Source organism: Aristolochia californica, unplaced genomic scaffold (genome assembly GCF_029961685.1).
Source record: "Aristolochia californica isolate CCGP_79_NKW_82.1479 unplaced genomic scaffold, dmAriCali1.0.hap1 SCAF_15, whole genome shotgun sequence".
Lineage (NCBI taxonomy): Eukaryota > Viridiplantae > Streptophyta > Magnoliopsida > Piperales > Aristolochiaceae > Aristolochia > Aristolochia californica.
Window position 1 is genome coordinate 24500957 of NW_027181826.1, and position 139070 is coordinate 24640026.

A 139070-nucleotide genomic window follows, 5' to 3' on the forward strand; every position below is an offset into this window, starting at 1 on the left:
AAGATCCAAAAGGTGGAGCAGGGTATGCCATTGCAACCGCGTCATAATTGGGAGACCCGTGACGCTACTGTGCTTGTGTTCCTTTATTTTGTGATCTGCAGCATCATTGGTGGCCTTTTCAGGTCAGTGGTTGAGTTCACCATTAGTAGGTATCAGGATTTCTTCGGTAACGTTGAGTTTCAGCATTAGTAGGAATCAGGGATGTTCATTCATACGGATCCCACACAAATGAATAGCCCTGAATCCCTTTCATACTGAGACAGCTCAAGAAATCCTGATGGCCTTCCAAACAGTTCAGATGGGGCTGTTTCAGGCAATTCCCAGACAATCACAGCAACTAGCAGCCTGGTCTACAGTCACTATATAATTCTCAGCCGAAGTCTGAAAATTTCAAATCAACCAGATATTCACGAGCTTGTTAATGTATAAAAGTAGCCACTAAAGGGGAAAACTAGGAGCAATTTTAAAGAAGGGACATTGCTGGAGAATGGAATCTGGTTATTGCAGCCGAAATGAAACATAACATAACATCTAGAGTTGTTTGACTAAAGGAATTTTAAGGATGTAATGGTAATTCATTGCTAAGCAATTATAAATAGCTATCATCTTATAGTTTACTCTTCGGAACCCCAACTGGTGCAGCTCTGGATTTTCTTTCAACAACCCGAGAGAGACTTCTTACAGCTTCTCTTGGAATAATGCGCGGCCGACTGAGCCATAGTCCTCCATCAACAACCAGAGTTGTTCCATTGACGTATTTACCTAGTGGACAGAGAAATGGAGAATGAGATTCGAAAATGAAATAATAAATTAAGCAGAAAGATGGTTGAACCTTCTAGTGAACCGCTTGCAGTGGTTCCATCCACATGAAAGAAGAATACTATATAACAGAGAAATCCATACAGTACTTAAAAAGTCAAAAACCTGCATCAGAAGCCAGGTATATTGAAGCCATTGCAATATCCCATTTCTCCCCAAGTTTATACAGGGGCATGGATTCCCTGGCTAAGCTTGCCATTTCATCGGGTGCGAGCTTTCTCATCCCTGTAGTGTCTCCAATGGGTCCTGGTGCAATCCCATTCACTTTGATATCATAATCTGTCCCCCACTCCAGAGCCAAATTCCTCGTAATACTATCCACGGCTGCCTGTTTGAAGGAAAAGGTGCATGTAAAACCACCTGAAGTTAGGGAAGGCAAAACCTACGATTAAGTGGAATATGGTTCATCACAAACCTTAGCAGCAGATACATGAATTTGGTACCAGGATGCTGTATAATGTAAAGTTGCACTAATGTTCAAAATAGATCCCCCAGACAAAGAATCCTCTCTTCCTGGGGCTCCTTTCTTCAGATATTTTAGTGCTTCGTGGCACATTGTGAAAGTTCCAACAGAATCTATGTCCATAACTGCAACAGAGATCAAGAAAATGACACGGGTCTTTAGGAATCTTGGGACGCAAGAGCAGTAGAAAATGCCTAGAAAAAACAGAACCTTGAATATAGAGTATTTTGTGCCTTTGATGAACGGTGTGATTAGAAACACAACCTGTTCGAAACCCATTAGGGGATAAATCCTCTGAGGCAGTAAGAAAATTTCCAGCTGCAGCATTGACAAGAATATCGAGCCTGCCAAACTGTTTAATAGTCGATTCAACAACTCTGGCTGCATCTTCCTGTTTACGAACATCTCCCTGAAGCCCAATAGCCTGCAATAGCATAAATATGTAAGGGAAAACTGCTGTTGTCGTGCATTCTAATCTTTGATTTCAACATCTTACACACCATGTCATTTTCATGTTTTCTCTTTTTTCAATCTACCATCATGAACACTCTTCCAACCATACTGCTTTCACACCATGTTGCTTCTTCTCCACTTTGAAAATGTCATTTAGAGCTTCTCTCTAAATCATTTCTCAGGTTTATCTTTATTTAAAATATATTTCCTATTATGATTGTTAATGTCCATGATGGTCCTGATTTTAGTGACCAGAAGAAACTTTAAATTCACACGAGCCTGGCAATTGCAATAAGGAAGACCACAAAACAAACTGTGCTATTGCAGACTCAACGGGGGATAGGATGACCATAAAACTTGATAAGTGATATAACAAAACAATTATAGTGTTACAGAGACGGAATCCCCTCAACTCAAGTATTATCCCACCAAACTGAATGTCTCAATTACCACGGATGTCATGGTATAGGTGTAACTTACTAACCACAGAAAACCTATTTGATTTGTCATCTTTTTGGTTATTGAAGCCAGAGTTGCTCCACCAGGATTTTTTTCCAAAACATTAAAACAGGTATAAAGAACTGTCCAATGTCTATTTCCATTTTAGAAACCGGAATTCAACAGGAAGATAAAAAAAACTTGATAAGTTAGGCACCCAATGTAAAGCATTCTTATGAGTTACAAGCTGAGATGTGCAGTAGATTCGCAAGATTTACTTCCTGACAAGATGTCAAAACTTGATGTGCAGATCTTCTCTATGAGCAAATGTTTTCAGGAAATTTTATGTCTCCCAAGTTACAGTACACAAACAAATAGACAGAGAGAAAACAATTACCTCAAAATACTGAACCATGAGAAATCATAGTTTTTAATGCACCCTAATCCTTCAAAGCTACATACAGGAAAGATGGCAGAGAATAGGCAGCACAGAGAAATCAAGCACATGTGACAGATGCCAAGCCACAAACTAACTCTACTTTGAAGTGAAGAAATTCAAAAACTTTACAAGTGTAAAATTCAATCTAGTGATATCATCAAATCAATTGACAAGAAAATAATTCATCCGAACCTGGGAAAAGGAAAAGCTACTAAATAAACAAACGTACGATACAACAAACCAAAGAAAATCCCAATTGCAAGTCTGAGAAAGGTGATGCAAATGGAACCAGAAACAAAAACTAATAGAACACAATAAATGAAGTGCATATTCAACTGACTGCTAAGAAGTGACATTCGATTCTCAGGGAAGAGTAAAGTACTATCTGAATCCCAATGCAAACAGAAGTAACAAAAAAATTGAAGCTGACTTTCACAACCAAATAAAACTTGATCAGAAACTAGAGTAATAAAAAGCTAACTTTTTTACGACTTAATAAAAGTAGACCAACAAAATCAGAATTGCCCACCAGATTAAAAAAAAAAAAAAAAGTCTCTATCTGGATAACCTGATTAACGATACCTACCCACAACTGCAAAACAAAAAATTACTTAACTGAATTCTCTTAAAAGGTCACAACAGAAGGTGAAGGTCGATACCCGAATACCCAAAGCACCGAGGACAGAGACAGCCGCATCAAGGACATCTTTCCTTCGCCCCATGATCGCCACTGAAGCGCCATGTTTCCCAAATTGCTCAGAGATCTCGTACCCGATCCCAGAACCTCCGCCAGTCAAAAGGGCCACTTTTCCCTTGAGAACATCGTTCTTGAAGGGAGATTCCATGACAGATAGCTTTCTGTTTCTCCCCCTATCACTGTTATTCCTCCTGCTGTTGTCTTCAGCTCTGCCCGCGAAACTTAGTGGAGAGACCAGACAGACATAGCCATGGGACGGAGAGAAAGAGAGAGTGAATAGAGACGACAATTAAGTATTGAAATCCCGCGGTTGTTAATCATTTCATAGTGACTGTCCTTCTATGAACCGGTTCATGAACGTAGGGTTGAGAACAGAAACACGATCCGGCAAGGGAAACCATTATTTTGTTCAATCGACTTCCTCGGGGTTCCTTCCCGTGCCAGTGCCTCCAGGGGGAGGGAGGGGCAACGATAACCATCTCCTTCACTTCTATGTCATAATTATTTTAAATGTATTACTCTACTAATCAGTTAACTCATGATAATGGCAAGGCCCTATTTGTCCATTAAATCTTAATTGAACGATAATACTTGATAGTGCTAAATCTAGATAGTTATACTTGGGGAAAAAACTACGTAAGAGAATATATTTGAAGACATATCTATAAAAGTAATCCAAATTATAAAGACTCATTTCAATTGGGGATAAGGCTTTCGTTTTACCTCCAAAGTGAGAACAAGGGGTGGGCATGGGTCAGGTCGGGATCAGATTTACCAAAACCCGAACCTGAACCCTACCCTACCCCTGACCACGAAACCCAAACCCCAAAAAACCTGAATCCCCAAACCTAACTCCAACTCGATTACAATCCTTGTAACCTCGTCCCTGGCCCATTCTGATAAAGCCGACTTAAACCCGACCCGGACCTGCCCCATTTTCGTAAACCCAACCTGTCTCAACTCTATTTTATATCTTTGTCTCATATGTGGGTCAGGTTTGGGTTAGGTTCGGATCAGGTTTGAGAAAACCCATCTGATGGGTTTTTTTTCCACACCCCATCCTCAATTTTCTGGGTGAAATAAAAAACCTGAACCCTGGCTCTCGAGGAGTCAGGATGCCCACTCCTAGTGAGAACAAGGGTAACTCAGAAAGCCATGAGAAGTTGAAGGACATGGTTACTCCTAAAAACCTTGAATTGATGGATTTTTAGATTATATATATAACCATTTTGTCTAATTTTATCCTTAGTAAAATGAAAAATAAAGAATAAATAAGGTGCATCTAAAAAAATTGACTTTATGTTAGAGAATAACGTCCATACCCAAAAATATTAAGTACACGAGGAGGTGGAGGGTTAGATGAGGTAAGGATGAAGTAGGTCTAGACTATGTTTGAGTCGAGGAACGAAAATGGTGATACGACAAGGATGAAGTCGGTCGAGTGGCATCGAGTCAAGCTAAGATCGAACCTGCTTATGTTAGAGCTAGGCTTGATTTAAATATTTTGAATTTGAGCTCAAGCCTAAAATTGTAATCGAGCTCAAGCCCTATAACTTTAACCGAGTTTGAGCTAGAGCTAAGTTTATATTCATTGTAGCTTTCTCCTCATAATATATCTCTTGAAAACATATTTCGATCAATCTTAATTTAACCCTTGGATCCAAAACTGAAGTAACAACCATTAACAAATTGCATTCACCCCAGTACTTCTCAAATTTCTCTTTCATTCTACTAACCATTGTTATAATAAAAACATTTTCATTTGTAGGATGAAAATTCAAAACTTTCTTAACCCTATATACCTCACTAAGGTACAAATTAGAACTAGAGTAGTCACTACCATAAATTATATTAGTTACTATATTAAAAACTTCTAGAATCTCACACACCATTTCAACTTTTTCTCATTCATCAAGACTTGGCAAACAATCATAAGTTGGTTCTCTATCTTGAAATCTAGGAAATACATCTTTGAATTATAATGCAGAAGACAACATGTTATAAGTGGAGTTCCAATAAGTTGGACAATCAATAACCAACCTTTTTGCACCTAGTTGTGGTTGCTGCACAATTTTAGAAAAAGTATGAAGTCTAGCCTCAGACAGATTATAATGCAGAAGACAACATGTTATAAGTGGAGTTCCAACAAGTTGGATAATCAATAACCAACCTTTTTGCACCTAGTTGTGGTTGCTGCACAATTTTAGAAAAAGTATGAAATCTAGCCTCAGATAGATTTATGAATTTGATACTCTCAACCACATTCTCAATGATATCCTTAATTTAAATAAGAATATCTTCAAAATATAAGCACAACAACGCATAACAACGCACATGAAATAACTTTCCACCACAAACCAATTTTCTATTTATTGAAAAATCATCTTTCAAAACTCTCAAGCAAACATCATTTTATGCAGCATTATCAACTGACATACTAAATACTTTATTTTTTATTTCCTAATCTTTCAAACACTTGTAAATAGCATTTTCTATGTCAACACCACGACGAGGAGGAACATGCAAAAAACTCAAGACTCGATTTTGTACCTTCCAATTTATATCAATAAAATGTCCAGTAATAACCATGTATTCAATCTCTTGATTTTGGGACTTCCAAAGATCTTTGGTAAGACTAATTTTTTTAATCTCTTTTAATAAAGTTTTCAACTTCTTTTTCTCGGCCTCACACACCTCCATACACTCTTTCTTAATGGTATTTTGGGATATTTTTTCATAATTCACATTTTCTATCTTCATTACAAAATTAAATCCCTCCTCTTTTACTATCATGAATGGATGCTCATGCATAAGAATCCATTGAACAATGATTATTCTCATTCTAGCTTTATAATATTTGCCTCCAAATTCCATAAAAAGAAGACCAAATGGACTTTAATCAACATTAAACCCCACCGGTTGAAATTTTATGGTTTTTTGTTTTCTCATTACCACTTTTCTACTAAGACAATGTTTTAAATGTCAACTCATATGTATGGTCACTCCACTACTAATAATACTCAAATTGGTTTTACAATGAACATATTGAGCCTTTTTTGTATCATTTATAAGCAAGACTTCTTTGAATTCCAACCACACATGAGATTTTGTTTGTCTTTTTAAACTTTGGATAGAGTCACCTTCTTCCTCATTTAGGGTGCCTTCATCATGGCTCACTTCTGTTATATTAGTAGTTCTAGGGGGATATGACTCTAGTGAAGTTGAGTCATTATCTATGGCCACACTAGAACTAGTATTACTACTGATGTCAATTGAACAAGAAGTGTTGACATTCTTATTTCTACAAAAAAATTAAAAATTAAAAATATAAAAAAAAATAATCCAAACGAGTCGGTGATGCTCGGTTACAAAAATCAATTGAGTGACAAAGATCGAGGAGGAAGAACATCATAGAAATAGAGGATGAAAAAAAAAAACCCCAAACTTCCCTAAAGGTGCAGATTGTAGTTTGATTCTTTCTCTATTTCAACTTGGGAAAGATCGGAGAATCACGGACAAATGAACTTCGCATCGCCAAAACCTGATTTTCTTCCTATGTTCCCGAGCCCCGAATCCTTGATTCCCTGAACTCCAAAGGTTGCCGCCTACCGAATCCTCGATTTTCTAATCCAAAGCCTCATTAAGTAACGATTCGGCTTATGAGCTTTTGAACTGAACCAGGGTTCGCTCAAGCTCGTCTTGTTTACTTGAACGAGCCCGATTCTGATCTCGAATTCGATTCGAGGTGGAGATAACTCGAACCAAACTGAGCCGAAGACGAGCTACTCACAAACCGGCTAAATTCGATGCCACCCCTAAGTCCAGTCCACATATGGAACAAGGAAAGGATGGGGCCTGAAGTTTGGAGATAAAGAGGCAAGGTAGAGATAAGATTAAAAAATCAAACTCTGTCACAAGTTTAAGCATGGATAAATTCAGATACAAGATGGCAAGATAAAGTCTTGAGTTTTTTATCTTAACCCAAGCAATCGCTACATACATAAGTTATGCAACTAATGGCATTCTGATCTGCATATTTATAATGCATTGTCTCCATTTGATGGTAGCTAATTAGGGGTGAGTGGCCCTCATAAGAATGAAAAGTCCTGTGTTATTGAGAAATGGAAGACAACGGCTTTGATGCTTGGCGAAACAAGACCTTGGTGTGAACAAACGAGAATGGACTTCATTTCTCAGTTTGGTACAGAGCAGAAGTGCAAATGGAATTACCAAAGCTCGACTTGTTTTTCATACAAAAGCCTTCATAGATCTTTCTGCAGTAAGATGGTGTTTCTACTATTAGTTTATGAAAGCGGTTCGACTGCATTAAGATGTAAGGAAAATGTATAGACTAGAGTGACAGATGGTATTGACTATGAAATACTAAAGGATGGCTTCCCTTTGATACGCATAAGCGTTCCGCAGCCAATCTTCAATCACCTATGTATCGGCCGAAACAGTCGATATAGACTGTTCAGTGGTTCATACTAATCGGATTTTGAATGCCGGATACAGTGGCCTGTTACTGTTCGAGTCCTCCATGCAGCTGTATAGCCTGCAATTCACATGCACCAGTGGGGGGCCACCTCTCTCTCTCTCCATCATGCTTTCACGTTAGGGCAAGCAGAAACCTTCCCAGGGCCATTTAGGGTAAGCCGAGGTTGACTGAGAAACATCTCCGAGCACTCACCAGTTTCCATTTATATCAAGAGGAAGATGACGTTCTATTGTTTTTCCTTCAAGGGGCGAAGAATACTAATCATGCGTTTTTCCCAACTGTCGTTTCCCAGGCTCCCGAAAAGCGTATTTTGCTCTGCTGGGAGAAGATCGTCTCTGCCCTTCCTTGAGATTTTCTTCTACAACATTTCCATTAATTTTTGCTTGATTTCAGCTGCTTAGAGAAGATTAAGCAAGACCTGTTTCTGGGTTCCCGCAGCTTCATCCTCCCATGCATTCATCTTTCAAACCTTCCGACTCGCTTCACCTTCCATACTTATCTCACAAGAGTTCAAAGAGAAAACTAGGTACCTCCGTCCACCCCAGAAAATGAAAAAAGAGAAAAGGTGTCTCAGATAAAGAGATAGATTTCTGTAAGGGCTTGGCCGCTATTTCTGATAGCTAGGGAGTGGTTGCTGGTGAATTATTCAGGTGAGGAGGAAAGTAAAATAAATGCATGAATCGATGAACAGAAGAATGTGTGGTTCAGATGGACTTTAATGTCAATAAAGTTGCAGGGGCTCTAATGGAGTGGGATTCCTCCCGACGTAAAAACACAGATATATGCAGGACAAAGCTAGCTTTCCATTTCGAGGGAGGGGGGGGGGGGGGGGGGGAGATGGCGCGGCTTCACGGGTCAGATCGCTGGAAAAGCAGACGATCGTGTCAACCCTGGTCTCATCTTTTCTGAAAGAGAAACTAAACCAGAAAAGCCAGAATTACCCATGTGAAATTTCCACAGTAATCTGAACAGAAAAAACTATTCTTTTTTCTGTTACGACGAGTGACTTTTATACTTAGTTAGACAGATAATCCATTGAAAACCAGATTAACAATCTGTCCAGGTGACAAGCAACACCAAAATGAAACTTCCCCTTTAATCCAAATAGAAAACAGATGTTTCTGAAGCTATCTTTTTTCAGACATATTCTCCTTTAACTGTTAGTGTTTATGCAATTCTGTATGCTAATTGTGCTGGCATTCAATAAATAGTTGGTCCCAGATCAGCCACCCATTTGAGTATCTAGAAACTGAAATTTTCCTGTGTTAACATCCCAGATTACTCAACAGGAGTTACAAGTTTCTGTATTCACCCCAACTATTGCCTAATTTACATCTGCTCCCTCCTAGAGGACAAATTCTTCCATGGTTGCAAGCATAGTAAACTAACAGGAGTGTCTGAGACAACTTGTGTATTGCATTTCCTGTTGAATATCTATTTTCAAGGAATGGAATGTACTAGATATATATAATCCTCATTGCAATTTATAAAGCAACAATTTGACTGAACTTTGTTGTCAATGGCATATAATCTGTTTTCAAGCTAATCCAAGGGTTTTTGAATCAAAGTCTGTTAGGAAAAAAAGATGAAAAAGGATTAAGAAAGCAAATTTTCCATCAAAATCAATCTAATTTTAAGGAACTGTGTTTGATGCAATGTATATATAGACATTTCATCAAACACCTTCACATCACCATTGTTTTTCTCAATGAGCTAAATTTAACAAGGTACTGCATTTGCATTACCGAGATAATTCCCATGAAGTGTCTCCTGCCTGCCTAAATTTTGCAGCTGTTAAGGATAGCTCATCACTAAATATGGAGAAAACGTAAGGCGTAAGAAGCAAAGAACAAAAGGTATCCTGGTGCCTCTAAGACAAGGTTACTGGAATTTTACTTCATTTTACACAAAAGAGGATTGTCTTCTGCCTCATGATGGTGCAATCTTCAGAGATGGTAGAACTTGAAGTTATATCTAATCTCCTTCTCAGGGGTTTGGTTCCATGCAAATGAGTCAAATAAAATTGTCAGCAGTAGTATTGTTTAGCTTTAGACAAATGGAGAAGGCATGGGAACATGAAGTACTCTCATTCCATTCCATCTGACAGGACTTACCGAAAATCTCAAAGGGTTGAAAAGATGATCATCTGTAAATGGGTAAGTAAAATGTGAAAAACCCTTGATTCACAGTTCATCCACCAAACAGATTCAGACTAAAAAACTCAGAAAAACTTTTTAAAAAATGAGCATTTCTGCAAAACACAACCATTTTAAACCATTTCGCCAGTTTTCATCAAACCCATAAGGAAAAAAAGGGTAGAAGACATGAGAGAGAAGGAAAGCAGCTGGGTTCAGCCATGAACGAGTGTGAATTCATGACAGAGACAAAGAAGCTTTAAGAGGCCCCAGAGCGGAACGTCGGATTGCTATCTTTCCCACCTAAACAGGGAATAATGCACGATGACTTAAAGGTTGGACCCAGCGTTCTGGAAGAGGAAACCCCTGGTCCTTTTCAGGATTTGTGACGCTCTGTCGTTTCCCCTTCAGTCTAGGGTTTTGGCCAACTCCTCCACGTTACCTCTTCCGGCAATCCCTGGTTTTATCCCCACTGCAATTTTTCCTTTCTCGGCAAAAATGAGGGTTTGGGCGGTTATGAGTCGCCAGCACCCTTTTCTTCATGCATTGCTTTGAGAGAGAGGTGGGGTTTCAGACTTGTTTCCTCACTAAATTCCATCTATGCCATCCACCCAAGTTTTGAAGGGGATTTGTGTCCTAGAATTAGGTCAGGATTCTTGTGACACTTCTTGGGGTGTGATACCAATCAGACACGAACACATACATCACAAATATATTGTAGCAATTGGGGGTAGTTTAAATGTTTGCAGAGGGCAGATTAGTAGTTTGCATGGCCATGGAGGGCAAGAAAGGAGCCCCTCTGGTCGTCGTCTTCTTTTTAAAGTGCTGAACACATCATCCTTGCCGTATTTCTGAGCTCTCCCTCCTCAAGCCAGCAAGATCAGGTAAACAACAGTCTGAAAAACCCACACCCCTTCCCTTCTCCTTTCTCCCTTCTCTCCTCCTCCCCTCCTCTTCCACCTTTCTGCTTTTACAAGAAGAAAAGAGAATTAATGGAAGAAAAAAAAAAGCCATTTCGGTCTCGTGAGAAAAGCTTTCTAATTTTGTTGACAGTTCTTCTGGACTAACAATCCTTATATAAACTCGTCCCAAATTGAGCTTCCTTGCCAAAAATCAAAGCCTCCATGTTTCTGCCTCCTTGTGTTTTCTAGTACTAATCTTCAAGAGTTTTCAACTTTAACCAGGCAATTCAGCAGCAAAAGTGGTGCAAATTTTCCTTTTTTTTTTTTCGGTTCCACAAGTGATCACTATGGGAAGAGGAAAGATTGAGATCAAGAGGATTGAAAATGCAACGAATAGGCAGGTCACCTTCTCCAAGCGCCGAGGTGGTCTGTTAAAGAAGGCTCATGAGCTCGCCGTGCTGTGTGATGCGCAGCTTGGTGTCATCATCTTCTCCAGCAGCGGGAAGATGTTTGAGTACTGCAGTCCGCCTTCAAGGTCCAGGCATCGGCCTCTCTCTTCCTGTATTTTCATCATCGATTTCTTGTTTCGATGCGTTTATTTGCTTCTGATCTTCCTGTTTGTTACTCGTCTATAAATTGGTGAAGTACAAGTAAATTTCATAATTTGATGATCGATCTCTTGTGTCATCCAAACCCATTACAGTTCACTCTTACTTCTGCAATTCAGTTCTTTAATTTCTGAGACCAAAAATGAGAATTTTTGGGATTTTTTTTTTTTTTTTTTGTTTTGCAGGAAGATGACTCGAACCCACATTTTATTTTGGTTGGATTAATCGTATTTTTGTCATTATGATATCTCACTTTCTTCACCCGCTCTCCATGTTCATCAGAAAAATGAGATGGAGAGCGACTAGCTTCTAATATATTTCCTTAACGAGTTATCGTGTGAACCAGCTTCTGTGATGATTAGTTTCTGTCTTTGGCATTGTTCTCCACCCACCTCGTTCTGGGCTGTGGCTCAGCAGATCATTGCTTTAGTTTCTGGCAGCTTCATCCTATTACAAATCCAGGATGAAGATCATCTTTCGGAGAAAAATAAAGATGGGGTTTCAGATTTGAACTGTATTGAGTAGCTAAATCCATGAGAAAGAAAATCTGTGTCATTTCCTTTCAGGAGCGAAAATGGGTTGCACTAATAAAGATTCAGCCAACTCTTACATCTTCAAATTTGACGCTGATCTTGTGCTTGAATTCTGCAGCATGCGGCAAATCATCGAACGGTACCAAAAGCTTTCTGGAAACCGCATTCAGGAGTTCGATAACCAGGTATCACTTGGGTTAATTTCGAGCTGTTTTTTTACTCTTTAAGGATTAGAAAAGCTCATTTTTGCTTCTTTTCTTGTTTGTTGCTTTTGGTAGCAAATTTACTGTGAGATAACGAGGATGAAGAATGAGAACGACAAGCTCCAAGCGAGCATGCGACACTACACTGGGGAGGATTTGGCTGCCTTGTCCATGAACGATTTGCAGCAGCTTGAACATCAGCTAGAAATTTCAGTTAACCGGGTTCGTGCCAGGAAGGTTTATTCTCTACTTCCCTCTTTCTACTCATCTAGGTTGATTCATTCTCATCTAGACTGCTGCCATGCTTGGACCAAACTTCTGATCCTGAAATGTTGCATTAGTACTTTTTAGAATGAAGAAAACAAAAGGCATAAAATGTTCATATCAGTGATTACAGAAGCAAATTTTCAAGGGCTAAACAGTTTTGAAACATTTTGACTTGATTTGGATTTCTTTACATAAGAACATGAGTAACAACTAGTTTGAAACATCTGAAGGAGGATTCCATGATGCTGGAATAGCTGCATGATATCTACTTTTCTGATAAGAAAACAGAGTCTGGGAAATGGGTAAAATGGATTGGGAGTCATCCATAAGCCTGTGATTAAGGTACTGCAATCTTGATCTGTGCATGATTGGCTTTGCAGAACCAGCTGCTGCAACAACAACTGGAGAACCTTAGAAGGAAGGTGAGTAGCATCTTGCAAACCATGAGAGATGCCCTAAAATCCCCCGAGATTTCCTGAGCTGCGTCTCAGCATGAGATAGAATGTCTTGTTCATTCACATAGGTGCGTCCCCTACTTGAACACTGCCCCGATTCCGTCTGATACTGAGATGCGGCTCAGAAGAACACAGAGTCACCTGCAACGTTCTACCATAGGGAAAATGTAGAGGAAACTGACTCCCCTCCTAATTTTTCTTTCCTAAAACCCCATTTTCATTTTAATCTGCCTTGTTCAGTATTTTGATTGTTTCTTCTCTCTGAACCAGGAGCACTTGCTGGAAGACCAAAACAACAGTCTTTACAGGATGGTACTGCTCACTGCATCTCTTCCAATGACTTCTCTTTATTTGTTTCTCTTGAGCTCTCCCACTGCAATATGAATAATGTATTATTAATCTGGTTACTGTGATTGCCAATAGCTTCAAGAGCAGCAGCAGCAGCAGCAGCAGGCAGCAATGGAGCACAAGATGGTCGAGCAGCCAGCACTGCTGGAGCCTTTTGGCGCCTTTTACCCAGACGATCAGGCCAGAAACTTGCTTCAGCTCTCACCACAGCTCCACCCATTTCGTCTTCAACCCACTCAACCCAACCTGCAAGACACCAGTCTCCAACGCCATGGCCTCCAGCTCTGGTATGAACCCTTTTCACCAAATTCATCTTCCTTCTAGGCTGTGGTGAATGGATTAGCAGAAATCAGAAAACCATACTCTACAAATGGGAGGTCAGCATGAGTGAGCAACTGGTGGAGCTGCTTCTGCCAGACTAGTTACAACTTAAAAACTTTCCTTGTTCCTGAATTTTCTTTTTTTATTTTTTATTTTTCATTTTCTACCTTCTGGTTGCAGATCATGAGCTTGATCTGGAAAAGGAAATGGGAGAGATATGAACTGATCATGAAGAGCTTGTGTTTGTTTGTTTATGTGAATTAACCTGTTGAACTACTTTAATTTTCTCTTTTGTTTTTTATTTTTGCTTGTGTGTTTTTTCACTGTTGTAGAAGGTTAATATATCTTTTCTATGCTGTGTGGCTTTTGATTTTTAGGACTCATAAGCAAGTGTGGTAATAAATGTGTATGTTTGCATGCACTAATTAAACATTGTGGGATTTTGATGCGAGTAGATGAAACCTTGGATTAAGATTTTGTTTTGAAAGACTACTCTTTCTCAGCTATTTTGTGCTATGTCATACATGAGAACATGCACAAGTAGATGCCCATTTTCATCTATTTAACACATTAATGGTGGGTAAATGGAGATAAAATAAAATAATTAAATATCATTAAAAATATAAAATATTAACATTTTAAAATGTTAATTAGACATATGATCAAAGTTTTTTAACTAAAAATATCTAATATTCTATACTTTTTGGATTATTTTCGTACGGTTGCGTAAGGTGGACTAGAATTTTTATATAGAATTTTGACCTATAATAAATTAGATGACATAAAAAAATATTGAATAAACTTAGAGATCGTGAGCCCATGTGGTGAATTATACATTCATTTTGTGAAACTTCTTTGTGTTCACTATATTATGACAATGTTAAATGAGTTATGAATAATGTTCAATAACAAAAAGCTTGAAAAAAATGTATTGTCCGTAGTACTTAGAAGATGTATTATTCAATATCATCGTAATTGTTAAGTACAACCCACAATATCTTGTTATATAACTTTGTGCCAAGGCTTGCTTCTTTGTTTCCACTTATTTCATGGGGTGATTGTAAAAATTGAGAGTACATCTAGTGATTGACAATTCCATCATAACTCCAATCTATCTGGTTAAATGGCATATAAACATCATCCAAGTAAAATGAACTAGATGTGAAGGCTTTGTTGTCAATATATGCTTATGCAATTGAACTCTCCGGATGAGCTCTATTTCATACAAATATTTTTGATTTACAGAGGAACCTCTCGATTGGGTACATCTACCGATATTATATTAGACCACTTAGTAGTGTTTCTTGAGGTAGATGAATTGTCAAATGAACCATTATATTAAAAAAATCAATGTGAAAGTTTTTTTTTTCCAACTTGCATAAGATCACCATAATGTTTCCTTATAATTTTTTCAACGCATCAACTCGAAGTGTTTATTAACACAACTCTATGTAGAATCATCTCAACTCAATTATTGGAGTAGTTACACAGTTTGATAGATAACCATGTAACCCTACCAAAAGAAAGTGTTGCAACTTTATGTGACAATCATGACTTTTAAACTCGAGGTTTGGGGGGTCCACATGACACAATGTAATATGTTTGAGGCAACACCATTTGGGAACTTATGCTGTAAACTAAATCACTCTCTTCTCAAATGCAGTTCCCTTTTTGTTCACATATCTTCCAAGTCAAATCTGGCATTCACTAAGCCATTCATTTTATCGCTTATGTTCAACAGTGTGCTCAAAATACTGTCACAAATAATTTTTTAATATACATTACGTCTAAACTATGTCCCAATCTCAACTTTGAGCAATAACTCAAATAAACAAATATACTCTTCTTCTAGTTCAGCTATCAGCAAACTGTTTCCTCTTCCTATTTTCGTGAGTTTTATCGTAAAGCAAATGGGGAGAGCTATTGCAATTGCTGATCAATGTCATATCCAACTAACACTACCTACTCGCGTGACAGGTAAGGGGGGGTTGGAGAGTGAGGCAAAAAAGAGAAATCAGTGAAGGAGGGTTGGGAAGTGAGGCAAAAAAGAGAAATCATATAACCTGAAAGTGATTTGTAAGTCGAGAAATCATTTATAGTCCAAAAAAGTGTTGCATATATTTTAAACACCTCTCCTATGTGTGGCAAAACTGTTTCAGCCTCGTAATAGTTGTGAAGCAATGACCCCCCAAGAGGAAATACCCCTTTAAGAAAATAGTGTATATTATCCAATGTTTTATTGTTCGTGTTGGAAGTTGTTTTGATATGTAACGAATGAACTAAAAACTTTAGCTTAGAAAAGCTCTAACAACCAGGATATAATGGTGTCTATTAGCATCCATGAACAAACTAGTAAATTTATTAAACCCACTTGGTCCAACTCTTGGCTCTTTAGCATGATTAGTAGACTATGTTTGACTATCATTGATGAAGGTCTACTCTGATTGTATATCATGGATGAGATCGTGGATACCACCCTCACTTCCCCTTTGATGGTTGATCCAGGTTGCAGAATTTCACCTTTGAGGGGTTTTTTGTTGGTGAATTGCTCACCATGTAAGGTCCATTCGATATAGCTAGGCAACATCCCTTTCACAAACAAATGAGCCTCTATCAAGTATATATCTTGAAAAATTTTATTAGCACTCACTCTATATGGACAACATGTCTTATGGTCTTGTCGTACTACAAGAGAGTGTATGCCGTATGAATAAGCAACTCTACCGTTTTCTTATTTTTTCTTTCAAAAGTCTATTATAAAGAATATTCATCCAACTCTTATTCATTTTCTGCATTGAACCAAAATATAAAAACCTACAAATCAGCCATCAACAATGTCCAACCATATTGGAAAATACTCTAACATACTTAAGTCTAGATGTGAGAGGTCGCAGACTATGGCTTCAATATCACATCCAACTTTATTGTTCATTGGTTCGTGACTTCACCTTGCTCATTCAGGACTTATATTTGTTTACTATTGGATTATAATTTAAGTATATTTGTTGAAATTTCAGCAATATCTCTCTACATCCCTCATGTTATACTGACATAATTAGTTAATGTGCATGCACCATACTCTGTTACTTGAGCCCAATGTATACTAGTCAACTAAGTATATAGTATAACACTCTGAGGAATTTGTGGAGATGCATATGAATGCATCCAGAAGTGTCTCAAACTATAATGCTAATAATAGTGAACATTTTTACAAGTTTCGAAATGTCCTACAAGATAATTCAAGAGTTGTACATGTATATTTAGTATTTATGCAATTTATTGGACATAATAGAAATCCTACACTTTCCATAATACTAACATATACATTATAATCTCTTGAATAAGCAGTTACATTTCAATCTAACAGTGTAAATGGGAAGAAGAAGAATGGGAAAAAGAAAAACAAGAAGAAGAGAAGATGAAACAAGGAAGGAGGGAAAAAAAAAAGGAAAAGCAAAAAGGAAACAGAAAAATAAAAAGGGAAATGAAAAAGTAAGAAGAGAAAAAGAAAAGAGAAAAAAAAGGGAAAAAAAAGATAGGGAAAATAAAGGAAAATTAAAGGGAAAAAAATAAAAAATATAAATTAAAATAAGATAAAAATAAAATAAAATAAGGAGAGAATGGGATAGAGATAATGAAAATGGGAAAAATAGTAGGAAAAAATAAAAAATAAAAATAAAAGAAAAAGGAAAGAAGAAGAAAATAGAAGAAAATAGAAGAAAAATAAAAAAATAAGAGAAAAATAAAAAGAAAAAAGAAAAAAGGAAAATTTTATAAAAAATTAAAAATAAAGTAAAATGAAAAAATAGAAAAGAAAAGGAAAAATAAGAAAAGGGGAAAGAGAAAAATAAGAAAAGAAAAGAGAAAAAGATAAAAAAAGGAATAAATAAAAAATAAAAATAAGGAAAAATAAAAAATAAAAAAGAACAGGAAAAATAAAAGGAGTAATTGTAAGTTTATTAAAATATTAATTATTTACTTAGTCTACATTATTAATTATTATTCGATTAATTAATTACTCAATATTTATTAATCAAATTATTAATCACTTAATTTATTGAAATATTTAATTTTAATTTATCACTGGCTTAGTTAATCTAATAAAAATTTATTGAAATATTTAATCTTAATTTATCACTGTACTAATAAATATTTATATTAATATCAAGTAAAAAATAAAATTTCAATTTTAATTTAAAAATTAATTTTTTTAAATTGATTATGTACCAAATTAATTGAATTGACTATTGAATTTACGTAATTTGACTAATTAAGTAATTTTATATTTAATTACCCACATGATTAAGTACTTAACTAGTCAATTACTTAACTATATAATCAACTACTTGTTTGCTTCACTAAGTGGTTACTTAGTTACTTAATGTTTCAATTAATTACACTAATGTTTCTTTTGATTAATGATCTTTTTTTATGGCTATGGTAGGTGGATTTAGTAATTGGACTATTTCGATTCTAACAGGTGCACTTGACTTAGCTACGATCAAATAATATTTCATTCTAATTGTTCCCACCGACTCCATTGCTCACGTTAAGTTAATTCATTGAATCAATTAATTAGGTATTAATTATATAATTATAACTTATTTTATTAGTTAATTAACTATTTAATCGTATAATTAGTCTTCATTAAAAAATGATTAATTAATCACTGATAAATAATTTATTTAATTATTTAATTAACGAATTGATTACATAAGGATTTTTGCGCATTACATGTGAAAAAATTTAACATGTTAAAATTTTAAAAGTATGTAACTACATCTATTTAATTAATTCTACATGATTTAGTTAGGTTTTTGTTTGTTCTTGTTTCATCGTAATGAGATTATGACAATTATGATAGCATAGTGAGGATTACTATAAAACTTTATTTTTGGTCTATTTGAGTTAAAAATATTAATTTTATAAATAATAAAAATAAATTTAAAATAAGAGGTAACTTATCAATCATTTATTGTTTCTCCTATTGAATTTCATAATTTTGTTGGGAGAAATATAAATTTCTTATTTTTCCAATTTGGTCTGCTTCTTGAAGAAGGAAAAAAAAGGAGAAGAAAAAAGAGATATGAAAGAAATGGAGGAGGAAGAAAAAGAAAAAAAAGAAACTGAACAATAAAAATGAAAAATATCTTTCCTAACGAATCAAGAAATTTCTTTGACAAGGTTTTGATTTCTTTCGTAAAAAAAATTAAATTCGATGGAAACAAAGAACTTTCTCCCAACAAATATAAAATTCGTCGACATTAACTCTTCCTAGGAACGTGAAAATTTCGCAAAAAGCTGTCTTCCAACAAATATTTATAATTAGCTAGGAAAAAGTTAATTTCTCCCTACGAAATTTTAAATTTATTGGTAGAGGTGTTTCTGCCAACAAAATTAAATTCATGACAAATTTTTTAGTGGCAAAACCCATTTTTCTCGTAGTGGTGCATGTTCTTAACCCTAAACCCTTTCTTAAAAAAATCCAAAAATATTTCTAAACTAGGAGAGTTGTTGACCTTTCCACCTGTCTTCTATTATTATTATTTAAAGATTGACTTAACACTCTCTTCTTTCTCTTGTCTTCATAGTTCACTCAAATATGTTTGTACTTTAGATATTATTGGTATGCAGCTCAAATGGTATCTTACTTCCCTAATCATGGATATGACCCATGATACCCTAATAACAATTTATTGCTCTTGTTCTACCTCCTTGTTCTTATCATCACTATAAATAAACTAATGCATTCCAACATTGAAGTCTAAACCACTCCAAAATAATAATAAAAACTACAACTTGATGCAGCATTCCCTAAGATTCCTTTCATTAGGTGTTGCTCTCTATTCAACAACCCCTTGTTTTCTAATTGCTTGATTAGGTGGCAATAACATGCAACAAAATGTTTGGTTTGGAAAGATGAAATTGTTTGGATCAACCTTATGCATAAATTTTTAAAAATTAATTAGGAAAAAAGAATAAAAATTTGATTTTAATTTATTTTAATTTGTTTTCTTGCTTACTCTGTAGATCCAAGTATAATGATTTTGAATTCATTTCTAATCTCAATTGTGGTTTATCGAATGATAAAATATTTTTCAAAAAATTATAAATATACTAAAAAATTTCAAAGTGTCGGTGTTACGATACACAATATATATATATATATATATATATATATATATATATATATATATATATATGTATATATATAAGTGTACTATTTTGTAATATTTTTTCAGCCTAAGCAAGCTCTTACATAATTTAAGTATTGAGTGATATTTGATAGAGGGACACCTACCCTTAAAAAAGTTGTGCACAAGCATTTATTTAAATTAATTATAAAATTTATTGAAGGCGATAATTTTGAATTAATTATTCAAAAAGTTAATCAACCAATGAGAGTAGATTTTTATCCAATAACTCATGATTTTACCCTTTTTTTTATTAGAGCCCATAATTTGGTGATATGGGTACTAATTTGTAGACCTAGAACGATCCAAAGCATTCATTTGCAAAGATCACTTAGTGATCACTCTTGTTCCACGTGGCACAGCTGCAGGAGGCTAGGATGGTGGGACCAAGCCAAAGCATTTTTCCTCGCTAGAGGCTGGAGAGACAGACGAGGCTAGTGACAGTCAAAAAAATTTCAAACTCGGGTGAAGTACCCCAAAAGCAGGGACCCACGGGAAGCCCTTCTGTTTCTTCTCCCCAAAGTACCCAAAGAAAAGAAATTCGTCAACGCTTTCGACTTTTTTCTCTATTTCTGTCTTGGAAATCTCAAATCTCACTCTGGGCTGCGCTTCCTATTTCCGAGTCCACCCCCAAAAAATCGGGGTTTTGTTTTCTTCCCTTTTGGGTCCTGTTTTGCTGATGTAAGTCTTCTCAAAGCTTGGGAGACAGAAGGTGAGGGAACTAAACCCGGAGGCGTCATACTCTTTTAAGCTCTTTCTTTTTCTTACTGTTGTTGTTGTTGTTGTTGTTGTTTGTGTACTTAGGGTTTTGTCCTTTATTCCGCTCTGCAGGTTTCTGCAGAGATGGTGAGACGCAATGGGTGGCAGCTTCCTGCTCACACTTTGCAGGTCTGTTCTGGGTATTTCGTTTGAGAGTTCTCTCTTTCTCCTTTTTTTAATTTTTTTAATTTGGTTTACGTTTATTTGGAATGGTTCTGCGCTGTTACGGGTTGGGAAGTGAAGGGTTGGTATGTCGTTTGATTTTGTGATGTGGGTGTCTTCCAAATGCTGTTATGTGTTCTCTCCCGTGATTTTGTATATTATTCCCTTGCTTTTTGGCATTGTAGCCTTGTATAACTACTAATTCTACTTGTTTTGCTGGATAAGTTGGGTGATGGAAAGGGGACTTGAAATGTTCAACAGATAATCGAGCAAAATGATCTTCTTTTTTGAGTATGTTGATAGATAGGTATATTGCAAGGGTTGGCATAAATTGAAATAAAGTCATATTACGAGCATTTGTTCTATATTCATGTCAATTTCTGACGAGTGTAGCAGTCAAAAGTGGTCAGTAGGCTTGTCTCGTCAAAATGTCTCAAATTTTCTAAAGGTAATGTGTATAATAGTCTGTGTATACCTTTTTTTTTTTTTTATATATATCGGATTTATTTAAGCTCTTAATTTCTTTAAGTTTATTGTAATCTGTGTTCATATCAATGGTACAGCCATTAGAGTCGAGGAATATTAAGTTTGACCAAGTTATGTTGTTATCCTCTGTTTTGTTCACTTCTCATGCTTATTTTCAGTTGCTTTGTTATTAATACAAAGATTTATGGTTTCTGAATTTTTTGAGTACTCATTTCCTTTTTTGTTCCATGTATCTTCTATAGGTTGTTGCTATCACAGTATTCTTCTTGTTAGTGGTTGCTTTCTATGCTTTCTTTGCACCATTCCTTGGTGGGCGTGTACTGGAGTATGTTTCAATTGGAGTTTATACCCCTGTGGTAATTATACCTCTTTATGCTGATGATTTAACTCGTGCTGCTCTTTCTCTCTCTCTTTTTCTCTCTTTCTCATATAATCACTTCTTGTAATTGCAGGCTCTTGCAGTCTTTATTCTTTATGTCCGTTGTACTGCTATTAATCCTGCTGATCCTGGAATAATGTCAAAATTTAATGGTGGGGTCAGCAATAACCCCAAGAATAATCTTGGAATGCAAAATACGAACTTGACAGGCAATCTTGATGAAGTTAGTGGTGGAATTCGCTCTCCTTCTTCAGTTTCAAGAAGCTCCACTGCAGCCAACTCTACGAAAAATGCTTCAACTGGAGAAGATGGGCAAGCAAATGTACCACACTACCCCACTGATAAACAATCATCATGTTGCCTCAATTTTGGAGAAATCTGTTGTGCATTGTTTGCTGCGGAAGATTGCTGTAGGCATGAGGGGGCATCTGAGCAACAAGGTGAAGATGCCTTGTTCTGCATTTTGTGCAATGCAGAGGTACTTGAAACATTGCTGAGTTTATCTCCTACATGTTGTTCCTTTTCCGGATTTAGACGACTAGTAACCCTTTTAGAAGACAGGGGGTCTTGTTGTGATTATGTTTCCCTTATAAGTTGTTTGTTCCATTGAATATAATTACATCCATTTTAGTATGCAACTCACAATTATATATACTGATTACTGCATTGATTTCCCTTGCAAGTCAATAGCTTCTTAACCTCTTTCTTTAACATGCTTTTTAAGTCCACTGTCCTCGCCATTGGTCTTCTCAATTCAATATCATTTCCTTTTTTTTTTCTTTTTCTTTTGATTGCAGATGAGGAAGTTCAGCAAACATTGCCGATGTTGTGATAAGTGTGTGGATGGATTCGATCATCATTGTCGGGTATTATAGCTACTATTTTTTTAAGCAAAATCAGATACCCTTGTTTTTATGTAACATTTGTTCAAGACATTGAAAATTTTTCTTGTCCTGTCATTATTGCAGTGGCTTAATAATTGTGTAGGGAGGAAAAATTATATATCTTTTATATCCCTTATGGCCACAAGCCTCGTTTGGGTATGTTGCACATTTCTTTCTCTTGAAATTCAGTTTCTTCCACAAACTGTTAAGTGGTATGTTGATCGGGCTTTTTCTTCTATTTCTTTATCCCAGTTGGTGATTGAATGTGGAGTTGGTATAGCTGTGCTAGTTCGGTGTTTTGTTGATAGAAAGGATACAGAGAGGCAAATCATTGACAGACTTGGAGATGGTTTCTCTCGTGCTCCATTTGCAACCGTGGTGGTATGGTTCCTTTCTCAAGTTATTTTCATTTTAAAAAAGTCCATCCTCTCACTTTTCTTTTTTGAGAGCAACGAGGGTCTATTTCAAAAAAACATTATTCTGTAATAATGCCTGTGAGTCTATTCAAAAAAGAAAAAAGTGACTATTTCAAAAAAAAGTTGCGAGTCTATTTTAGAGAAGATTTGAGAGTCAATAAATTTCAGTTCAGAATACATCTATGAGAGGGTCGGCTTAGTCTTTTCCAAAATTTGGCTCTCTATATGGTAATATAGTCAGATTTTTGCACCAAAATGTTAAAGGTAGACAAGCCTTTAAAACATTATTATAATAAGACTTACACTTGTCTCTGCAGGCCATCTGTTCAGCAGTTTCATTGCTAGCGTGTGCCCCTTTGGGGGAGCTCTTCTTCTTCCACATGATATTGATAAGAAAGGTGAAACTGTGAGAATGTTAATTTCTATTTTTATCTTATATATGACGTGAACCAAAGTATATGACATGCTTATTAAAGAAGGAAAATTCTATGCTGATAGGGTATCACAACCTATGAATATGTTGTGGCTATGCGGGCTATGAGTGAGGCTCCAGGACCATCAGTTGATGAGGAGAATCAAAATGTGCTCTATTCACCAACAGGATCAGCAACAACCGGCTTAAGTGGTGGAAGTTCCTTTGGTTTACAAAATAAGGGTGCATGGTGTACGCCACCAAGAGTGTTTATTGATCATCAGGTACCTATATGACAAGTTGTCTGTTTTCCAATGGCTAAACTTTACATTTCAATAGAAGTGTATGCTTACTAAGTGGCATATCAGGATGAAGTTATTCCACACTTGGATCCGAGCATGGTCCCATCCACTGTGGATCCCGATGCTACTGGATTTGCGGATAGGGGGAATAAGATGTTGAAAAGACCTGTTAGAATCAGTGCTTGGAAACTTGCTAAGTTAGACTCAAATGAGGCTATGAGAGCAGCAGCAAAGGCACGGGCTTCATCTTCTGTTCTCCGGCCACTTGACACTCGTCGTGGGCCTGATGTAGATCTCAGCTCCTTTGATAATATGAGTGGTAGAAGCAGCATGAGTACTGATTATGGATTGAATAAAGAGACAAAGAATGATCCTAAGCTCTCGCCTCTGGGAAACTCATCATATCCACCTAGCCATGCCAGCAGGGATGACTATGAAACAGGGACTCATAGTTTAAGTAGTTTCAGCAGTCCAAGTCATGTTCATGATTCAGTTTCCTTGAGCTCACTGCCACTGGAACTCCCTTCTGGCCTTGGTGCTGTCTCACAGATGCCACATTTTCTTCCTGAGCGCTCTCTTCCCACGAGAGGACCTCAGCCCGCTACAAATCTTAACAATCAACCACTATTTCAGCCTTCAAATACAAGCTTTGATGAAAAAATCTTCCAGAAGAGCACTACAGATGCACTGTTATTTTCTGGCCAGCTGGCCAGTTCAATTGTGAGGGAGAACAAGAGGACTTCAGTTGTGTGGGACCAGGAAGCTGGAAGATATGTGTCTATTCCTGTATCAACTAGGGCAGCAACTACTTTGGACATTCCTGTAAGAACGTCTCAGGCTGTCTTACATCCTTCAGCAGAAACTAGTGGTCATGGAAGAAGGCTAAATGTCCCAGAGGCTTCAGCTGCAAGGGCTCCGATTCAGCCATCCGAAAGACTTATGTATACTGGGCAGTCAATTTTCTTTGGTGGACCTTTATTGAGTGTACCACCTGTTAGAGACAGTCAAAGGAATGAAACCATTAATACAAGTTTGAGACCGGATCATGAAAGCGTATCTACTCTGCCGCAGGAAAACAGAATGGGAAGAGTCTCAGGTTCGAACCAGTTTCCGGTATTTACCCCTGGGGCTTTGGTGAAGCACACACCATCTGGCCCAAAGTAATCCTGCGGTGCATTGTCTTTGTTATTAGAAGGTCAGCCATTGAAGCTTGGACCCAATTAATTGGACTATTTTCTTGAGAGGGTGAAGCATCCTCCCTGACCAGAAGAAAATTTTCAGTTTGTTTGGCTTTCAGGATGGGGGAGGCTTGGACTGACTTTTAACCCCTCCTGAAGAAATGAGCAGTCAACTGTTTGATCTACATCACCAGTTTTCTCGCAACAAACTTGTATTTTCAAGCTGTGGTTCCTTCATATGACATTGGAGTTTAGGATGCATCCCGTCTCTCCCCATCTGTGGCAGTTACTTTCACGGAAGCTCTAAAAATGGATCCTCACAGAGCTTAAACGAATTCCTTTCAACCCGTCTGTAAGTTAGTATATTGTAACACGCCTTGTAGACATTTCTTGATCACATTGGATCTGTTATGCCATTTGTTGTTAATATGTGAATCCAGTGGTCACAATTCATTTGGATTTAACAATTTCGTTTGCAGTTTTTCATCTTTGTGGTCTGCATGGCTTTCTGTGGATCTTGTGTAAAGACTATTCCTCCGCTGATTTCAGTAAAAAATGTTTTTGGCTAGTAGGATTCATGGTTCTGCAACTGTCTCTTATCTTTTTGTTTTATAATCAAACTTATGAAGTAATCAGTGTGAGCTTTATGTAAGTAATGAGAGAGACCAACTTCATGTGAGCTTTCAAATGGTGATGCTACTAGTAACACGTCAAAAAAATAAGTTCAAGGGTTAGAGAGAGAGGAGGGCTCTACACGTAACGTAACGTAACGTAACGGGGAGTGTTAAAGAATCTATCTCCCTTCCTTGCCAATGAACTTTACTGAACTTAGGCTAATATTTTTACCTGTGATGGGTACCATTTTCGTTTCAAAGTTACTCTCTGGTTATTTAGGTATTTAACAAGACCAGGTTGAAACCGTGAATCCGAAATGAGGATAATACTCAGCTATTTTCGGTCTATTTTCAATTTCGAGTCGGGTCTGGACTGGAAGGACGACAATTCACGGCCCGATCTGGACTTGAACCATTATTTAATGGAAATTGCACACTCCACGGCTGTACCCGTCTAACAAAGATTCCTTCTGGCTCTGCCCTTCCATCTCTCTTTCTGGCAACCTCCATTTTCTCCGGTACTTCTTCAATCTCTACATATTGATTTATTATGATATTGGGACGTTCGTTTTCATTTTTTTTTTTTTGTTTTTAATCGCGTCAAGAATCAGTGGAAACTTTGTATGGAGAATCTTTTAAATCATTTGTATTGCATTTGTTGCCATTAATAGAATTAGTGCTTTGTCTTGTGAATCGATTTTGCAGATTGAGGTTATTTTATTTATTTATTGATTTCTCTAGCTTGTCTACGGCGAGCCTGGGAGATTTCGTTGTTGAGATGGTTCTGGACTTTTTTTCTCGAACGGGTCATTTATGTTATTAGGGTTTTTGTGGTGAAATAATATCCTTAAAAGTCGCTGGAAATGTGGACCTACAATGTCGAGTGGTTGAGAGAGATGTTCTTTTGTATATGATGGAAAATATGGATGTTCTTTAGAATATTATAAAAATCGTCGCTCCAGGACAACGTTCTTCTTTCTTTTTTTCGTACCCTTTTTCTTTCTGGGATCTATGATTTTCTGTTTGTACCATTTGTTGAGGTGAGGTGCAGTTGGATGTAGAATCATTTTATTTTAGATGAACATGCAAGCAGCTTGTTGAAATTCTGCAGTTTTACATTGACTATCTTTTCTCCTTTGAGGTTTTGCATTTTATAAGTTCGTTTATGCTCTTCCGATTTTTGATGGGGGTAACCAATTTAGTGTTCCTTCTTGCAGGTCTCTCTTTTTCTCAACGTTAGACATGACAATAATGCGCATTACATTTCTGCTTGCTGTCCTACTTTTTCTGTCAGTACATGTCAAAGCCAGAAACGTTATTGTGTTTAGGAGAACTGGTAAGAAAATTCGTTGCAATTGTCATCTTCTTCATCGTAGGCTCATCATAGCAGGGATTAATTATTTGAATCTTCCTCCATTCTGGTAAAATTAGACAATTTATGTTTTCTTTTGGCATGTGTAATGTTTAACATTTTCGTAACAATAGATAAGAATTAGACTTGTTTAGATCATTGACAAAGTAAATTGACCCTTTTGCACAGCTGAGATTACATTTCCAGAAGACACAATCTCTGATGTAACATCAACTGTGATCCCCTCTTCCAAAGTGGAGATTCTTTCTTCTGAAGAAATTTCTCCAGAGTTCGTATGCTTATCATGCCTTCAGGTGTCAAGAGAAGTTGAAGAAGTCTTGACTGATCCCATGTTGCTAGAGAAGGCTGTTACTGTTTCAGCTGATATTTGCAATCTTCTGCCTTCAGATTATCAACTGAAGGTAATATCATTTTTATATTATGGAAAGGTCCTTCCTATCCACCTTGGTGTTTCTTGACGTGGTTATTTGTGCAATTTGCAGTGCCTGGAATTGTCAGAAATGTATGTACGTCAGACAGTTTTGTTCCTTCAAGGATATTTTTCAGAAGCAAATCTATGTAATAGCACAGGCTTATGCCCTGAAGCTGCTAGATCTCTTCTGCATTTGAGTAAAGTAGAGGAAAAAAAGGTAATGTGAAATTCCCACCTATCTATTCACATTCAAACTTAATAAAGAAACACAATTAAAAAGTGGGAGTTGACTATTTGATTATTGCATTCATTTGATGGTAAGTGTTGTTTTCACTGCAATAGCTTTAGTAACTGAGAATATGGACGTGCTTAAACCTACCTATTTGCTAGGAGTTGGACGATAACTACTAGCAGCCATAAAAGGTGCTATAATGCATCAGGAGATTCGATCGCTTCTTTGCGTTGCCAACTGGTACAAATCTTCTATATAGTTAGAAAACTTAGTAGTTAACTGAAAAAAGAAAAAAGCCTTAGCTCTAACCAATGTCCTGCTTTGCAGCTTTTTACAATTTTTCAAGTTATGCAATTGCTGATTGGTGACCATCTGATTGTGATATGAACTTTACCGAACTTTGCCCTAATATTTTTATATATAGCCTTAAGATGGTGAACATACCATGAACTATTCTGTCATGTGGAACAGTGCATATGGTGATAAATCATGCTCTCCAATTCTTTGTCCTGCAAACATTGTCTCTTTTGCACAACAATCATTTGGCCAGCTGTAAATGCAGTTTGTGTGAGAAGTAATACAAATTCTAGTATTATTGATTTTTAACCATTTGAATATTCAAAGTTACTGAGTACTAAGGTAAGTTGGAGAAAAAATCCTCTGATTTTGACTTTAAAAAAAAAATGAAAGGAAATATGCTACCGCCAGATGGGCCTGTGAGGTGAACTTTGAAGAAAAAAATGTTTGTAAGTTCAGAATCTCTTTGGTACATTACACTTGGCTCTGGGTCTTCTCTCTAGTGATTCAATTGATGTTGTACCACTTGATGCTGACAAGTACTACAAAATCCTAACACTTGTTTATTTTTCTACTATCAAGGTACCAGATGAAAGGAGCTGCTCTACATGTCGCAATGCTGTTGCTGAGCTACAGAAGGACTTAGATGACCCTGAGTTGCAGGTTGCAATACGTGCCTGCATACTGGAAGCCAGTGTTTCATTTTTTTTTTTTCTGCAGCCTATTACCTGATACTATCAAACTAATACATTGCTTACCTTTTTCTGCTGCAGATAAAGGTAATCAGAGCACTTTTAAAAGCCTGTGAAAATACAGGGGACCATGTCAAAGAAGTAAGCTTTCTACCTATGGCCACGTAGTACTCGATCAAGATAATTTCAGAGAAGAATTATAACTGATAAATAACATTCCCATTTGCAGTGCAAGAAAATCGTGTTCCGATATGGACCATTGGTTTTGGCAAACTTGGGTAAATACCTGACCAACAGCGATTTGTGCTACACACTTCACTTCTGTGATTCTGTTACCCCTCACATGACTGATAAGGAACTCATTGAAATGCCGGAAGCAATGGACTTCACAAGCTTACCTGAGAAGATGATGGTTAAATAGACTTAACATGTGAGTCTTCGGTGTTTATGATCATGATCATCCATGCTCACCGCTACTAATTGGAGCTTGAAGCTTGGAACTGTATAAATGAAATCAACTATACTGTATTTCATGTGTTGTATGTGAAGACGTTAATGTTCTAAGGTTGTAATACCTACTTCCTTCAATGTAATGAATGTAAAAGTGGTTTACAGATGCAGTATTTTTATGTATCGTGTTTTGGGCCTCACACAATGGAGAACAAGAAACAGCTTAGTACAGGCATAAAAGACATTATTCAGTGCCAAGGAAAATGCTTAACAAAAACTATGTAAAACCTTATATTTGATCAACTCTCCATCTGGATTATCCCAATTTTCTTTGTCAAACTGGAAAGGCCCAACCTTGAATTTCTTGGGCTAATAACCATCTCTCCGGCAAATCTGAAATAAAACTAAAATCTGTGAGGCAGTAGACAGACGTTAATTCTACAAAAAATATTTCAGTATCGTATGAGAGAAGAAGAGAGTTGAAGAGGAGCTCTTGAATAAGCTGCATTGGGGGTTGTGCATGAAGCCCGATGGCTATTGATTGAGATGGATTTGATAAATTATAAAAATGCCTCCACTCTACATCTCCCATTCTATAATCCTATGAATATAAAAATTGGTAGATCGACTAAATTATGTAGAATAAGATAATACAATAATATAAATTAAATAATTAGTAAAATAACCAAAATGCCCTTGAGATGATTTTCCAACACTTTTCAAGGTGGAGCATATATATCCATCACATCCGGTTTGTCACGGAAAATCACAAATCCATGCTTTCTCAATGCCTCGGTGAAAACATATCCAACTTGATCTCCTAATTGAATATATAGGGTAATTATTTCTCTTGTCATCACAACATCTCTGATAAAATGCAACCCACCTTTGAGTTTTGTCCTCTTATGAAAAACTAGATTAGTGGCAATGAATATGGCAGCTTGGTTGTTGCAAAACATAGTCATAAGTTTCCTCTTATGAAAAGCCAACTCCTGAGATACTAGTTTCACTCACATTAGCTCGCTAACAATATGTATCATAGCTCTGTATTCTGTTTCAACACTAGATCGAGATACCATATTCTACTTCTTGCTTTTGCAACTAATTAAATTGCCACCCAAAAAATACAATAACATATAGATGATTTTTTATCTAACCTTTGAGCTAGCATAATTTGCATAAGAGAATGCTTCAATTTTTAAATGACCACTGTTTTTAAAGAACAAATCTTTCCCTAGTGCTTCGTTCAAGTATCTCAAAATTTTCTGTGCTACTTCTAGGTGAACCTTCCGTCAGTGTTCCATAAACTGGCATACTACACTCACTACAAATGATATATTAAACGTGTAACTGTTGTATATATGAACTTGCCAACTAGCCTATTGTACCATGTTTGTTGGAAGATATAGTCAAGCTTCAATGGCATTAATATAATACTCCTTTTATTTTTGTCTCTTATTCACACCTATTAGGGTGAAGGGTATACTTGTAATTGATGTATTCTTGACAACTATAAATAAAACTTAAGGGGGAAGATTAGGCATTACAACACAACCCAAATCATTCCCTCTCTCCTCCTCTAGCCATCACCATTCTTCTTCTTCCTTCTCTCTCTTTCTCTTCTTCTTCTTATTCTTTCTTCTCTCCTTCTTTCACCTCTACTTCATCACTCGTAGCCTTAAGGTTTAGATATGATAGAGTTCTGAAAACAACATGCTAACAAAATAGTTTATTTTATGACTCCATGAAACAAGTTTCAATTTGAAGAGCTGAATTCTACTCCTTCGGTTTGTGCTGGAATTACTTGGGAAAACTAAGTATTTCTTCTAGGTTTGATCCTTAATTTTTCATCTATATTAATGCCAGATATATGACAGAAGTTCTTTGTCCAGAATTTATGATTCTTTGATTAAATTTACAAGGAAAAGTTGAAGTTTTTCCCTCTCCATGAAAGGCGTTTTTTGGTTGGAAGAAAGTTTTTGATTTGAGGTGCTTTATAGCCTTGTTTCTATGCCTCATACAACCTTTTTTTTTTTGTAAACTTGTGGTTGGTTGATAATATTATCCTTTGCAAATCAGTAGTTTAATCTATCACTACTAGATCTTTCTTTTTATCACATTCCTGAGTTGAATTGCCATAATATTGGTTGATAGATTGTTGAAGGTTGATCTCTTGCATTCTGTTTTTATCACGTTCCTTGGTTTGAGATCCATTTGCTATAGAAACAAATTTGTCAAGTAAACAAAGAGAAATAGAATTTAGGAGGGTACCATTACCGGTGAAGTGCTCAGAGGCCCTAGAGAGTCAATGATCCAGGATGGAGAAGAAGCTGAAATCATATATGTTATAAAAGTAGCAGCAATAGGAGAAATCTTGTTAGAGGTGGCTTGCTTGTTTGTATAAGTCATTAGACGTTTGATCTTCTAAAGTAGTGCAAATTCGGCGGCAAAGAAAGACTTTTAGCCTCTAGTGTTCTTAAGAGTCATCATAGGGTAAACCGAGAATAATAATCCAACAATAGTAGTTAAGAATAATCCAAGGTAATAATCAAACCAATGAGTCAAGTAGATAACAACTTTGACAGTGAGTGAGTGATTATGAGTTAAGCAGATAACAAATAGCAGCTTTGAGTCAAGCTGAGGCAGTGATCCTGATTTACTCTGAGACAAAAATGAGTCACCCTGATTCAAGAGACCATGTTGAGATGGTCGAGTTAGGCCAACTCGTGAGTTCGAGTTAACCTGAGTAGGCTGATATGTAGTGATCCTCAGGTCGCTGGTTTGAATCCGACAGAGTGAGGATGAACAAAAGAACCTTATGAACTAGTTTTAGGCTTCAAATGGTTCTATTACCAGGAGACAACTGAGAGATTTGCTCTAAGAGGCAACATAGTTGTTCCAGTCACAACTTTAGCAGGCTCTGGACACGGAAATAAGTTCCTTGAGCCTAGGACGTTGAGCTGCTCGTTTCGATTCAAACTTTCAAGCAAAGCGTCGAGTACTGGAGGCAACCTAGCTGCTTTCCAAGATTTGTGTGAGAGACAGTCTATCGAGACAAGTTGTTGTAGTGTATATCTTCACGTAGCAGTCTTCGGTAAATACGCTTGATTGAAGACCAATTACGATGATAATTGCAATCAAGGAGTTTAAAAGGGCAGTTGCCAAAAACAACGATGAAAAACAATCCGACTAGCAATGTACATCGGTAAGATTCGTTTCACGAGGCAATCTTTCAAAAAGAAGCAGTCGGGAGACAGTAGGAGACGACAATATTAATCAGAGCATAGCAAACTTCCAAAAATAAGAAAAATACCAACGAGGCTAGAACCAGCAATAGCTTGAATTCTGGAATATGATTTTGGTTGCTTGGAATGAAATATTATGCCAACTATGAGTACTGCTAGGATCACACAAGATCACAAATCATCTTGTTGAAACCAGTGCGCTAAAAGGCTCGAACCTTGTAGGAAAACAACCGCATGGATCTTATACAAGGACTGACCCGATATAAATATCTCAATACTCCTCCGCACAGGGAAACCCGTGGAAATTTGGGGCCCGTAGAAAGAGCACGGGGACAACCGTGGAAACGCGGCAGGAGTGGGATTCGAGCTCGGGACCAACATGCTCTGATACCATGTTGAAACCAGTGCGCTAAAAGGCTCAAACCTTGTAGGAAAACAATTGCACGGATCTTATACAAGGACTGGCCCGATATAAATATCTCAACACATCGACCAACATACCAGGCCGACTTTGAACCAGAGGAGAAACAAATAGCTGAAGCAAACAAAGCAAAAACCAAGCTGATGTTGTGAGAAGATATCACCGTTAGTCAGAAGTCTAATTGGTCGATAGTTAGAAGATTGTCATCCAAAGAACATTCAAATGATTGCATCTGTGTTGCAGATGTTTTTAAACTCTGTAATGGATTCTACTAACGGTGGAGGACACTAGAGTCTTTCGATCAACTTTGTTTTTAACAATCTTCTTGCTCAAAATAAGCCATAATCACCATGATGAACATGAAGCGGAAGCTATAGGGAGCATTGTTGAAGAGACAGACAATTGGTGTTTCTCTCAACGTGAATTAGAAATCAAGATAAAACCTACAGAAATACCGAGCAGCAAAATAAAGTAAGTGAAACCGACAAATCAATGTCTCCAAGGTGTTGAAGAGAGGTCTCTTGCAGTAAAGTAGCGGTGTTGGTTTTCAATCCAGCAACTTAAGAGGAAAAATGAATTCTTCCAAGCTCAAGCATAGCATTCCAGCAATATACCAACATGTATACCGATCATAACATCAGGTTTATCGAGCATAGCATCAGGTATACCGAGCATAGCATTCCAAAGCAGATTAGTAGTAATAAATCATCATTAAAATACGCAGATTAACAACAATAAATAGTATTGAAAGGAAGCATGAAGTATTATCTGCTTCATATCCAAGAACAAGAGAAAAACTTATCTTTGTCATACAGTTCCTCCATGCCGAATAGTTCTTTCATAAATCATTATCTCAGTACCAAACAAAATTTTTTTTGGAACCTACTATGTTGATTTCATGATTCCATACTATTAAGATCTTCAAGTTAGAGTGTAGGAGAGAAGAGGGGGAGAATATGGGTTATAGAAGATATCCAAACCCTCCTCCTTAACCTTTATTTATAGATGTCAAAACTACATAAATTATAAGTATACCCTTCACCCTAGAGAGAATGAAGAAAAGACAGAACATAAGATATTTACAATAATGCCACCTAAGCTTGTCTATGACTTTCAACGTTTAACTTAGAGATGAGTTAAATTTTATGTTTATTTGTTTTTGCATATTTATAAGTTTGTTATAAGTAAATAAAATTAAATAAATAGATTGAAAAATATATTTTTATTTATATCTAAATGGAGTAAATAAAAGATAATCTAATATAAGAAGCAAAATAACTTTTTTTTACACCATTTTATCGGTCCATCATCCACTATATTAGAGAGAGACCTAATTATTTTTTTCATTCTCCAAAGTACAAAATTAAATCAATCATTATAAATAGATGATTTAACTAATTTTATAAACCCTTAAATGTGCTCTACAATTTAAATTTGCAACCAAGGTGTCACTAGCCTGGTTGCAATTTTTGGGGATAAGATCGGATTAACCTCTTCTTATTGCATCATGCTAAAGATCTTACTAGTTTCGAAGAATCAAAATCTACATTTCTTTTTAATGTTTATTCAAGAGCTCTTATGTGTATCCACACCTTTTTGAGACCCCCAAAAAAGGTCAAATTCTTATGGTAACCCACCACTAACTATAAAATATATTTTTTTTCTTGTTTGGATGCCTATGGAAAATGAGAGAGAAAACAGAAGAGAAATATATTTTCTTTTGTTTAGTTATACGCAGAAAATAGAAAAGAAAAAAAAATACTAATATTTTAAAATTTTCTCTCAAGTTTCTATTTTTTTCTTTTTTCTCCAAATTCTATATTTTTGTGAGAGAAAATTTATTAAATAAGATTTTTTCTCTTATTTTCTTTTCCCTTGATGATTCTTTGCTGCCAAATAATAGAAAATACCATTTTTTTGTGGGTTCCAAACACGCCCTTAAGGTTTTTCAATAAAATTTTATCGTAAGTAGGTGTTGTGGTCTAATACCTAGTATGTGTTCACCAGGTTTTACAATTCGTCGGACTTACTGGTCACTTGCTTAGGTTAACTTGGATTGGGAAGGGGATGAGTCAGATTAAACTATCGAAGGATGGATTCCTATGAGTACCACTTGAATTGCCTAGCCTCAAAACTTGGAGTAGCATACCCAACTCAGTGAGTTGGTTTTGAGTCTATTGCAAAATCTTGGTATTTAACTGGTATGTATTAAATTTTGAGGGTCTTAATCTCAAGACATCACAATTCATTATCCCATATGCTTCTCTTATTGATGTTGGACTCGGATTCGGGGCTTGACTTGGACTCGGTGAAATCTGGGTCACGTTACCCAAGTTCAAGACTCGACTCGGGCAAGAGATTTGCACGAAATATGAGGCATCCGGAGTCCACCCGTGCCTACTCCTCCCTTCTTATATCCAGGTCAACTCGGTGAGTCATATTAAAAGTTACACACCGATGATTTCAACTTCTGAGGAAGGAATCCGACTTTTCAATCAAATACGTTTTTCCCTAACGGGAGACTCTGGATTCCTGGAAATGGTGGAACAGTTGGCACGCACGTAAAAAACTGACGATACCTGAGTAGTTCTCTTTCTTCCAGGATGCCTCTTCAACCTCCACGGCTCAGGGAAAACTTCGACGCCTAAACAGCCAGAGGCCTCCCTGCTTGCTGCTTTTCCTCCAATACAATTGGAAAGGAGACGTATCTCATGCTTTCGTTTGTGATCTGAGATTCTGATTTGGGTTCTTTCAGCTGCAAGATTTGAGAGGATATCATGTGCGAGGGGGTGGAAGGGGCTGAAACGTGATCGAACGATGTCGCAGCTACACGAGGGCGGGAAGAGTGCCTTCGGAACAAGATAACGGCCTTCCATGTGTTTTGGCGGGACTCGGGCGCTTTTGCTGAATTCACCATGTTAAGGTCATGTCATATCGTAACCCGATGTTTAAATCTTATTGAAGGATTGGGCGTGATATTGAAATTTGGGTCTCTTTTTTTTTCTTGTTTTTGTGATGTCTGGTTTTGGTTTTGTGAATATATATTCTTCTCTGTCTGGTCATACAGGCGAGTGGTTTTGGCGGGAGCTTGTTTGTTTTTGGAGTTGATTTATCGGAATGGATTCGTGGTTATTGCTGGTGAAAAATCCTTTGTCGGATTCAAATAGAGCCTAAATTTCTCAAAGAAAAAAGAGAGCTTGGAGTAATATCTGATATTAGAGCTTATATAGATTTAAAAAATCATGTGGTTAGTAACTCTCCCCTAAAATAATTGCTGTTTGGTAGAGATAATGAGTGGGAGAAGCTGGTGGTGATGGTTTACAGCAGGGATATGTTTGGGAGCCTCGATGTGATGCAGATGTTGGCAGAGGATGAACAGAAAAAGTATAGTTTTTTAGTGTGGTGGGCCGCATTGTGGTGACATTTTTGGGTGGAAGATGAGCTATTAAAGGTTAAGAGACTAAAAGCTGATGGGGTGGGCGTTTATGGTTTAGTGTGGAGATCGAATAATGCAAGAATGGTTATTTTCGAGGGCTTGCAATTTGATAATAAACAAAAATGGAAGCTAATTGCAAAGAACACATAACATTTAATTTTTTTCTTGTCTTTTTGAATGGTAAGAAAACTTCAGTAATCTGTCCACACTGATGTGAGCTTTGAGCATATTCACCTATCTGCCAGAGTTAAGTATTACCACCAATAACATAATCCATAATTTCTGAAAACCCCCTCTCTTTTCAGGCAATGAAACAATCAAGAAATGGCAAATTAATGTAATTAGCGTAGATATGTCTTGCTAACTGTTTTTCAAATACCTAAAAAACTATTGTTCCTTAGATAAAATGTTTGAGTTTTCCAGAGAAATTATTATTCTTCTACAGTCAAGCTTAGGATAAGTACCAATAGCGTTTGGACTATGAAAATCAAGTAGGAAGATTTCATAGTGCTCTTGGAGCAAACTACCTTTATAACATCCACTCTCTTGATAAGTGGAGAAGCTGATTGATAGCTCAGGAAGCTATTATGCATGTTTCTTGCATAAGCTCTGGCCTTTGTAACCAGGACAAAAAAATTTCTCTGCTGGTATCATATGGAGCATGACAGTTCCTAATTTTTATCTTTGCTTATATATTCTTGTAAAGTTTGGAAAGTTTTTGATTATTTTGTTGAGTATTGACAGTGTACCTGTTATCATGGGTATAATATTGCCAACAATGATGTGCTTCAATTAACTTTTAATTTCTTTCCCTTCCCTTTCTGGGAGTGGTGTTTTTCTGTACTCTCTTTTTGCTCATAAACTTTCATTAGTTGCAAAAGTGGAAAAAAGGAAGCATGGTCAGGCTATTGAAAGAAAAAAGAAAGGAAAAGGATGACTGTGCTTGGTTGATGTAAGTTTAAAAAATGAGATTTCATGTTTAATTGTAGTGTTATTTCACAAAATGAAGAATCTATAGCATTGGGTTAAGATCTGACTTAGAAAATGAGGTACACAATAATTACCCTCTGTGGTGTAACAAATGGTCGTAGATGTTGGAAATTTTCAATGTTCAGCTTTAGTTTTTTTATGGAATTAATTTACCAGATTTTTTTTTGATACCCTGAGATTTGTTGTATGCTCCTAGCCATTTTTTGTCTGAACATGCATAACATGTAATGTCTTGGATGTGGATATCTTGAGAGCTTAGAAGGTAACCATAATATATCATGAGCTGGTCTTTGGGAATTTGCAAGTAATATATTCACTGCGTATCTTTGCAGTCAATTAACAATCTATCTCTGTGTCCAGGTTTTTGGCACCATGGAGTGTTAGGAAAGTTGTCGGAATCTATTTTACAAACCAGTCATCTATCAGTTCAACCTCCAGAAATCTTGGGGCACTTGCTAAAGTTGGAATTCCTTCTTACCTATATAGATTCTATTCTAGACATAGACTTTGTAATCAAGGATCTTCTGCGCATAGTTTATACAGATGTAAGGCCACACTATCTGGAACCTACCGCAGTAAGAATCTCTCTGGTCCTGTGTCAAGTAACTTGATGACACATCATGCACAACTTGCTTGGAGAAGGTTATTTCAAATGTACTCTTACCGAGCCCCAGCTCTTCCACTTATCAACAGGATGGCATGTGCTGTGAGTTTGGCCTGCTCTAGGTCAAACATCGTTCCTAGCCTTTTTGCCTTTATTATTGGTGAGATGGCTTGGACCCAAAAGGCCTGGGCAGACAGCGAATACTTCCCAATCGGAGACACTCTCTACACACGAGCACAAAATGGCCACATTCATCTTACTTCCTTTATTTTCTCTCTCTTTGAGGGTTTCGTTTTACTTCTACGAGTCATTTATTTGGGTATTTTGTTCTCCCCAACATTGGTAATGGCACCATTTGTTGAATATTTTGGTCCTCAGTTTAGAAAAACTTGGCTTCACCTGGTTCATTTTACTCTAGAAAAGGCAGGTCCAGCTTTCATCAAGTGGGGACAATGGGCTGCTACACGCCCAGATCTCTTTCCTGGAGACCTCTGTGCAGAACTCACCAAGCTCCACACACAAGCTCCAGCTCACAGCTTTGAATATAGCAAGAAAACCATAGAGAAAGCTTTTGGCCGCAAACTTTCCGAAATCTTTGAAAATTTTGAAGTGGAACCTGTAGCTTCTGGCAGTATTGCACAGGTTCATCGGGCTTCCTTGAAATTTAGATATCCAGGCCAACAAATCAAGCCCATCACAGTTGCAGTAAAAGTCAGGCATCCTGGTGTTGGTGAATCAATTAGAAGAGATTTTACAATTCTTGATATGGTTGCAAAGATTTCAAACTTTATTCCAGCTCTTGCGTGGCTGAGACTTGATGAGAGCCTGCAGCAGTTTGCAGTTTTTATGATGTCTCAGGTTGATCTAGCAAGGGAAGCTGCCCATTTGAGCCGATTTATATATAATTTCCGAAGATGGAAGAATGTGTCATTCCCGAAGCCTGTGTACCCTCTTGTACATCCTGCTGTCTTGGTGGAGAGCTATGAGCAGGGTGAGAGTGTGTCACACTATGTTGATGAACTTGAAGGAAATGCTCGTCTAAAGAGTTCTCTTGCTCACATTGGGACCCATGCACTCTTGAAGATGCTTCTGGTAAAGTAGTACCTTGCTTTTGACTATTTGTGTTCTGATCCCAACTATAATAAATGTAATTTTTTTATATGGTAGTGGTGTCATCTTTTAGAGGGATCCTCCTGTGAACGTTGGTTGTCCATGAATGTGGAATTTGTGCTGACAGGCTCTAGCACCATTTGATGGATTATATGATGGATCTGAATCATCTGGCCATTGAGTTGTGAGGCTTCTGTGAGAGCCTGGTTGGTCATGTTCAAACTCTAAAGTTGAGATACTGAGGATATTCAGTCAATGAATTTGAGCTGATATGTCCTTGATGAGACTCTTGTTTGTTGGTTCTGAACTGCTTATCAATATCTCATGTTCAAGAGCAGGTCTATGATTTTTTTGAATTTTGAGTAATGTCTTTAGGAGGAGTCTGTGAAAAGACACTGATATTTTAGTTTTCTTTGAAAAGACACTGGTATTGCTTGATTATCTGAGTGAGTGAGGTAGCTCGCTTCATATGAAGTGCTTGTTCTTATTTTCTCTTTAAATTTTATTACCATCTCTCTTATTACCTGCTTAACCCAAGGCGTCGTATCAGCAGTTTAATATCCTTCCTGATGGGCATCTGCATGTTCTTCTTCCTTGACGTCAGTTTTCTTTTTCAGGTGGACAATTTTATCCATGCAGACATGCATCCAGGGAATATCTTAGTTCGAGTTTCTCAAGCAAAGCTTCCACAAAAGAACAAAACCAAGCCCCATGTTGTTTTCCTTGATGTTGGAATGACTGCTGAGCTTTCTAAGAGTGACCGTGTAAACTTACTTGAGTTCTTTAAGGCGGTAGCTGTCAGAGATGGACGAACTGCTGCTCAATGCACTCTGAGATTATCCAAAAAGCAGAGTTGCCCAGATCCAGAGGCCTTTATTGAGGTATGTACTTTAACTTTATAAATATTTTCATCAGCGACGACTAATAATCCTACACAATTGTGATATTGAGATTTTCAGTGACTGATCTGACTGGTCTGTGATAATTTCATCTATTGTAACCCCGTAGATTTTCTTGACCTGTGGTAAGTTATCTGATTACACTTGTACTTCGTCTTTCTGAGTGTAGGAAGTGGAGAAATCATTTACTTTTTGGGGAACTCCTGAAGGTGATGTTGTTCATCCAGCTGACTGCATGCATCATTTACTTGAGCAAGTACGACGCCATAAAGTTAATATTGATGGTAGTATCTGTACTGCTATGGTCACCACATTGGTTCTTGAGGTAAAATTTGACAGCTCTAGTTGTCTCTTCATATTCTATGAAATGCTGTGTTCCTTGTGGTGTTGCAAAATCTACCTTTTCTTCTCCCCAAAACTTTGAAATCCTTTATACTAAGGCATCTACAAACAGATCATCCATAGGACAATTCAAATTACAAAATAAATTTAATTGATGTGACGGTTAATTATGTAAGCCGATGTAGCCTTGTGATACTCATCAAATAATTAGGTAACCATTTTGACTGGTTAAAAGTTGATGGCCAGCATTCTGTGCTAGTTAGTTGGTTGAACATGCACTTCCTCTGAAACTAAGGAATTAAAAGCAATTAGGATTTGTGATGCCTTGTATCCTTCAAATGATTGACTTAATCTGAAGCCCTAATAGTAATGAGGTAAACACTGGATATTTTTGTTGAGACTGCTCCATAGCACTGTTGTTCAATATTTGCATTGAAAACTTCTGTTCTTTCATTCACAAAGAAAAATCTCTCTTCTAAGGAATTTGTTTCTGGTCATTTTGTGAAGGGTTGGCAGCGGAAGCTTGATCCAAGTTATAATATGATGAAGACTCTCCAGACAATGTTATTTAAGATGTGCTGGGCTCAATCTCTTTCCTCCACGATCGATGACCTCATGGGCTAACATCCATGTTCTTGTTCCAACCAATTTTGACTAGTAGATCCTCCTCACTGCAAAAAGGGGAAAAAAGCGAAAGAAAAAACGACTCATATAAATGTCTAATATATACATATTTTTTGTTTCTTTTCTTTTTTTATCATATCTTCCAGTCTACCGGCTCTCTAACCACTGTTGAGTTATATTTACCTTGGAGAACTTTTTTTTTTTTTTTTTGGCACACATTTGGGTAGCATTACAGTGGGAGCATGGAACAGCAGTAAAGCTGGGGCTACAGCCTTGGAAAGGAATGAGAATAAGATGGTATACTTTGCTTCATTTGCATGTGATTGTGATATTATTATTTTTGAATGACAGGATCAACTAATAACGAAATTTTGTTACACTGCATTGTTGCAGAACATTGTATTTGTAATTTCCTGTAATATGTTATTTCTAGAGACACACTTCCACAGAGGGAAGTCTTATTTTTGAGTAAAAACTTAAAAGTTGCAGGGAATGCATGCTTCTCTCCAGTCTATCGACTGGAAAAAGTTTCTCCTTCCTAACTTGTTTCTCTCTTGAGTAGGAAGAAAGAGAAAAATGGAAAACTCCTTTCTCCCCTTATTTCTCTCCCCAACTTAGGAGAGAAACGGAAGAGACTTCCTTCCCCCCTTGGTTTTTTTTTTTTTTTTTGTTGTCTCTTGAGCAGGAAAAGAGAAAGAGAAGTGGAAAGACTCGCTTCTCCCCTTGTATTCTCCTTTAGTCCGGAGAGATGGAAAATCATGTTTGAGGCTTATTATTCCTTCCTGTTTGTCTACGGGTTGATACATGTTTGAGCGGACTTAGAAATTATGCTATTAACTAGTAAGAAAATTTTAACAAAATTTCAACTAATTTGGTAGTAGGATACTAATAAGATCTAGAGATAAAAGATGATTTTCAATTACTTTTACTTTTTGGTTAAATATTCATAAAAATCTCGACATTTTTTGTTTTTTAGAATTTAAATCCTATCGCCGTCAAATTTGATCGCCGGCCTTTCAATTCAGCGGATTTTAATAGCATAGTGTTCGATGAAGACAACTAACCATGGGTGATTCTGACATGCTTCTTACAGTATGCTTCTCTTGAAAGAATCGCGTTTCTGAAATGCCCTCTGGTTTGAGTCTTACAAGCCGTACCGCAAATCGTTTTCTCTTTTGCATTTTTTCCTCACCTGCGACCACTGAAACGGTACCGATCGGCAGCGTCTCTGGTTGACTGAACGCTGACTTCTACGTCTGCGACGTGATTCCCGGTTGCTTCTCTCTCGAACGACCGCTCTCCCGGTGCTCCGTCATCGACTTCTTTCCGCTAGTGTGAATCGACTTCGGTTCTTTATGGTTGTGGCCGTTTAACGATCTTGCATTCTATCAGTTCCGAAGACGTCCATTTTAGACTGTAAGGGTTTTCTTCTCTTTTAATCCTAGTTTTTTTAATATTCTCCCCCCCTAATTTTTTAAAACTTTTCCCCGATGGATTTATTTGCTTTTCTTCGTTTTGCATTTGATATGCTTAATGAATTTTTTTCTTTGCTTTTTGTTTTTTCTGTGTTTTTAATCATCTTTCTCCGTTTGATTGTGCAAATGGGTTTTACTTCATTCAAGCTGGTAAGCAATTTCATTTTATTTTCTCTTCCTTTACTTTGCTGGAATTTATGTTATTTTACGTCTTAATTTTGTTATTGGAGGGGGATGGAGCGGGTTTGCAATCATTCTTCTTTTTAGCTTTTCCTCTTAAGGATCTGATGCATTTAGCAACTCGAAAAACATCTAATTTGTGTTTATTAGATCGCTTAGTTGATCTGTACCAGATGAAGATGATTGGCTCTTGTTTTTTTTTTGTTCTATCGCATAAGGAACTCATAAAGACTTACATCAGGTAGTCGCTTCTTATGATTGAAGAGCGATGTATCTGATTAGATAACTCAGGCTGAAACTTGGAGGGATGGGAGCGACGGAGCCTCCACCAGAAAGAGTTGGGTTAGATTTTCCTTTCTGGTTTCAAATCTGACTGATCTAATCAGATTTCACCGTCATTCTCATGGTGTTTGGTGATTACTATGTATTATATTACTGTTTGTTTTACTTGCTTTCTATAACAAAGATTTTATTCTCTTCCTACTTTTTTTTCTTTTCTTTTTCTAAATGGCTTCTTTTTTTCTTTTCTTTCTCAAACTCAATCTGGCTTTGAAATGTTTGTGAGTTTATAGGTTCAACAACCTTGTAAGATGTTCATTTTTAACCTAGGTTTGGGGGGGGGGGGGTTCATCAACCTTGTAAAATGTTTCATTTTTAATCAAGGTAACGACAAATGTATTGGAAATTTGTTTTTATCGTGTTTTTATTTATATGAGCTACTTGTGCTAGTCCTCTTCCCTCTTGTATCTCGTTTGTTCTTTCTCTTTCAGATTTGATCATTAAAAAATTAAAAAAATTCTAACCTACTCAAAACTTCTTCTTCTTCATCATCGTCACCTTCTTATACGTCTTCTCCCTTTCATTCTTGAGAAAATTAATTCTAAAATAGACATCTTGGAATTTGTTTTTGATTGGTCTCATCTTTGCTATTGGCTGGTTCTTGTTGTTAGTTGCACTAAAAACCTCTTTCTTATATTGTTTAATCTGCTTTCGATGTTGAAATAGGATGCAGACGGCCATTTCAAAGGTTGGTTTCGTGGTTCTTCTGTTTGTGTTGTTCGCAAGAGAATGTCCTCGTACTTCTGGATCTCAGAAAGAGGCCTATGTCACACTTCTCTATGGAGATGAATTTCTCCTTGGAGTTCGTGTGCTTGGCAAGTCGATTCGAGAGACTGGATCGACCAAAGACATGGTTGTACTCGTTTCTGATGGTGTTTCTGACTATGCAAAGGAGCTTCTCAAGGTAAACGTTTTTCTATTTGTTTTCCTGTCTTACATGTAAATCAAGGGAACTGACCCATGGTATAATCCATTAAAAAGATAATTGTATTTTAGTATTCTAAAATGCTCTATAGAATTTTTCAGTTCTCTCTTTAATCGTGAAAATGTAGTGATAACATCAAGTAGTGAGTCCAGTTTGATTATCCTGGTTCATTTTATCAAAACATTTTAATCCTCCTATTTATTTTGGGCTCAAATTAGTTAGATTTAATTCATTCTGAAACCAAGTGTCTGTCATTATTTAATATCTTGGCTAATACTAGTATTGATTGATGGGCACCTGATAGTTGGAGTTTTTGTTTTGTATTTGTTTTATGTTGTTTGATCATCAGGCTGATGGCTGGACTGTGGAGTTTATAAGTCTTTTGGCTAACCCAAATCAAGTACGCCCAAAGAGGTTTTGGGGAGTCTACACAAAACTGAAAATATTTAACATGACAAACTATAAGAAAGGTAATTGTTTTTCCTCGTTTGCTTGCTGAATTTTATGTCTTATAGTGTCCACTTTTCTCTTTGTGCTCTTGTTTTCATTCTAGACCACCTAATATGCTGATATGTGTTTGGTAAACTGTATAGCTAAGTGCATCATGTGTATATGAAAGATGTTTACTGGTTTGGATAGATTCCTGTGAAATGAAGTCATTTATAGTACCTAAAAGCAATAAAAAGGGAAATTTTGTCTTTTCTGCTTTAATACTCATTTCCTAAGCATGTCTTTCAGGCAGCTTTTTATTCCATGGAATGTATTTCTTACAAGTCATGTATGGTCTCTGCTCTAGGTACATTTACCAGGATTTTGTTTTCCTTGTAGTTGTATATCTTGATGCAGATACAATAGTGGTAAAGAATATAGATGATCTTTTCAAGTGTGGTAAGTTTTGTGCAAACTTGAAGCATTCTGAAAGAATGAATTCTGGAGTCATGGTAGTGGAGCCATCTGAAACAACTTTTAGGGACATGATGCGACAAGTTGGGACCTTGCATTCATATACTGGAGGTTTGTCTTTTCCTTTTTTTAACTTTTAATTTTTGTATATTTATTGTTTTATATGGTTTTATTTTACCTTCCTCATCTTTACCATGATCATGTTTGTTGTCTTTCTCATAATTGGCATCATGAGAAATCCTTATCCCAACTATATTTGGGTCAGCTACGTTCATCTGCCTATATCATTTGCTAGATCTTGCCAAGTTAACTTTCTTTAAGCCCATTCTCACCATTTCCATCCTTGTCATGTTGGTCTTCTACTACTTGACTGTTTCTCAATTGGCATCAACACTCTTCTAAGAATGCAGTACCACATCTCTGCCGATCATACCCAACCCATCTCATGGGAGTATTTAGGGAGGCTTATTCTCTTGACCTAGCATATGTGCGAATAGTTTATTCATCTGTATCTGATACATTTTATTTGCATACTTGGTTTACTTATTGTTATGAAACTAATAATTCTTCCACCAACAGGAGATCAAGGTTTTCTAAATTCATATTATGTTGGATTTGCCAATGCACATGTTTTTGACCCAAGCTTAACCCTGGATGAAATCAATTCAAGGCCTGAGCCTGAAATGCAGAGGTTGTCTACTCTATATAATGCAGATGTTGGTCTATACATGCTAGCCAACAAGGTGCGTTTGTCTCCACCTCCCCCACATCTCCCCACCAATTTTTTTTTTTTCTTTTCTTTTCTCATATAATTTGGTTGCTTTTCATGCAATTTGGATGGCAAGTTGGTATTGGCTTGTATGCCTCCACTTCGTAAAATAGGTTTTGCAAGTAGTCAGTTGTTTAGGGATGAATATTTATTGTTCCAGTTTCTTTTTGTCACCGCTGTTTGTCTTTGAGTTTTTTCACTATATCTTTAGCCTTTTGTGGTCTTTTAGCCTATATAGCATGATCTATTTGAAATGATATTACCTCACCTCCGTTCTTCGTAGTTGACTACCTTTCAGCTGGTTGTTGTTGATGACATTTGATTTCACTATAAAGTGCAATGGTAGTTCAATGATAATATATTACATGCTGGATACAGTGATGTGAGGCAGTTTATTTAGGTTTGGACCATTTCCCTTGGTGGAAGGAGTATCAGATGTCACGATCAGCCTCACCATGTGAATTAGAATGAACCAGTCCCTAGTGGTGGTTTTCAAATTACTAAAATAGGTGTTCAAACTTTCATATATCAAGGGTGGCTGCACCCTGAAGACGAGATATTGGGTTACTGTAAAGAAATTGAAACACCATATGTTACAAGCCATACCAAGAGAGATTGCATCTACAACTTGTTCTTTTAAAATGACCTGCCTTGGTATTTTTATTTTTGTAAAATAAAGTATATTTTGATATTTTGCTTTAGTCTGATTCAGAATGATTAATGGACCCATTATTTAGTAACGTTCTTATATATATTGGATACATGTCGATATGTTATTTTTAGCTTATTCTGAATGGTCAGTTGGTCAGATCAACAAATAAGACTTTGGGAACCGTTGCAAACATGAGATGACACTCTGTATATCAAGAATACACTTATATGTGTTTGGTTGCTACCACAAGCAAACCTATTTTTGTGCTTGTAATGTAATTCACTTGAATTTATACATCTAATTTTATATGTTTTTATTTTATTTTTTAAAAATTTTTATGGGAGCTAACCTATAATCGCTAGTTGTAAGGGACTTGCTCCCTCAAATTTTGTAATTTTCTCTCGTTTTATTAATACATCTTTTTCAAAAGAAAAAAAAAATTTATATGTTTTTATATGTGACAGTGGATGGTAGATGAAAGCGAGCTTCGAATTATTCACTACACCCTTGGACCTCTTAAACCTTGGGATTGGTGGACAGCATGGCTTCTTAAACCAGTTGATGTCTGGCAGGTGGTTACTTAAGATCCTGTAACTTAAGCAGTGCAGTATATTTGTCCTTCTTATTTACCTTTCTCTTCAGATACACGTAGGCATGTGTTGACACCTCTGAAGCACTGAGCAGATAGTAAAAGACCATCTGCCTCTGTTACTGTAATGTTGTTACCACTTATCCTCATGGTTTGTCTGATATTGCAGAATGTACGTGAGCAACTGGAAGAATCACTTCCAGGGACTGGAGGAGGCAGGAATCCTAGGGACCAGCTTCTAATCAAAATTCTCTTTCTCATTCCCTTTTGTGTATTGATTTTCTGTTACTATCAGTCTTTGTTTCAGGTAATCACTTCTCATGTGTAGATTATTCCTTAAAACATGCACATAAAAAATCTGTGGTTAAGTGCTTTAAATTGTGAAAATGAGCATGGGGTTGACTCATCTGGTTATTGTAGCACAGGAATTGGTCTGTTGCAAATTTTAGGAATTCCATTTGTGATCAAGCTAGACATCTCTATTACAAGGTTAAATCAGCCGGTGGTTTTGCTACTTATTCCTCAGTTGCTGTTGCTTCTTCATCTATTGTTAATCCCAATCAACAGGTTAGCTTTTGTGTACAATTAAGAGATCTATGCTCTATGCAGGCTTGCCTTGTTGTGCTGAAATCCCCATTTAATATCTATATTCCAGATTGTTCAAATTTGAACACTTAGGAATTTCACCTATGCATATGAAAGTATGCATTTGAGATAGTTTAGACATTTGATAGCTGTAATAGAGCGCCTTGAGAAGGGTTTTATCCATGTTAGTTGATGGACTTGCAAGTTGTAAATGGAGGCATATAATGACATGGATGGAAGTTGTGATGGTAAACTTTGAAACCAAAATAAAAGCAGTCTAATGATATGATTGATTAAACATTATTCAAAAAAATGATATGATTGACTAAAAAGAATTTATGTTACCCAACGAATCTAGCTTTGCTAAAGCTTTCACAATTATGATGATGATGATGGTGATTAACACTGGCATTTCTTGAGTCCTGAATGCAGAAATTTGAAGAACAACCACATGATTCTTCAATTCATGAAATCTCTGAACCTATTCTGTCTGCAATTGGAAAATTTGTTGTGGATGTTTGATGAAAGAACTTCGTAAAAAAAATTTCCTTTCTGATTTCCTGTAATATGCATCATTAGGTTACGTTTTCCTTCAGATCTTTGCTCTTTGAGTAAGAGGATATTTTTCCTTTCTCTTTGACACTCTTCTTCTCTTGCCTTTTTGCTTTGAACAAAAATCTTCTATCTTAAAAAATAAATAAATAAATAAATAAATCTGGCTTACCAGCTAGGTTTACATAGTTTGTGTAGATCTAGGGAAATGCACAGTTTAGCTTGTTGAAAGCTTGGGAGATTTTGTTTTCTCTTTCTATGTAAAGATCCTTTTTACCCTATCGTTATCTTAAACTCTCTTCTCAAAGATATCTAAAATCCTTGAGGATTTTTTTTTTTTTTGTGCCTAAAAAAAATAAAAAATCCTCGAGGCTTGCCAAAATGAATTCATTGGAAGGACTGCCTTTTTTTTAGGGTACAAAAGAAGGATATTTCAACACTGACTGGTCTTAAAGTTGGTTCACCCATCAATGTACCTAGGATCTTGAAATATGTTTGTTAGAAAATCTACTCGGGGTTATTTTGGTCATTTTACCTCACATATATTACAGATTTCAATGTCATCTTACTCTACATTTTTATTATGTCAATGGACTGAATTTCATGTAAATAGGATATGTAGAATGGGAGATATAAAGAGTTAATTGTTTAAGTGTAAGACAAGAATTTTTGTAATTGTACTAATCCACTTATTAAATAGAGAAGTGGGTCCAGCACGACCCTCAACAAACTCAGTTTTTTGAGTTCTCTCAATCCCTCTCTCCTCTTCTTCTCAATTTCTCTCTATTTTCTCTTTAATCTTCACTTTTTTCGTGGTATCAGAGTAGTAGATCGCATCTGGAGGTCTTAGTCATCATCAGCTTGCTCTATTGAAGGGTGTGAACTCCTAGGAGAGGGATTCCTCAAATTTTGTGACTGACTGGTTCGTAAAAAAATCTAGTTTTTCTTATTCTTTCTTTGCCATAACCTTAAGGTTAACGGCTCTACTGCCTATTGAGCATTCTAAGGTTTAAAATTGCCTCATGAGAGTTTGCTAGGCTCAAATTGCCTATTTCTTGAAATGTGTGCCACACTACCCTGTCCCCTTGCCTACATCACTCTGCCACAGGTTGACGTCACCCCTAAGTGGGTTGTATTTGGGATTAATTTTTTCTAGGTTTCAGTATTTGGAGTTGTTTGAGATACTTTGAAGTGCACACCTCATATTGTAACCCTTACTCTAATTTTTTGAAGTGGTTCCCATGCACTTGGTCCAGGCATATTGATTTGGGAAACGAAATTAGGGTTTTTTTGAGTATTATTCTGCTGGTATGGCTGATTCAGGTGAGGTATATTCTCCATCAAGAGAAGTTAGTAGTTTTGATGAAAAAGACACAATTGTCATTACTTCTAAGAAGCTGTATCGGCCAAATTATCTGAATTGGGTTAAGTCTGTCAGAGTGTACGTGAAAGCCAAGAGGAAGTCAAAATATATTTGAGATGATTCTCCAGTTCCTATGAATGATGACTAGGAAGTTGATGATTGGGAAGCTGGTGACTGTCGGACTGTCAATAGTATAACTCCAAATTGAGGAACCAAGTCATGCTGCGAGACTGCAAAAGCCTTGTGGGTATCCTTAGAATCGTTGTATGCACAAGAGAATAACTTGTCTCGGGTGTATGAGTTGTGCACATATTTCTTTGGTCTTAAGAGAGGTAACAGATCTGTTACTGAATACTATAGTGAGTTTTTTGGGAGTTTGGTAGGAGATTAATGTTTATCACCCATTAACTATGGATGAACATGAATTAAGGAAACAACATAATCAGTTGTTGATTGCCAAATTTCTTGATGGACTGAGTTTTGAATTTGATGGAATAAAGGTACAAGTACTTGCATTAGATGATGTGCCTTCACTGTCTACCACTTTTAACATAATTATACGCGCTGAAACTATAGTTGTACCAGAGGTGGTAGAGGAGTTAAAGTGGTGGATGTTTCTACACCTAATACCTCTGGTTTCACATAATCATCCAGGGGTTGTAATAATACTAGTAGAGGCAGAGGTCGAGGTCGAGGTGATGGTAAGGAGGAGAGAAGAGAAAATATAACCATTGTAGAAGGACAAACCACTTCTTGGATAGATGTTGGATTAAATTTGGTAACCAGCATGGCCAAATTCGACCATTCATGATAGTAGTGAGACATCAATTAAGGTGGTTAATACTGTGACACCAGGGGCTTCATATGAGATGCACCAATTACTACTACAACAACAATAGATTGCACTGCGTATGGCTCAACTTTCAGCTGCTTCTTCTTTTGTATTTGTCGCTTAGACTTCTGCACCTACTGCCATTCTGGCAAGTTCAGGTATGCTTGCTCTTTATATGTGTCCTTCATCCACCTAGGTTTTTGACTCAAGGGCTATTACCCATATGTCAACTATGTCATCTTTATTCTTTGATTTAAGAGTGTCTTCTAATATTAAACATGTTACGTTAGTTGATAGGTCTGTTTCGTCTGTTAAAGGAGTTGGTACTATTACTCTTGCATCCTTCTTGCCTCCTTTGTCTATTTTACTAGTTCCTAAATTTTCTTGAAGTCTATTGTCAGTTTGTTAGCTAACTAGATCAATGAATTGTTTGTTAACCTTCTTCCCTAGTCATTGTGTATTTCAAAATCTCGTGACGAAGAAGATGATTGGTTACATGCATGAGAGGGGTGGATTATATTATTTGGAGAATATTTGTTAGATAATACTTTACATGGATTACACTCAGGAGTCTCACCTCTTCAGTGGCACTTATAGTTAAGTCATCCATCTTCACCAAAACTGATTCAGCTCTTTCTTGAATGTCCTTCCAGTCTTTCATTTTTGTATGAATCGTGTCAACTAGGCAAGGTGATCTAAGTTCGTTTCCAGCTTCACATCACAAGATAGTTTTTTGTGATTGTTCACTCTGATGTTTGAGGTCCTTGTCCTGGACCTAGTTTATTTGTGTTAATGAATAGTGCCACATAGATTAGTGAGTACAAAGATTTTGATTTTATTAGTTGGGGAAGAAGCTTCCTAAGTTGGCTAGTCATTTTGGGATGGGCCTTGGACCCAACTTAACATGGTATCAAAGCCGGTACTCATATGTGGGCCTCCACCCAAATTATCCACTTGTAGAGCCACAAAAGAGGGCTTACACGTGAGGGGGAGTGTTAAGGAATAGTCCCACATGGATTAGTGAGTACAAAGATCTTGAGTTTATTAGTTGAGAAAGAGGCTTCCTAAGTTGGCTAGTCATTTTGGGATGGGCCTTGGACCCAACTTCACAATTTGGTTTCTAAGTATTTTGTATCATTCATTCATGATTTCAGTAGGTGTACTTGGAATATCTCCTTCCAAAGAAATTTGAAGTTTTTGATGTGTTTCAAACCTTTTACAATGAAATAAAAAATTAGTTTGCCACTTTTGTTAATATCTTGCACGTTGATAATGGTCTTGAGTTCATGAATCATAAATTCGATATGTTCTGTCAAAGTCAAGGAATTATTCATCAGTCGTCTTGTGTTTTTACCACAAAGCCAAATGGAGTAGTTGAACGTAAATATCGACATTTGTTGGAAGTGGCACGTACTTGTTGTTTCATATGAATGTACATAAGTCATAATTGGGTTATGCTGTTCGTACTGCTTGCTTTCTCATCAACAAAATGCCATCTTTTGTCCTTGAGGGTAAAATTCCTATACCGGTTTTACTTCCTTCTGTTAAATTGTTTCCTATATCACCACGTGTCTTTGGTTGTGTTTGTTTTGCTTATGTGCTAGGTTAGTCTAGAGATAAATTATCACCTCATGTAGTCAAGTGCTTCTCCTTGGAATATTCTTACCCACAGAAAGGGTACAAATGTTTGTCCATATACGAGAAAAACATTTGTATCTGCTGATGTTACTTTTTTCGAGGATACTCCTTTCTTTGCATCTTCTTCTTCAGATGTTATCCTTCCTTCTTCTACGGATACTGGGTGTGTTATTCCTCTCCAGTGGATGATATTTCTAGCGTGTCACTGAGTGTTATTGTTAAGAAACCACTACAGGTATATCATCAATGACGAGTCCCCTCTCCTTAGATTCCTTCTTTTGTGTTGGTCCATGACCCTGATTCGTCTGCGGATCCTGAGGTAAGTGACTGACATCTTACTATTGCCTACAGAAAGGTGTAAGAACAAGTACTCGTTATTAATTGTCATAGTTTGTTTCTTTTGATTCATTGTCTGATCGGTATAAAAAGTTTGTCTGGTCTCTATCTTCTTGCACTATTCCCTTTTTAATGCAAGTTGCTTTTTCTTTTCCACAGTGGAAGCAAACCATATGGATGTTGAAATGGAAGTACTGTTAGATCGGGGGACTTGGTAGTTATGTGACTTACCCACTGGAGCAGCTGTTGTTGGGTGTAGACGGGTGTATATTGTGAAGTATAAAGCTGATGGTTTCATAGATAGATTCAAGGCGAAATGTTACACATAGACTTATCACATTGATGTGTTTGAGATTTTCTCTCCTGTTGCCAGGTTATCTTCTATTAGGATTTTGGTTTCCATTGTTGCAAACAAGGGTGGTCGTTATACCAACTTGACATAAAAAAATGTTTTCTTTTATAGTGATCTGGAAGAAGTTCATATAGAGCAACCTCCAGAGTATGTTGCTCAAGAGGAGATGCGTAAAGTGTGTAGGCTCAAGAAAACAATATATGGCTTAAAATAAAGTTCATGGGTGTGGTTTGAAAAATTCAGCCAAGTGATTTGCTAAAATATTTCTTGGGCATTGAAGTGACAAGAGGTAAGGAAAACCTTGTATTAACAGATATGTTACCTGAGTATGTGAAGCCAAACTTATTGACACTCTTTTGGAAGTTGGACATGATCTTCATGGTGATCAAAGTGCTGAACTTAGTGATATGACAATGTTTTGAGGCTGGTTGGAAAATTTATATATATACTTACTACAGTAACTTGCCCAAATATCTCTTTTATGATTAGTGTGGTTAGTCAATTTATGGAATGCCGACAGAAAATTCATTTGTAAGCAACACAATATTTTCAAATATTTGAAAGGGTCACCTTGAAAAGTTCTCTTGTTTAGACCTAGAGATCACTTGAGAATTGAAGCTTATGTTGATGCTGACTATGCTGGTTCTAAACTTGATATTGTGTGTTTCTTGGTGGAAACTTGATAAGTTAGAAAAGTAAGAAACAAAATGTTGAAGCTTAGTCCAGTGCTGAAGCAAAATATGGAGTAATAACTCTCACTGTCAGTGAATCGATGTGGGTAAGGTCCGTAAAACAAGAGGGGATTTTGTTAGGATGAGCCCATGGCTATATATTGTGACAATCAAGCAACAATATTTATTGCCAGAAATCCAGTGTTTCGTGAGAGGACGAAACACATAGAGGTAGATTGTCATGTTATTCGGGATGTTCTAATGAAGAAGGAAGTCGTAACCCCATATGACCTTTCTGAAGATCAGCTTGGAGATGTGTTTACTAAAGTTTTGGGAAAATGTGAACTTATGATATTCTGCAACAAATTGGCCTTATGGATATATATGCTCCAGTTTGTGGGGGAGTGTTAAAAAATCTACTTGGGGGTATTTTGGTCATTTTACCTCTGCATATGTTACAGACTTCCTTGTCATCTTACTCTTCAGGTTTTGTTATGTCAATAGACTGAATTTCATGTAAATAAGATTTGTAGAATGCGAGATATAAGGATTTAAGTTGTTTATGTTTAAGAGGGCCATTTTTATAATTGAGTTAATCCACTTATTAGATAGAGGTGGTCGAGCACGATGCTCAACGAAATCAGTTTTTTGAGTTCTCTCAATCCCTCTCTCCACTTCTCAATTTCTCTCTATTTTCTCCTCGATCTTCACTTTTCTAATGTTTATGTATAACTGCACACACACATCCAAGCATCATGCAGAATTTGTGATGGTTACTGCTTGAAATTCAACATTCTTGATTATGATAAAAGCTCTCCTTTTTTCTTTGCTTTGAACCTCCTAGTTTGTTTGTTTCAACAGTTCTCAACTTGGACACACTCGAAAATACCAGCATACTTGGGTGCCATCTCTATTTTTGCTTGTTTCATAAGTGCTATTATATCCTTAGGAATTGCATTTGCAATTGTCCCTCGCCAAGTCATGCCTTGGACGGGCTTGCTGATGACCTATGAATGGTCATTTGCTGTATTTTTCATTCTATTTGGAAGCTACCTTCGTCTGATCTATGAGTGGGGAAAGGCAGCAGCAGCAGCTCAATTGGGGACCTCTCATGTTGATGAAACTGACTACAGCTCCAACAAAGGTATCTCTACTTCCTTCTCCGAAAACATGTGTGGGTGTGGGTGTGTGTTGGGGGTTGGTTGGTTTCTAATGTGAGTTCTTAGTTGAAAGTCTCACCAGGAGTAAGGGGCGTGTGTGTAATCAACCTTAAAAAAATGCAGTGATTTGTTATTCTTCTTTATTAAAAATATTCTTTGGTTGTTTATTCTTTGTTTGTTATTATAGGTCATCAGCGCCAGACATCTATTTGTGATGCTGCCTCATGGTCTTATGGCATGAGTATGGCATTTTTGGCCGTGGCTGGCCCTTCATTGCCGTGTCTTTTGGGGATTACTGCACTTTTTGCTAGGTATGCTAAAACAATTCAGCTTATAAGTAGGATAATGGTTGAAGGAATCTGGTCATGGTAATATCAAGGTGCCTAAAAACTTACAAGTTGGCTGAGGTGATTCATCTTGTCTGAGGCAAAACAATGTTTGGGATTTGATCCAAATCATTATTAAAAATGTGAAAGTTTTCTGTAAAAAAAATTGCAGAAAAGTAAAAGATAAACATGATCCATTTAATAAAATATTTGGTACTAATGGTGAGTATCTTAATAAAATTTCTAACACACAAATATGAGCATTTTAAAAGCACTTCTATGATCATCATTTTATTAATGCTACTCAACTACTAGACTATCTTGTTGAAGCTGTAACTGTAACTGTAATTTTCTGGTTTTAATCACTTAACAGACTGCTTTCTTGTCATCAATTTGGATGATATGGTATTAATTGCTTGTGGGGGCCTAATACTTAAAAGATTTGAATTTTCTTAGATCTGAAGTTTACACTATCTAATTTGAGATAAATTATAAAGTATTAGTAGTTTGGATCTTTTAAAAAATCTTGTTAGTAGGTTTAATAATGTATTTGTAACCTTATTTTTAGTTTTATGTTATTAATCTATTTTTATTTTTTTGGGGGATCTAAGTCAGACCCCTTGACCCATTGGTACTCAGACGTGTCACGTCTCATTGTGTCAGTAATACATGATCTATGCAGCATATTGACTGATGAAGCAGTAGGGGTGCGGAATGGAGTCTCTATTGTTGTTAGACTCCTGAAGTTTTTCTTGTAACAGGTTGGGTTTGATTGTGGCTGGAGGGCTGGTTTTGGCTTCATTCATGACTTATGCTTCAGAGCATCTTTCAATCAGGGCTTTTGTGAGAGGACTTGAAGATCCTGACATTCCAAGTGCAAGGAACTTCTGTTTATTGTGTTGATAAAATCATAATTGAAGCTATAACCAAATTTATTTTGTAATTGAGTTAGTGATCTTCCAAATATATGTAATGTGTACATTATCATGCCAGTCCTAGTCTTTTTGTTTTTTTAGTGATTTGATTTTGTGTTACATTCCCAGGATGGGGAATGATTATCACAAGGGTAGCAAAACTTATAATTGTCATTGCTGGCCAACTGTAAGGAACGCAAGAACGATTGATTTTTCTTAAGGAATGTGCTGTTTATTTGACCTACCTTGAAAGAATTTAGAAGAAATCAAATTTATTCTCTCTTCTGGATTCTGTTGTTATGAGATCAGACGGATGGGGGAATTTCTTCGTTAATTTCACGATATGCAGAGGAACCACAGCAATGATCGTCAGGACTGGAGGCAGCGAGAAGGAACCAATTTGTGTGATTGTACTAGGAGATTCATAACAACATGAATTTCCTAACAAATATAATAAAGAAACTGCATATGAGAGGGAAAGTGAACTTCCCCACCCTTGGGGGTGATATTGAATTGAACTTGGAGATGTTTAAAAGGAGCTTTGGGGGAATGACTTCTCTATAAAAATTATGGCTACTTCAATATAGAAAGTAAAAAACAGAAAGTTGTTGCGAGATTTAGTGTAGAAGTAGAGTACAAAGCTATGGCTCACGTAGTCAGTGAGCTTCTATGGATCAAACACCTTAATACCGAATTAGGATTTAGAGTTTCTATGGAATTAGATTGAAACAATCAAGCAACCATTTATATCGTTTTAAATCTGGTATTCCATGAGAGAACAAAATACATTGAGGTAGATTGTCACTTTGTACGGGAGAAATTTCAAGCTGATATCTTATCTCTCAGACACGTTTCATCTTAAGGGCAGGTGGTCGACATTTTTACGAAACTAGTCACATCCAAGATTCAAACCACTATATGCGGCAAACTGAGTATCTCCGATGTTTCTCTCCCCCTGCTTGAGCGAGAGTGTTAGAAGATAGAACCGTATTATAATGGCATGATGTAATTTTTCTTTTATTTTTGTTCATTTCTCTCACTACTTAGGGTAAAGGGTAATGATGTAATTATAGTCATTAGTGTAAATATACATTGAGGGAGAGGATTAGGCACGTCACCTAAACCTAATCCTCCTTCCTTCTCTCACTCTTTCTCTCTCCTAGTCGATCTCTCTTCTCCTCTTTTTCTCCTTGTCTTCTCACCCGATTACATCTTCTTTCTCTCTCACTCTTGCTACTCTCTTCACCTTAATCTAGTTCGTCTAGTACTCACTAAATGGGATCCTAAATCTAATAGTATTGATAATGTTGAATTCTAGGGTTTAATCCATGGATAACTTGATTTGATAAGGAGAAGACAAAAGAAGAAGAAAGAAGGAAGAAAAGAAGAGAAGCTGAGAAGGAGAAGGCAAGAGCGCAAGTTGAGGAGAGAAACTTTAGGGGTTAAGAGAGAGTGCACATTTTAGCTCCTCCCCCTCTCTTTCTTATTTATATAGGTGGGGCATGGATACCCTATTACATAAGATTATTTATATAGGTGGGGCATGGATACCCTATTACATAAGAATAAAAAATATTGGGTTTGGGATACCATGATAATGAAGTAGATAATCAGCACAAAAGAGAGAGAGAGAGAGAGAGAGAGAGAGAAGTCGAAGATGAAGTTGTGAGGGAGAAGAAGAACGAGAAGAGAAGAGTGTGAGAGAAGATGAAGAGAGAAAACAAGATTGGGAGAGGATGGAGGAGGATTAGGTTAAGTGATGTGCCTAATCCTCCTCTTCAATGTTTATTTATAATAATGAGAAGAACCATAATTACATCGACCCTAAGAAGGGAAAGAAAGGGACAAAAATCAAAAAGGTAAATTACATCATGCCACTATACTTCGATCTTAACTTCTAACACTCCCCCTCAAGCTGAGGGAGAGAAAACGTCGTAGATACCTAACTTGCCACATATAGTTGGGATGTGACTAGTTTTGTAAGAATGTCTACCACCTGTCCTTTTGAGATGAAACATGATTGAGAGATAAGTTACTAGCCTGAAATTTCTCCCTTATAAAATAACAATCTACCTCAATATGTTTTGTCCTCTCGTGAAATACCAAATTTGAAGTAATATGAATGATTGTTTGGTTGTCACAATATAATTCCATAGAGGCTCGTATATAGAACCCCAACTAAGTGAGAAGGGATCTGATTTATAGAAGGTCACTGACTACGTGGGCCATAGCACTATACTCTGCTTCTGCATTGGATCTCGCAACAATATTCTGCCTTTTATTTCTCTATGTATCCAGATTACATCCAATAAAGGAATAATACCTAGAAGTAGATTTCATGTCATCAGGTGATCCAACCTAATCTGCATCCATAAAACCTTCTATGTTGAAGTGACCATGATTATTTAAAAGAAGCCTCCTCCCTAGAGCTACTTTTAAATATCTTAGTATCCTCTCTAGAACTTGCCAATGGGTAAGCTATGGTTTATGCATATACTGACTCACTACACTAATTGCATACAATATATCTGATCCGGTCACTGTGAGGTAAATAAACTTGCCCACAAGTCTATGATATTTACCTATATCAACATCATCCCTTGAACGTGCACATAACTTTGTGTTAGCATCCATAGGAGTATCCGCTGGTCGACATCCTATCATCCTTGTGTTCTCAAGTAGATCAAGAACATACTTCCTCTGAGATAATATGATCTCATGCTTTGACTGGAAGACTTCTATACCCAATAAACATTTTAGAACTTCGAGATCTTTTGTATATCTTCTCTTTGGCTTCTTTTATATTGTTTGTATCACTACCTGTTAAGACAATATTGTCCACATAAACATCTAATAACACTATTTCCTTTTAAGGTATTCTTGACAAAGATGAAATGATCTACTGATCACCGGTTGAATCCAAATCATAACATTGCTTAGCTAAATTTGTCAAACCAAGTTTCATGAGACTGTTTAAGGCCATATAAAGATTTCCTCAATTTACGTACTGACTCCACCTCAACCACAAAGCCAGGTGGTTGATGCATATATATTTCTTCTTTATTATTACCATTCAAAAATGCATTTTTCACATCCAACTCATATGTCAGCCAAGAGGAATTAGCAGTGAGTAATAATAACATTCATACCGAGTTTAATTTAACCATCGAGGAGAAAGTTTCCTCATAATCTACTCCATAGCATTGAGTATACCCCTTTGCAACTAGGCGGGCCTTAAGGCAAGGAACAAAACCATTTGGATTGTGCTTGATAGTAAAAACTCATTTATAACCCACTAGTTTCTTGCTAGGGAGAAGTGGAACTAGAGCCCAACTTTGATTTTCATATAATGCATTTATTTCTTCTTCCATTGCCGCCTTCCGTCTTGGATGCCTCAGAGCCTCCTAATATGACCGTGGGACAGAGATGGAAAAAATAGATGTAAGAAATTGACAACAAGAAAAAGATAAACAAAGGTGACAAACAAAATTGGATATAAGATGAGAAGTGGAGGGCCTAGTGCAAATTCTAGCTTCCTTTCGAAGAACTATGGGCCTCGTATCAAACTATGGACCAAATGCAATAGGAGAAAATGGACTTACCTTAGAGGGATTTGTAAACTCCACACGTGTGGTATCGACCAAAGCTTCAGGGGGCTGAAGTAGATCCGCATCAAGTGGCACAACAGGCTTTGGAGCTACATGAACAGATGAAAGACCTGGAGGAGCATACTTTGAAGAGTAAAAGAATGTGTCCTAAAAAAAGTGACATCCCTGGAGACAATTAACTTCCAAAGAGAAGGATTATAGCAAACATATACTTTTTGGGTACGAGAGTAACCCAAAAAGATACACCTAAACCCTCACATATGAGTCACAATTTTAAATGTTGCCCTAGTAGAAAAGTGACAATAAGAAAAAGAAAACCATAAACTTTCAATAAGTTGTGTTTAATGTTGACCAGAGCTCACTTGGCCTTCATTTTATGTATTTTGGATGTAAATATGATCAAACTAGAATGAAAGTATTCATTGCTCATTAGAAAGTTATTCATGAGCATTTGTTCATCATAATAGAAGAGGAGTGATTTAATTTTGTAATAAAGATGACAAATGTGAATTATGGAAAAAGATCCTGTAAGACCATTAAAAGGAGTGTGTGGAGGTGTACGAGGCAGAGAAAAAATAAATTGATAAATTTATTAAAAGAGATTAATAAGATTAGTCTTACCACAAATCCTTAGAAGTCTCAAAATAAAAAAAATCGAATACATGGTTCTTACTGGATATTTTATTGATAGTAATTGGAAGCTACAAAAGACGAGTCTTGAGTGTGCATGTTCCTCATCCTCGTCATGGTGTTGACATAGTAGATGTTATTTACAAATGTTTAAAAGATTGAGAGATTAAAATAAAATATTTAATATCTCAGTTGATAATGTTACGTAAAATGATGTTTGTTTGAGAGCTTTGAAATATGATTTTTCAAGAAATAGGAAGTTACTTTGTAGTGAAAAGTTGTTTCATGTGCGTTGTTGTGCTCATATTCTAAACTTATTAGTCGAACATGGTTTTGGTAAAATTAAGGATATCATTGAGAATGTGTGTGTGAATGTCAAATTTATTAATAAATTTGAGGCAATAGTTTGCATTTTTTTTTTAAATTATACAGCAATTACAACTAGGTGCAAAAAGGTTGGTCATTGATTATCACGCATTCTTACGTGTTATCTTATGCATTAAAATTTAAAGATACATTTCTTAGATTTTGAGATAGGGCTCTTATGATTAATCACTGAAACGTGTACGAGAGTATCAAATTCATTAACCAGTTTAAGGCAAGACTTCACACTTTTTTTTAATTGTGTAGTAATTACAACTAGGAGCAAAAAGGTTGATTATTGATTTTCTAGTTTGTTGGAACTCTAATTAGGACATGTTGTCTTATGTATTAAAATTTAAAGATACATTTCTTAGATTTCGAGATAGATAGCCAACTTATGATTGTTTGTAAAGTCTTGATTAATGGGAAAACGTTGAAATGGTGTGCGAGATTTTAGAATTTTTTAAAGCAACCACTAATATCATTTTGGGAGTCGCTATCCTATTTCTAATTTATACATTAGTGAAATATATAAAGTAAAAAAAAATTTGAATCTTTATTCTATAAATGAAAATATTTTAGAATTAGGGCTATGATTAGTAAAATGAAAGAAAATTTTAAAAAATATTGGGGTGAATGCAACTTGCTTCAGTTTTGGATAAAATGTTCAAATTAAGATTGATTGAAATGTGTTTTTCAGAGATATACTCTGTGTTGGAAGCTAGAATCAATGCAAACTTAGGTTGTTGGACCTTATTTGAGATTTATGATGAATATGTAGCCATGTATAATATGAGAATTAGTAATGAAGAGATCGTTTCAAGTGTTAGCTTTTTAGGTGTTTCCACAAGTTATAGATCACATTTTTCATTAAGTTTAGGTTGGTCCGATAATGACTATATGAAATAAGTGGAAGAAGTGAATTCACCAAAATTAAAATTCAATAATTATTTGAAAAATGTGTGTATATTCGTGAGAAAACTTCACAATACGATTTTAATGTTTTAGAATGGTGGAAAGAGAATAACTTAAAATTTTGGGTATTATCTAAGACGACAATAAAAATTTTGACATTTTCTATATCAACAATAGCTTTAGAATCTATCTTCAGTGTTGGTGCTAGAGTAATAGACCCATATAGTTTTTTTTTTTTTGGCTCCAAATACAGTTCAAGTTTTTTTATGGTATCATGAAAACTCAAAAGGTGAACTAGTATTAGATAATTATTCATTATGATATTTTTTACGAATATTTTAGTTTATTTATTAAATTTTATTTGATGATTGCAGCCTGAGAAGAAGTCTGTGGAGATATGGTACCAGTTACACGATTTTTCAATTTCTTATCATATTGATTTTAATATTTTCTATTACATGAAGTAATTAGTAGTGGAAGAGTTTTTTTTTTAACATATATTTTTTTAACCTGAACTTGACCCCGAAACCTGAATATGAAAACAACCCGAATCGTCAAACTTGACCCTAACGCATCATCGTCCTTGTAACCTTATCCCTGCCCTATTCCTATAAACCCGACTTAAACCTGACCCATCCCTGCCTGTTCCTATAAACCCAACCCGTCTCAATCCCTTTATATATCTATTTCTCGTCTATAGGTCGAATTGTTGACCGTAGGTTGATTCCCACATTGTTTTTGATGATAATGAAACTTGATTGAACTAATAACTTGCAAATTAAAGTATTTCAGACGTTTTACCTTCAAGAGCATCTCAAGGACTAAAGCGTCAAGGTAAAATCAAGACCTAAGTATAATGGAAGAACATATCTTGAAGAAGCACCCATAAGGAAGAAGACAACAAGAAGACTCGAGTTCAAGTATTATGACAAACATCTAAGCTCAGTCAGTTTTTGTAAGAGATTATTCCAAACTTCTTATTCTTTAAGTACATTTGTAAAATAAGAGCTTTAGGTTATAAATTGCATATAGACATGTTTAGGATCATCATAAACATCACTTAGAAACATGTTAAAGCACTTAGAGAAAAATTTCCATGCTTTACAAAGTCTACATGTTTAAACTGGCATTGGAATGTTTGATCAGCTATTGGTAATGATCGATCATGTAGAATTGTGCAGGCCATAAATATAAAGCATGATCAATCATCCAAGACATGGCCATTTCATGCTATAACGCATGATCGATCATCGCACCTAGATTAAGCATTGCTATCCAGCAAGCAAAACTTCCATGGAGTAATGATCGATCAGTCAGAACCTTGCCAATAAGGGACTTCAAACATGATCGATCAAAGGAAAATACACTGGTTGATCATACTTGTATTACACAACCAAAGGGAATCTCGATTGATCGATCATCTATTGGTAGTGATTGATGAACTTAAGTTTTCTAAACCAACAGTAACATATTGATCAATCAGTTCAACGATCAATAAGTCATTGTTTGACAGAAAAGTGGTCGTTATGATAGATTGACCGATCAATTACTTACCTATAATTGATTAATTAAAGTATCGATTTTTGAAATTGGACAAATAACAACTAGTTTGAGTTGGGAAAGCTATAAATACCCTACCAAACTATGAGTAAAGAAGTGAATGAGCATGTATCTTCAAGCCACAAACCTTTATCTTGTAAATTTCCATCAAAAGTGCTTTAGAGAGAAAGAGAGAGAGCCACACATTTGGAAAACCTTCACTTTCTTTCAATCATCCTTGCATTCATCATAATACAAACCCCTTGATCATTTCACAAAGTGCTACAAAGGAAGAGGCAGCTTGAACCTCTCAAGGAGAAACATCTCTCCAAGTAATGGTGTAATTTTTCCCTTTCTTTTTTATGTATTTGTGAAAGGTTCATCTAGGACCTGCTAATCTGGATAGAAAGGTCTAGCTAGAGCTAGAATATCACAACAATCTCTTGGAGAAATTGGCGTTGAGCTACATGTGGCCAAAGAGAGCAGGAGTCTCTTATGTAATTTTCCAACTATTAGAGCTTAATAGAGGAATTTTCCCAAGCAAGGGTCCTTGGCGGTGACTACCACTAGGGGAACATTGATAAAAAAAAATCCATTTGTCCCTGTGGTGTGTTCATTTTATTATTTCCTTTAAATTACTTTTATGCATGACTTTTTAATCACACACACAAGTTGTTTTTAATTTGAGCATCTTAATTCACCCCCTCATGAGAAGCCACCTGGACTAACACTAGTTAGTGTCAGGTTCTAGTCAAGTTTGGAAAAGTTGTCTCCAACCTGAAACCTATCAGGTTTTTTCCCATCCTGTCCCGACCCTCTGGGTGAAATTAGAAACCCGAACCCTAGTTTTTCAGGTCGGGTCGAGTAAGGTTCCTCGTAAAACCTGACCCAATGCCCACTTTAGGTGATATAAATTTGATATTTTGTGTTTCATTATTGACAATATTTGTGTACACTTTTATGTAGAGTCCGTGTATAATTTATTTGATATGTTATTTTTTTATGCAAAATTTTTATTGTAAGTTAGATTTCGAACCTCACTCGAGCTTGAACTTTAGTTAAAATTCTTGAACTCGAACTTAGTACAATTTAAGACTCAAGGCTGAGTTCAAGTTCGAGCTCAAATTTATAACTTTAAGATCAAACCAAACTCAAACCTGCATATGTTCAAACTTACCTCAATTCCATGCCACCCCTACCAACCTACCAACCTACCAACCCTCTATGAGTTAGCGAGGGAACTGCCATCCCTCTCTACCCCTTTTCGTTACAATGACTTGCAACTAGGGGTGGCATCGAGCCGAGCAGAGCCCGAACCTGCTTATGTTTGAGTCGAGCTTGATTTAAATATTTCGAGCCGAGCCTCGTCTCGAGCCTAAAATTGTTATCGATCTCGAGCCCAACGAGTTCGAGCCGAGCTTCGAGCCAAGCTCGAGCCTCAACATACATTTAAAACTTTTCAAAAAATATGTATCGAATAAAATGTATATAAAATTATGCATACGTTTTACATAAAATTGGGCATAACTTATATATATAATATGTGTATAAGATTGGGCATAACCTCTACTTAAAATTGAGCATAATCTATATATATAATACTTGTATAAAATTCGGCATGACCTCTACTTAAAATTGGGCATAATCAATATACATAATACCTGCATAAACACTCCATAAAATTGTCTATACATTCCATAAACACTTCATGAAATTGTTTATACACTCCATAAAATAATCTAAACACTCCATACACTACATAACATTATAAATAAACTCCATACAATAATCAAACACAACAAAATTAAATAAAATATCACTATCAATTTACAATCACCCAAATAAAAACTATAAATTCTTTAAATAAAATCCTATTATTATTATAGACTTACTAGAAAATTACAAGAAATATTTTAAATTTTTCTTAGGATAGTTAAATGGACCTCTTATTGCCTTTTCTAAGGAAATAAATAAAAATTAATAATTAATCTAATATATTATTATACTTATCGATAATTTTTTAATCACATAAAATGTCAAACACAAAATTGCTATGAAAATTGCCTCATGCTCAAAGTATTATATCATCAACTATAAAATACTTATTCAAAATTTTTCTATATGGTTTTCTAACCCATCTTGGCAAGAAAATCTTACTTGGAAAATTATATGATTTTTTAAAAAGAATTTATAATTAGAAAAATATTTTGAAAAAATATGAGGCACTAGTGGTCCCTATATTTCTATTAAAAATATTTTTTCAACATTTATTGAAAAAACCACTAATAGTCTTTAGAAACGTATTTCTACTAAAATATCTTTTCAATTTATTTAAGACCCATGAGGAAGGGACAAAGAATTTTTTTTTTCCTTGTTTATGATCTCCCACCTAGGGGTGGCTTTAAATAAATTATATATAAAATTATGCATACATTTTTAAAAATATAATGATAGGGAAGGTTCAGGATTGAATTTCAATAATGGATTAAAATGCACCAATATTAATATTTTTTACTCCTATTGTTGTCTAGCTTGTTTTGTAATTTTTGAATCTAGCCATAATTTATTATGGCCTCCTTAGTGCCCCTAGATAAAAATTTATATTCTAGGAAAAACTAAAAATATTTTTCCTATGATACATATTCCCAAAAAAACCTTTAAATAAAATCTTATTACTATTAGTGACTTATTAGAAAATTACAGGAAATATTTTAAAATTTTCTTAGGAAAGTTAAATGGACTTTTATTGTCTCTTCTAGGGAAATAAATAAAAATTAATAATCAATCTAATATATTATTATACTTATTGATAAATTTTTAATTAAATAAAATATCAAACACAAAATTGCAATGAAAATTATTTCATGCTAAAAGTATTACAGCATCAACTGTTAAATACTTATTCAAAAAAATTTTATACAGTTTTTTACCCCATCTTGGTACGAAAAATCTTACTTAGAAAATTATATGATTTTTAATAAAAAATTTCAATTAGAAAAATGTTTAAAAAAACATGAGACATTAATAGTTTATAGAAAATTATTTCTATAAAATTTATTTTTAATTTTTTCCAGAGGAAAAAGTTTTTTTTATTTTTTTATTTTATGATCTCGTGTGCGAAATCGCACGTGCCAGATCATCTTCTCACGAGGAAGGGGGAGATTATTTCTCCCCTATTCTGGTTTTCCGCCGAGACAACGCGAAGGGAAGGGGGTTACAGCGCCGGGGAGGACCTATCGTCGGGGATGACGGCCACGACGGAGTCGGCGGCAACGGAAGCGGCGGCGACAGAAACAGAGTCAACGGCGAGGAGAAAAAGAAATCGAACGGACGGCCACAGGGGCGGCCGGCGAGCAGCTGCGACGGCGGTATAGATGCCGGCGAACAGCTACGACGGCGGTAGAGGTGGCGACAAAAACCGATGGGAGGGGTCGGCGGTGACGAGGGGGGAGGAAAAAATTTTCCCCCCTCGCTCTCGCTCCCGCTCCCCCGCTCGCTCGCGATCCCGTTACCGATTCATACCCATCCGACTCATTTCGAGCCGGCTCGCGAGCTGACGAACCGAACCTAGCTTCGGTCGAGCTCGGCTCGTTAAGGTAAACGAGCCGATTTCGGTGCTCGAGTTCGATAAATGATGAGCCGAACCGAGCCGGCTCACGAACCGGCTCGGTTCGAAGCCACCCCTACTTACAACTCTTCTTTCTCTCTCCCTGTTTGTCAATAAGAGTGCCCCTCCCTTCTTTTCATTGTCTTGCCTCTCTCATTCTTCGTCGTTGATGAGACGGGAAGCTGGAGGGATGGGACGAAGAGAATGGCCGTCCCCCATCTGGGGCCAAACTCCCTTGAAATGGGTTAAATGGGACCGCGGCTCGGTTCGAAGCCACCCTCCTTGCAACCCATCTTTCTCTCTCCCTGTTTGTCAATAAGAGTGCCCCTCCCTTCTTTTCATTGTCTTGCCTCTCTCATTCTTCGTCGTTGATGAGATGGGAAGCTGGAGGGATGGGACGAGGAGAATGGCCCTCCCCCATCTGGGGCCAAACTCCCTTGAAATGGGTTAAATGGGACCGATGATTTGATTGAATCGGTGATACAGTCGGTTTCAATGAAACATTCAAGTTTGTTTTTCTTTTTGTTAATCTAACATTCACTTAAAAAACACGCATCAGTTCTGTTTTGCACAGGGTGCTTGTAATTTTATAACTATCAAGGGTGTTAATACCCAAATACGTCCACCGCATTTGCTGCATATTGGAGTGAAGAAATTGATAGGTCAATAGCAAGAGGAATGATTTAATCCCTTGCCTTACCACTTGCTTCGAATCAATGGCTGCTGCAGTGAATCCCTTCTCGTTGTTCCGGTAACCTCTCCCTATTTTTTTTTTTCACTGTTTCTCTATTTTGTTTCGTTTGTGTTTTCTTCCTATTTTTGTTGATTGTTGTTTGTGTTTCTTCCTTATTGCAGACACTTTCCTGGTCTACGAGCTTTAGCTTCTAGAAAATGCAGCGTTAGGTTCTTAGGGAGTTATCGAAACTCTTCCTGTGCTCGTCTCCCCATCGCCAGGCAGAGGTAATTTAAGTTGTCTGCTTTGAATTCGCTCACGAACTACCTGACTGTACTGGTGAAAGTTACCGTTGAGCGAGCTGCTGGAGGAGGGTTGTGTGTGAAGGAAAATGGACTCCAATTTGTCTTATTTTTTTATTGTGAAACCTTTATGAGATTTCTTGTATGCTGTCTATGCGGAACTTGCTTATAATGTTATCGTCTGATATTTATAATTTGATGGTTGCTGATGTCGCCAGGAATTTGAATTATAGCTCTCCTAGATTTGTATTTGTTGCAGCTGCTTCTTTTGGGGTTTTCTACTTAACTAGTTTAAGATTCAGATTTGTAAAAATAGCCTCTCAGCTGTGAAACCCATCTATATTTTAAGTACGCAATCGAAGGAGCCTATTCTATTTAGTCTGAATCTACAATTTCTAGACGCTTATTCCATGCTCTTGTGCCCTTTAGAGGTTGAACTGAGGTTCATCATCCCTTGGACGCTGGAAACTCGAAGTTCTGTATCATCTACTTTGCAAAAGCACCTGCTCAGCAGATTTTTAACCATCAGTGAATCTTTTTTGCACAAGATCACAATTGCACTTCTCTTGGTCTTTTACAGCAGTTGTGCTGGAAAATTGAGATTATTATCTCATCAAGTTTGTTGTTTGTTAAAAATCTAGATTGAAGGGGAGGCCTCTATCTGTTCAATAGGAGGCGAATGTGTACTAGATCATCAATCAAATTCTTTATACTATTCTAGTGAACCACTATGTTAGTGTTACACTAGTTATGCTTGGAAATGGTTTGAGCTCTCATTTCTGCAGAATTTTATCATTAATTTGTTTTCAATGACCTTATCTGCTCTAATTTATTGTTACTGTTTCCTTTCTTTTGTGTTTGACATGTTCTGTCCTTTTTATAGTCTCTTCTGAAAGAAAGTTTGCTTCTGTACCTTTTTTTGTGTCAATTAGCTATCTATGTTACCAAGTCTAATTACGATTTGTATCCAGATTTATTCGTTGCATGAGTGCATCACCTGATGAAGAGGCTTCCGCTAAGGCAGCTGCAGCCTCTGCTGAGAGTGAAGGTCCAACCATGTAATTACTCTTAAGTTCTTTTTTTATTCTTTGTTTATAGCCAGTCTAAGTTCATATTTCATGTAGCTCTTTTACATTTGTGTTTAAAAGAAGAAAAATGTTTGTACTGGAGAAGCTCAGTTTGTATTATTTATTTTTGTCTTTCTGCTTTCTTACAGCTCAAACCGAGATTTAGGACTCACGTTGACGACTTTTGCTTTACTTTTGATTTTAGATTTGAGAAGATCATTTCGAAGGAAATACCTTCAAGTATAGTATATGAGGATGAAAACGTCTTGGCATTTCGAGATATAAGCCCTCAAGCGCCTGTGCATGTTTTAGTCATTCCAAAGCTCCGTGATGGGCTCACACGACTCGGGAAGGTATCGATCTAATCTTTGCAGATTATGTGATGACATTGATATGAGAATTGGTGTCTTGTCTACTGAAGATACAGGACGATCTTTCAATATTATGATCATGGCTTTGGAACTTTGAAGAAAATGAATTCCATTGAAAAATAATCTCTAACACTAGATGCTTTATGGATAGAAGAAAAAGAAACGAGAAAGTTGTGATTGGATATCTTTGAGGATAATTAGACAAAGTTAAGACCTTTCTTACTGACACTACAACATCTCTTATCACCAATGTCTTCAAAACTGATTGCTTGAAACTGCAAACATAAGTTGATTTGAGATTTACCTCTGTAGGCTGAAGCACGGCACAATGAGATTTTGGGTAATCTCCTTGTTGCTGCAAAAATAGTGGCAGAGAAAGAAGGTATAGTTGATGGCTTTCGTGTAGTCATTAACAGCGGGCCTTCAGCATGTAAGCGTGTCTTTTTCTCCCCTTTTTCTGTATCAGTTACTACGGAGAGTGGTTGCAGGGCATAACTTGTATCCTTCTTCTCAGGTCAATCTGTTTACCATCTTCACCTGCATGTACTAGGCGGGAGACAGATGAAATGGCCACCTGGTTGAAGTAGACAACAATGGCGGAGAGACAATATTCCTTCTTTCACATTCTAATATATGTTTTCCTTTGTTACTCTTTATCTGTTTAAACTTTTCTGAATTCTAAGATAAATTCATTCCTCTGTTGCTCGTAAACTGTTTGAATTACTTGAATGTTAAATTTCGTTCTTCTGGCACGATCTTTAGTTGAAGAATTTGTTCTTGACTATTTCATATAATATATCAATATAAAAAGTAAACTATTTCATATACCATATATTTACTTATTTATCAATCCAATATGAAAAGTGATGTGGTGTGAAACATGCTAAATGATATCTCAACCATCCGATCTTGGAAGTCACGTGACGAAGTTGTTTCCGGTATGAATTTATAGATTACTAACTCGTATCGGATTTCCGGAACCGTAGTTGTGCTGAACGGAGCGTTAATCTGTCAGCTCGCTATCTATCCGATTTTATCTCTTAGGATCCGAGTCTTCGTTTCACTACAGGCAGAAGAAAGACCGGAGAAAAGAAAACAGGGGGGATATGGATGCTAAGCAGGTTGTTTCACCGATTCTGGGAAACGTCGCGGCTGCTGCGGTTACTTTTTACGCAGTAAGCTTTGCAGAAGTCCGATAGGTGTTTACCCATCTCAGCTACTACTACTAATTATTACATGTTGTTCTGTTGTTCTTCTTACATCATCTTCTTTATCCTCCTCATTTCTGCTGTGTTTGGGTAGAAATCTTTTCGGGATTTGGAGGACTCAGATCTCGACAATGGGGGATTCAAGTTCACTCTGAGCTCGAGAGAACGGCGAGCTAGAAGGAAAGCGGAGAAAGACGCAAGAAAATGAACCTTCTTTCGCGTTGTAATTGTTTTTCTTTCTTCATAGCATTTGGATTGTCCACTTGTTCCGTTGGAAGAATTATGCAAGAGAGGAATTTTTCTCTTACTGTTGTCATGTTGTATGAATGTAGTCATGGGATCGTATTTCAGAAATTGAAATTTAGGATTTCCATGTTTGAAACGGATTAATCGCACAAACCCAGAAACATGAAAGGGAAAATGCAACTCCCCTTTTCTTACTGATTTAAAAAATTGTTAGACGATTGAAAAATTGACAGTCGTTTAATACTTTTACCATGCATTGTGGACGTGGGGTCTTGGTCATGGCTGCGTTTGACTAACAGTAACAGTCACTGGAACGAGACCCAAGCTGAAGCCAAATGAGCGTCGGCAAGTGATGGATATTTTATCTTCTGCGAGGGATATTGACCGGAAGAGGAGGACTAGTGGAGAAGGGCGACATGGCCAGTTTCTCTTTGCATCTCTCTCCCTCGTACGCATTCAGAAACTTCACAGTGAGAGCTACCCAAGTATCTGCTAATGGTAAGTCCCCCTCCAGTATTCCTTTTGGGTGACTCGATACAGGAATCGCGTGGATGTGTTTTCTCTCTTGTTATTCCTATACCAAAGAATATCCTGATCTCCGTTGTTTAACTGGATAATACTTTTCTGGGATTGTTGCTATTTTGCTTAAGACACGGATTTTGCTTGGACTTTCAGACGATTGATTTCTTTAGGTAGCATCTAGAATTAGTTAAAAAAAAAAAAAAGACTGCATAAAAAGTAGAACACCTTTTGGCTGACGGCCGTTCGAAATAGAAAAGGGCTACTGGGGAATTATTGAAAAGTCATGGCTGCTTTAGTTTTTCGGAAACGGGGTGTGACAAAACCAGACTTCAGCTGGAAGGATTTCAGTGAAACTGAATGGGTTTGTTGGCCTAAGAACTCTCTGGAAACTACAGGAATCAGCGAAAAATATGGGATTTAATTTATTCCAGAAATATTTCATGTTTTTGATGATAATTAAACTATTTCCTGATTTGTTTCTAAATGCTTAGCAGTGAATTTATGGTGTAAAATTTATGATGTTACTATACCAAAACTGGGTGGAAGAAAAAAAGTCCTTCAGCTTATGGAAAAGACCTAGTTGAGTCTCTCTTACTAGATGAAGGTTATACACCCATACGATAAGAGGTTCCTTACTTTTTTACTAACAATGGAACATGAAACTTTTGAAGGCTTCCTGATGATTTCTAGGGCTAAAGTTTCTCTGGAATTTTCTATTACTTTTTATTTTTATTGGTAGGACTTTGGATTAGCTTGTTCATTTTGAAGTTCTCAATCTCCTTGTCTCTTGTAAAAATCATATACTTATGATGGCTTGAGAATGTTAATTTAAGAAATAAATTAATGGAAAACTTATACATTTTGTGGCTTTTTTGTTGGACCTTGATATATTCTAGATTTTTAAAATATTTTTCAGGGGCTCCTTTTAGCAAATCCAAGTCTGGTGGCCCAGTAATTCTTGAAATACCTCTTGATAAGATAAGGAGACCGCTAATGAGAACAAGAGCAAATGACCCAGAGAAGGTTCAGGAGCTCATGGAGAGCATTCAAGAAATTGGCTTGCAAGTACCAGTAAGTAGCAATACCTCCTCGTGCAGTTGAATTCTGAGGTCTGGATGGTTTCTAGGTAGATGGAAGAAGTTTTCCAGTTTTTCTTTTTGTCCCACTGTTAAATATCATTGTTTTCTTGTATCACTTGGAAGTAGCCATGGTTTAACTAGTCTGCCTTCATTAAAGTAACTCTTTAATGATTCTTTTCTGCATTTCCAAGAAATCATTTTTTTTAAATGATTCTCTTTCTTATTATTGGCTCTTTTCTCTCTTTTACTGATTATGCAACTCATAACAAGCTTCTTGAGAGTCCAGTTTATTTGTGAACACCTCTGCTTGCACTCTACTTCAAATCCTTAGTAGTTCACTACATTTGATTTATCTTGCAGATTGATGTCCTTGAGGTTGATGGCGCGTATTATGGTTTGCATCCTGAGTCTTTATCCTTTTAATCTGTGGTCATAGCTTGGTTTATTCCATCTCTCTCTCACTCTTGTGGATCCTATTCTCTCTTTCTGCCTTGTAGGTTTTTCTGGTTGTCACAGGTTTGAGGCTCACCAGCGCCTTGGACTCCCTACTATCCGCTGTAAAGTGCGACGTGGAACTAAAGAAACTCTCAGGTGATTTTTCTTTTTTTAGCTGATCATCTAGTTGCAAAGGGTGGGTATCTTGCTAAAATGTCTCAGATGTTTAAAAGGGAAAAACTATACTCCCTCTGTATACATTATTGAGATGTCTTGTTCCAGACAATCTCAGATTTTTAGCTACCTGAGACACCTCTGCAAACTGAGATGCCTACCCCTGCCTAGTAGAAATTTTCCCAAGTCATCTAAATGTAAACTGCCCTTCGTTTCTTCTTCTTTTTCAGGCATCACCTGCGATGAATAGATCACACTAAATCCAAACAAGGTCTTTTCTGCAATGTCCTTTCCAACAATTCGGACCAGAATACCTATAGACTGTGTAAGCTTGATTGGGAACAAGTTCTATGACTCAGAATAGTAAACCTCTGTCTGCAACATGACTCGAAACGGTCAACCGCTGTAATCGTTTTAGTAAAGCCTTAAGCACAGCCTCTTGTTAGAAGAAGAATAGGGTCTGTGAGAAATCTGTAGAAACCATGTCTTCTAGTGTATTATAAAACCTCTCAGGCATTTTGGGTAATTTGGTGTTTAATATAAATCTGTTTAGGTATGGACCACATTCTCTTCTCGGATGGAAATTTTGAAAACAAAGTTGGGTTTCAGTTTCACTGTTTATTCGAATTTAGATTATAATGATTCTCAATTAGCTACTTGAACATGTAATAACTTTACAAAGTTCAAATGTCGCAAGTTTTCAAGTCCCTGTTTCAACTGGAACATTTGGCCCAATTACATAACGTCTGGTAAGATATACAGGCTGATACTATAACTGCTGAGGCTCTACTACTTGTATGGTAAAGGGCCAGCCGGATCTGGAAGCTGCAAACCTCGGTAATGGACTGGGGCCTGTGGTTTCAGAATTAGACCCTTCCACAAACTTCACTCTCCGACGAGTGTTTCTGTGTTCGTAGAATTCCACCCTCTGGTTCATACAATGGCTCCTGGCTATGTGCTGAAGCCTTGAAGAGACCTGAATCAATAAAATTTGACCAGGGTGTTGAATCACCATGGTTTTGTCGGATTTTTGTACTTCTGGGGAGGTAGGGAGAGAGTTGACAGAGTTGGTCCAGGAAGATGAGCTTTGGCACAAGATGTAATCTGCAAAGGATACAAGAAAACCATTTCAGACGACCCAGGAGTGGTTCCCCAAGTCCCAACCATCTAGACATAAACCCCCATCCCGAGCTTTGTAAATAGCCTTCCGCAATCTCATGCAAAGCATGAAGTGCAGATTTATCTACCTGCAAGGAAATATTTTATCGTGAGTTACAATGTGCAATATGTGGACAAAGAAATAATCACTAGTCACTCAATGACTTAATCTTACTCGTTCAAACTGTAATTTACAGGTGGACAGTTAGGAACAATGCCTGCTTTCCTCAACTTTGCCATGATTCCGATCGTGAGACTGGAAATAAATAAAAGGAGAAGCTAAGAATATTCTAGTAGGCTTCCGTTAAGAAGCATTTCAGCAGAACTGGAATCCCAACATGGCAGAAATAGATGTGATAGAACATATTACATTTGACAACCAATGCAAGGCTCGTCACTGATAAGAAACGTTTCATTTCACCAAGCAATGCTGCTCTCAACAGATGGGCTACTAAGCTTATTAAACACAACCTCAAAACTCAACAAGTGAAACTACCTCATGCTTGTACTGCATTTTTTCCTCTTACAAAAAAAAATAAAAAACAAAAAGATCTAGGGATGAACAGCATTATGTAGCGGGTTCATAACTCTCCTAAAAGCGGCTTGAAACCCAAAGTTTGATTCACTGAGCAGCAGCATCAAGTGCAAGTACTCCAGGGAGGGACTTGCCTTCCAACAGCTCCAAACTAGCACCACCACCTGTGGAGATGTGGCTCATCTTATCAGCAAGTCCCACTTTCTCCACTGCAGCAATGGAGTCGCCTCCTCCGATGATGGTTATCACACCCTTTCTGCTGAGGTCTGCCAACTTCTTTGCAATCGCCTGAGATAGGATAATGTTAACACTAATATAGCTACTAGACAGATTAAATAGCAGTTTTGACACGATTGAGTTCTTGTTACCTCCGTTCCTGCGGCAAACTTGTCAAACTCAAACACTCCCATGGGTCCATTCCAGATGACAGTCTTGGTGGTGTCCAAAGATTCGTTGAATGACTTAATAGAGTCCGGTCCGATGTCGAGCCCCATCCAACCATCAGGGATACCAGAAGCTGGAACAGTCTGCAACAGACCAAGATAAAATTAGCATCTTCAGTGGGTATGTTATTCCCTTAAGAGTTAAAAAAACTACATTATGGACAATTAAATGACTATGGACAAAGATGGATGCGCTTGAAGATTTTGTCTTCCATTTAGAACTACAACACGGAGACTTGGTTCATAATTTAGTTTTGAGAATAACATACCTTGCTCTCTGCATCAGCAGCAAACTTGTTTGCAATGACAACATCTGTGGGCAACAAAAGGGATACTCCTTTGGTCTTGGCTTTCTCGAGGAGTGAAGTAGCAAGATCAAGTTTGTCTTCCTCTACAAGAGATGATCCAACTGAATAACCCTGTGCCTTATAGAAAGTGAAGATCATTGCTCCACCCAAAAGGAGGATGTCACACTTTTCTAGTAGGGATTCAATCACACCAATCTTGGATGACACCTTTGAACCTCCTACTATGGCAGCAAATGGCCTCTTGGGGTTTGATACAGCACCAACAAGATAATCAAGCTCCTGAAACAAGAAAACATTTGTTAGTGGGCAGAACTGAGAGATTCTTTCTAGCAGTTATCATTTTTACTAATAACCGTAAGTAAAGGCTTCTAGTTGGATGGAAACAATATCTTACTTACCAGATATGCAGATATAACTGAAAGTAACAAAGACACCAGAAATTGTAATAATTTGAAACAACCAATTGTATAAGAAGAAGAAGAAGAATGACAAAAACACCAACAAAATGTTAGGTTTTATAACTACATTACTGAAGGAATCAACAAGAGAAATAAATAAACTACTCCATGAGATGTTTATGATTCTTACTGGAAGCAGCAACTGGAATGGAATATTAGAGTGCTGGACAAGAATTCCTTCAACATAATACATGAGTAGTACAATGTCAGCATTTGACACATAATTCACAGGATAATGAAACTAAGAATGAACAAACCACATTACCTTCTGCATAAGGAATCCAGCAACAGCAGGTTTCAAGTATTTGGTAACTCCCTCAGTTGAGGCATGAGCTCTATGGGCAGTTCCAAAAGCATCATTGACATAAAGGTCAGCTAGGGAGGCAAGTTTCTTAGCAAACTCGGAATCGTTCTTCTCCTCTTCCTTGTAAAACCTCACATTTTCAAGAAGCAGGACACCACCATCTGGAAGAGCAGTGACCAATCTCTCAACTACCTCACCAATACAGTCATCAGCCATCTCAACCTACTCAATCAACCAGAACACTGGATGAAGTTGGAGGACACGAGCTATAAGAGAAATTGAATGGTGAGAATGACATACCTTTATTGCAAGGAGTTCAGATAGCCTAGGCACCAGAGGCTTCAGGCTGTACTTTGGAGTAACACCCTTCGGACGCCCCTACATATCCATACAAGAGAAAATTACTAGTTCAGATGTTGTTTTATGAGCTGTCTAGAGGTAAAAAGAGCAAAGATCTGACATTCCATACGAAAAAGTTGGCTACCATTCTTGATCTAAGAGAAAAGCAAATCAACAAGACAAAATAATTGACCAAAATAACGGCTCTCATCTCCAAAATAAATTATGACAGAGAGTCCGCCGGAGACTATCATGCCAATAATTATAAAAACGAAATGGAGACTGTCACCGCGATCGACCACGAGATTGACAATCAGAATGAAAAACAACTCCAGCTAAAAGTTACAAAGCTTCCAACTTTGGGAAAGAAAAATCTAACAGGTCAATAAGAAAACAAGTACTACAGCTCAGACGGCTAAAATAAGTGAAAGCATAAACAGAGCAAATGCACACAAGATCATGAAACCCAGAAAGCAGAAATGCAACCCAAGTATATCCATCGGAAATGGAAAGGGAAAAGAAAATAAATACCAACCAAGTGACTGCAGAGAATAACTTTAGCGCCATATCCAATCAGATATTTAATAGTAGGAACGGCCGCTCTAACTCTCGTATCATCAGTAATGTTCAGATTGTCATCCAAAGGTACATTCAAATCGACCCTTACAAAAACCTTCTTCCCCCTCAAATCAGCCTCCTTGAGATCACCAACGCTCTTCTTCGCCATGATCACTCCTCAAAAAAGAAAAAGCTCACACAAACACAAAATCTGAGGCAAAAGCAGACCCAAATGAGCGAGCAATGGAAAAGAAGCCGGGGACGAATAAATAAACGATCTTGAGGACGGGTCTACTTGTCCGGGAAGAAATGCGATCAGCCGGAGAAAACTTGGCTCTTTCTTTTCGGAAGCATCGAGTCTGTAAAATGAGGAGAAAAGGTAATATACAATTCGAGTAGCACACAGGAAGAACGAGAGATGTGGAATATTTGCTTTCCGGTGTTCTTTTCATCAAAACCGTCCACTTGGAGCAAAGGAAATTCTCGTTTCAGGGTCGTTGATCAGGAGAGGTCTTACACTCGCAGGTTGATATTATATTTTTTTTTGTCATAACCCAGAATACGAGACAGAAGAAGAGAATATTACAGAAAAGACGAATGGAAGACAAGAGAACTTCCAGAAAAACAAAAAGACTACAAATGGTACTTAGAAATCGTCTTCTTTCAGAAGTATTTTTTTCCCCGGTCATGATCAGATCAAAGACCCAGTTTCCATCAACACAATAAAAGAAGCTCCATATCAAACTGAAACTGATAGACAGAAATGAGAAAGATAAAAATTGAAGGAAAAGAACCCTCGTATTAAAATTAGCCCCCATATCCATACACCATCTACTCTTTTTTATTTCTACAATTTTCTATTTCTCATTGTGCAACATCCCAGATGAAGAAAATGAAACACTCACCTCGTTTGCAGAAGCAAAAAATATGTTAGACCAAAAAAAGAATCATCTCAAACTGTAACTCGAGAGGCTTCATCGAGTGCAGGAAGTCCTGGAAGCTCCTTACCTTCCAAAAGCTCCAAGCTAGCCCCACCACCCGTTAAATTGTGGCTCATCACGTCAGCCACTCCTACCTTCTCTACGACTGCAACAGAATTCCACCCCCAATAATTGTCGTCACACCATTTTTACTGAGTTCAGCTTGCTTCTATTCAATTGCCGGGAAAGTGCAGTCTAAATTGCACAATGGAAAGTTACGTGTAAAGTACAGAGATATTATTTCTTAAATAAAATATTTTGATATATCTGACTTTTAAAAAATTAAATTAATATTAATTAATAAATAAAATATATTAAATATAATGATTAAATAAATACTTACTTTTATACTATTAAAATTGTAATTAAATTTTAATTTTGTAATATCTAAATATAAAATAATTATATGAAAAGGATATTATAAAATATTTATTAACTGAATATATATTAATAATATCAAAGTAATATTAATTTATTAACATAATTTATAAAACATAAAATATTTACACAAATACTTACTTTTATAATATCCAAAAACTTAATATAATTATTATATTAAAAGTATTTAAATTCTCACTATTAAACTAACGTATATACGCAATTATATTTATTTAAATTCATTACCCAATGTACTATGCAAACATCGTAATGGTAAAAATAAAAATAATATAAATATAACTCAATCACCTATTTAATATAAAAAAAACTAGTTGGACAAAATACAACACAAAAAATATTTAATGGCATTAAAACATAATAGTCAATAATTTTGCCACATCTGAATTACTAATATATCTTGAAAATACGATGCTCTTGCAGATTGCACTGTAGACTCCCTTTGAGCACTTCTTTGAGTGTGCACATCGTCTTCAAAACATTAATACTATCATTGTCTTCATTTTCATTTGCATTGTTATCTTTACAATGTTCTCCACCAAAATCATCACTTGAATTATCTTTTTCATCTTTAAATAAATTCATGTAATCTTTCATGCGTATATAATTATGCAATATACAACAAACAATATGTAGGTGAACAACTTCATATACTGGCCAGTGTTTCCACATCAAAGCTGGATACCAAAGTGATAACCCCATTTAACTTTTGGAGTCGATTTAGGAACTCTCATTTCTTTGTTAGCATTGCAGAAGTTGATGATGAACCTGAGTCCACAAGAAATTTGGTTGAATCTTCTCCATCTCTTTTTGAAATAGGAAAAGAGAAGTCTAAGACTAGCAATGTCGGAAATAAAAGGTTTTCACACAGGGATTCCCGTTTCAATATAGTTATTGATAAAGGAAGTTTTTGATGTAAGTGTTGTTGCTGCTGGGTATCGGTGTTGTTCATGATTTTCTTGTGGTTGGGAATTACTTAGTACAGTGTGTCCAGATCCAGACTCATAGTTCATATCTAGGATATAAGTTCAAAAATAATGTAGATGCGTACTCTAGAAAAAATTATAGGAATGTAATTTGGACCTCCTTAGAATAACTACATTTGCATCTTATATTTTCTTCCTTCTTTGGTGGTTTGTTTCCTAAGCTTTGAGTTGAATTTGGATCATAACACCAAACACCAAATTAGTATAGAGAATCTAGATAATCACAACTAGGTGATCATAGCTTCTGGAAGTTTTCTTCCTACTAGATGATCACAAAAAACCCCAATGTGTACTAGATGATACACAAACACACTAGAAAGAAGGATGTTGGATAATCTCCAGCATCACTATGGGAAACAGTGGTCAAATACAGGTTCTGTAAGTTCTGTAAGTTCCAATACATTGTTACCTTTGAAATTTGAGGATCTTATGTCATCCATCCCTTCATCTCATGATCCAGAAAATGAAATTTATAAAATTGGACTCAATGTGACATAAAACAAAGGTATAGGTTAGGAACGATTCTGAACTTACAAAACTTATAAAATTACCAAAATTTATGTTGAATAGAACAAAAAGGGTTGCAGAGGTAGAGGAACAATTCCGAAAATAGAGCCAAAAATTAAAATGAGAAGTAGAGGAATGGTTCAGAAACAACAAAAAGAACAAACCTTCGATTTCCAAGAAGAAACCCTAGTTTCTTTCGAATCGAGCCGAAGAGGTTACATGGGGGGGAGAGAAGTCGTCGAAGGTCATCGATGCTGGGGACAACGAGAGAAAGAGAGGTTCAGCGAACACCGGGGAGAGGTTGTAGAGGGGACGATTGAAGTTGCCAAAGGTCATGAGCGAGAGAGGAGCCAAAAAATTTTTTTCTCTAAACTCTCATTTGACAGCCCTCCTAATAGCCCGATGTACTTGACAGAAGGAAAGTGAGTACAGAGTTCGACCTGAGTAAATTCACTTTCCCTCGGGTTATGCGGGGGAAAGTGAATTACATTTATAATTTACTTTTCCAAAGCACCAATGGGTTTTAGTGCATTTTACCCAGCGTAGGCACTAACAGGCGCAAACTTAGTTTCCGTTTCAATCCCGCTTGTTAGGCAGCTTACACGAGAAAAAAAGAAAAAAAACAGAGGGTGGTGAGGTTTTGAGAGGTTTCTGTGTTGTGGGAAGAGAGAGAAAGTTAGTGTGATTGGATGGTGGGGGATGGATTTTCTTATCGTCGAAGAGAGGTTGAGAGATGAAGCAGATGTCGATGTTTCCACTGACCTTGGGTTTTCTCGCTCCACAGCTGCCTCTGAGTGGTGGAAATGGCTTTCTTTTTCATTTCAGTGGCTTTGTTCTTGAGCTGGAAAAGCCCATCAAATTGGGTATTCGATCAAAAAATTGGAATTAATAAACATATCAATATGTCCGTCCAAATTAATGTCTTTTCTAGGATATATATTTTCAAAAAATCATAAAATCCTATTAGCACCTTATTAAAAAATTAAAATTAAATAGACCTGTTTAATACCTTTTTCATAAAAATGTAATAAAAATTAATAACCTATCCGATAAATTTTCAATAAAAAAAATTATTAAATATAAAATTACCATAAAAATTACCTTATATTGAAAGTATTACTGAAAAATTATAAGATTTTCTTGATAAAAATTTCTAATTAAAAAAATGTTTCCAGAAAACATACCCAGTAACTAAAAATATTTTTCCAATATTTCCTTAAAAAAACATTAGCAGGGCCTAAATGCAGTCTCTGTTTCTGGAAATTTCATTGATACATTTTGAATTTCTGGTAAAGAAACAGACAGCCACTGAGATGTTTTTTTTTACCAAAAACAAGTAAAAGAAAAACTGCACTATTCCAGGGATATTTTCCATTGACACATTCTGTAATTCTGACAAAGAAACAGAAAGTCACTGAGAATATTTATTTTGAGCAAAACAGAGCAAGAGAAAAACTGCACTAGTTGGAAAGAAACTCTGGGGCTACCTATTTGTACATTTGGGTGCAGCAGCTCACAGACCTTAATATACAAGGAAAAAGCTTAAGATAGATCTCTGGTTTCAAAGCCTTGATCATCTTCTCCATTTCTTTGGCATCTCCTACAAAATATTTAAACTGATCTTCGACTGACTTATCCAGAGTCTTTGCTCTAACAGGAGGGCACTTGAGATGGTCAACCCTGTATCCCCCTTAAGCGAAGCTTAAACAATATAAAAAATAGAATAACTAAGGACTTCCAGGCCCTACATCTCATTGATGCTACCATCCTCATTCATGGTGACCATTTGGGTTCATTTCCAGTCAGGTCTGTAAAGAGTAGTAACCCTTTCAAGAAACGAAAACTCGATTTTAAAATCATAACAGATCAAGACATCGGAGACAGTTATGGTTAAGAAGTCTTTCGACGAGGCTCTCGGGTTCTGGGACAAGAGAATATGTCAAGGAGTTCCAAAAATGAAATGTGAAAGATTCATCTAGGATCTTTCTATACAGTGCATCTTGCTGTGCTCTGTCAGGCTCATTAGTTGGGGCAGTAAAATACCTGCAACAAGAATTTGAAATTAGAAAAGCATAAATAGAGAATCTATGAGCACATCCAAGAACCTAAAAATTATGATTATAGCATGTAAAAATCAAGCTTACAGTGTTGATTAGTACTCGGTACTGCTCACATGTAATGTTTAGCTTATATTCAAAATTACTAGGCACTTTAATGTCAACATGAATGGGTTTTTATCAGTCAGGTTGACAAGAATTCATTGATGAATTACCTTTTCATCAATCAACCTCAAAGAGAGATTAAGCTTGCCTAAGATATCAGTTCGACATTGAATAAACCACTTATCACTTCCACCACAAAGCTAATAACAATTCTCACGGAAAGCATTAATGGGTACCAATGGCAATCTCAACTGACAAAGGAAGAGGTTCGTAAAGAAACAAAGAAGAAAACAATTACATAACAGAACTGAGATGGGACAGGCCCCAACTGTTAGGCTTGAGGAAGATCAAGACTGTAGCATTCTAATGAGCTTCAAAGGAAAAGGCATTACAAAGGAAACTTGGTAGATCAATGTGAAGAAGAGTAAAGGAAAGGGGCACACATAGAAATTAGAGAGGAGGAAATGTATCAAGACAGAAAAATCTGACTCACCCACAATGCCTTGAACCCAAATCTCAAAAGCAACAATAATTTTTTAACTCAGTTAACAAATTAAGTGACGGAGCCTCAGTACTTAACGAACAATTTTCCTCATCATGGAAATCAAGCAAGCAACCAAAGAAGAGAGAAGACTACCTCGTAATATTATGAGGGCTAATAGGAAAAAATGCAAAAGAAGGCTCTATCTTCAGTCCAAGCAGAACATCGGAAGAGACACTCTTCCTGACCCTGTTGCTGACTCTTGTTAATAGATCAGCTCCATTCCAACGTAAACAGGTGTCATCGTAACTCGAGTAAAATTCCCTCAGGCATTCCATTATGAAAGGACTGCAGAACACATTCTTAAGGTTAGAAAAAAATAAACAAGACCAGAAAGTAACTCAATAATGTGTCTTTAACGCTTAAGACCATAAACCATATAATGATGAAAGAAACGGCAAGGCGTCATTGGCTGCTAAGAAACAGGGAAGCATGAATCAATCTCTTAACGAAATGCTTAATATTTTAAGAAGAAAAGAGAAATCTCTTCTAGAATACTTCATTACCTGTGCCTTCTGAATGCCATCACAGCACCATTGTATGCGGCACCATTAGTCATCTGATCTTCTACAGCAATTGAGTTTTTAAGTGAAGTTAATGGATTCAGTACTATGACATCCGAATCAAGATATACACCTCCATACCTGCAAAAAACATGTTCATAGAGCTCGCATGTGCACATAACTAAAGAATATTAGAAGACAAATTCACCAGAATGATATTCTATTACATATAAAAAATAAAATAAAAAAACTAACAAACTATCACTCACTCATGGGGAAAGAGGAAAAGAAAAATAAAAATCCTTAACTAGAATCACAAAAAAGTCACTCAACTGGAACAATTTGGCTTACTTGTATAGAGCAGCAAGGCGTATGAGCTCACTGTAGTGGATGGAATAAAAGGGTACCTTTCTCCATTTATGACACACAGACGCAAATACATGGACTGGAGTATCCTTCAGCAGCTCATCAAGATTAGGCATCACAACAGCAATTTTGAAACTGGGAAAGCAGAAGGAGAACAAGTCAAGATCAAGAACCGATAATTAGTAATAAAAATTTCTAAAACAAGTGCTTGCAAATGGTTAGGTATCTTAGAAGAGCATGTATTAGACATTCTTACAGTATGACAGGGAAGTCTTGATTAAAGATCATACCCGTCTTTCACAAAATCATTAAAAAAATCAAGCTCAATGGTTTCAGAAAACACCACAACACAAGCATCCGGATGGTTGTGGAGAACACTTTCGAGTCCTCTCTGATGTCTAACTCCAAACATCCATGGTGGACTATTCCATACCATGAAAACTCGCATGAAACACTTTTTCCCTCTAAAAAAATCACCCATAAATGCTGAAAAAGACAAATGAGTATCCAATCCAGGGTAGTAACCCCATCTCCAGCCATCAGCATGAATCGGGTTTTTTGAATCCATATGGCTATAAACTTTAGAATTCAACTTCCTCAGCGTTTCTCTCCTTGAGTGCTTACTGGATGACACTCGTTCCAAGGGAGAGCCACCAAAAGGCACCTTGCGAATTTCCTTCCACATTGCTTTCTGCAGGATTCTATCACCCTTTGTTAGGCTAGTGACTCCAGGCATATCAGGATCTTGCAACAAGGGGTTATTCAAAGGATTCAGCCTTTCGAAATTCGACCTGAACATCCGTTCCTTCCTCAGAAAAGCACCTTTTTGATCAAACCAAGGAGCCCACCCATCCCTCAGAACAGATGCACCGCCCCTTGTTTTGAACAACAAAGCATCTTCTACCACCATCACTTCATTCAGTTTCTCCCTGATCTTCTCATCCAGAGACTGATCATCTGAAGCGAAACCACTCCTGCTCCGATCCTCCGAATCGGGATCAGAACTGAATCCGAACTGATCTTCCTCTGCACTTCTCTTATCAAATGCACGACGAGTAACTCCCGAGACATGGTCCCAGAAATACCCAGAATTTTTCTTTCCAGCATCCTCTCCTTCCTCCGCACTTTCATCTCTCCCGAATTCGTCATCGTCCCGCGCTTCTTCATCGGTCCTACCCTCCTCCAAGTTATCAAACTCATCAATAAGATCCTCCGTGTCGCTCACCGCAGGTTCGTCTTTTTCGTTTTCCTCATCAGCGAGGAGATCGAGGACGGCAACTTCATCGCGGCGGGATTCCACGGGCGAGATCAGATTTTTCCGGTGCTGATGAGATTCTGATAAAGGAGGCGTCTGCATCACCAGCCCCAACCCTATCCCTAACCTGAACGACCCGAGACGACTATGGAGAACCGCAAGCGAGAGAAGCAGCAGCAGAGAGGCCAACACCGCACAAAGCTGGGCACTACCAATGCCAGGCCGGCGGCGATGCCCGCCGCCACGCAGAGTTTTCAGCATTGCCGGAGCAGAGCCCAACTGACAGACAACATAGCCAATGGAAACATCAAAGAAGCGTCACTCTTCTTTATTCTCGGACAACCCTGGGTCCTCCATTTTTCAAAATATCCCGAGGTTTTCTGCAATGTCACAGTTGCATAGAGATGCCTTCAAGATTTGATAAACTGACAATTCTGAGGCAAATTTTGCTGGCAAAGTTGGTGATTTCTCCAGCATTTTACCTACCATTAGGGAAGAACAGCCAGCAGGGACTCGACTTTAAACGGGTACCATTCTGTTGGTTGATGATTGATTTATACAGCTAAAAAGTTTCAGATTCTACTGCAGCAAAATGGGTCTTCACCGACAACACAGGGAAGAAGCAGCTTACCTTTAAGAGAAATCACCCATATGTGGTTGCAGTTCGAGGTAGTACCATTATCGATGGAGATTGTTCTGGTGTTAGTGAGAGTAAGACATTTGAAGTGTTTTAAACGTATACTTTTCTTTATCATATTAATGGGTTAAAAGTTTAAATACTTTTTTCTTTTTCCACGTCATATTTTTAAGAAACTTGTATAAGTCGTATTTTTTAACAGAGTTCTTTTAATCTGAATAAATATAAATTGTCTTTTAATAATTTGAAATATAATAATATTATATAATAAATAAAACTAAAAAAAATGAATGGGGTATCTCCACTCAGGCCACTTTGACCGCAAAAAGAGATGGAAAGTGAGAGAGAGAGGGTTGATCCAATACGAAAAATCATTTGACGTGAAACATGCGAAATGCTGAGGCTTATACAGGAATGGAGGACTAGAAAGACAAAGAGTTGTTAATATTTGAAAGTAGAGCAAACTCATTAATTAATGTTTATGAACAATGGTCTCAAATCCATAGACATGTCCCTATAATTTAATTACCATTCACATTGTCTATGCATGTGAGGTTTCCAAGTATGCTTCTATCTTTTCGGTACTATTACCATGCATAATTTTGTAATATCTGAACAAGAAGTAGCATTGCTTGAATCACATAATAATATTTGAAAAATAAAAACCAGAAAAATTTATCTTAGTTGACCAAAATTTGGCATGCTCGAAACTACCGAATAGAGCTTCCTCTCAGGTTTAGATGTCTCAAATGATGGTGTTGATTTCTAAGTTTGACCTGCTGTGGTAGAAATTATTCGACCTAGGTGGCTTTTGAAGATAGGGGTGAATTGAGATTCTAAATTATAAAATTTAAGTACATTGAATGCAAAAATAAAGTATGACACATAATAAACAAGCACATACCATAAAGAGAATGATTTTTTACTCTCGATGTTCTCCTGGTTGTAGTCATCGCCCAAAAATTATCGTGTAATCCCTAATTACGCTAATTGATATATCTCCAAAAGATTCAATACAAACTAGATTGCAACTCTAGTGGACACTTCATTTCTACATTCCAAGCTCTATAATGTCATTTTTCCTAGTTTTAAGGTATTAGATAACCTCTATAAAGAAAATGTAAAATAGAAAGGAATAAAAACAAATTTATAATTTTCTTTTTAAAGAGATAACCCTTCTTCAGGTGAGATCTAAACCTCTAAATCTTTAGCACGAGAAGTGAAATGTATAGGGAAGAGAGATTAGAGGATGCGGGGAAGTTTAGAGTTTTTTTCTCTTCTATACAGGGTAAAATCACAAATTTTAAGCTCAAAAGATTTTTTCCAAAGGTTTGGTGTGCCAACATAGACTCAACTCTTAGTCCCCCATCAATTCGAGGGCCGATTTATAAGTTTTTCAACCAAACTAGTCGTTTTTGCCTGTTAACAAAAAACAACAAAAAAAGTTTATCAGTCAACAAACATGTATAAAAGACTTTATTTTTTGTGTTCCCTAAACCTATTGATCAATCAGGGCATCAATCAACGAGTTTTTGACTTTCTAGAAAACCTATTGATCGATCAAACCAATTCAATCGATCGATCATGTTTAATAGTACTAGCTAAGCAGAGTTTTGTATGATGATCATGCTTCATAGCATTTTCCTGGTAGCATTCTATATGATTGGTCATACTTGAGCCAATGATTGACCATGTTTTTATAAGTTATGCTAGAATGTATTTTGGATGATTGATTAAGTCCATGTAGGTTGATCCGATCAAACCCATGTAGGTTAACTAATCATGCCACATGATAGTGTACTATTTTAACATTTAAACATGAAGTAGGTTAATCTAAGAGATTTACCAATTGTAAAACATTCATATGCATTCGACTAAAAACATGGTTTTGAAATATTTCATACCTTGAAGCTCCATGATATAAATGGGCTTACGAATTGAAGTTTGGTTAGTTATCTATTTACATAGCTAGGGTTCTTGAGATTTTATATTTGACTTCGACTTTAGTCTTCAAGTCTTCAAATTTCTTCTTTGTATAAGTTATGCTTCACAACTACAATCTTCAATGAGTTTTTGCTTTGGGTCTTGACTTCCGCACCTTGATTGATAATTCTTTAATCTTAAACTTTTGTCATAGACTTCATTATAGTTGTGTTGGAAGGCTTAGTCTAAAATATACTGATAATGTCGTTAGTAACATATTTTCAAGTTACCCATTTTGTTATCATCAAAATAATGGAGATCAACGTGATTGTACCATTCCTGGTTGGTAGGAAAATTGTCGGCCTCATTCCCCTCACTTATTATCGTTTTTATTATATCTCAAGTCTTATTAAAATAGTGAGTAGAATAATAAATTGAGTTTTATCATAAAAGGGCACATAAATTTATATTTTATTTTTTAAATATTAGACATATCTCTTTATTTATTTATTTTTCTATGTGCATCCATTCCAAAGTTCCAAATGTGGTTTTTTGACCTAGTGAACTAACCTAATGACTTAGTCGGATTAATATTATTTTTCAAGGGGGGCAAATTGGGTGGGTCAAAACTTTTTAGATGGTTAAACTCATCTTTTGTATTTTGGGACTTACCACGAATCAAATTCTAGACTTAATCTGGCTCAACTCAGGTGATGCTACTTGTCTTCACAGTTGAAACATTTTTTCTTTTCTCTCACTTAACATTTGATGGTTGGAGAGGTTGGCAACCGGGGAAACGGACGACCTGAGATGGAGAACCAAGATACGGGGTTTGTGGAGGTAGAGAGAATAAGGGGGAAGTCGACTGTCACTCGCTGCTTTTCCAAGTACCCTCTCAAATTCATAGTACCCACGAAGGTTCGTCGTTGCATAACTCCTGTAGAAAGCAAAGCAATTTCGTTTTGTATGATCTGTCTTCTAGAAATAGCTCTCTTGTATGATTCTTCTCAGGTCCTTCATCCTCTTGTTCCATTTCTGTAATCATCAAAGTTCGGCTTTTCATGTCTAATATTTGTAGGTTATTGAGACTGCCTCATGTTCCGTTTTTTTTTTTTGGCTTCAGGTGGGTCCGTCCAGCACAGATGCTGTATGGATTTACAGTATTTCTTATGGCGGGGGCATAGTTTCGGTATAACATGTGACATGTCTTCATCTTCTTCTAGTCTCCTATGCCATCTGTGCAAATTTTTTCTACTTTATTTTTTATCTTGTCCTTCATTATTATGTTCCATTAATTTTATATAGGGAGATTGCATTTCATGTGGTATCAGTGTAGGAGAAGGTTGTACAGTGGTCTTGACCACTCAAGCTTCGACTAAGGTACGATCTTTAATTTATTCTTGACATTTTATTTGTTTAGTTGAGGTTTTCTTTTTGGCACCAAGCAGGAGTTTTAGATAGCAATTAAATCTTGTCTAACATGGGGAATCTCACATTTCACGATATTTGTCACTAAAAGTCGAAGGATATTTGGATCCTAGGTGCTACCTCTACCTTGATGAGACATCCTGCTACTTCTGTCATTGAATAAAAGTTAGCTATCTAACTTTGGAACGTACCTTGCACTCCATGATCTTTGGTTCAATTGGGGAAGTTGCTATCTCAAAGTATTGTGTTGGATTACTTAAATCTTCTCAACAACTGGAAGACATTTGAGAAGAAACAAAGAATAAGAAAAACAAAGCCAAACTTATGCCTATTTTGAAAAGTTTCCTGCTTTCTCAAACATGAATCTTTTTGGCCTATTGGAATTCAGTTTTCCTCTCAAGTGACAGGTGTTCTTATGGACGAACTATACATGGTAGCAGCTTGACGAGCTTCAATTTGTGTTCATGGATCATTGGATGAGTGATAAATTGACTGCTATACCTTGTTGAAAATGACAAATGTGTGATATAAACTATAACTTGAAAAGAAGATATACCATCTACAATGTCAAAATTTGGTTCTTCTGATCAACCATTTTTCTGTAGATATCTGTATATCCAGCTTATTGAATGGAGAAAGAAGTACCTTAAATTCATTACTTTCTGTCTCATAAGTTTTTATAACTTTTTCACATTATTGTCTTTGAAACTATTTGTGAGGGCTGGAGACAAGGGAGGATGGTTCTCTTTTGTTCTAGCGTTTTTAAAATCTCATTCTATACTTACTGTTAAGTAAATTCTTAAAGGAAAAATTTTAAGGTACAAATTTTTGACAATTATATTCCTTATATACATAAAGTTATATAAGACCTGAAGAAACCCTAGGTAAAGATAGCAGTGAGGGTTTGGTTTAAGCCGATTCTCCAAATGCTAGTTATGTCATTGCCTAATGTGAGAGTGAACTTTTCAAGGAGTCATAGTTAACGTGCAAATGGCAACTTGTAGCTTGGGAAAATCCGGGTCTACCCGGAGAGAGAGAGAGAGAGAGAGAGAGACATGGGTGGGTGGGTGGGTTGGTTGTTGTTCTTGGTAATATTCTTTTTGTCTTCTCTATTCCTTTTTGTCTGTGCGATGAACCGGTGACGGAGTTGACAGCCCTTCACTAGGTTATTCGACTCTTCACAAGCAGATTCTCATCTCCTCTTGCTCTAGAGGGTGACTAGGCAGTTGTCACTATTAGTTGGAGGCAAGGGCCACCAAGTTACTTATTGATGTATTTTGATAACCTTGAAGATATATGTTAAAGCCTCAATATTTCATGTGTGCATACACCTAGGAGCGTTAATTGCTTAGCTAAAGCTTAGAGAGGGTTTGCATGGCAGCATCTCACTGTTGGCACCAATCTTCCCCTTTGACATTTGATTTCTTTTTGTTTTTATAGCTTTCTTATCATTCTATGTTGTGCTCACATATTTGTATTCTTCTCCCTCGGGAGCCTTGTTTCTAGTTAATCCTCTTTTTTTATTGTTATAAAGAAATAGTACATTGGAAGAAACTGTGTATACATAAGAAATTAAAAGCAGGCATGGAATGACAAAATCATGAAAATATTCATGTGATACTGGCTCTTTTTTCACATTTTTGTCACAATTATTTGTCTTGAACCTGAACCTTTTATCAACAAAGACCCAACTCTACAAGGCTTTTGGTGGCTGCTCATTTCACTTAATTTCTGTTTACCTTTTTGGTGGATTTTCAGGCTTGGGTACTAGTAAGCCTAACCCTAATTTTTTCTACATGCTATGGAATATTTTCTTTGTTCAGATAAAAGATAATTAAGCAAGCAAAATGTTGGTGTTTCTAAGAATACCCTAAAAAGCTTGTTATAAATGATGACTTCACTGTAATGCAGGTATACAAATCTGTGGGGTCAAAATGCTCTGAACAGTATGTGGAGGTACTATTTTTCCTGAAACCAATTAATAGCTCACAGATACTGACTAGTTTCCTTTCTGTATTCAACCTTGAAAACTCTTTAATCGACCCTTAATTGTTGAATTCTATTGGCTGCTTGGTAGCCATCAGAGGTGTATGAAAGAGCTTGTGTATATTACCATTTAATCATTTGGTCATTGTTGGATGTTTCAGCTTGTGTAATGTCAAAACTTTCAAGATTTAATCTGTTTTCCGTATACTGGTGTGTGTGTGTGTGTGTGTGTGTATTTGAAATTTATGTTGATATGTATTCAACATCCAAGGAAAAAAATCAATTTTCTTTATTGTTATGCATCCCCTTTTCCTTGTCAAGAAATTCAGTATGGTCGTAAAAAAAAAAAAAAAAAAGTACACACCTGTCAGGGTTATGGACTTAACTGTGACATCATAATTGGCTGTTTGCATGTTTGTTTGCTTGATTTCATTACTAGTAACAATTTCAAATTTCATGATGCAGTAGGCAAGAATTGGGAAGAACGCACTGTTGGTTGTTATTCCAGACCCTGTTACATGTTTTTCAACTGCAAGATACTGCCAGAAGCAAGTCTTCAGATCCTTTCCAGACTCCAATTTGGTTCTTGTAGATTGGCTTACCAGTGGAAGATATGAGAATGGGGAGAAATGGGAGTTTGATTTCTACAGAAGCACCAACCACATTTTTCTCGATGGAGATCAGCCTATCTTCCTAGATTCAGTAATTTCTGTATCTTCATTTGTTCATCTATACAGAATACTTGCAATCTTGCAAAACTCATGAACTTTTATCCATCTGAATGGTCGTTTATCTGTTTTGGACAAACTAAACTTGAAACTCTGTTTGTGTAAATTTTTCCAAATCTGAATAGTGTTATATGAGCTGGGTTTAGTTTAGTTCTGCTTCCTCCCTTCAAGCCTTGGTGGGTTTTTTTTCTTTCTTTTTTTTCAACTAATAAGAAAGAAAGCCTTGTTGTGGTTTTGTTTGCTCAAACAGACCTTGCTAGAACAAGGGCCAATCACCAGCATTGCTGAACGTATGCAGGATTACCATGTGATTGCAATGGTTGTACTCGTGGGGTGAGTTCTTATTTACCTTTTTGATGAACTTGCTCGAATCTTCATGGTGCTTTGGCCAGTTGAAGTCTTTTCTATTTGTTCGACCTCACTCTATTTGGATGCAGGAAAAAGTTGAATCATGTTAAAGATCTAGTGCAAGAACTTGTGAAGGAGATGATGTCAGAGCAATTATATGCGCCAAAATCTGTCATATCAGGTCCTCATAAGAAAATAAAGTTTATGCATAGCCCACCAAGACCTGCTCTAATTGCCTCTTGCAGTTCCTTTGGTCCTAAGGTACCTTACCATCTCATCTGATATTCAAAGAGATTGCTTGAATGATGTAATTGCATATAGATTTTTGTTTAGTTACAGTCATCTAGACACTACTGTTGAAACCAACTTTAGGTTGGAGCTTACACCATGGATGGGCTCCTGGTTCATACTTCTGTTTGGTTGGTATCCCCATTCGGCGCCTTCTGCACAGGGGTCTTTGAGCAGCAAATCTTAAGATGGAGTAGGAAACATTAGTTAAAGACCTGAGGCTGAGTAGTTAATCCATAAATGCATGAGTAGGGACTCAGAACCCAACTTTGCTCCAGCAAAATCGTGGTTGTTGCCCATGTTGGTTTGGTTTTTCTGAGCTCAGAAGCTGGACTTGGGAGTTGAACACAAACAGCAAGTCTGATCCCCTGACTTGACCCGCCCCTTGTCTAATTGTGTTTGTGAAATTGCATCTAGATTTTCAAGCTTGACTCCATAAAGGGTACATGAATCCCATGATAAACTCTGGTTATTTGATTTGTCATGTCATTAGACCTTATTTTGGTTCCAGGGTATAGGCATGGTTGTTCGAATTGCAGCAGAGACAACGGAAGCAGTGTACCAGTTTTTGAGGGATTCTTTGGGCATCTTGGAGCCGCTTCTTGGGGTGGCACCGTATTGTTCTTAGTAGCCAAGATGATTTGGGATGGCATTGTGTCTTAAGTTTTTCAGATAGAAAAAAGAACATTATTTTGTTCTTGTATCATTATGTTGGCCTCTTGGAGGATTGTGACTACAAAACCATAAAGGAAGGCAAATTGTGTTGCAGAAATGCTTTGAAAGAGGTCTCCAACAAATCTTCTGCAAGCTTAGTAATGGGCGGTTGGAGACAAATAAGGGCTAGGCTTTTTTCCTATGTTATTAGTTGAGGGAGGGCACCCCACCCTTCCTGTTATGTTTGTTTAAATTAGTATTTATTTTTATTGACAATGACTTCATTTTAAAATACATAATTAAAGATAATAAATTATATAATTGGTTAATTTGATGTCATTTTATAGGTTTTTAATGTTATTATAACCAAAATATTATACTTTTAGCAATTTTATTTACCTATTTTTTTTTGCTCTATTAAATAATTTTAAAATAATAATTAGTTTTACGAAAAATCATTTGGTGTAAAATATGCGATTATTTCAGCCCATTATTAATAATTGATCCGGTTTATTATGTGAACAAAACCCTGGTTTCTTTACACACTGTTGTCTGGTTTGAGCCAGTGTCATTCTTAGTAGTGGGTCGTCGTTACAAATAACGCTCCAGTATACAGAAGGAGCCAGTTTCAGTAGTCTCTGAGGCATTTCGTCGAGCAGGTGTGTTAGCTTGTATCCACCTGGAAAAATGGTGGAAAGGTTTTTCTCTACGATGCAGAAACATCCGCGGGACGTCAAAAAGGAAAAGTTCATCCGTCCTTCCGGAGGTTTATGTATTTAATCGGGGTGCTCGCTTCTTTTCCAGTTTGCTATTAATTCTGTTCAGGAATGTGAAACCGGTGATCTGTCTTTATCTGCAACAGGAGATTGGATTCCAATCCCCTTTGTCTATGTCAGGCAAGCTTCTCTCTCTTCTTCTGTTTTTTTGTTCACTAATAACAGGGTTGTGCAACAGAAGATGATGAAGGGATTAAGAAGTACTGTGCAGCGTTTCATTTGCATGACGCATTTCCTTTGGCGTTCACGATTGATGATTTTGGTGATTTTTTTTCAGGAAAAGTAATGCACCAGCTCGGATTTTCCTTACTAATGGTAGATAATTCTACCTTATATTATGAGAACATTCACTCACAGTAGCAAAAAACGCTTATAATTTCTGAAGCCTGAAATGATGTTAAAACTTGCCATTTCATGATTCCTGTCTGCTATGAAACGAAGTAGAGTTTTGGACTGGTTAAAGAGTTTCTGATGTCCAAACACAAGGAAGAAGTCTAACTAGTGCTTCCATCAATTAAAAGGAAAGCGATTTCCAGTGCCATCTTTCTTCCTGCAGGAATTGTCAATAGAAGTTTGGAAATGCAAGAGGCAAAGACATAGGCCATGGTTAGACTTTTGGCAGTGTCAGGATCCCATTAACCATGCCAGGTAACCTTCTACACCCTTGACAGTTTTATTAGATTTTTTGTGCTCCGTCGTCCCTGAGGCTCTCTCTGTAAATTTCCTACTCATCGGCCGTTAACGGTCCTGCTCTCTGATACAAACCATGGGGAGATTCCCAGAAGCCATTAAAGGTGCTGCTTCCAGGAAAACTGCCAAATACTCTGCTGCCTTGCAGTATCTTGTGCTAGAGGATTTGAGTAGAAGCCCCATGTTTTTTGTCCGTAAACTCACTCTAATGAGGTCATTTTCGTAATAATGCACGGCCGTGAAACACCACCTGAATCCCAAAACCGTAAATTAATAAAGCTTCCTGCCCCTTATTGTTCGACGCTAAAATAAAAACCTAAAACATCGACTTTTTTATTATTTATTTTTCTGAAGAAAAAAAGGTTCAGGGTGGTGGCTGCCTTCCCCGCCATAACCCACCGCACCCAAACCACTCAGAACTCGGAAAGACAGAAAAAATAAAATCCCGAATTTCGATTAATTTTCTCCTCATATAATTAAATTTTTTACAGTTCTTCGGCTATAAATACCGGAGGTTCGTTAGGGTTTAGAGTCCCCTCCCTCTACCGTCTACTCCTGCTGCTACCACTAAAAAAAGAAGAAGAAAAAAGAAATTAAAGCAAGCTCCCCCTAGCGAGATTAAGCTCCGGCGATGGTGAATCAATTCGGGGAGCCGGAGGGTCGGCCGGCGTGGCTGCGGGGCCTCATGACGGAGACGTTCTTCGAGCTATGTGTGACCCACGACTCCGCCCGGAAGAACGAGAAGAACATCTTCTGTTTGTGCTGTTGCAGGAGCATTTGCTCCAATTGTCTCCCTTCTCATCGCTCCCACCCCCTCTTGCAGGTACTGTGTTACGGCTTCCACGACTTCAATTCTCCTCCGTTGCCAAATTCTCGTCTTCTTCTCAGCGACGCTTCCTCCGTGCTGAATTTGATTGAGTTCTGTCTCTGCTCGGCTGGTTTCGTCAGTGCTTTAGTAGTGGGTGTTTCTGAGATCCATCGATTCGTTTCCATTCCACTAGGTTTTTTTCTTCTTCTTCTTGTAATTAGAGTATGGGATATGACCTGTTTGTTCAATTCCGGTTATCATTTTGATTATTTAATTCCGTCTTCAACAGACCATCACGAGTCGCATTCACACCAGCTCTTCTCTATCGATTTTCTTGCTTTATTGCTTTAAATCATTTTCATTCTTGTCAAACAAGTTTTAATTTACTTTTTCTTCTGAAGCATCCCATCCCAGTCCTTCGATTCTCGTCTCTTTTTCTTCTTCTGCTTGCGCCGATGATTTCCCATGGACACTGGATCTTCATTCGTAATTAATTATGTAAATATTTTAATACTTTATTTTCCGAATTTCCGTCGTAAATTGGGGCCGCCGCAGTGTTTTTGCCCTTTTTTTCCTCTCAACTCTCTTTTTCTTTAATTTTTTCCGAGGAATTTAATTTCCTCGTTTCATCTTCTCTGAATTTTTTTGAATTTCGAGTATCTGTCCACGACTTCGGTCAATTTACCACTCTGCAGTTTTCCTGGAATAAAACTTTCAATTTGTCGTTATCGGGAATTTAATTTCTTCCCATTTCTCACATATTTCTGTCTTTTTTCCATCAATTTCCCATCCGGGGACGGTTCCTTTTTTAAATCGCAAGTCGGCGCTTCGCCGCCTTCGTGCAAGGGTCATAACCGTCATTTCTTCGTCCGTCCAGTCTTGAACTAAGCACACATTAAAAAACCAAAATCTAAATAATTACTGACGCATACACCATTTATTCGGTGCATGCACCTCAGATGGCCGATATTCACCGCACCTCTCTTCTAATTAATCGGGCAGCTAATCGGATTCATCGTGGAGGACAGCGATTGGTGTCAGGCTGTGGGCCTGTGTACATATTGTGGGCCATGGGATGGGTTTGAGTAAGGGCAGTTACAGTATCTTACTCAGCTAATCATTGCTTACAACCATAATTAGTCAACGTTGGACCTGAAAGATGCCTTTGACTGGCACAGGGCGTCAGAGTCTGACGTGTCAGATGTTTTCAGTGGGCCCCTGGCCCTCGCGAGACACCATGGTTATCTTAATCTCCTTTTTTCATTAATATGATTGTTTAACAGGTGAGGAGATACGTGTACCATGACGTGGTTAGGTTGGATGATCTGGAGAAGCTGATTGACTGCTCTTACGTCCAGGTATGTATTACACAATGTGGTTTGTTTGCTGTAATTGGGTGATTAACGTAATTGGGATTGATTTTTGGTAAATTGCAGCCATACACGATCAATAACGCGAAGGTGGTGTTTTTGAATCAGAGGCCGCAGACGCGGCCATGTAAGGGGTCGGGGAACATTTGCCTGAGCTGCGAGAGGCTGCTGCAAGAACCTTATCACTACTGTTCTCTCTCCTGCAAGGTCATGATTGGAGGTTTTTTATCTTCTTTTGATGGTAATGTTGAACATGTTATGATTTTGGTACGGCGATGCAGGTGGAGGGAGTCGTGGATCACGCGGGGAACCTGTCGAGCATTCTGTACATGACGGACAATGAGTCGGAGTTCGCATTCTCCCAGTTCGAGGGGCTGCGGATGGATGGGACGGACGTGGAGGACGGCGAGACGACGCCCAGCTCCGTCTTGGAGGGTTCGTTGCAGTACCTGGAAGGCTCCTCCTGCTCCAGCTCCAGCAGCAACCCCAGGCTCGGCGGCAATCCGGGTGTCTGTGAGGATTCCGAGGTGGTGGTCAAGAAGAAGAAGAACAACGGGCTTTTCCCCAAGATTATGATATCTCTGAGCAGGCGTAAAGGAGAGCCTCACAGGTCTCCTCTTTCTTAAAACAATGGAGAGAGACATCAAGACAGAAAAACAGAAGTACAGGAGTCGCCATTGTTCTGATTAATATCGAGATAGTCTTATTGAACTAAGTAATATTAGTTGTTGTTATTATAATCACCATAATTTTTATTTTACTTTTGGTTTTTGTGGGAAGACGGGCCGGTAAGAGTCCTGACTGTACTGTGGACTAGCTGCTCATGGTTGGAGGAAGGGGAAGGGGCTGCAGTGTCCATTACTAACCCGGTGGCCGAAAGGCCTTTATGCCACCAATTTTGTAATCTCTTGTAATGGAATGCGCGTTTATATAAAATATATAATAATTATAAATATTCTCAATCTTTCATCATTTTCATGGCTTAATTTTCATCCATCGTCTTCTTTAGCGAGAGAGAAGGAAGGAGTAGGACATGCATGTGATCAGACTAGCGGGAACGAATACAAAGCACATAGAAGGGGAAGACGGCCGTGCCAACTGCCAACCGGCAACCGGCAACCGGCAACCCGTGACGGAGGGGTGGTGAGGATGTCTTCGCCGACCGTACGCGAGGCCGGCAGTGGGTCAGGCGATTTTTACTGGAACGAAGCAGGTTTCCTGAAAACTGGGAAAATTAAATAAAGAAGGAAAGAAGGGAGTGTTTGTTTTTGGCGCCATTGTTGATGGAATCGAACGGGTTTCGAAATAAAAGGTTGTTGTAGCAGGCAGGAATGGATTATCTTTGGGTTGACTAGGAAGGACAAGAGGGCTCCAAATTGCGAAGAGCTTCTCGAGGCCAAATATGCAGCGATTGCACATTGATTCTCGAGATGACAAAAGGGAAAGTGACGACGACGCTGGTCAAGAACTGGCGTTTTCGTCCGCTGTAGTCTGTATTTCTCCTCATTCTTTAATTTTTCGAAAAAAAAATCAAATTAAAAATATACCCTAATCCAAGGATGGGCTCACCTATCCCATGCTATATCTAATGTTATTTATTAATTTATATAATATTTTTATTTGAAATAGGAAACTTGAAGGATTAATTTGATGCATCGTAAGAAATGTGATGAACTCAGGAAATTGTTGTTTGCAAACACTAATGTAAGATTTATAATGCATATTAATTGAAATTTTGTCACTAATTAAACCAATGTGTAGCTAATTTAGGATCCAAATCTTAAAATCTTCGTTTTTGTTGTTATACTTGGTCTAATTTTTATAATCGAAATTTCCAATTTTATCGTTTTTCTTTCTTAATATCTCTCAGCTTTGAATACCCTCTCGATTCGACCACTAATTCAACTTTCATCATCTTCTGGAGCTGAAATCTTCTGAATACCAGATCGAACCAGCCTTACCCCATCTCCCCAATTGAGATTTCTCTCCGGACCCGATGCTGGCCTGTCACAATACAGGTGTAGAAATCTCCACTCACTCGGAGAGAGCAGAAGACGAGTAGACGAAGATGCTGCAGAGACAGATACAACTGCGACAGGAGCAGCCATTCCTACGTCTCCCTTTCTTCGTCAAGAGGAAGGCGCTTAAGAAAGACGACTACATGCAGAGAAACGGAACGATACGTGGAGGGCGAGCTGATGGAGGCTGGCGTGGGCTTGTTATGGGCGCCATGAATGCCCATGCAGCGGGAAGCAGAGAGATAGGTTGCGGCCTCGCCGTTCAAGGTGTGAACAACTTCGAGAAGGGAGGAGAGAAAGAAACAATTTGCACAAGTGGGGGTTGGTCGATTCCATTATTTATACGCCGTAGGCGTCATGTCACCTGAAAAGGGACGTCGTTTCCCAGTGGGTTCCGCAGTCTTCTCCCTCCTTTTGGAGGCAACGCGCAAATGACATTCACCTTGAAATTCACAGTCATGGGCGGCAGACGCAGAAGCAACAGCAGGAGGCAGCACCTCAGGAGACGACGCGGTCCGGCATTGGGCGTGAAAGGAGCGCCATGTGGTATTCTTCTCTCATTGGACCAAATACAAACACCTTGACGGCACACACGTCGTCGTCTCGCCGGCGTCGGCCAGTCGTACAGAGAAACTTCACGGGACCACCCTATTGACCCTTTTGGAAACCGGATTCGTAATTTTAGTGATTATTCCGCCATTATAGACTTCTTATTTCCTGTGGTGCGGTTGTTTTATTAAACTTCGCCAGTCACGCAGTCTGCACGTAAATCGATCAGGCTTGAACTAATTAAATCCTCGATTACAGAAGCTGAGTTACGGATTATTATTTTTCCTGTTTTAGCTATCTGGGTTTGGTACTTGTGTCGAGACTCGAGATCTATGGAAGAACACCGAGTCACCGACTATGGATGAGAAGCAGGGACCAAGGCCTTTTCTGGGCGATGAAAATGCCTCGTCTGCTCGATAGAATTTGATACAACCCAGATAGTTCTTATTCTTTAGGTCATAATCTGTATTACAGAACTGATCACTGATGAAGCTTTACTGGGACTGTCTGGCGATTTTCTGGAGTTTCTTGTTTTGTCTCACTCTTTCTTGCTGAATTCAAAGTTCACGCCTGCTTTACAGCTTAGGCTCCCCGTACTCACCCGTAACCTTTTTCCACTCATCAGTCTCTGATGATTTCATGGGTAAACTATTAAGAAAACCATTCATCTGAGACGATTCCCGTTACTGTAAATAACTATTTTCAGCCCAAGGAAGAAGCCGAAAGAAACGCAGTCAAACTGTTTTTGAGAAAAGCCTTACAGCTTCAACAAGGGATTCATTCCTTTTTTATCGAGACCCTTTTCCTGTTTATCTACAGTTTCTCCGCCAACCCTACTTCATGCACTGTTCTTGATACAGAAAGACACCGAACATGGAAGGATGGCAGTATCTAAGTGAGATGACAGAGAAAATCCAAAGGGTTCTGGTTTCAAGGGATTTGAATGATTTCTGCCAGAGGGGAGATTGGGAGCAGTCCCTATCTGAGTAGAGCAAAGGGTTATCAGCTGAGAGTTCCCACTGGTTTTTTTATTTTAAAATTTATTTTGCTGTAACAAGTCCCCATGATTCTTTATAAAGCCTACACATTTCTAGCTTTCTATAGGGAGTTTAGGGAGTTTTGACTTGAAAGCCCTAGTTTCTTCTCTGTCCATTCAAACCCTGGTTTTTCTCTTTATTTTTATTTTTTTTGAAAAAGCCCTAGTAGCAGTGGTTGTTTGTTGGCTAGCTGAATCAATTCACAGGCTTTTTGATCGCCTCCCCCCTCCTGAATTCCCTCCTGAATTGAATAAAGGGTATTCTAATCAATTTGAACAAATCTCCATGACCACAAGCTTCGGCTCCAGCTCTGCTCTCCCCTCACTAACTCTTTAGAGGAAGCAGCAGAGTCTGATCCAGACGAAAGAAAGGAAGAAGCCATGGCAGCTTTCCACGTGCCTCAACACCCTCATTCACTCCCTTGGCGGCTTCCTGTTCTCTTTTTGACCACTGAGAGAACTCTTTTTTGTTGTATTATTGAAGCAACAGATGCTTCTCTCTCCTGACCACCCTGTGCATACATTTATTTATGTGGGCATCATGAAAGAGACAGGGGTTTTAATTAGGGTTTTTGGGGGTGGGGAAGATGGCAAATATCTCCACCACCTCCTCCCTGTGTCCTCTGCCATGCACAAGACGGGATATTTCCTTGGGCTATTCAGGTCCCATCATTTTCCCATGCTTCGACCATCTTCCCACAAATTTACCCTTTTTGCCATTCATTTCAAATTTCAGTATTGCTTACCAATAAGGGCTTATAGTATAGTATTGAATAGTTAAGTATAAATGGAGAGATTAGGGTAAGTGTCTTATCTCATGTTTTTTGCCTTATGGGGGATGTTTAAAAAATTGAAACATCCACCACCCCTAGATACAATCATAGGGTATTTTTTTTTAAGAAAATAATTGATGATTTTGTGAAAAAATGGTTTAGTAATTTGATTTATCGTTCTTTTAAAAATGATCGATCGATATAAAATACCTTAAAACCCAAAATACCCACTCTTGGACACAATTTTAGGGAACAAAAGTTTGGTAAGTGGAATTCATGGAGTCAAGTGGTTACTTGGTTTATATATTAGGGTTTTTTTCAAAAGAAAACTATTTGGTGATGAGGGTAATTTGATAGTTTGTGGAAGAAGACACATATAGCTAGGGTTCCCATTTTGGAAGAAGTGGCAAACTCTAGCAAAAAGTTGTGATCAGTGGCAGATTGCCCAAGCAGACTTTTCTAAGGCAATAAGAGTCGTCTATCAAAATATAAAACAAAAATAAATAGAAAAAAAAAAAAGAGCAATACACCACATATGGTTCACATACACAGAAGGCAAAGGTACACCAAATCTCTGCTTCTATGATACCTAGACCCCACATCTGGACCGTTAGGAAAGATTTTCAAGGCAAAGGTGGAAAATGCTTTCATTCACGTGACAAGCAAAAATAAGGGTGGTGGTCACATCTTATAATGTATCAAAGAAAAGAAAGGACGAGTACTGAAACTTGAAGAAAACCCAAGTTTGATGGGAATACTGCCAGGGTGGGTAGTAGACAGAAGAGGAGCTGACTTACCATGGCTGTTTCCTTTCAACTTTCTCAAGAATTATCATGTCAAGGTATAAGAGCTTCACTCTTATCTGCAAAAGTTAAATATTAACATGGAGATTTTCTCTTTATATTTGGGGATACTATTGTTAGGGTTATCATCAAGGATCATCAGTTGATATAGAGAAAGGTTAGAGAAAAACACTTGAGTGTATGAGATTTCTCTTGTAAACTACTTCATCATCATAGTGAATTATTGTTGCGGCGGAAAACAAGACGTAGTCTCACCTTGAAGCGAACTTTTATAGATCTTTGTAATTTTAGTATTTGATTATTTCTTCTTCCGTGATTATTATTGCTTTTATTAGTATTAAATTAAGGTATCTAATTTCTAACAATAAGTTTCCTTATCTTTTTACCATCTTGAGAAAAGTAGAAGGTCGACTAAACTCAAAATAAGAAGGGCTTATTGGTAACATTTTGAAACCAGAGAATCTAGGAATGTGACTAATCAACCGTAAGTAAACCATAAGTGCGTGATAAGTATTTTGAAACAACAGTAAGCACCAAGAAAAACCAAACAATTAAATTAAAACCAAAATTTCATCATTTTTTCAGTCAAAGGCACATTTGCCCCAATTAGGCTTTAGGAGGTCTTCATATTTGATATGGAAAAATAAACCATTAGAGATTTGAAAGAAAATGGAGTAAAAGGCAGTCAAATGACATGACTCAAGCAGACCCATCAAAAGGGGCAGAAAAGTGAGACAACTTCACAAAAGTTCACACAAGCTAACTAGTTTTATGGGAGCAAAAGATTCAAATGTAATTGGTTTTTTCCCAGTCTATTCTAAGATAAAACACTAAAGCTGATGGAGACATTCTGATTTTCATGTTAGTAATCAAGAGCATAGTTTGAGAACAAAATAATACAACAAAGGATGCAAAAGAAAAATGAATTTTCAATTCATTTTTTGACTGATTTATGTGAATATGGTTTAAAAATAAGGGAACCACATCTAGATCCAACAAAAAAAATACAGCTCAAAGGACAAAATTGTTAAGTTGTTGGATTTAATTAATGCCTTACACAGAATTAACACATAATTTCATTTTGTACAGACTTTAATCAGTCGAATCATTCTATTTACAGATTAACAATCTAAGAGGCAAACAATTTACTCTTTTTTATAATAGTATGTACAAATTTTATTGGCAGATTCAATAGTATGTACAAATTTTATTCTGTTACATACTCTAATCACGCGATTCATTCTATTTACAGATTAGCAATCTAGGAGGCAAGCAATTTACTATTTTTTTAATATTATGTACAATTTTTTTTTAATTATATGAACAACAGTTGAAACACGTTTTGCCCAAAAATGTAAAAGAAGGTAGGCTCTGATACCATGTAAAAACGGGAGCAATCTATTTCTAGAAATCTCGATTCAATTAAATAAGACAATGTATATTTATACATTTGTTTTTATAAATCTCGGGACTATAATCACGCGTCTACAATTACGCTTAGATTTCTACAATCTCGCTAATTTTTTCTGTCACGCGATTTCATTATGTTACAGACTCTAATCACGTGATTCATTCTATTTACAGATTGACAATCTAAGAGACAAGTGATTAAATTTTTTTTCAATAGTATATACAAATTTTATTGACAGATTCAATAGTATATACAAATTTTATTTGATTACAAACTCTAAGCACGCGATTCATTCTATTTACAGATTAACAATCTAGGAGACAATCAATTTACTCTTTTTTTAATAGCATGTATAGTTTTTTTAATTATATGAACAACAGTTGTAACACATTTTGCCAAAAAATGTACAAGACAGTGGGCTCTGATACCATATAAAAATGGGAGAAAGGTATTTTTTAAAATTTTGATTCAATTGAATCAAACAATGTATATTTATATAATTGTTTCTACAAATCTCGGGATTGTAATCATGCATAGATTTCTACACTCTCACTGATTTCTTCAATCACACGATTTATTCTATTATGGAATGACTAGCAATAGGTGAAGAACAACAAATTATCTGAGAGACACATAAGAGAATCTTGTTATGCACACAATAACATTAATTTACTTTATTTTATTTCAGTTAAAGAATTAATAGGCTACATGGGCATTTTTGGAATATTTTATTTATAAGGGTATTTTTGTAATATTTTATCTTAAACCTTGTAAGGGTGAACCCTATTTAAGAGGTAAGAGTAATGAGAAAGAGAAACATTGATTTAGCATAAAGAAGGTTTTGAATTCTCCTCAATTAGCTCAGGGGTGTGCATTTTCCTCAGAGAACCTAGGTTTTCAAGCCTCCCTTTGGCTTAATTTTCGTCTTTCTCTCCTTCCTCCCTACGAATCCATGTGTCAGATCCGAGACCATAACAACTGGTATCAAAGCGGGAACACAATGAGCGATTCTATGTCCCAAGAAAAATGGATTGTCATGCACAATCAATTGGAAGAAATACGCGCATGGTGTTTAGCATTTGACGTTGTATGGCGTGCAACTTCCATTAAAATTTCTGCAAGGGAGAAACTCTATGCCACAAAAAAGGTCATACGACCTAAATTGTCCGAGCACAAAAAATTCACAGAAGGAAAGACAGTAGATGCTGTCTCCGACGGGAAGATAGGCCACGGGCCAGAAAAATGAAAAATTTCTCGAGCAGGGAAATCCTCATCTTGCTGTTCACCATCTGAAGTCGCTGTGGACGATTTGGGTGCGACCTCAAATCCAAAATCGGGAACCATGAAAATCTCCGAGAAGGACCCAGAAAATCCGAAATCAATCTACTCCTGCTCACGGCAAACAAAACTCCTTCCCGAACAAGAGAAAGAAATATTTTTGGCGACTCTTCCGACCAGGATATGTTTCCAAGAGCCCTCTGTCTCGGATAATCTCCAAACGGTGAAGCCCCAAAGGACTGTTGTTCGCCACCAAAAAAAGTGGAGGCTCCGTCAGCTCCGTCGGACAAAATTTCAGTGGGCGTTGGCTTCCAAACTCTCACTCTCACTCTCAATCTACCTCTCAGCAGAACAACAGAAACCCAATTTCCACTACTGTTGGGGTAAGTCTCTGCGACCTATTAATTTGATTCAATCCTTTGGGAAGATAGGAAAAATAATTGTAAGGGTGCATTTTCATTCAATCCTTCGAAAATTTTCATGTTGTTATTGTTCCCCATCGGAAAACAGTAATGTTGTCTTCGCCAGAGGAAAATACTTCAAAAACAGTAGGGTTGGAAGGGATGAGATTGAAGAGTTTATTTTTTTGGATGAAATGTATGTGTAAAGAGTCTGAGGTGCATTTGTCCCAAGGAACCCTTAGGGAACGAAAGGGGGAGCCATAGGATCCATATGACGATCTATTTGAACTTGGTAATGAAAAACACTGTAACCAAACGACAACAAATCCCCTCCAAGAAAATTTCACCAAAGACTCTGAACTACATGTAGCTGCCTCACCGACTCTATCGCCTCAAGATGCTGACGAGAATTTCAGGAAAATGAAAGAAATGGGGTTCATCCCCAATGTCATTGCAGTGCTAGATGGCCTATGCAAGGACAATTTGATTCAAGAAGCTATGAAGCTATTTGGGTTAATGCGTAAAAAGGGTACAATCCCTGAAATTGTAATCTATACGGATGTGGTAGAAGGCTTCTGCAAGGCACTAAAGTTTGAAGATGAAAAATAAGTTTGAAGATGAAAAATGGGTTTTCAGGAAAATGCAAAACAATGGTATATCTCCCAATGCTTTCAGCTTTACAGTGTTTGTTCATAGATTATGTAAAAGGAAGCAACTGGAAGATAAGATTGGGTTTTGCATTGAGATGTTGGTGGCTGGGCATTCACCAATTGTTGCTACTTGTATTGGGTTGGTTGATAAGAGATCAGAAGAAGCTCAATGTGTTATTTAGAGGTTGAGAGAAATGGCAAAGGGTAGGGGCTCAAGTAGATAAATTGGTTGGATTATGAGTTTGGACTTTAGTTGTTGTTGTTGTGGCAATAGAAAAATGGACTCAAAAGAAAAAAATAAAACCGATTAGAAGTGATGAAGATGAGCAACACCTAGAATATGTAGAAAATGAAAATGAATCACAGGGTGCATCTATAGCTCATGAGAATCAAGGACATGTAGCAGTGATTATTGTTGTTCAGATCTATGAACACAAATTGGTCAACAGAACACTAATAGGTCCATCTTTAGGCCAGTACCATAGCAGTGTTTATTGGAAGAATGAAAGTTCCACCTATTGTTCCAGCTCACTCCAATGCATTGCTGGATTGTAAGACATTGTTTTGACACTGCAGAACACAGTGTTGCCAACAGTGCCACTGCTGAACACAGTGCTGATAATTCTGCAAGTAGTAGCAGCAGTGACTTATGACGCACAATTATCTGTTGTTGTGGGCACAACATATAGTCCTTTGCAGGATGTAGCTAATTTTAGCTGAACAGGGACAACAACAAAAATAATTTATGTTCTTACTGCATGTACCAGTAGTGGAGCTCTTGAGCCCAAGATGATGTTGATATTTATTATTGCTGCTGTTATTGCAGTGAAGATAAGGGCACCCCAGCAAAAACTACAAACTGCAAAATATAATGCACCTGAGCACCACCTGGGAAATTCTGACTTTGACCAAATGAGACAAGACTTGAATGTGCTTGTGCATGGGGGGAACATTGATGCTGCTCATGGTGTATTCAATGGATTACCAGTCTTTGATCTCATCTCAATTGAAATCATATGTGGCAGAGTTATCTTTGGTAAAGATTGTCTTAATACCATTGATTTTGAGAAGTTCTCGTAGCCATATTTTGAATGTTATGCTGTGGGGAATGATTTTTATGACTGTTGACGGGAAAACTATTAAATTCTGGGCGGCTTCTGAATAGAGTATAAATGATGTTGATGTTTTGACACTGCAGAACACAATGCTGCCAACAGTGCCACTGCTGAATCCAGTGATGCTAGCCATCCAAGCAAACAATGTTGTTGTGACAGTCCAGAAGACATTGTTACTAGACAGCCAAGGACACAGTGCTGCTGTCGCAGTGCAACACACATTGCTGCTAGACAACCAAGGACACAATGTTGTTGTGACAGTGCAACAAAAATTGTTGCTAGACAGCCAACAACCAGTGCTAAAAACAGTGGCCATGCAGAATGAAAACGGTGCACTTAATTTTGGAAATCTTGACAACTGTTTGGCAGTAATTGAGAACCATTCAGATTTCCATGATCGTGTTGTTGTTGACGTTGGTGCTGGTAGTGGTATTCTTTCATTATTTGGGAGGATACACTTGGCTCCCTTCAATGATGAATTTTTGTATATTGAAATTGCAAACAAGACCCTCTTTTGGCAACAACATAATTACTATGGGGTTGATCTTACACCTTTACATGGACCTGCATTTCAAAGATATTTTTCTCAGCCTGTAATAGATGCTTTTGATCCAAAGATTGTCGAGGAGATGACAAAGATCTTCTCTGGTTTACAAGGAGGAATCCTTCAAGGTGGACGCCTGGGTGCTCCTTATGTTGCTAGACAAAAGAAGGTTGTTGCCTGTGAGAAGCACTTTCTTGGTGATGGCGGCAACCAGAAAGGGATCAATAAGTACCTCACCATAATCAACTTCCATTCACTGCTGAGTATTCACATACCTGCTTACTATGAGGCTTACTATGATGTCTGGCAAGGAGTTGATAGAATCACGTACCCACCTCACACCAACTACTCGTCCTCTATGGCTGTTGCAATTCAAGCTGGAATCGACATGGTAATGGTGGGGTATAACTTCATTGGATTCATTGATGACCTAACCAATCTTGTGAGCAGCAAAGTCATTCCCATGAGCAGAATTGACAATGCAGTAACCAGGATCTTGCGTATCAAATTCATGACTGACAACAACTTGATCAATCAAATTGGAAACCACGAACACAAAGAGCTGGCTAGAGAAGCAATTAGAGTATCATTGTGCTTCTGAAAATTGGAAAAGACTCTAGTCAACCATAGCTTCCCCTCCCCAAGAAGGCAAAGAGAATTCTCATAGCATGAAGCCATGCCCATGACCTGGGTTCCCAATGCGATGGTTGGACCATCCCAAGGCAAGGTCTCGAAGGAAACAACCTCACCGAAGGAACAACAATCTTGAAAGTTGTTCCTGCTAATATCAAAGCAGAAGTTGCCAGTTTGGAGCAGGTGATAGTTCAACTTGTTGTTTGGTTGTTTATCCGTATTGAGCTATGCTACAGCAAGTGATACTAGCAGTGTTGATAAAAATAAATAAATAAAATTTGTTTCTCAGGTGAAATTCTCCAATTTTTTCGTCTAGAGGGCTGACACATATACCACGGATGCGACTTGGAAATAGGTGGAAACGTCAGCATGGGCAAGTAAACCCTACCTTCGAGCTTGAGGACAAGCTCTTTCTCCCAAGAGAGGTGTAATGTTATGCATGCAATAATATTATTAAATTAATTATTTTTATTTAATTTACTTTATTTTATTTCAGTTAAAGAATTAATTGGTCATAGGGGCATTTTTGGAATATTTTATTTATAGGGGTATTTTTGTAATATTTTATTTTAAACCTTGTAAGGGTGAACCCTATTTAAGGGTAAGAGTAGTGAGAAAGAGAAGCATTGATTTAGCATAAAGAAGGGTTTTGAGTTGTCCTCAATGAACTCAAGGGTGAGCGTTCTCCTCAAAGAACCTAAGGTTTTCAAGCTTCCCTTTGGCTTTATTTTTGTCTTTCTCTCCTTCCTCCCTACAAATTCATATGCCAGATCCGGGACCATAACAAATGTCCAAACTCTTTCTACAATAATCCAATAGACATTCTGATGTAAACCCCTAGCTAAAAGCTATGATCAATAGCGGATTGCCCAAGGAGGCTTTTCTTTCTTTCTTTGTTTTGAGATTTACAGAGACCAAGATATGTTTGTTCTGTACTTGTCTAAGCATTTTTCCAAGGCAATCAAGAGTCGTCTATCAAAATATAAAACTAAATTAAATAGAACATATGGTTCACATACACATAAGATTGAATATCCAGAAACATAGGTACACCAAATCTCTGCTTCTAAGATACCTAGACCCCCCCCATATACGGACCGTTACGAAAGCTTTTCAATGCAAAGGTGGAAAAGGGGTCTCATATTTTCATTCACGTGACAAACAGATAAGGAGGAAAAGAGGTCTCATATTTACAGTAAGAAAAAATAGACATAGAAAGAGTTGATAGCATAGGGTCGTGGATTGTTTGGGGTTTAGGGTTCGATTGAGAAGGAGAGAAGTAATGGTTTTGCTGGAGCCTGCGATGGCCCTTTCATCTGTAAGTATCGTTTCCTCCTCTTTGCTTTTGGAGGAGATATAAAAGACCTAGATTGACCACCCTTTTGGAGATAACAGTTGAGTAGACCGAGTTCACTTTTGGTTTTTTCTTTACTACTGTACCACAATTTACATTCTCATGTTGTATTTCCTTACTCAAAAATGAGTAACTCAAGTTTAAAATACATGCTTTAGAAAGCTATGGGAATGTTCTTCCTTGCAATCCCTTCCTAGTTTTATTCTTTTTGTTAACTTGTGATTCTCTATTAGAGAACCTCCATCTTCCAGCAAAGGAGCTGAAGCTGTTTTTCTAGCCTGGAAAGCAGGCATTATGCATACGGATATCCCATATTACTACCTAATATTCTAGTCTTCCCATTACCCACTTTAGAAAAAAAAAAAGAGCAGTTCAGGAAGAATGAAACCGGCATATCCAAATTCCAAATTCCAAATTCTCTCTTCTGTTCCTGCTCCTTTGACTCAACCCGTTAGGATTAAATGCGCAGTTCAACGTGGCCAACTGACTTAAATTTCCTGCAGGAAATTTTAACATATTACCCAATTTTTTTTAACATAATAACACTAATAACCTAACTTTTTAACTTATTTACGTAAATACCTAACTTTGACCGATAAAATGTACAGTCATAATTGACACATAAACTTATGCCATAGTGGCACTTGAAGAGTCTTATGCCAAGTCAATTGATACGTCATAGGTGTGCCATATCATTCTCCCTACAGGATGACACATCACCTTGCACGTCCTTAAATGCCACATAAGCCATCCACTTCAGTTTACCTTTTTTTCTTCTTTTTTTATGATTGATTTAGGGTATTTTGTGATTAAGTTTTTTTTAAATATTAATTTCTGGTTTTAAAAATTCTTGCACATTTCATTTCATTACTTTACTTTAATATAATAAAAAATATAAAATTTGATTTTAATTATTTCAAAATATTTTTTAATATAATTAATACTTTATTTTAAGTAATATCTTAATGTAATTATGTTACTTTAAGATATTATTTAATTTAATACAATATTTAGTAAAAAATAATTTAGTTTTAACATTCTTATTTTTAGGTACAAATATTCTACCTTTTTTTTATAATAACAAAACATAAATTTCGTATTAATTAATTAAAAATATTAAAAATTATTTTAGAGTGTAAAATTTTAATTTATTAGTACAAGTTTTATTACCTTATATATAATAATATTCTCGTTTTTAAATTTATTTTAATCCTAAAAATATTTTTCTAAAATATTTAAAAATTTTAGAAAATATTTAAAAATATTATTAAATTAATTAATTAAGTATTTTTAATTTTATTTTTAAATATTTATTCGATGATGTATCAGGATGACGTGGTGTACTAATGACGTGTCACTTTACGTGGCATATTTGTGCACAGAAGTTAAATTAGTGAATTTTCCCCAATTGTCTTGTCAACACCACAGGTTTACAATTACGTCTCGTAACGCATTCAATTTGCTCTATAAATTGCGATACTCATTACCCATCTCTCTCGCTACAAACCAAGGGCTCTGGCTTTTGAAGTGATGGAGATGGAGATGAAGAAGAAGCTTCTGGCCTGTTTCATCCTCTCCTTCATGCTCCTTCTTTCGTCAGGTAACACTGAATCTTCCCCTTTTCAATCGTCTAATTTGTTTCAGATGGAGTCTTTCATGGTTCTAACACAAACCCATTAGATAGAACCCTCTCTTCGTCTACTTCTTCTTCTTCTTATTTGTTCGTTTTTGTCCGGTAATGGCATTTGCAGAGAAGTTGATTGTGGAAGCTGGGTTTTGCTGGCTGAAGCTCCCTGATTTCAAAGGGATATGTCTTCTGAAGACTCAGTGCGTAATGGCGTGTAATAAGGTTGGATACAGGGACGGGAAATGTCAGGGGATCCCCCACAAGTGCTTCTGCCAAGTTCCTTGTTAGTCTATTCGGTTCTGCATGCGACTGATTTCTGAAATAAAAGATTCATTTTTGTGATTTCTGGCGCTCTCGATTCTATTAATAAGAAAAAATTATTTTCTCGAATTACCCATAAAACCATGAAAAGTGATCATGTTACAGTTCCGACATATTGGTAATAAAGAAAAAGAAGAAAATCGGAGAGGAAGAAAAAAAAAAAAACTTAGCTTTTCGTCTTTTCTTTTTTCTCCCTTCATTTCCATTGTTTGTATCAATGGAGGAAGACGAAGGTGCATACCAACAGACTGCATACCAGAAACTCAAATCAATTTCTTGCCGGTTTCACCAGAAACGATTACTACAATTTTCACATTTCTTCAGTGATCTGTCTTCGTATTTTCTGGGATGCCAAATTCTGCTTCCAAAAATATTTTTGATCCGATTCTCGGAAATCCTGGAATTGTTTATACATAGAAACAGCAAAGACGATCTACAAGGAAAGGTTTATGACAATAAGATAAAACAGTAGACATAATTTTATTGCAAGACGAAAGTAAACTGCTGAAGCAACTTAGAACATATCCACGGCGAGCAAGATCAACGCAGACAATTCAACCACTATGATCACTCCATCAACAAGGTTTCATACAGTAGCATCTCCTTGGGAAGTGATGAAAGCATTTTCCATAACCGTAACCTTCATTTCTGCACACAGCAGCACAGTTAGTATTACTAAAGCACAGTCCCCTGAACGTTCTGCACCGAACTTGACACAGAGCTCCATCGACTCTTCTGACATCCTCTGCAAGTAAAACACAAAACCCAGAAACATAAATTCAGTTAGGATTAGTTCCCATAACCTGATGCGGAGAGCAGCACGAGGCAAAGGAGGAGATTTTTGTTCGACGCCATTGTTGTCGTTGGACTGCAAATTCGATGCAGAGAACCATGGTTGGGTTGAGAATTTATATGCAATTATGGGGCGAAAGATTGCGAAGGTGATGGAGATGATCTTTTGTTTGGATTGAGTTTCAGCTGCGAGTGAACGTGGAGAATAGATGGGTTGTTAGACTGACGAGTGGAGCTTGCATGGAGGGATGTTTGCTCACATGGTGGATCCACATTTTCTTTGATTGACACTTGCCATGTAGGGTAGGGCACCCCATGGAAGTGGCTTAAATTAATTGAAAATAATTTAATGACATTCACTAGTTTCGAATTAAGGGTTTATATGTTATTCTACATTTCTGATGAACAATTTTTATTCGAATCTTGTTTGGGCCCACAAAGGGAATATGCAGGAGGGGTAGAAGAAAAATTAGGGATATGCTCCGAAGAAGAAGTCACCCATCTATAGACTTACTATGTCCTTTTTGCAACAATGAAGCCAAATCCGCCTTTTGTTTTATGCAAGTTGGGGTTGCAATTCAGTATATCTGCTGATCTGATCGGTTTTTGCAAGTTGATCATTGGCTGTCCCCTTCCTAGTTTCGGTAAATTGATAATCTCAGCTTGCGCTAGTTTCATTCCATGGGGGCTTTGGAATGAACGGAATAGAAGGAGGTTCGATGCTAAAAGTGAATCTGAAGAAAGAGTAGCAGAAAGAGTGACATGGCAAATATCCACCTGGCTTTTGACTAAAAACCCTTTCTGCTCTTTCAAGGGCACTTCCATTCGAGATAACTGGAGTAATTTAGCAAGGACGCACATTGGGACCAAGGTTCAAGTAATAAAGGAGTGGACTCCCCTAAAGGTTGGTTACTTAAAATTCAATTTTGATGGTTCTTCTTTTGGCAATCCGAGGATAGCTGGTTTTGTGAGTGTGATTTCGGATCCATTTGGAAATCAGTGTTTCTCTTATGTTGGTCCGTTAAGCATCTTTGACTCTATGTCGGCAAAGTTACATGGCCTTCTTAATGGGGTCCGTGTGTTTAGAGACAACTGCAGTGGTTCTATTCACATTGAAGGGGACTCTAAGATAATGATTGGCTGGGGCTAGCATAATTCCCTTCCGCCATGGAGGTATTGGGACATATTTCAGGAGATTTTAGATATTGCAATATTATTTTTTTGTTTTAAGTCTCACATTTCTAGATCTGCAAATTCGGCAGCTGATGTACTTGCCAAGCAGGGAGTTTCATTACAATCTCTTGTTGTAAGGGATATACTCTCTCTTCCTTCGTAAATTTTCTCTTGTTAATATAAATATATTTTTTAAAAAAAATGTTAATGGGTGGCCATAGAGTCATGCAAGTCTATCTATTTTTTGATTCCTGACAATCAATCAGACGTACATGTCCATTGCCCATTTTCCCCTACTTTTAAAAATCATTACCCTTCAAGACTCGTCTAAACTACAAAAATGCCATTACCCTCCTCTCGTGTGTATCCATAGACCCTAATGGGATTGATTCAAATGCTCTGTAGCTCCCATGAGTAGGGGTGGGGGGTCTTTATTTTATGAAAACCAAAGATTGAGCTAAGATCAAATGAAGGGGGGTTAGTCAACATGACTCATGACATGAAGATCAAGCGTATTACTTAGTTCATGTCCTGATGTCGTTAGGGAGCGCCAAAGATCATGTCATGTACATGATTATCTATGACTCAGGAGTTCATGTCCCAAGAGTAAACGGCGGAAAGCGCTTTCTGCCCAATTTTGAGAATCATGTACATGATACTCGCGGGACGCTCTTTCGGGCCCCTGTCTCTCGCACACCGTCGCTCTCATTTTCGCTCTCTGGTTCCTGCAGCTCTCTTTCATTCCGCAACCTTCTCTTGTCTCCACCATCCCTCTTCGAACTCTCTCTCTCTCCGGTCTCCCTCTCTACAACGTCCTTCTCTTATTCTCGGACTCGCTCTCCCTCTAACCTCTCGCTCGCTTCTCCCTCTCTCTTATCTCTCTGTCTCTTCTCCATTTCGGCATCTCACTCCCTTCTCCCTCATGCTATTATCTTTTCCCCCAAAAGACCTTCCAATTTTTTGCGATTTCCCCTGTTTCAGTTTCGGTTTTCTTCGATTTTGACATTTGGGCTTCGATTTCTTAATTTCTACTTCGATTCGGCATCGATTTCCCCCTTCGGCTTTGATTTCAGCTGTCAGCTTTGGTTTAACAACCATCCACCCTCTCCTCTCCCTCTTGACCTTCGTCGCAAAACAAGGGAGGTCGAGCATCTATTGCAGAGCTACTCGGCCTCCCTCTCTTCTCCCTCTCTGCGTACCGTCGGAGCGCCGCCTCTATCGGCGTTGCCCGCCGCCGTTGCCGTTGCCGTTGCCGTTGCCCACTGGCCCGTCACCACCGCCGTTGCCCGCTGGCTCGCTGCTTGAGGAAGACGAAGATGGTTTAATTTTTCCTAAGTTAGAAAAAATTAAACTATCGTCATCAAAATCATTAATTTATAAAATTTATTTATAAAATAATTATTTTTATCTATTTAATATATTTATTTTATAATTACTATATTAAAATAGTGATTTAATAGTCATAATTAAAATATTTTTAAAATAAATATTTGATAAATTATTTTGGCATAATTATCGATTGCTATAGTTAATTAAACCAATGGTTTTAAATTTTGTGATAATATATTATTAATTAATAATACATAAAATATATTATGTACAAATATATAGTGTGTTAAATTTATGATTAGATCAATTTTTTCTCTTAAATTATTCATTTTTAGGTTAAATTATATCATATGTTATTAATAAATTAATAACTCAACGTATTATTTTTATTTTTGTTATTTATAACGTTATTTATTTATTATTTGTAATTAATCATGTGCGTATTTCATTGGCTCATGTAATTACCATATTAATACACAATAAAATATCTAATTTAATTAATAAATATATTAATATATTTAATTATACATTAAATAACTTATTCATGTAGTAATAATAGTTGTTTTACCTAATTTAAGGTTTAAGGATTATATTGTAATTAAGTGTACTATAAAGGTTTAAAGATTCTCTTGTTGTTTTTTATGTTTTTTTCATATTGTGGCACTAACACCGGAAACTGTTTTCCAGTGCACATGAAGTTGTCAACACTAACTCAAAGTGAGAAGATGATATAATCATGATCTTAATGTTGGACATGAACTTGATCGTTCATTTGTCCATCGGCGGACTAACACCCCCGAAATGAACCTCGAAGATAATGAAATAACAATCGGAGTATAATAAACAAACGCAATCTCAACACTATAAAAGAATAATCAACGGGTATCCAATCCAACTGAGCTCCATCTTCTTCCCTGTAATGAACACCTTCAGCAGCAGGAAGAAAGAAAAGAGACGAGCAGTTTATAGCATGACAGAGATGGGTCACGTACGGTGGCAAAAACACAGCTCTTATTCCATTTCCGGTGTTTCTGGAGCTGGGTTTGACGCCATCAGGCAGACGCCGCACCACCGGCGGCCATCGTCGAGCTGCTACTTGAGAAAGTTGATGAGGAAGCTGAAGAAGCATAGCAAGATGCTGTGCTCGGCCACCAGGCCTGCCGCGTTCCACAGTCACTACGATACGTTGAGCTATGCCCGGAATTTCGATCACAGTGACTGCTCCTTCGATGATGGGTCCAATCGGTTTTACGCACTCGTCGAGATTTGTTCTCTCGTCGGCTACCTCGGATCCTCCGGTGCTTGCCGCTGTTCATTAATAGTTGGAAGATCGCTCCTTTTTTCTCCTTTCAAGGATTTTCTGGTTATATGATGGGTGTCAGTGTTGCGGATGCATGAACACCCCAAGTTTTGGTAGATCAAAGTGATGTATTTATGATGTCTGATCGCTGTACTAATGATCTTTCTTTTCTCTTTTTCTACAACGAAATCAAAATTATTAATCAATCCTTCTCCTACATTTCACAACGGATTCTCCCTTTTTTTCTTTTCCTATTGAAAATACATTTTTGCTGCTGAAGCAAAAGAAGAGAGCCTGCATCTGCATCTGTTAGATTCTGTTCGGATATTTAGAACGAGACGGAGTGATGGGATATTGAGGCAGCGAGAGGAAGAGAAATTGGCTTCTCATTTCTTGCGTCTGGTTCTGATTTCATGGCCATCCATTTTTTGGAAAAGAATAGGCAGATTCTGGGTTTCCGATACTCATGTTGCGTCTCCAGGTTGACATTATATAGGCATGCTTCTTCCTGTGATAATTCTTTGATGCATGTCGATGTCGGCATGGCCGTTGATGCGAATGAAACAATCTTAAGAATTTAATGCTTTCTATAAGTATGTTTCTCTGCAAAGTTGATCAACTCCCAGTCGAAGGATTCTGCTTTAACAAGACGCAACCCGTTCGAGATTTTCTACTTTCAGGTTTTTCTTCCTGTGTTAACAGATTTCGAGTTGGAAGATCGAGTTTTGGCAATTTTTGCCCGCTAGTAACAATCAGAGGATGGATTGTAAGTTTCGTGAAAGTTGCAAAACAGAAGCATTTCCAGAATTCAAGCAGTTGATGAAACATATGTTACAAAATTGTAGCTATGCTTGCTGATTAGAGGTTTACTCTACATCTGGGAGAGACCATGACACCCTTTAACAGAATGGAAATAGATTTACAGGAAAGGGTTACAACCAATGTTAAAAATCAAAAAAATTAAAAAAAATAAAATAAACTGATCAGCTTCCAGTGTTTTTTATTACCGGTTGACCCAGAATAACTTCATAGTATGTCATCCTCGTCTCCTCCCTGACCTCTCTATTACTAAACAATGGGCTGAGAAGAGGGAACTCTTGCCTTGCCTTGCCCTGCCCTGCCCTGCCCCCCTCTGTCATCAGAGCTCCACCCTCCCATCTGCCAGGAAGCATAGACTAGGCTTCCCCGTCAACATACACGAGACCAGCCCAGTCGAAACCAGTTTTGTGCGGCTTTCCACCAGCTCGGGGGTTTTGTTGGGGCAGGTCGGGTCTGGTTGAGCCAGTGGCACCCATTTCAACCAACTGATCAGCTGTGAGTTTGATAATATAGGCTACATGAGAAAGTCAATAACAGAAAACAAATTGCTACAACCGACTGTGGCCACTGTTTTAAGAGAATAATTAATTAAGGAGCATGAAGAGTAATGTAAAAATTTAGTTACATAGTAGGAGATCCGAAAATGCTCTTTGAGGTCATTAATGTAAAAATTTTATAGACTCTTCAAAAAATAAATGTAAAAATCTTATAGAAATGATAAGTACAAAGAGACCAGTTGCACTAAACACTGTACACCACACAGAAAAGTGTTACTGCCATCATTTGAACCTAATAACCACAGCATTACACTAATAAAACCCTCAAAGCCCCAAAAAGATTTAGGATCCAAAGGAGTTAGAAAAACAAAAGATCTGTATTTTCAAGTATTTTAAAAATACAGACAATGCTATACATACATTTCACTTTTGTTACTGGATTACCTGCTTAAAGAAAGTCTTCCTAGGATTACTTTCCATAGGCACAACTAATTATAAGCTATTTAGCACATACAACAATAACATCCTAGAATATTGTCAACATATGCTTCCTACGGTTACCACAAACAAAACGCCGTATTCAGCTTTTGCTTTGAAAAACTCCTAGTCCATAAGAAAACTAACAAACAGTATGGCTTCACATTTCACAAACAAGGCTAAAAAGACAGCTAAAAACAGTTAACAAACCACATGAATTTTCTTTTCTGCCACACGCTTTCCAAGACTGAAATACTATAACTCTATGTCAGTTAGGCATATGGCTCAACAGCCCCATGGAGGGTTCTAATGCTAGGTCTTGGATTCAAGTTCCACCCAGTGCATGAGGCATATTGTGTGTATAATCAAATATTCAAAAAAACAAAAAACAATATCTATTTTCTCAATGTAGGCTCTTTATCAAGGATCAAGACAAATAGATAAGAGTTATAGTTTTTGGATGGGATTAACAACGAAGGTTAGATACAATTGAATTTTGTGGGAACAGTCCAGCCTCAGCTTACCCATGAGAATTATGGAAGCATTACTTCCTGGTGCAGCTTTAGCCTTCCAAAAAGCCTGCATCATGTTTGATCCTAAAAAAACAGTTTAAAGCATCAAGGAAAACAGAAGGTGAGTACTACCTCTGCAGCTTTAGGAAAGAGGTCTCAGGTTACTGCTAGAAAGACCTGCTTACTCAACACCGATATCAACCTGTATTGGAACACCGGAAATTATGTTATTCCCTTCCAAATGAATGTAGGATAATATTCCAAAATTTGGGAAAGAAATCTATTCCAACAGATTTGGTATGTAAACAAATTTTAAGAATAAGAACACTACTAATGAAAAAGAAACGCTGGGGAACAACTCCATGAAGGCAAGACTATATTTTTCTCTCTGTTACAAAATCTTTACTAAGGGATGTCCAAATAACTGTTCCCTCATTAACACTCTAAAAATCATGCTTACAAAAATGGCACATTGTTGATGGAGACAAAACGGCAGATCCACTACTCCTGCTTAGTGTGATGGTCATCTGACACCGTCTCCTCTGAAGATATTTCCTCCACTTCAGCCTGGACCTCACGTGCATCTGAGTGGGTTTCACTAGAGTCCCCACTCTCTGTCCTATCCACCACCTGGTTTTCTGGAAGCTTGCCCCAATTATCCAACAGAGAGCTCCTTGCCTTTCTTTTACCACGTGTTCCTTTCATCAAATACAAACTACCTACGTCTCCAGATGGCTCTAAATGCTCAAACTCCTTCCTCGTTGCAGGACTATCACTTGTGAGAAAGCTTGAGCTTGGCATGTGTGGGCCAGGAGCTACACAAGAAGCAACCAAGTTAAGCACTTCAGGCGATGGTGATAATGAAATTCCTGACTTCTTGCGGTTGGTCAGCAGTGTCGATGAAGATGGCGTACTTAACAAATTTAAATTCAGTGAAGGAAGGGTAACAGTGGGTTCCACCCAGGAGAGGCATGTTGATGGTGTAGTTACTGGAGGTATCAATGGAAAAGGACCAGGTGGAATAGAGCTTGAAGTGCCAATCTCTGGTGTCATGCAGTGGAGTTTACGTAACTTATTCCGCCTCTTCCTTATCCTCTTTCTTGGGTCCTTTGGCTGGAATGGAGGTGGACCCGGGACCGTGAAAGGGGGAATTGTTGGCTGAGCTTCTCCATACAGCATTCTAACAGACTGGGCAATGGCAGAAACATTCGGAGGTAACTCAGGTTCTGGAAGCTTGGGAGGCATATTGACTGCTTCTCGTAGCCAATGAGGAAGCTTGTTTGCAGAAGAGTTACCAACAGAAGCATCAATCTTGATCGGAGGATGGTCAAAACTTGGTTTCTTACTGGTATCAGAAAATGGCCCACTGAATCCAGCATCCCGTGAAATGTTGTGACTATCACGTAACCAATTCAGAGATTCATCCAAAAGACTAGGTAACTTCAGGTACCTACTTGCAGTTTGATCACCATCCCTCCGCTGTAAATTGCCAGATAATGAACTGGGAAGAAATGGGGGCTCCAATGACAGTTTAGAGGTCCCCGGTCTATCAGATGGTCCAGCAGATGAATCTCCAGTAAAAATTGGTTTAAACTTGTCCTGCTTCCATAAAGGAACTGGTGGATAATGCTCATTCATCTGACTGAGATGATCAGTTGGCCCAACATGCGGCAGATCTGCATGGCCCAGCTGGATATCTGTTAGATGTGAATGAAATCTATGTGGACCATAATTATCTGGCCCATCAACCCCTGTAATTCTACTTCCAAGTAATGCCCGTGTCATCATCCCATCTGAAATGTTGGGAAATGTAGGTTTTGCTAATTTTGATGAGAGGAAAGCAGGACCATCCAAGATTTTGAGCTGCTCCATTTCCCATCTCTCTGCCAGTTCTTCATAGGTCCTGTACTTCGAAAATTTCAATTTCGGGTCTCTGAGCATTGCATCCCAATTACCCTGCCCATGTCTACGAACCCCAATCCAGAGGATATCAAGTTCATCTTCTGACCATGAAGCCTCCATCTTCAGTCTCTTTCTGAATTTATTCAATCCAGGTCCTGTCCTCATTAATATGTTATCAAGGACCTTCTTGTGATTTTCAGGTAATGAAGGAAATGTTGGCTGCACCTGACCCAGGCCCAACACTGGTGGAACCTCTCCAATGGGATGCTTCATACTCTCATCAACGGGAAACCTGAAATTTGGCAATAATGGCATTGTAGGCAGATCTTGGATAGAGTGAGTCGTAGTTCGACCATTCATGTCTAATGATAAGTTTGGTAGAAGTTCAGCATAGGAGTTGGACACACTTTTAGCTGATAATGGGACTTTAGGCCTCAACTTCTCGTCAAGAATAAAATTGGGTGCAGGCAACTTGTCTTGGAAAGATGGAAATCCAGCACTTAAACTCTCCAGATTATCAAGAGAATCTCTTCCTCGTGATAATGTAGGAGGGCACTGCAAATCAGACAGCCAACTTAAATCAGTTTCACAAGCATCTCAAATACTTCAAATCTTCGTAACAGAAAAACATACGAAGAAACTTTTTGGTAGTCAAATGGTCACAAAAACAGAGAAGTATCTGAGCAGATTCTGTTCCATAGAGTAAATTTTATTCAGGAGAATGAGACTGAGAAAAATAGAACCAGTAACCACTTTCTTTTTCGCTTCTTGTCAACTAGAATTTTTAACCATTTGAAACAAACATTCAACTGCATTGGAGTAAAAAATGTCAAGACACTTCTGTACTTTAAAATTTTTTTAAGATAAATAACGGAAGAAGAATGGATAGATAACAAGAAGTGTCTAGAGCTAACATACTGGCAGAGTAGGAAAGAGGCCCTCTCGAATTGTACTCTTGAAAGGATGATGCAAAATCTCTGATGCATCACATGACACTGATACTGCTGCAGATTCTCGTGCCAAGTCCAAATTGATGGAAATTGAAGCAGCAGGAGCAAACCGAAGTGGACACTCAGGCACCCCCATACCAACACCAGTTTGCTGCTTGTTTGATCTTGGCAGCTCCAAGTAATGCTGTAAGTGTTTAGAGGTTGAATCTCGTAAAGGTGCATTTGGAGCGCATAGACCCAAAACAGGTCCCAGTATGGTGGTTGGAGGTAGTGAAGTGCCCCCCATATTTAGGCCTTGGAACTGGTGGCTTGGTAAGAATATGTCAGGATTGAGACTGCCAGGAGGTTTGACAGAGAGGTCCAGACGAGGATTATGAGCGGTTTTGTATGTACTTTTCAAGAACCTGTTCCTTGAAGATTGTTCACTTTTATTCCTTGATGCAGTTTCAGATGTCTGAGGCATAATGTTATCCTCCAAGTTTATTGGAGAAACCTGGTCTTGTACAACTTCAGCACGTCTCAAACTATGATGACTCTCAACTTCAATGGTGTGTAATGGTTGCACTGACTCCAGACCAACTGCCTGTGGGTCAATGGCACAAGATGCTGACAGATGTCTATGAGCGATGCGTTCCTTCTGCCTAGAACGAAGCTTTGCACTGTTTAAAAGAGGACTTCAGCAATCATTGGCAAATTCACTTGAAAATTCAGTAATAAACATCAATATCAAGACAAGACCAAATATAACAACCACTATTACAAAATCCAACTTGGAGAGTGACCAGGTCCTGTTAAACCTAGGTCAACTGGGTTTGACAGCCAGTTTGCCTTCTCCCACTAGTGGAAATGTGTGCCCCCTTCCTCCCTCCCTCCCTGTCTCTGTTTTTCTGTAAAAACAGAGAGGGGAAAGGGGAGGGTGGCCGCTGCCCCTCCCATCCTTCTGCTTGCATGGGTTAACCAGGCCGGTCAACCAGTTCACCAGTAAACTCAACCTGGTCAACCAAGTTTTTCACCCCAGTTCCAGATCTGTAGATACTCTGACCCAAGACGAAGGACTGATCCTGTTGAATCTGGTTCAACTGGCCTGTCTAATCCAGGTTTTATAACACAGATAACTACATCTCAAGAATTTCTACTTACAATTTTGCTTTTAGAGCTCGACCTGCGGGTGTGTATTCTGGCTCACGCTCTGGCTCCGGCTCCAGTTCATCCTCATCATTACCACTCTGCTATAACCCGAAAATAAAATCAGACCACAGGAAGCTACTGAGAAGACAAACATTCAGGCACCATTACTACTTTCCCTAAAGACAAGCGGATAACCTAATAACATAGTTATTCTCTTATACAATACATTATATGAAAACTAAGAGCTACTCAAGCTTCAAATGAACTGTGCCAAAGCTAAACAGAAAGAAAACAACAGTACCTCACTCATAGCTTCATTTGTATGTGAAGTAAAGACTTCCTTATAGGAGACAGCTTTCCTTAGCCGCTTTCCACGCCCGAGGGCTGCTTCCTCCTCATTCTGATATTTCTCCCACCTATAATGATAAAGAAAAACAAGTGCTCAACTCCAACTAATGGCATTCATATTGTGGAAAGCGAACAAATAAAATTCATGCAGATCTCTCTTCAAAATTCAAATCAGGAGAAAGTACAAGTAGTAGAAATTGAAAACTCACCTCACACGTAAAAGCTGGTCCCATTCATTTTCTTCAGTTCCACTGGCCGCAGGATCTTCTTTCTTATCATTTGAATGCACAGTGATGCACACAGCTGTAGTTGTGGGCAACTCACTGCCTGCTTGTTCTTCAGCCGGTTCATCATTCCACTCTAAAGACTGTTTTGTAAAACAAAACAAAAGGTGATGCAATAAAGACAGTAAATATGCAAACCAGGCTGAAAGCTACATTGTCAGATAGAAAACAAGTATGGAGGGAGAACCCACCTTTACTGAACCAAGCATATCATTCTCCGCCTCGCCTTCAATATTTTCAGTATATCCCAAAGCAAGGTTAGAACGATCAAGCAACTTCAGAATTGCATTTTCATCCCATACAATCTTCTGAGATCCATCTGTGCATTTGTCTTTATATACATCTCCAAGGCCACCACCTCGCCTTCTATGCCTCTGCTCTGGGTCCCCACCCACAACAGATTTGTTGTGAGAGCTTTCATTACTAGCGTCTTTTCCATTCCCATCAGTTAAATCACTAAAAAGTTCTTCTGTGCCCCATTTTAGAATGTCTTCTACTTCTTTTTGTGATCCAGACTTGTTCACAAAAAGTTGGTCAAGCATTAGTTTTTTCTTGGCAAGTTGCAAGATTCGCTCCTCAACACTGGCACGAACAACCAACCTGTACACTAGAAGCCTTTTTGATTGACCGATTCGGTGGGCCCGATTCATGGCTTGGATATCCGCATGTGGGTTAAAGTCAGAATCATAGATTACCACCGTATCAGCGGTAGCAAGATTTATTCCAAGCCCACAAGATCGAGTGGACAGCAAAAAGACAAAACGGGTTTTGTCCTGGTTAAAGCGTGCAATAGCTGCTTGACGATCCCCCACCGACACGGATCCGTCTACCCTCTCAAATGTTTTGGGACCAAATTCCACTGTGAGATAATCTTCAAGGATATCCAAAAGCTTAGTCATCTGTGAGAATATAAGTACCCGGTGTCCTTCCTTTTTCAGGATCCTCAGCATAGAATGCAACAGAGTCAGTTTAGCTGAGGCTTTTATGCGCATCTCATGTAGGAACTCAATAGTCCCTGATTCAGGTTCTGTCCCTGGAATGAGATAAGGGTGGTTGCATACCTTTCGGAGCTGCATGACTATATTAAGCATAGATTGCTGTGGAACACCTTTTCCTATATTTCTTAAGATCTGATAATTTTTTGTAAGCATGGCACGGTAATATTCTGCTTGAATGGAAGTTAATTCAACTGGAACCATCCTTTCAGTCTTAGGGGGGATATTCTGCATCGCATCTTTCTTAAGCCTCCGTAGCATGTGAGGGGCCACAAGTTTTTTCAGTTCTTCCACTTTTTCAGTAGTAGTCAGGTCATTAAAATTTTCTTCGAAGGATAACAGTGAAGGAAAAGAAGCAGGCTGCAAGAAATTTAACAAATTGAACATCTCGCCTATGTTGTTCTGCAGGGGAGTTCCAGTCAATAACACTCGATGCTGGAAAGAAAATGTATTGAGCATACTGAAAAGTTTGCTTCCCGAATTCTTCAAGCGGTGGCCCTCATCTACAACAAGAACCTCCCAGGGGACTCCTCGTAGATGAGATGAGTCAGCAAGCACCATCTCATAAGTGGTCAATAAAACATTGTACATGTAAGAGGCAGTTCTACCCTTATGATTTCCATCCCAGTCACCTGCATGCCACTCATATTGACGAATTATAGACCTTGCTTTTGCACTTCCATGATACTCTACCACATTCAAATGAGGCGCCCAAGATGCAAATTCAGCAACCCAATTTGGCATCGTGGAAAGGGGGACTAGAACTAGACAAGGTAATTTGGCTTTGAATTCAACATACAATGATGAGATGAAAGCACATGCAGATACAGTTTTACCAAGGCCCATTTCATCAGCTAAGATCACATTCTTAGATTTGCACCAGCACTTTCTTAACCAATTTAATGCCTCTAATTGGTGTGCAAACAATGAACCTCCTTTAAGTTCCTCAGGCTGCTCCATAAGAGGAATTAGCTCACCTTGACCACTTTTTATTTTTGATGGGTAAGTTCCACTGCAGTCCTTATCCCGTGTATGACTCTCGATGTGTTCAAATTCTGCTATAAGATGAGAGGACTTTTCCATGATGGGTTGGTCTAATCTTTCCCATGTACACTCATCATAGGGAAGACCAGACCATTTTACTAATGCCTCCTTTGTACCACTCTTAGCAATACGAAGAGCTATAACTCGCTGAGGCTGGGTCCATTGGTCCTGGCAAATATTAATCATAGAGGTTCCATATTTTGCCTTGTAATTCTCTAACTTTCTCTTTGCCAGAACCTTCAATTGGGACTCACTGACCCATGTGTTGTGAACATGAGACTGGCCAACCCACTTAACCAAAAATTCATATACAATATCTTGATGTGGTGTCCGATCTGCATCTTTCTGCATTGACTCCAGGTCTTTCTTTTTATCTATGATAACATGAGCTCTTGTCTTCAAGTTTGCCTCACTTGTATCACTAGACTTTTCCATGGTGTCTTTAGTTACTTGCACAATATCTACAGCATTAATAGTAGATCTGACCTGTGCCTCACAGTTGACTGTCGTGTATTCCTGGTCTTTGGCAGGTACATAGGTCAATGCCAAGACATCTTCTTTTTCCAAGTAGTCTTCACCTAAAGACATGTGTGTGCTGTCATTTTTGTTTACTCCATCCCCTTCCTCATGAACTTTTCCTTTGTCTATAGGGGCTTCATTGACATCAGAACCATCTATGCACATATTTTCAGCATCCTTCAAATCTGTGACTTTACTTTCATTTTCAAGCGTAATTGACAGGATACCAGCCCCAGTACTTCGAATTCGACAACCCAAAATGCGGTCAACCTTTAATAAACAGGAACTGTTTTATCAACACCAAATTAAACCAAGAAATAGAATACTGAACCATGCAACAGTTAGTTATCTTACCTGTTGCGCTCCCTCAAGAATATACTCTCCATACATAGCCACTTTATCTACCACAGCTCCTCCATCAAACTCATTTGACAAGTTTGACATCTCTTCAGGAGACTTCTGCTGTCCAGGGAAGACGAAGAAATGAATGAGAAAAGTTATTGCAGCTTCATTTGCCAGTAAAGAGGTATCCTTTCACAAAGTTACGAATAAAGCAGATTCCCTTGCACCACTGGAAAAAGGTCCTCTTTTCTTTTCTTTTCTTTTTCTTGTTCTTAATGGAATTCAAAGAGAGGTATGGTGCTTCAGCGAACCCCTTCGAACAATTAGCTCATTAGATTCAGGTAGACCTAAAGGTCAAGATCATCACCAAAGCACAAGCAACTATCATCATACACAGAGACAGCCAAGCCTTCTCACAATGGTGCGGCAGGTACCTTCTATATTTACTTGCAGTAAGTCACATGCACATCGCTTAATTGCCATGTGAACTCCTTATGCTAGTAATTGGTTGTGCTACTATGCACTTAAAATGTAGAGGTAAAACCTTACCACATGGGCCTATTTCCATAACAAAATGTTAGAAATAACAACAAGTTTAGAGACCAAAGCAAAAAGAGACCTTATCTTGTTCTTGATGTGCCAACTTCTGCACTACTCGATCTTGCTTTGGCTTGTGGCGGTCAACTGAACTACGTTTTCTGCGATTTCTAATTTCAGAGCATGCAGAGGATGCCCTGGACCCACTCCTTTGAGTATGAAGAGTGGATCCCACACTTTTTTTAGCATCAATTGTAGACAGCTTTTTATGGTCCCCTCTCTCAATTCTCTGCCTATTCTTTTTAGATTTTTCTGCAGAATGACAAAAGTGGACAATAAGCCCTTTTGCTGGAGATCCTGTCTCTCTCTGAGGATCTGAGTCCAAAGATCTAGAAGAATTTTGCATATCCTGAGGAAGGGACGGCGTTTCTTCAGACCCACCATCAGATGATGAGTGAGATGATTTTTTGCTACTATTTGTATTCATCTCTTGTGATGTAGACTTCTTTTCAACTGGTGATGCATGGCGAGCAAAGGTAAGTTTATCTTTGACAGAAGGGGATTTATGCTTCTTCTCTAGCATGGAGCTTCCACCAATTGACAATGAGTTCCCTGAACCAGATGCTTTACTGCCAATGTTTGATTTCTTTAAGGAAGCTTTAGTTCTCGCTCTTCTTGAAACAGAATCAAGAGGAGTAACAGATTTTACAGACTCTTTTTGCTCACAACATGTTGGGCACTGCCACCTCCCAGGAGGAGTCCTCTTCAAGGAAACAAAAAATACAAAAATACAAATCAGTCATTCGTATAAATGTATAAGAAACATCAGTTCTGCATATGATGTTAATAAAATAAAAAATGGTTTAAAAATAAACAACAGTTTCAGGACAGACAAAGAAAGGAACACTCAATGCCAGATTAGAAATTCATAGAAAAAGTGAAAACAAAGGAGGAATGGTAATAAAATCGAATACCTACCTTGAGAGGTGGATTAAGACACTGGAGATGATAAGTACGAGGACAGCTATCACAACACAATAAGTTGCCACCAAGATCACAAATTACACATTCATAGTAGTACTGCAGGGCAGATATAAGAAAGAAACCAATAGGTGAGCTCGGTGACCATTACTAACAAACAAAAACCCAAAATAACATAAGATGTAAAATTATCAAAAGAAAGTAAGCTCATTTAATTTTTATTAGTTCCCCTCTCTTTTCTTGGCAGTCAAACAGTTTTTTAGATTCAGTTGATGCTTGAATCAGCAGTTATGAGCGCATAAACATAAAGACGAGAAAAATGAAGTCAAAAGCTCACTTTCTTTTTGGAACAGTAAGAAGGAAAAAGAAAAGACACTAAATAACAAAAAGAGACTGTTGACTTGAGTTTTTGTATGATTAAAAAGAAGAACAGAATTATACCCCATCATTTCCCTTCCTCTTTTGTGGAGAAGGAGACATGCTACCACCACTCCTTAACCTTCGCTTGGCCGACAAGCTATTCCTTAGAGGTTCCAAAGGTACAGAAGAAATACCATCTTTTCCATTAGATAGTTCTGTTGTTGCTGGGACCTGTTTTCGCTTACGCTTTAGGACCCAGTTTTTTTCGATCATTTTATCATGCAATGGACCATTTTCCTTCATCTTGACAGATGTTTATTTCAAAAACATGACTACTCCGAAGCATGACATAAGTTAATCATCCAGGATATGAATCCACCATCAACAAGGAGTTGCAGCCCCCCAGGTCCGGTTCCTACAGGAATTAAAAGAAATCACACTCATTTTTATAAAAATGTAGTGATAATAAGTCAGACAAACCACTGATAAATAAAGTCAGCAAGAGGAAACAACAAGACAAGTTCCATCAATAAAAGTCAGCCACCAAGAAAACCACAACTTTTGAACCATTCTTTTAAAATAGGAAAACTCTTTAAAGGACAGAGATTGCATATTTTAGCATGTGAACTTGTGCTTTCATAATATGAAGATGTGCAATCACATTATCCAACTTCTGTTTGTTCCGACAATTAGATCCAGTTCCTTCACACCCTGTAAATATTAGCGTCCAAATAAAGCAGGAAGGTCTAAGCCAAACCATGAAATGTTTGACTTGTTTCCAATTTACTTCAAATCCAAATATAATCTCTACAGCTCCACATAAATACCTTTTTCATTTTCAGAATAAAGCATAGCAAAGAGGTACAGCTGAGTATGGAACCTAAAATTTGACCTTCAAAGCAATGTAAGCTCCTTTTGCACCTAGTTGCACAATCCGGTGACAAGGAGTCCCATCACTGGATGTCACTAGAAATAGCACATACATCAAAACTCAGAATCATTCAGAAACTACTAACCAAACTTATATTCTTGAGTACTTAGTTAGCAAGAACAAGACAGCATTATCCAAAAATACACAAACTCCATCAGATAAAAAAAACAGTAAACTACCACTAATTGGTCAAAGTTAATGGTTGAGAAAAGAAAATCACTACCAAATTTTCAAGTTCCTCTTTCTTGTTAAACTTAAAGGGACAATGTTACTGGATCAATTACTTACCAAATGCAAACCTGTCCTAGAAACAACATTCATAAAATTGAAGTCAAGTAAACTAATCACCAACTACAGAAGTAAACCCACTTTCATCTACTTCTCTACTAGGCAAAAGAATCAGATTCCAGTAAGTCCAAAAATACAGATCTGTGTGCCAAATTCAATGACCAAGCTAAATACATTCTACACTAACTGAACCTACTCCATCAGAAAGTCCAATCCTTGTTTAATTTCACCAAACCATTTACTCACAGAATCTTAAAAGGCCATCTTCAGATTCATAGGTATCGCACACAGTTAGAAACAAAAAGCCACAGCAACAGCCAAGCCAATAGCTCATTGAAAAAGCCAAACTTAAATGAGGATTTAAACTGAATTAATTCAATAATATAAAAACATAATCCCAAATGACAGTCGAGTCACAATTCCAGAAACTAAACCACAATCAGATAAACCCGAGCAAATTCGAGATAATGAATATCAAACATAAACACCACAACCTTACAATCAAAAGCAACGCCACAGAGCAAACATCGAATATCAGTAAAACTCACCATTCTGAACCGTGAGTACACCCAGAACCGCAAATTCTTCACCAAAGAGCTGTACAAACCAACTGGTCGCCCAGATCATCCAAACGGATAAAAAGGGAGGTAGTGGATTGAACGAAGAGCAGCGCAAGGGTAGCAGGCAGCGGAAGAAAAGGGGCTAGGGCTTTGGAGAGCAGGTGATAGAGCGAGAAAGAGAATAAATATGAGAGACGCACAAGATACGGAATCGGCGGGGTCGTAGGACGAGAGAGAAAACCATCGCGGGACTGACATGGCAGGTGTGGGCCAATGCTTCCCTTCCACGTGGCGCAGCGAGGGCAGATTGCTCCTCGAGAGGGCGCATTTTTGTTTCCTCTAATCTTCACTCCTCCCTTTCTCTCTCCTCCAAGACGAGCTAGAAAGCAAGAGCCACCCTCCCTCTTGACAGAATCGATCATTTTGCTGGTTTTGATGTGTTGAGGAAAGCTATGTGGGCTGTTACCAGCAGCCTTTTCAATTTTTTTCTCCACTTTTTCCCCGTTCACTTATCTTCTCTCTTTAATCTGAAAATCCCGTTTTCTCCTAACTCCAACGTGTGACGCCATAAATACTGAAAATTTGAAAAATAAATGAATTAAGAAACCCCGATTCTCATTTTCCCAATTTCTGCTTTTGTTTTCCAGAATCTTAATCTTCGTATTCTCTCTCCTCCCGCCTTCTTTCTCTCTCCTCTCCTTCGTACCTGACTTCTGTACTTTTTGTCTCCTCGCTGTGTTTTCTTTTGCTTCTGACAATTTCTTTATCACCTGTCTGATCGTGTTATTCATTTTTCTTCAATTTTCATTTTCTCTCCTCGATGACGTCATAATTACGTTTGACTCCTCGGCAGCTGCTCTCTGCACTGTTACCTAAAAAGCTTAGTTGCTGTTTCAATTTTGTCTAAATACCCACCACAAGGTGGAAACCACCGACAAAGTTGCTGAATCTTGGAGTATTACACTTCGGTCCTTGATAGTATGTTTTTTTTCCAAATTGTTCCCTGGAGAGTTGAGTTTAGCCGAACCGTCCTTGATTATTTCCAATTTTCCCGTCGGCAGCCTCAGCATTGTTATCTGAGGAAAGAAAAGAACATGAACGGCTTTGACGTCTTTGTCTGAAACTTTGAATTGAGGGAACGACGATCATTCAGAGTTCAGACTACATTTCCTTTTAGAGTCCAGACTGTGCTGGAGTGTGGGTTTTGACTATGTTTTCTTCATCAGAGGAGAAATGGGGAGGAGCACTGTGATGGGAATGTATGGTTTAGCGGAGTGATTTGGCTACTTGTAGTCATTGAAATGTATTAGAACCTGCAGCCATCTGAATTGCTACTTAAAATGCCTCAAATGGGTAGCTGACAGAAATCAGTTATGAGCTTCTAAGGTGCTTTAATCTACGTCAGAAATCACAGGTTTTGCTAGTCATCTTGTCATATCCGTTTACGATTCAAACTCCAGACTGTATTTCTGAAGGTTGTTGGACTGTGTTTTCCTCGTCGGTGGGGAAATGGGTAGGATCACAGTGGACAGATGGGAATGTATGGTTTTATTGGCTGCTTGAAGCCATTGAAATATATATATATCCATGGAACCTGCACCATCTCCATCGCAACTTAAATCCCTCAAATGGGCATCTACCAGAATTAATTTCTAAGCTGCTAAGATGCTTCGATCTCCGTCTGAAATCACAGGTTCTCCTGATCATCTTGTTATATCCATGTACTGTTCAGACTTCTGACTGCATCTACACAGTCATTGGCTGTTTGCAGTCATTAACATTTTTGGGAAGCATCCCCAAGTTTCACTTCTGCCTGAATCTCCACCAGAAATGACAGCTTCAAGCAGTCATTTTGTCATACACATTGTTCTAGTCTCTTCTCTACTCCCACACATATGGAAAAGCATCTGTCCTGCAAATACCCACTAAGGAAGCTCCTCAAGTTAACTTGTGAGCAACAAGTAGCAGGAAACTATGTCTATGGGAATTGGGGATTCCTGAGCATCAATTTTGCTAGCTGCAACATCAAGAATTAGAACCAAAACTAGAGCTTTCTGTATCTAAAGAGGAGAAAATCTCATAGTCCCTAAGTTGGCGAACCCTATCTCACTTTCCATTGTCTAACTTCTTTTATATAAGTAAGTGCTTGCACTTAGAAGAATTTATCCACTACTATTAGTTCTCCTTAAAACTAATGGTTGTAAGCCTAATAATGGTATAAGCAATTATTTGAAAAAAACTTTTGTCAAACTACTAAAAAAGTGCCACTTTATCTCCATGATTTTTTGACCTGTCGAGTTGACTCGTGACTCAGGTGAGTTAGATCGGATTTTAGACAGGTGAGTCAAGTTATAGAGAGAGACTCAAATCTTTTCCGACTTGCCCCGAGTCCAATCATTGGACCAATGAGTCTTGATTCAACTTAGATTTTCGAGTTCTGAGTCGAGTCAAAAAACCTTGCTTTCTTTTAATCGAATCATTATCATGATTCAAATACATCAAAATACAATATCAATCACAGCTATTCGAAGGTCAGTGCTATTTGAATAATGGACTAAGTAATGTGGGAATAATTCATCTCACTTTATTTTGGACTAACCCCCCTTAGATGACCGGTTCGATCATGTCTAGTGATATTTGAATCATGGTAAGCTCGACTCAGTAGTGGGTGGACTCAGCAGATCAATGAATATGGGATAACACCTTCCCCACCTGGAGGCTTCGGGCCTAATGAAGGCCGGAGGCTGGAGCGAAAAGGGGAATCTCATAATTATATGGGTCCCATTCTAATCCCACCAAACTACCCCTATAATTTCCATCTAAAATGGGACCCACAAAAATCCACGGCTTGCGCGACTTTCCTGACTTTGAAAAGGCAATTCGCAAACGGCGTTTCTAGATGGCAAATAATAAGTCATCCAACGGACAGGATCAAAATAATTAAGTGAGCCCATTATCTAGAGTAGCAATTCAATCGTAGATCACGTGGCACTTGGCGTAAATTTTACAATAACGATGTCCAGATTCAGGCGCCTGCAATTCTACATAGTGGAAAACGGGTTCTACTTTTCAGCCTTTTTTTTGACTAGAGAAGAGCCTAGTAGTTTATCGGATGCAGTCACTAGGCAGAAAACTCGACCAAAGCAATCAATCATAGCCTCATCGGTCCGCAGTGTGTCCACTCTCTCCGTGGAGAACACGATTGATACACCGAAGCTTCTGTTTTTTTCTAAAGATTGTTGGACCTCAGCAAGACCTTTCAGTGATTGTAACAAGATCGTGGGGAGCTGTATAAGTACCTGATCGTTTTTAAGTTGCAGTTATGGCGGATTAATTAAAACCGTAATCAGCCAATCCTTTCGTTTTAGTTGCTGATTTTGCCTTGGTTGGAGAGGACCTTTTTGGTCGTGGAGATTGGAAGGTGTTGGTTGAAGGTATGGACGGAGTTCGAGATTTTTCTTGTTTTTTCTCGATGGTTTTTCTTTGAATTTTGAGCTGATTTTTAGTCGTTTGAGGATGTAGATCTGGTGGGAAACTTTTTGATGGTTTGGATGTCGGAAAGGTAGCGCTTTTATGTGTATAGAATGCTTTTTGTCTTGGTTTATACTTATTTTCTTTTGGGGTTTGAGTGGTTGTGGTAAATGTTTTTCCTACAAAATTTGGCCCTTGTGCCCAACGCTGTGATGTCGTCAAAGTGATTTTAGGATTTATGATTGTTTCTCCACGTCCACAGGCGTCCTTCTCAGCTTTACTTTTTCTATAGATACTCGGAGACGAATCAATGTTAGTAAGCCCCAACATCGGAAGTTTTCTGGATTTTAGTTGAGTATTTTGGGATAACCTGAGCTGAAATTCCAGACCTTTTTTTTTTTTTTTTTGACGATTTTACTGATTGAAGATGAAATATGAAGAGTCAACAGACGTTGGCACCTTAAAATTGCATTTAGAAAAGATGATATGAAGCTTCCCATGCTCTTATCTTTGCCTTTTAGTAGAACACAATAACATAATTGGACATTTATCTATTATGCTGTTGCTTGAGGTGATACTGATGTTTGACCTTATAACTGCGAGTGCTGCTTTGCATCTATTGAGCTGTCTAAGATGTTCCATGTTTGCTTCTAGTGCCATTTGAATTTTTTTGTTCTGTGAAGTCGAAAATGATTGATTTTGGTGCTTTTCATTGGGCCACGGTTGGTTAGTTTCTGTTGTTTTGTGAACGTTATGCAATACATGGAAGATGACCTGTTTATGAAACATATTGTTGTGGCTTCTTTCCCCTTTTTTAAAAAATTTTCTGGAGCTTAACTTTACTTTGGTTTTGCAATTCATTCCCCCTCTAAACAAAGCTATTTCTGCAGAGAGCTTGATAAGCACGAGAAAGAGAGAAAACACATATTTGGTTAAAAAGTATAAAAAGTTGATTGAAAAGCATTGGGTTTGAATGCTGATTTTATATGATCCTTATGGGATTGACACTCGGGGGGTTTATCCCCACTGAAAAGGTGACAAATGGAAAAGAGGCCATCAGAAAGGTTGGTGAATCAGATAAAAAAAAATGAACAGTTTCAGTCTGTCACCATGGGAACTAGAAGGGAAGGGGCTGCGCCAACAGGTCAGAGGATTCCACAGGACCCACCTAGTTCCTTCAATACCAGTGATAGACCTCCTGACTTCCATGCAACAAGTGGAGTTAAACCTGTACTTTTTTCTATTCAAACTGGTGAAGAGTTTGCGCTGGAATTCATGCGAGAGCGTGCAAATTCACGCATACCTGTAGCATCAAATCCATCGAGTGATCGAGGTAGTGGTCATGCATATACAGATTTGAGAATGCTTGGTGTCACTCACATGGGATCGGAAAGTGGGTCTGATATATCAACAATTACAGCACTTGAGAAAGGACCAGTGAAGGAGATAGAAAAGAAGAGTGGGATAGAAACAGAGAGTAGAAGCTATTATGGGTCTGCACGATCTGTGCCACGCTCTTTGTCAGGTGATGGAAGTAGCCGTGGTGCTACTTACGGATACATGTCTTCTGGGGCTTCAGATAGTTCATCAACAAAGATGAAAGTTCTTTGCAGCTTTGGTGGCAAAATGTTACCCCGCCCAAGTGATGGAAAGCTTAGGTATGTAGGGGGCGATACACGAATTATTCGGATCAAAAGAGACATTTCATGGCAGGAACTTGTCCACAAAACTTCATCTATCTTCAGCCAAACCCATGTTATCAAATACCAGCTACCCGGTGAGGACCTTGATTCTTTGGTTTCTGTATCTTGTGATGAGGATCTGCAGAACATGATGGAGGAATGTAATGATTCTACTGGGGGTTCACAAAAACTAAGGATGTTCTTGTTTTCCACGAGTGATTTGGATGGTCCCCATTTTGGTCTAGGTAGCATGGATGGTGATTCGGAAGTACAATACATGGTTGCAGTTAATGGAATGGACATGGGATCAAGAAAAAACTCAGCAGGAAATGTTGTAGCAAGCACATCAGAGAATGATTTGGATCAATTAATTAGCCTAAATTTTGGTGGCGACAGGGGAAACAAACCAGACATGGGCTCAACAGCTGTGACTGGTGCTACGGCCCCTTTGACTGATGTGCCTATGCCTCCACCATCTAGGAACCCATCTGCAGTCCCAATGCAAGTAAATGAATATGAATCCCATGCAGAAACTTGCCAAGTTGAGGTGACAAACAACAGGCAGACTGAGAACTTCCCATTCTCAGCTGCCCAATCCCAGTATGAGTACAGTTCATCCCATTATGCCCCTTCAGGGGAAAACGTGGTTCCAGTGCCATTGCATGAGCTGCTATCAGTTCAACAACCTGATGGACGTAATCATCTAAAAAATGAACTTGAGCACGTTTGGTCTCTGGAAAATGCTTTCTGTTCTAATCAGAACCACACTCCCACAGAAGTGGTTCCAGGTGGAATCAATTTATCATCTTCACAGCGCAATGAAAAGCACCAAGATTTGGACGATGTTGTTAGTGCCAGCCAAGTTCAGGAGCCTACTGATGATGACCACTACTACAAGTCCGGAGGGGCTTTAGGCACTACATATGCAAACTCTGAGGCGGACCAATCAGAATGCAGCTCCTACGATCCACCTCTTCCCCCTCCTCGGGTCTTTCGCTCTGAAAGGATTCCAAGGCAGCAGTCTGAGTCAATGAATCGGTTGTCAAAATCTGATGATTCTCTAATATCTCAATTTTTGGCGCCACATTTACGCCCTGCTCCTGTGTCAGAAGAGCCTGCGACAGAATCAATTGATCCTTCAGTTGAAGGATCTGTGCCAGCAAAACCGCATGCAGATACTGCAACAGTAGGTGATGAGTTGATGAAATATGAAGAGTACAAGGAGTTGACTGAAGCAATTACTCAAATAGGTCATTGCGAGCTCGAGGAAGATTTGGAATCTGGCAAATATTCTCCTCGTCATCAAGTAGTGAAGAATTCTAATTATAATGAAGATGTATCAGGAGCTGCAGCGCAAAACCAGGAGGATTCTGCTTCTAGTCTGCCAGAACGGCATTGGGGAGAGATGGCTACAAACGGCAACAATGTTGTGGGGGTGGGTCCAACATTTACATGGGCAGGGGGTTCTGCCGCCGGAGTTCCTCAGGAGGGATCTTCTGCTCAGGAGCAAGGGGACATTCTAATTGATATTAATGATCGGTTCCCTCCTGATTTACTCAATGGTTTGTTCTCTAAGGCCATCCTTACTGAAGATGCTGGAATGGGGCCCCTGCTCCATGATGAAGCAGGGTTAAGCTTGAACATGCCAAACCATGAGCCCCAGCGTTGGTCTTTCTTTCGGAACTTGGCACAAGAGTTCAATAGGAAAGATGTTTCACTTATGGACCAGGATCACATTGGATTCTCTCCTCCTATCACAAATGTTGAAAATGTTGGCCCTAGATCCTACGGCATCTCACCTTTGAAGAGTGCGGGAACTATTTTGGGTCATGATATCTCTCAACTTGATTTTGATGAGCGAATTCAGAATGATTCTGCTACTCATATTGGATCTGATGCTGCCAGTTCACATCCGGGTTACTTTGCATCTCATGCGCTTCCTCAGGATTTTGAGAAGGGCATTGAAGATGTACAGACAGACGATATTTCTTTCTCTAAAATAGCAGCAGAATTACAAACTACGGATTCTGAGTATGAGGTATTTTTTCTTCTGGTTAATTTTTAATCAATACAAAGAGTGTGAGCTCTCTTTTGTTTTATTTTATTCTTTTTATCGAAATAGTTTTCATTTGATCTACTTTCACAAACATCACTGGTATAATGTAATAAATTTGATATTCAGGAAGGGAAGTTGCATGCTCGCCATACTGGTGGTCCTGTCATTGAGTCTCCGGTGGGAGAATTTGGTATCAATGACTTGCAGGTAATATTCTTGTTGCCTTTGGGATACCTAAAGCAGCATAAAAAGAGTAGGCATGCCAAGAAAGGTGACTGTACAACTTCGCTGAGTTTACTCACATAGCTGCTCCTCTGTTCCTCTCTTATGTTGTCCATACTATTTTTGACTTGTTTTCCAAGATAGATAGTAGGTTCATAGAGGCCTTGGTAAACTCATTTTGTTCATGCCTTAATACTTTTGTGCATGTTTTGGTTGCCGTTGTCTCCATTAGAATGTTTTGGAAGTTGGACCCATGTGATAAGTGCTCTTTTCTTTTCCTCTGCTCTGATATCGAGAGCTAACAAAGAGATGAGCATCTGAAATAAATATAGTCAGTCCAGTCTTCTATTACATAATACAGATTACACTAGGTACTTGATCAGATGAAAAGGACAGTGTGAGAGAGGATTCTTAATATTGTTATCATCAAATATCAAACTGGGGGTTTATTTGTTTCCATGGGCTTTCTTTGTCTACTGTTGTTTTCATTTTTCTTATGCTCCTCAAACAGATCATAAAGAACGAAGATCTTGAAGAACGCAGGGAACTTGGTTCTGGTACTTTTGGAACTGTCTATCATGGAAAATGGAGGGGCACTGACGTTGCCATTAAGCGGATAAAGAAAAGCTGCTTCACTGGTCGATCATCTGAACAAGAAAGATTGGTGAGGATTCCTGATCATGTTTGTGTTCATTTGCATTTTGGATTGTCATAATCTATTCGCTTGTGATTTTCTTTTGCTTTACAATCCACTATTTTAATACATGATAATGCTGTATCAGACAGTAGAATTCTGGCGAGAAGCTGAAATTCTGTCAAAGCTGCACCATCCAAATGTAGTGGCATTCTATGGTGTTGTACAAGATGGGCCTGGTGGGACATTAGCCACAGTTACAGAGTACATGGTGAATGGCTCTCTAAGGCATGTTCTGCTGCGAAAGGACAGGTGACTTTAAATCTTGCTATTGCTATCTGTTTTCATGTCAATGTTCAGATCCCATTGACTTGAAATACAATGAAGAAAATTTAAGCAGACTTATTATTTAACTTAGTCTTGTCAAGTTTCAGATAAAAAGTCCAGTCATAACACTGGCCCATCATTTAATAATGAATCCTAAGTCATTATAACTGCCTAAATGAGCAGACAGTTGGCAGCTTTAGAGAAGTTGACTTATTTGATTCAAAAATTGTATTTTATTAAATGCATTTCTGACTTTTTTTTACGATTAGGACCTAGCTGACGTCTGATCTTAGTTAAGTGGTCAGGTTTTACTTGCTCTTTCAAGATGTTTTTTTCCATTCTTGCAGCATTGATTTTAAGAAAAAAGACTGGTTTGCAGGTATCTTGATCGTCGTAAAAGGCTTATAATTGCAATGGATGCAGCTTTTGGGATGGAATATTTGCATTCGAAGAATATTGTTCACTTTGACTTGAAGTGTGATAACTTGCTTGTCAACTTGAAAGATCCGTTACGACCCATCTGCAAAGTAAGTCATATAAGATAACTTTTACTAGGTATGTGTTTAAAGCAAACTTCCAAATTGCTCTATGTTTTTGTTCAAGTGATGAAACCAAGGGCTTATGCTTATTTCCCATCTGGAGCTATCTAATTAGGAAATCCTTACTTTCCAGGTTGGAGATTTTGGCTTGTCAAAAATTAAGCGAAATACACTTGTCTCAGGGGGTGTAAGGGGAACATTGCCTTGGATGGCTCCAGAGCTATTGAATGGCAGCAGTAATAAGGTCTCTGAAAAGGTGGGGTCATTTCTCTGTTTTTATTCAATCTTGATCATAACTTCTGCTGTTTGTGATATGTTAATATAAGGTTAATTTGCAACAGTTGTTTGAATTTCGTTTTACCTGCAACTGGATTAGACATATGCTAGTACTGATCTGTCATCATGATTTTCAGGTTGATGTATTCTCCTTTGGCATTGTTATGTGGGAAGTTCTCACTGGCGAGGAACCTTATGCCAATATGCACTATGGTGCAATTATAGGTACACTTTTAGAGTGTCTCATTTTGAATACTGGGTTAAGAACTCTTTAAGTTTGTGCTGGTCCTGGATTTTGCACCAAAGCCATCAAGTGACCTAGATAATTCCTTGCTGGATGGTGAAGTGATAGAACTAAACGTTGCTGTAGGCCTCCTGGTAACCTAACATATAATGATTCATGAATTTGTGGGCAAGTTGGTTTGACTGATCAACTGGAATCAAGGTCTTGGCCTTTGACAATTTGTATTCGTGATAACCTTGTTGATACCTCATGCTGTACATAGGGGTAGGCGCAGGTTGGGTTCCGGTGGGTTGTTAAAAACCCATTCCCCTCCTTTGAACCTGACGTAAACTCCAGCTCTGCAAAAATCCGTTACAGTTTGGAAATCTAACCCCATCCCTACCCCATGATAGGGTTTTACTGGTACAGGTTTTAGCAGGGATAGGTTTCAGGTCAAAAGTTCACGGGGTGGGAATGAAAAATAATAAATTTGAAATTACACAAAACCTATCATAATTTGTTGTAGCAATTCATGTTTATCATTTAAATTGACCTCGGACAAAAAACACTAAGAAATTTTCCTTTCTTTCTTGTTAAGCTTCTACATCTCTTTTTAAAATACACCATGTAAGTAAACCTTGAGGTTTGGGTTCAGGGCAGGGATGGGAAAACCGTCTACAAGCCTATATTTTTTTTGATAAAAGTGATAATATATTAAACAAGAGAATGATTACACTAAAGGAGGGCCTCCCGTAACAACTAGAGAAAGGAGGGAGGTCCCATGTTTAGCTAGACCGTTGGCCAAAGAATTGGCTGAATGGGGAACATGAGACCAAGTATCATTAAGGTTGGCAGCGAAGTCAAAAACACGGTGATAAATATGCCAATGTCTCCAAGGGGGAGTAGTAGCAATGGAGCACCAATGGATGACAATGCTGGAATCACCTTCCACAATGAGGGGGCTGTGGAGATGTTCACGAAAGGTAGCTAGCCCATGGTATAAGGCCAAGAGTTCAATAACAGTAGAATCCGAATTACCCATCAGGCCAGCATAGGAGAACAAAATAGTACCGGAGGCATCTCTAATAATGCCGCCAAACCCAGCCGGACCCGGGTTTCCTTGAGCACTCCTGTCAAAGTTTAGCTTAGAAACCCCATTTGGGGGGGGGGGGGGGGGAGACTGGCTGGTGGGGGTGGCGGCGACTTCCTACCATTTGAGCGATGCATCATCGCCAACTAGATCTTAAAGAGGTACCGCTTAAGGTGTCCCTTGTGTGAAGCCAAGCAGATATGTGCCCAACAATCGATTCAATGACCTCGTTGGTGGAGCAGGATATTGAGCTAAAACTCCTACTGTTCCTCTCCTGCCAAAGCAACCAAGGAATGTGCCCAAGGCAGGCAGAGGCCAACAGGGGCCCCAGCTTGGGCAGAGGAATATGTTGGAGGAATTGGCATACATCGGATTAGTGTTCTGGCATACAGAAAGTAAGGCCAATGCGCTGCAAGATGTGGGTCCAAACTCTCCAAGAGAAATGACAGTGTAAGACCAGGTGCGAGATAGTAGCCTGGGAGCAAAGAGGACATAGGCTGCAGGGTGCAGAATTTCCTTTCTTGTAAGATTATCTGCTGTCAGAATCTGACCATGAAGGGCACACCAAAGAAAGAATTGAATCTTTGGAGGAGCCAATATCTTCCAAGCAGTAGAGCTAATATGAGGAGGGTGGGGTCTATATTTGCACCGGGGTTTTTTTACTCATGCTATCACTGCCTTGTGGGGTGAGGGGGAAACCCCATTCCTGCCAAGATGGGGTTGCATTCCCTGTTTAACCCAGC

At 37.8% G+C, this 139070-nt stretch overlaps 14 protein-coding genes and 1 pseudogene across 28 annotated transcripts in view; 11 read left to right on the plus strand and 4 right to left on the minus strand.

The window, feature by feature from the left end:
* Window positions 1–387: 387 nt before the first annotated feature.
* On the minus strand, window positions 388–3766 carry LOC137951868 (peroxisomal 2,4-dienoyl-CoA reductase [(3E)-enoyl-CoA-producing]-like). The gene is made up of 5 exons (XM_068798827.1): window positions 3272–3766; window positions 1547–1706; window positions 1235–1407; window positions 925–1147; window positions 388–762 (listed from the first exon to the last, which is right to left on the minus strand). Exons 1-5 carry the CDS (start codon window positions 3455–3457, stop codon window positions 608–610), a joined length of 897 nt encoding a protein of 298 aa, XP_068654928.1. The 5' UTR covers window positions 3458–3766; the 3' UTR covers window positions 388–607.
* Window positions 3767–10750: 6984 nt separating this feature from the next.
* On the plus strand, window positions 10751–14033 carry LOC137951802 (MADS-box protein AeAP3-2-like). Of its 5 annotated transcripts, none has more exons than XM_068798723.1 (7): window positions 10751–10826; window positions 11127–11379; window positions 12104–12170; window positions 12264–12425; window positions 12836–12877; window positions 13181–13222; window positions 13334–14033. In XM_068798723.1, exons 2-7 carry the CDS (start codon window positions 11192–11194, stop codon window positions 13580–13582), a joined length of 750 nt encoding a protein of 249 aa, XP_068654824.1. In that variant the 5' UTR covers window positions 10751–10826; window positions 11127–11191; the 3' UTR covers window positions 13583–14033. The 5 variants fall into 5 exon arrangements, with proteins under 5 accessions (XP_068654824.1, XP_068654825.1, XP_068654823.1 ...); XM_068798725.1 differs by lacking the exon at window positions 10751–10826 and having other exon boundaries at window positions 10861–11379; window positions 13334–13545; window positions 13760–14033; XM_068798724.1 differs by lacking the exon at window positions 10751–10826 and having other exon boundaries at window positions 10859–11379; window positions 12264–12410.
* Window positions 14034–20358: 6325 nt separating this feature from the next.
* Window positions 20359–25186, plus strand: LOC137951405 (probable protein S-acyltransferase 19). 4 transcript variants are annotated; one of them, XM_068798041.1, is made up of 10 exons: window positions 20359–20485; window positions 20605–20661; window positions 21423–21536; window positions 21633–22037; window positions 22357–22425; window positions 22528–22599; window positions 22696–22824; window positions 23177–23257; window positions 23358–23555; window positions 23640–25186. In XM_068798041.1, exons 2-10 carry the CDS (start codon window positions 20617–20619, stop codon window positions 24735–24737), a joined length of 2211 nt encoding a protein of 736 aa, XP_068654142.1. In that variant the 5' UTR covers window positions 20359–20485; window positions 20605–20616; the 3' UTR covers window positions 24738–25186. The 4 variants fall into 4 exon arrangements, with proteins under 4 accessions (XP_068654142.1, XP_068654141.1, XP_068654140.1 ...); XM_068798039.1 differs by lacking the exons at window positions 20359–20485; window positions 20605–20661 and adding an exon at window positions 21044–21142 and having other exon boundaries at window positions 23640–24768; window positions 24855–25186; XM_068798040.1 differs by lacking the exon at window positions 20359–20485 and having other exon boundaries at window positions 20520–20661.
* Window positions 25187–25788: 602 nt separating this feature from the next.
* LOC137951982 (uncharacterized) lies at window positions 25789–29070 on the plus strand. Its single transcript, XM_068799010.1, has 7 exons — window positions 25789–25883; window positions 26583–26701; window positions 26906–27138; window positions 27220–27366; window positions 28261–28341; window positions 28452–28511; window positions 28600–29070. Exons 2-7 carry the CDS (start codon window positions 26608–26610, stop codon window positions 28789–28791), a joined length of 807 nt encoding a protein of 268 aa, XP_068655111.1. The 5' UTR covers window positions 25789–25883; window positions 26583–26607; the 3' UTR covers window positions 28792–29070.
* A 6028-nt stretch (window positions 29071–35098) lies between these two features.
* LOC137951651 (uncharacterized) lies at window positions 35099–40972 on the plus strand. Its single transcript, XM_068798471.1, has 5 exons — window positions 35099–35409; window positions 37273–38608; window positions 39244–39507; window positions 39695–39850; window positions 40375–40972. Exons 1-5 carry the CDS (start codon window positions 35402–35404, stop codon window positions 40489–40491), a joined length of 1881 nt encoding a protein of 626 aa, XP_068654572.1. The 5' UTR covers window positions 35099–35401; the 3' UTR covers window positions 40492–40972.
* Window positions 40973–41664: 692 nt separating this feature from the next.
* On the plus strand, window positions 41665–55292 carry LOC137951830 (inositol phosphorylceramide glucuronosyltransferase 1-like). Its single transcript, XM_068798768.1, has 11 exons — window positions 41665–41907; window positions 43152–43389; window positions 43760–43880; window positions 44239–44424; window positions 44893–45056; window positions 46199–46306; window positions 46493–46630; window positions 46744–46890; window positions 53514–53796; window positions 54000–54123; window positions 54900–55292. The coding sequence occupies exons 2-11, from the start codon at window positions 43153–43155 to the stop codon at window positions 55039–55041; spliced, it is 1650 nt and encodes a 549-aa protein (XP_068654869.1). The 5' UTR covers window positions 41665–41907; window position 43152; the 3' UTR covers window positions 55042–55292.
* A 10954-nt stretch (window positions 55293–66246) lies between these two features.
* LOC137952210 (14 kDa zinc-binding protein) lies at window positions 66247–68879 on the plus strand. Its single transcript, XM_068799289.1, has 6 exons — window positions 66247–66465; window positions 66570–66674; window positions 67661–67747; window positions 67962–68109; window positions 68440–68557; window positions 68642–68879. Exons 1-6 carry the CDS (start codon window positions 66431–66433, stop codon window positions 68707–68709), a joined length of 561 nt encoding a protein of 186 aa, XP_068655390.1. The 5' UTR covers window positions 66247–66430; the 3' UTR covers window positions 68710–68879.
* Window positions 68880–69233: 354 nt separating this feature from the next.
* Window positions 69234–69543, plus strand: LOC137951465 (uncharacterized; annotated as a pseudogene).
* Window positions 69544–69993: 450 nt separating this feature from the next.
* LOC137951464 (sulfiredoxin, chloroplastic/mitochondrial) lies at window positions 69994–72676 on the plus strand. 2 transcript variants are annotated; one of them, XM_068798129.1, is made up of 5 exons: window positions 69994–70079; window positions 71020–71174; window positions 71543–71576; window positions 71680–71773; window positions 72598–72676. In XM_068798129.1, exons 1-5 carry the CDS (start codon window positions 69998–70000, stop codon window positions 72659–72661), a joined length of 429 nt encoding a protein of 142 aa, XP_068654230.1. In that variant the 5' UTR covers window positions 69994–69997; the 3' UTR covers window positions 72662–72676. The 2 variants fall into 2 exon arrangements, with proteins under 2 accessions (XP_068654230.1, XP_068654231.1); XM_068798130.1 differs by lacking the exon at window positions 72598–72676 and adding an exon at window positions 72022–72386.
* A 294-nt stretch (window positions 72677–72970) lies between these two features.
* On the minus strand, window positions 72971–76868 carry LOC137951463 (phosphoglycerate kinase, cytosolic-like). Its single transcript, XM_068798128.1, has 8 exons — window positions 76800–76868; window positions 75872–76253; window positions 75298–75375; window positions 74959–75219; window positions 74197–74514; window positions 73853–74011; window positions 73125–73772; window positions 72971–73038 (listed from the first exon to the last, which is right to left on the minus strand). The coding sequence occupies exons 2-7, from the start codon at window positions 76061–76063 to the stop codon at window positions 73572–73574; spliced, it is 1209 nt and encodes a 402-aa protein (XP_068654229.1). The 5' UTR covers window positions 76064–76253; window positions 76800–76868; the 3' UTR covers window positions 72971–73038; window positions 73125–73571.
* Window positions 76869–80102: 3234 nt separating this feature from the next.
* Window positions 80103–84258, minus strand: LOC137952227 (uncharacterized protein At4g19900-like). The gene is made up of 6 exons (XM_068799317.1): window positions 84222–84258; window positions 82626–84125; window positions 82321–82470; window positions 81973–82110; window positions 81563–81754; window positions 80103–80806 (listed from the first exon to the last, which is right to left on the minus strand). The coding sequence occupies exons 2-6, from the start codon at window positions 83849–83851 to the stop codon at window positions 80620–80622; spliced, it is 1893 nt and encodes a 630-aa protein (XP_068655418.1). The 5' UTR covers window positions 83852–84125; window positions 84222–84258; the 3' UTR covers window positions 80103–80619.
* Window positions 84259–86922: 2664 nt separating this feature from the next.
* On the plus strand, window positions 86923–91835 carry LOC137952201 (urease accessory protein D). Its single transcript, XM_068799276.1, has 8 exons — window positions 86923–87068; window positions 87274–87339; window positions 87456–87530; window positions 89490–89534; window positions 90033–90266; window positions 90543–90625; window positions 90730–90901; window positions 91440–91835. The coding sequence occupies exons 1-8, from the start codon at window positions 86961–86963 to the stop codon at window positions 91554–91556; spliced, it is 900 nt and encodes a 299-aa protein (XP_068655377.1). The 5' UTR covers window positions 86923–86960; the 3' UTR covers window positions 91557–91835.
* A 1758-nt stretch (window positions 91836–93593) lies between these two features.
* LOC137952318 (protein RGF1 INDUCIBLE TRANSCRIPTION FACTOR 1-like) lies at window positions 93594–96139 on the plus strand. The gene is made up of 4 exons (XM_068799454.1): window positions 93594–93871; window positions 95140–95214; window positions 95293–95433; window positions 95508–96139. The coding sequence occupies exons 1-4, from the start codon at window positions 93680–93682 to the stop codon at window positions 95850–95852; spliced, it is 753 nt and encodes a 250-aa protein (XP_068655555.1). The 5' UTR covers window positions 93594–93679; the 3' UTR covers window positions 95853–96139.
* Window positions 96140–115218: 19079 nt separating this feature from the next.
* LOC137951107 (protein CHROMATIN REMODELING 4-like) lies at window positions 115219–128289 on the minus strand. Of its 7 annotated transcripts, XM_068797699.1 has the most exons (14): window positions 127796–128289; window positions 126110–126443; window positions 125666–125767; window positions 124770–125450; window positions 124163–124267; window positions 121442–124078; window positions 121176–121333; window positions 120920–121034; window positions 120631–120719; window positions 119459–120149; window positions 117099–119095; window positions 116771–116840; window positions 116651–116705; window positions 115219–115645 (listed from the first exon to the last, which is right to left on the minus strand). In XM_068797699.1, the coding sequence occupies exons 2-11, from the start codon at window positions 126329–126331 to the stop codon at window positions 117140–117142; spliced, it is 6756 nt and encodes a 2251-aa protein (XP_068653800.1). In that variant the 5' UTR covers window positions 126332–126443; window positions 127796–128289; the 3' UTR covers window positions 115219–115645; window positions 116651–116705; window positions 116771–116840; window positions 117099–117139. The 7 variants fall into 7 exon arrangements, with proteins under 7 accessions (XP_068653800.1, XP_068653804.1, XP_068653805.1 ...); XM_068797703.1 differs by having other exon boundaries at window positions 116651–116840; window positions 120631–120716; XM_068797704.1 differs by having other exon boundaries at window positions 116651–116840; window positions 118093–119095.
* A 2617-nt stretch (window positions 128290–130906) lies between these two features.
* LOC137951347 (uncharacterized) overlaps window positions 130907–139070 on the plus strand; it is a 9328-nt gene continuing 1164 nt past the window's right edge. The window contains exons 1-8 of the mRNA XM_068797940.1: window positions 130907–131241; window positions 132169–134998; window positions 135143–135223; window positions 135750–135902; window positions 136021–136184; window positions 136579–136726; window positions 136872–136994; window positions 137152–137239. Of these exons, the coding sequence (XP_068654041.1) occupies window positions 132320–134998; window positions 135143–135223; window positions 135750–135902; window positions 136021–136184; window positions 136579–136726; window positions 136872–136994; window positions 137152–137239 (3436 nt within the window). The 5' untranslated portion in view covers window positions 130907–131241; window positions 132169–132319. The remainder of the gene's footprint in view (window positions 131242–132168; window positions 134999–135142; window positions 135224–135749; window positions 135903–136020; window positions 136185–136578; window positions 136727–136871; window positions 136995–137151; window positions 137240–139070) is intronic.

Bases quoted from the DNA above. Each gene is read 5' to 3' on its own strand.
- LOC137951868 (XM_068798827.1), bottom strand. From the start codon at position 3,457: ATGGAATCTCCCTTCAAGAACGATGTTCTCAAGGGAAAAGTGGCCCTT. The intron at 1,408-1,546 runs GTTGTGTTTCTA...TCTCTGTTGCAG, and splicing joins CCCTAATGGGTTTCGAACAG to TTATGGACATAGATTCTGTT. The intron at 1,148-1,234 runs GTTTGTGATGAA...TCCTTCAAACAG, and splicing joins TTCATGTATCTGCTGCTAAG to GCAGCCGTGGATAGTATTAC.
- LOC137951802 (XM_068798723.1), top strand. From the start codon at position 11,192: ATGGGAAGAGGAAAGATTGAGATCAAGAGGATTGAAAATGCAACGAAT. The intron at 11,380-12,103 runs GTCCAGGCATCG...TGAATTCTGCAG, and splicing joins TACTGCAGTCCGCCTTCAAG to CATGCGGCAAATCATCGAAC. The intron at 12,426-12,835 runs GTTTATTCTCTA...TTGGCTTTGCAG, and splicing joins ACCGGGTTCGTGCCAGGAAG to AACCAGCTGCTGCAACAACA.
- LOC137951405 (XM_068798038.1), top strand. From the start codon at position 21,065: ATGTCAATTTCTGACGAGTGTAGCAGTCAAAAGTGGTCAGTAGGCTTG. The intron at 22,038-22,356 runs GTACTTGAAACA...TTTTGATTGCAG, and splicing joins GCATTTTGTGCAATGCAGAG to ATGAGGAAGTTCAGCAAACA. The intron at 22,600-22,695 runs GTATGTTGCACA...TCTTTATCCCAG, and splicing joins TGGCCACAAGCCTCGTTTGG to TTGGTGATTGAATGTGGAGT.
- LOC137951982 (XM_068799010.1), top strand. From the start codon at position 26,608: ATGACAATAATGCGCATTACATTTCTGCTTGCTGTCCTACTTTTTCTG. The intron at 26,702-26,905 runs GTAAGAAAATTC...CCTTTTGCACAG, and splicing joins TATTGTGTTTAGGAGAACTG to CTGAGATTACATTTCCAGAA. The intron at 27,139-27,219 runs GTAATATCATTT...TGCAATTTGCAG, and splicing joins CTTCAGATTATCAACTGAAG to TGCCTGGAATTGTCAGAAAT.
- LOC137951651 (XM_068798471.1), top strand. The intron at 38,609-39,243 runs GTAAAGTAGTAC...TTTCTTTTTCAG, and splicing joins CACTCTTGAAGATGCTTCTG to GTGGACAATTTTATCCATGC. The intron at 39,508-39,694 runs GTATGTACTTTA...TTCTGAGTGTAG, and splicing joins ATCCAGAGGCCTTTATTGAG to GAAGTGGAGAAATCATTTAC.
- LOC137951830 (XM_068798768.1), top strand. From the start codon at position 43,153: ATGCAGACGGCCATTTCAAAGGTTGGTTTCGTGGTTCTTCTGTTTGTG. The intron at 43,881-44,238 runs GTAATTGTTTTT...TTTTCCTTGTAG, and splicing joins CATGACAAACTATAAGAAAG to TTGTATATCTTGATGCAGAT. The intron at 54,124-54,899 runs GTATGCTAAAAC...TTCTTGTAACAG, and splicing joins ATTACTGCACTTTTTGCTAG to GTTGGGTTTGATTGTGGCTG.
- LOC137952210 (XM_068799289.1), top strand. From the start codon at position 66,431: ATGGCTGCTGCAGTGAATCCCTTCTCGTTGTTCCG. The intron at 68,110-68,439 runs GTATCGATCTAA...TTACCTCTGTAG, and splicing joins GGCTCACACGACTCGGGAAG to GCTGAAGCACGGCACAATGA. The intron at 68,558-68,641 runs GTAAGCGTGTCT...CCTTCTTCTCAG, and splicing joins TAACAGCGGGCCTTCAGCAT to GTCAATCTGTTTACCATCTT.
- LOC137951464 (XM_068798129.1), top strand. From the start codon at position 69,998: ATGGCCAGTTTCTCTTTGCATCTCTCTCCCTCGTACGCATTCAGAAAC. The intron at 71,175-71,542 runs GTAAGTAGCAAT...TTTATCTTGCAG, and splicing joins AAATTGGCTTGCAAGTACCA to ATTGATGTCCTTGAGGTTGA. The intron at 71,774-72,597 runs GTGATTTTTCTT...TGTATGGTAAAG, and splicing joins GGAACTAAAGAAACTCTCAG to GGCCAGCCGGATCTGGAAGC.
- LOC137951463 (XM_068798128.1), bottom strand. From the start codon at position 76,063: ATGGCGAAGAAGAGCGTTGGTGATCTCAAGGAGGCTGATTTGAGGGGG. The intron at 75,220-75,297 runs GTATGTCATTCT...TTGATTGAGTAG, and splicing joins CTGAACTCCTTGCAATAAAG to GTTGAGATGGCTGATGACTG. The intron at 74,515-74,958 runs GTAATGTGGTTT...TTCTTGTTTCAG, and splicing joins CTGGATTCCTTATGCAGAAG to GAGCTTGATTATCTTGTTGG.
- LOC137952227 (XM_068799317.1), bottom strand. From the start codon at position 83,851: ATGCTGAAAACTCTGCGTGGCGGCGGGCATCGCCGCCGGCCTGGCATT. The intron at 82,471-82,625 runs GTATGATCTTTA...CTGCTTTCCCAG, and splicing joins AATGATTTTGTGAAAGACGG to TTTCAAAATTGCTGTTGTGA. The intron at 80,807-81,562 runs GTAGTCTTCTCT...TTCTTGTTGCAG, and splicing joins AGCCCTCATAATATTACGAG to GTATTTTACTGCCCCAACTA.
- LOC137952201 (XM_068799276.1), top strand. From the start codon at position 86,961: ATGGAGAACCAAGATACGGGGTTTGTGGAGGTAGAGAGAATAAGGGGG. The intron at 87,340-87,455 runs GTATAACATGTG...AATTTTATATAG, and splicing joins ATGGCGGGGGCATAGTTTCG to GGAGATTGCATTTCATGTGG. The intron at 89,535-90,032 runs GTACTATTTTTC...ATGATGCAGTAG, and splicing joins GCTCTGAACAGTATGTGGAG to GCAAGAATTGGGAAGAACGC.
- LOC137952318 (XM_068799454.1), top strand. From the start codon at position 93,680: ATGGTGAATCAATTCGGGGAGCCGGAGGGTCGGCCGGCGTGGCTGCGG. The intron at 93,872-95,139 runs GTACTGTGTTAC...ATTGTTTAACAG, and splicing joins GCTCCCACCCCCTCTTGCAG to GTGAGGAGATACGTGTACCA. The intron at 95,215-95,292 runs GTATGTATTACA...GGTAAATTGCAG, and splicing joins TTGACTGCTCTTACGTCCAG to CCATACACGATCAATAACGC.
- LOC137951107 (XM_068797702.1), bottom strand. From the start codon at position 126,331: ATGAAGGAAAATGGTCCATTGCATGATAAAATGATCGAAAAAAACTGG. The intron at 125,768-126,109 runs GTATAATTCTGT...TCTGCCCTGCAG, and splicing joins AGAGGAAGGGAAATGATGGG to TACTACTATGAATGTGTAAT. The intron at 124,079-124,162 runs GTAAGATAACTA...TGTTTATTAAAG, and splicing joins TTCTTGAGGGAGCGCAACAG to GTTGACCGCATTTTGGGTTG.